The 138,286-nt window shown below is 42.4% G+C and overlaps 4 protein-coding genes and 8 non-coding genes across 18 annotated transcripts in view; 11 read left to right on the plus strand and 1 right to left on the minus strand.

Annotated features, from left to right (window-relative positions):
• Positions 1-16,442, minus strand: part of LOC114764629 (plexin-B2-like) — an 86,828-nt gene extending 70,386 nt beyond the window's left edge. Inside the window, exon 1 of one of the 2 annotated variants that reach the window (XM_028954417.1) lies at positions 16,298-16,442. The gene's annotated coding sequence lies outside the window, so the exon portion shown is untranslated. Of the gene's footprint in view, positions 1-16,076; positions 16,243-16,297 lie in introns of those variants that run through there. The other variant, XM_028954416.1, reaches the window with a different exon arrangement.
• An 11,973-nt stretch (positions 16,443-28,415) lies between these two features.
• Positions 28,416-66,877, plus strand: abcc9 (ATP-binding cassette, sub-family C (CFTR/MRP), member 9). 6 transcript variants are annotated; one of them, XM_028953793.1, is made up of 41 exons: positions 28,416-28,571; positions 30,244-30,412; positions 31,825-31,966; positions 34,356-34,477; positions 35,189-35,355; positions 35,460-35,702; positions 36,157-36,354; positions 38,591-38,755; positions 40,194-40,349; positions 40,850-40,984; positions 41,311-41,473; positions 41,972-42,012; positions 42,108-42,250; positions 42,354-42,462; positions 43,840-43,947; positions 45,264-45,336; positions 45,667-45,772; positions 46,792-46,830; positions 47,227-47,265; positions 48,276-48,377; positions 48,655-48,739; positions 48,955-49,035; positions 49,764-49,901; positions 50,166-50,291; positions 50,938-51,037; positions 51,290-51,564; positions 51,787-51,941; positions 52,019-52,088; positions 52,407-52,564; positions 52,656-52,748; positions 53,369-53,471; positions 55,916-56,023; positions 56,114-56,234; positions 60,089-60,219; positions 61,837-61,915; positions 62,792-62,900; positions 64,164-64,267; positions 65,131-65,264; positions 65,542-65,604; positions 65,911-66,095; positions 66,568-66,701. In XM_028953793.1, exons 2-40 carry the CDS (start codon positions 30,268-30,270, stop codon positions 66,046-66,048), a joined length of 4,767 nt encoding a protein of 1,588 aa, XP_028809626.1. In that variant the 5' UTR covers positions 28,416-28,571; positions 30,244-30,267; the 3' UTR covers positions 66,049-66,095; positions 66,568-66,701. The 6 variants fall into 6 exon arrangements, with proteins under 6 accessions (XP_028809626.1, XP_028809625.1, XP_028809627.1 ...); XM_028953792.1 differs by lacking the exon at positions 28,416-28,571 and adding an exon at positions 29,004-29,093; XM_028953794.1 differs by lacking the exons at positions 28,416-28,571; positions 65,911-66,095 and having other exon boundaries at positions 30,268-30,412; positions 66,568-66,877.
• A 2,166-nt stretch (positions 66,878-69,043) lies between these two features.
• kcnj8 (potassium inwardly rectifying channel subfamily J member 8) lies at positions 69,044-71,774 on the plus strand. Its single transcript, XM_028955095.1, has 2 exons — positions 69,044-69,393; positions 70,673-71,774. The coding sequence occupies exons 1-2, from the start codon at positions 69,044-69,046 to the stop codon at positions 71,574-71,576; spliced, it is 1,254 nt and encodes a 417-aa protein (XP_028810928.1). The 3' UTR covers positions 71,577-71,774.
• A 3,798-nt stretch (positions 71,775-75,572) lies between these two features.
• Positions 75,573-75,713, plus strand: LOC114765439 (U4 spliceosomal RNA). The gene has a single exon (XR_003742627.1). It is a non-coding gene; the product is annotated as a U4 spliceosomal RNA (small nuclear RNA).
• A 390-nt stretch (positions 75,714-76,103) lies between these two features.
• Positions 76,104-76,244, plus strand: LOC114765434 (U4 spliceosomal RNA). The gene has a single exon (XR_003742622.1). It is a non-coding gene; the product is annotated as a U4 spliceosomal RNA (small nuclear RNA).
• Positions 76,245-76,569: 325 nt separating this feature from the next.
• On the plus strand, positions 76,570-89,892 carry cmasa (cytidine monophosphate N-acetylneuraminic acid synthetase a). Its single transcript, XM_028955094.1, has 8 exons — positions 76,570-76,957; positions 77,056-77,198; positions 77,594-77,749; positions 77,849-77,982; positions 78,278-78,372; positions 79,854-80,025; positions 87,398-87,557; positions 88,782-89,892. The coding sequence occupies exons 1-8, from the start codon at positions 76,779-76,781 to the stop codon at positions 88,994-88,996; spliced, it is 1,254 nt and encodes a 417-aa protein (XP_028810927.1). The 5' UTR covers positions 76,570-76,778; the 3' UTR covers positions 88,997-89,892.
• LOC114765442 (U4 spliceosomal RNA) lies at positions 81,643-81,776 on the plus strand. The gene has a single exon (XR_003742630.1). It is a non-coding gene; the product is annotated as a U4 spliceosomal RNA (small nuclear RNA).
• LOC114765435 (U4 spliceosomal RNA) lies at positions 82,427-82,567 on the plus strand. The gene has a single exon (XR_003742623.1). It is a non-coding gene; the product is annotated as a U4 spliceosomal RNA (small nuclear RNA).
• LOC114765440 (U4 spliceosomal RNA) lies at positions 83,056-83,196 on the plus strand. Its single transcript, XR_003742628.1, has one exon. It is a non-coding gene; the product is annotated as a U4 spliceosomal RNA (small nuclear RNA).
• Positions 83,755-83,895, plus strand: LOC114765436 (U4 spliceosomal RNA). Its single transcript, XR_003742624.1, has one exon. It is a non-coding gene; the product is annotated as a U4 spliceosomal RNA (small nuclear RNA).
• LOC114765437 (U4 spliceosomal RNA) lies at positions 86,244-86,384 on the plus strand. The gene has a single exon (XR_003742625.1). It is a non-coding gene; the product is annotated as a U4 spliceosomal RNA (small nuclear RNA).
• LOC114765438 (U4 spliceosomal RNA) lies at positions 86,761-86,901 on the plus strand. The gene has a single exon (XR_003742626.1). It is a non-coding gene; the product is annotated as a U4 spliceosomal RNA (small nuclear RNA).
• Positions 89,893-138,286: the final 48,394 nt, after the last annotated feature.

Here is a 138,286-nt window from a genome sequence, read left to right on the forward strand (position 1 = left end):
TTCTGCCAGCTCCTGAGACCCTGTGGAGACCAGCCCAGAGTTTGAACCCAGGAGGGGGGGTTAGGCTGGGAGTCAGGGCCGATGGCAGAGAGCAGCAGAGGGAACAGCAGATGTTTGTGTTGCTAAGGACTGTGGGAGATGGGTGGTTTGAGACTTGAACTGGCAAGGGGTGGAGTGTAATCCCTTTTGATTAATTATAGTGAGACGAGAGAAGGACCTTGTGCAACAATTGTCACCGGGAAAAGAAAAATCTCGCACAAAACTCATCCTGGAAGCAAACAATGCCCAGCTCGCGACAGCAAGCCAGTTGCTCGGAGACTGCGTGACAACTTGAACATTTTCTGCGACGCTGTGCAAACAGCTGCCGGTGTTTCCGGTTAAACCTTTTTGCAACGGCAGTGCTGACATCGTAAACAAACGCTAGCGTTGTGAAATGCTGATGAGGCCTAAAGTCATGTGACCGCTCGTGTTGGCCTAACAGCCACTGACCCGTCTTCAAGTCAAACATATCTGCATTGGAGCAAGAGTGGGCGAGGAGAAACGGGGCATTGACCTGGCCTCGAAAGGAGAACCGCGTATACACGCACGTATGTAAAAATCGACTTGCGGACACACAGTGAATGTAGAGAACTCCTGCCTAGTGAGAGACATTTGCCCATCAGGAACGGAGTTTTGTTCAAATGGTCCTAGTGAGTCTGACACTGCAGGAACATGTGCGGAGGCAAACTGACACCACATTGACTAAGATGTATTGGAGAGCTTTTTTTTTTTTTTTTTTTTTAAGAATAAACCCATTTCACATTTAAAGTCCCCACAAAGACAAACACCAAAGTCTTTCTGGTCACGGGATGAGGAATGAACGAGTGAACGTGTCATGATGTGAATTTGAAATAATGCAAAAATATTTCAATTATATATTTCTTTTTTTATTGTATGAATGTTTGTAGACCCTTCTAGCGGTTCTGCCATTTGGAGAATTCAGACTGCCTATTCCCAGAAGGACCCCATGATTTCCACGATGTGGAAAATGCGGACGGAATCACAAATAACACTTCATCCGCTATGAAACACGGAATTGTGTATAATTCGGTTTTCCGGCCACTGCAGTCCGCTACACGTGTTTTCGGTTGAGGCGGTACTTTCGCACACCAATGCAATGCCAGCGAGCCAGCAAACTCTTTGTCATGCAAACAAATCAGCTGATCCCAAACGTGGTTTTATTATCATGGTTCCAGTTTATTAAAGCAAGTGGGCACAACTTGTTTTTTGAATTCCAGGTCTCCTCAATGTTTATTAATTTGATACGTTTTTTTATGTTGAAGTCAAACGTGAAGCACTTTTACAAATGGAAGAATGTAATATTTTAAAAGCATGAAGTGCACATTTTTACTTGTAAATGGTTTACAAAAGCAAACAGTAAATGCCCAAGTACTTTATTGAATGGTGATTAAATTGGATGTCATATTGCAGATTATTTTTCCCCACCCACTCCATAATCACAGTTTTTAGGTGAATAAATATAACTGAAAACATGGCATTCAGAATACGTAAAAAAAAATGGAATGTAGAAAAAAATTAATCTGATTTCTTAGTGCCCTACGTTTACATTGTTATTTTCAGTCAACCATACACCATGGTATTGCATCTAAAGCAAATACTGAAATAGGGCCCAATATCTTTTTTTCTTGAACTTTAAAAGTGGATAAGAGTACAATGGGATTTTAAAGGTTCGCTGACATTAAGTCTTAGTGACACTAAGTCTCTTTTCAAAATTCAGCCTTGGTGCAGAACTACAGCCACTTTGATCCAGTCCCACAATGATATTTGCCCAGCATGCGCCATTTTGGTGTCTGTAGCTTTAAATTATAATGAGGAGGAAAGAGGCGGGAGGAGGTGGAGAGTGGCCAATAGAAGAGAGCGGGAATTCACAGAAATTATGAAGTTGTGTCAATATTTTTCCAGAATTTTTTTTTAACCCACTGGTTCTACAGAGGCTCACAGGACTAAACAAAAAATATATATATATATATATATTTGTGCTCATTTTTACATCCCATTACAGAGCAACCACAATGACTGACAGTGAAGCAAATTTTTTTACGGGAGGGGTGCAAAATCCAACAGACTCGTCTGAGCTGCTGCTCTCTGAACAGTGAAGCAGAATGAGCAAAACACTCTTTATACATATCGCCATTTCTAGCCACTGCTGGTCCATAAAATGGCAAGGAGAACTCGTATTAATATTACATAATCTCACAAAGTGAAATTTTCATGCCATGGGACCTTTAAACAAACTAATAAGATAACAGTTCTTTTCCTTATCCACTTTGTCCCCATTACAGTTAATGAAAAGCTTAAATCAGAGGTTCAAGACTAATAATATCTTCAACAAGGTCAACCTAAACAGGAAATGTAAAGTCCTCTTATCTTCATGTACATAGAAATCTAGACCCTGAAACACATTGATATTCTTCATATTCATGCACAAAAGACTAAAAGGGGGTAAAATAACACGCACAAAATATACACACACATATTTGCATAATCACAATCAGGAAGCGGGCAAAATTATTTTGCTCCCTCTCCTTCTGAGCCCAGTTAGCAGGCATTGTTAGGGGCTTATTACGCACCTCACATTCTGCCCCTGGTGCCCAAGCCACGCAGAAAACTAATTAAAGCCACTGACAGGCTTCAAAAGAGCTGGCCAGACTGGGCCAGAGAGCTTGAACAGCGGGAACCCGAGCACATAAAAACACAGCTCGAGTCCACCCCCAAGCCTCCGCTGCCATTCTGTTGCTTAATTATTGCTCCGGGATCAGCAGAGGCCTAGCTATTTCTGACTACCTGGAAGGGGGAGCTGACCCCCGATCAGGCCTGTATTTTTGCCTAGGACACTTTCATGGGTTAAATGCATTCAACACAAGTTGATTAGTTTTCCATATAATGCAACCGACGACCTAGACACACAAACTCCAAATTTCTTGCCCTTCTCTCACAGAGTGAATCTATCTTAATTTCTGCTCAAAGTAATACACTATAGCTGTAGGAAAACACACACACAGGTGAGATAAACATAGGGAACAGAGGAAATGGCCATCACACGCCTGTACAGTCACCAAAATGCAGACTACTGGGAATGAAACCATGGTAACGTCAGAAGCTCAGACATAAAAAGCACAAAATCACACGGCAGGTCAACAATGAAGTTTAAATGAGAGTTGTGAGACGGGCCTGTTCAATTTACCACAGTCAAAACAGAGAAAGGTAAAGTTCTTAAAGAGTCAAGAACGTTCTAAACAGAGTTCAAACAGAACATGCAGAGTTTCTTATTGGATGAGATTGGAACCTTTTAAAAAATTTTACAGATCAGTGTGTCTTGGCTTTTGGTACGGTCCCTCTGGCCTGGTTGTCCGTCCACACACACACACACACACACACACACACACACACAGTAGGCAGCTGTACAGCAGACTCACCTGGTTCGCTCCAGTGATCATGTGGCCTTAATTGGCCTTAAAGAGCTGCAGATGAGGCACACACACCACTGGTGATGATCCAGTCAAACAAAATGATGACAGCCTTCTGTAACCAGATTGACTGACAGTTCAGAGTGGGCACAGAATGAAACACACACAAAAACGTGCTCGCCCACACCAGCCTCTTTCACTCTCAAATCACAAATGCCTCGGTGCAGACACTCCAACGCACTTCACACAGTGACGGACGTGTGTTTATTAGTAGGAAGGAGCACTTAACTGCCTCCCGCCCCCATCGGTGCCGCGACGCCACAAAACCCTGCAGCCCCAATCACCAATCACTGCCAATCAGCGGCACTCAGCGGGGCTCAGCCCACGACTCCGAGCGCTAATGAGGGCCACCGGGCCGCCCTGCACTACGCGCCCTGCTACCGCAATCACCAAACAGCCACTTTCACAGCGCCCATACAGCACCCCGGGTTTCCGCAGGTTGCAACAACTTGAAGGCACTGTAAAGCAGTAAAACACAGTGATTAAATGTTTTACGACTACAGCAAAACATTTTAAAGTCATTATAAAAGTCATATATAAAGCATATAAATTAGTAGTGCTGCACGATTAATTTAAACGCAATTGTAATCGCAATGTCAGTCTGTGCGATTACATGAACGCAAAAAGCTGCAATTTAATTAATGGATTGAATCGGCAACATATCACTCATTCTCTCAAAGTTTACGAGCTGACTGAAGTCTCACTTCAGTCAAATGTGACGCGTTTGGTCACATGACTTTCGATTCGGTTCAATGGAGACCTCAGATTCGTGACTTGCATTGACATATGGGTAGACACCGCATGACGAGCTGCATCGTACGTCAACGTCGCCTCCATGTACGCTCCAAACCAGATCCCGGGAGATTACATTTCATAGGTAAGGCTGGACCATTGTTTTGAATATATTTGGCCATTATAAAATCCTGCTTTATAAGTCTTAACCTTAGCTAAGCTAGGCTAAGCTAGTGAAGCTATACATTCCTGCGTTCAAGTCAGCCTCCAAACAACGTTTTGGTTAACCGTAAGAACTATAATACGGGATTTTATAAATGGCCAAATATAATCAAAACAGTTGTTTAGCCTTACCAGGGTTTGTCGTCCGACAGTAAAGAGTTTTTTGTGATTATTTAATTTTGAGGAATATTGTTTTTTGAAAGCACTGGACATTTCAAGTTGTTAAAAGTAGTTTGTGTGTTTCACTTTGAAATTCAACATTTCACTATTAGTCATTTGTATGCGACTTTTCATTGATATACAAGCAGGTGTCCTTTATCATATCGCAATATGTCTTTCCCTAAATCGTGCAGCCCTATAAATTAGGTTGACAAAGTTTTAATATACTTGATAGTATGGGAATTAACACACTATATAAAATCCGACTCCTTTGGCATTCATCAATGTACCTTAATCATGTACCTTCTCTTACAAGTTTTATAACATATATTGCTGACTATAGTCATTCCGAGACCTGAAGTGTGCGGACAGCGTGACGTGGATTTACATCCACTGTGGTAGTCAGATGTGATAAACTTGTACAATATCTCATCCATTTCAATCTTTCGAGTGCACAAATACAGAGTTATAGTTGCTGGATTAAATGGATGGATGTTCGTCCACATCCTTTGACAGACCACTTTTACAGATGCTTTGTTTTTATCAAGCTCGTTCTGTCAGTGCTGCAGCCTGAAACAAACCACAAAAACTTCAGATGTGATTGATGCCCACTGTATATTTTCTACTAACTTAAAACAGCAGAATGCAGACAAAATTTGATTAACAAATATAAATCTTATGATGTGCTTTAGTCATATTACACAAGTAAGGTGTTTTAAATGTCAAAGGTTGTGCCAGCTGGCAGAGCGGACAAAGAGGCACTCTAGGTGGCTAATGCCAAGTGGGCACCATATGACCACGATGCCTCAAGACGCCTGGCATCACAAAATGAAGCTCTTGTGCACCAGAGAAACAAACAAAACACAAACAGTCAATCAGACTGTCATTGGGAGGGGGGGTTGAGCAGAAACCCACAGGCATCAAGGTTGGTGATGCATTAGAGTTAAGTGTTTTTTTTAAAAAAAAAAACTTTAAAAGAGAATGGACTCCAGCGTTCTGTAACATACGGTAATGGGAGGTGAACAGCAGGCTGCCGCTGCCATCTAGTTTGACTAAAGAGGCTCTCTCCAGCGGGCGCCCAACAGGAGGGCAGAAACCCTGGAGTTAGTACGCTCGTATAGAGCAGGAAGACATATGTAACCCCACCCACCAGGATAAAGCATCGACAACAAAACCCCTTCAACGTAGGATGGTACCAAACCGCTGACCTTCCAAATCACAAAGTGGCCCAACCAATAACATGCTCCAAAGGTCAAGCTGCTGGGTGATGTCAAATGTTGTCATGGAGATATGGGTCATTCCGAGGCTCGTAGAACACGTCGCAAATAGTCTCTCTGGGGTAATGTGCAAGTTCTGTTAAGCAAAAAAACAGGACTGACTGTCTGCAACATGGTTTAAGCCAAACACCCACCTACTGAAAAAATCTACTGCACATTCCAGGCATAGCTGTCCAGCCGAGGTTTATGTAGTAGAGTTTGGAGGGGAGGAGTAAAATGCAACGATTCACTGTTCATGTAGCAATAATCCCCAAAAACCTGTTCATTTTGAAACAACCAAATGTATATTTTACATTTTAGTCCATTAACACTTACGCATTGGAGCTGTAATTTAACCTAAAAATAATTTTTATATACATAAATAACCAGACTGTTTCTGATATGAGTAATTGACTAAGTGGTCATCACATGTGTTCTTCTGCAGAACCAGTCGGGCAAGTGGTCCGGAAACACGTATATATTATACATAATTCCGCTTTTGGTAGCAGACTCAGTTTTATTTGCTGGATTTCACGATTCTGTCGTAGGGCCCCATAAGAGCGAAAGGAATATTGGGTAGGTAGGTGGGAGGTTAGTAGAACTGTAAATCTTTGCCTATCCATCTAAAAGGACCGTTTTGAACTATTAGCACCTGTGTTCTTGTATGTAGGTGATATATTGTGCTATTTGAATTTAACTGTAAAATAGCTACCTTGTGCATAAGCAATAAAAAGTTGTTTTTAATCCATAGAGCATGGAAAAAAAATAATACTCAAGCATATAATTATCTTCTTACACCTGACTGGTGACCAGTTTGAACTGATTATCTACATACTGACTATAGTCTTCCATAAATTAACCATTGTTTGAAATGTCAACGCCCTGTTTTGAGTGTTATAATTATGATAATTATTCTAAAGTCACTTAAGTATCATCATCACAAGCAATGAATTACGCACATCATTCATCAATCAGTATACAGTTTTAGCAGTCAGTGAAATTCAGCTGTAAATCTTTCAAAATCGAACCCCCAAATACTCCACCCAAGTTTTTAACCCAATTATGTAAAAGAACGCACAAGCAGTGTTAAACACAGATGTGTGACCCATCATAAATTAGCACCCTGGGCAGTAATCATGTGTCCAAATTATAGCCCTGATGAGTCGTCGTGCATCCAACTTACTTTAGCGTTGTAATTAATCATGCTTGTGAATCATTACCGCAGAGCAATGAGGAACCACTCTCGGACGGCTTTCTCCCAAAAAAAAAAAAAAAAAAAAGACAAATTTCAAACACCTCACCCTTATCTGTCAGAAGCACATGGTAGGAACACCATGGCAGCCTCATAAAATCAGCCCTTGGTAGATTATTGGCAGAACCATGAATAAGAGAAAAAATAAATACGTAAAATACAATAAAAAATAAATAAAAATATAAAGACCAAGAAGTTCACTATATGTATATGTAAAGTGTCAGGGATCCAGTTTTCCCCAATGTGGGCATGACATAAATATACCACAAAACTGGACAGAAAATAATGAAAATCCATAGATGATTTCCATACAAGGTCTCTTCATTACAGGCACAGATAACAGAGTTCCCGTTATGAAATAAACTGACCAGGATGGACAATTCCACACACCAAAGGTCAATGGATGTGGGGACTGGAAGAAGCTATAAACTCCTGACATCCCCAGTGATGAAGTCAGGCTGCTGCTGGGGGGGTGACGGATCGAGAGTGTGGGACGCTGCAGTATAATGACATAGCAGTGTCTGTGTATGAATGACTTTGCAGAAGTATGTGTGTGTGTGTGTGTGTGTGTGTGTGTGTGTGTGTGCGCCGACAGCGTGTTTAATGGAACTGATGAAGCACAGATATGCACCAGTACCGCAGCAAATCACCAGTGTCTGGTCAGCCTAGAGGGCCGCTCAGCACCACTAAACCCAGACAATAGTGTGTGTGTGTGTGTGTGTGTGTGTGTTCATCTCAGCTCCAACACAGCCCTGCACTCGGCTCAGATGCACAAACCCCTCTTATCTGCCTGGACCTCCCCAGGGAACAGCACACAGTGAGAGTGTGTGGATGTGGATGTGTGTGCTGAACATTTCGGTGTGTACCGGACACTGTTTATTTGCCGAAATAGTCTTAATCCACTTATTTTCATGCTTTCAGGGGTTCAGTACAAACAGCAGGAAAACATCCAGTGACACCAGTGGCCTCAGCCAGAAAAAAGAAATTTGCACCGCGCCGCTCTGCCAGTCGTACTTGTGTCCAAGATGGGACAGGCTCTCTGTGTCCCGTAGACGAAAACAGACAAGAGAGATAAACAGAGTGGAAAATTTCTAATTTAAATAAGATTTATTGCCATGACTGGACGGTAGCAATGAAATATTCATAAGCGATTTTTACATACCCAAGTAACCACACTATCACAGTGCCTTAGCCCATGACCCCACACACTGAAAGCAGAGAACTTACCGCTGTTTTACTGTAAAGGCCGTTGCTCTAACTACAGTTGAAAAGTTTAGGGTCCTTTAGAAACATCAGTTTTCCATGAAAACATGGAAATAATACAAAATAAATGTGAAATAGACGTCGCAGATCCTCAACTAGTCTGAATGCCTCAGGCTTCATTGCTTCTTCAAATCACTGCCACCACTGTTTTTAGATGTACTAAGATCATTAAAAAAGGGTTGTCTAATATTCCAATAATCTTGTTGGGCTTTTAAAAACAATCACTCAGCCCTGCCAGGCTCTTGAAATGTACCTTATATCCAGCTGCACGTCCATGTGTCGGGTAAGGCTCGGAGCTCCATGGTAACCTGCTAACATGGACTGTTTATACCTGATATAGTGTGAAGGGTGTGTGTGTGTCTCTGCTGAAGGACACACTGGTGCAGGTTGGCGAAGGTGAGCCAGAGTCGAGGTTCAAGCCAGATTGGATCCTCACATACAGAATTACAGTATTGATCAGGTGAGAGGCTGGGTTATGAAAGATCCACGTGTGTGTGTGTTTTTTAGAGAGAGAGAGAGAGAGAGAGAGAGAGAGAGAGAGAGAGAATAATACAAAATGTACAGCTTGTCAGCAGTCAGGGCCAATATGGACTTTTCCAACATTAGGGTGGCGATTCATTACAAAATAAAAACACACGCACACATGCACAAAGGGCGGGGCACCTATTAATCCAGACAAAGAGGAGGTAAATAACGCTCCTCATTTAATCAGACCTGCTCTGCGGTGGCCAGACACTTAGTGACCTGACCGCTGACACATAATGCATCTGCGCTTCCAACCCACTGCTCAGTGGGAACAGGGGCAGAGTGGCGTGAGGAAACTCCCCGACTTCTTCTTTCTTCATCACCACGGTCACCAGGAAAACAGGAAGTGAAAGATGAGGAGGGTGTTTATAGCCGGACCTTTGAACCGTGTTTATAGAATATATTTGAGGAGGAGAGGAGCATGCTTGTTGCCCACGGTTACAGTCTGATTGTCGCCAGTTATAGAACCACATCAAAATTCTAAACAAAACCACGTCAGGTTCTCACTTCTCACCCCAATCTGACTCAAGGACAGCAGAGATTCTGGAGTATCGAGTTTACGGTCACACAGACGGTGCATAAAAAAACCCGACGGAGCCCCGCTCGCCTCGTCCGCCGTGTCCCTCCGATAAAACACAAACTGTCTCCATAAAACAAAGTTAGTATCTCAGGCACCGACTGACGCCCCGCAGAACGCCAGGCCTTCATGTTTAATATGAGCGATCTGGACAAGGTCGTCTCCAGTCCGGCACATTCCTAGATGTGACTAGCAAAATAAGGAGCTGTACATTGCACCATGGTGGGGGAATTTAAATCAATCTTACCAATCTTGCTGTAAGGGTTGAGTGTCAGAGTGTAATACCTCATGTATTAGGGTGGTAGCAGCATATGAACCAGAAGACCACGGGTTCAAACCCCATTGAATACCATTACAACTGACTGTAAGCAGCTCTGGATAAGGGTGTCTGCTAAATGCCGTACATGTAATATTGGTAATTATATGCAATGGTCTTCAAAATCAAAATCCCACCAAAAACTTCTAAAGTGTTGAACGCCACTGGAACTCCGGCTGGGAAACGGGCTTTTAAGACACCAGCCCTGCTTGCCTTCTAAATCCACGAGGTGCTGTGCAAGAGATTTTCCCATTACCAGCGAAATAAAGCGAGCCCACATGACTAATTACCTCTCATAATAGGCAAGAATGTACAGTCGGTGCTGCGCGGCGAATAATCGGAGAACAAGGAGAAGACAATTGCTTGTCAAAACCCGCAGCAGCAGAGACTGCCGTAGAGAAGGGTAGAAGAAAGACAAAAGAGCTCGGAGGAGAAACGGTCGAGTCGCATTCCAGAAACACAAAAACACCTCCAGCCCCCGTACGGAGCGCAGGAAATGCCAGAAAGGCCATCAAAAGGCGCCGCGCGGAAAGTTCTGGAAGCCGACAATCACAACAAGCCCTGCATGTCAACAGCGCCCCACCACCGTCTAAAAATACTAACACACACGTAAACGCTGAGAGGAGAGATGGTGGCGGAGGACACATGGCAGCGGGACAGAAAGGGGAAAAAGCGAGGCGGAGAGAACTTGACATATAAACATTATTTCGATCATACAAGAAAAGGAAGAAAAGTGAGGAGGTAGGATGGGAGGTTTTTGTGTTTTTTTTTTATTATTATTTCTTTCTTTCGGCCCACTAATCCCTGTGCTGGAGTACAAACAGAATTCTCCGGGCCACGCCTTGAGCACACAGCATGTTTGTTATCCAACATGCCTGCCTGTGTAAGTGTGTGTGTGTGTGTGTGTTAGAGGGTTTTTGAATGGGGATAATTACACAGCCGCCCTGATGCTGGGTACCGAGGTTGGGTGAGCACACGTTTAACACGCCATCGCAAGACATTTGGATTCGTTTAACGCTGCCGCTTCCGTGGACTGGCAGGCTGAAATCGGGGAGTTTCTGGGGAACATACTCCAGACCAAGCTGAAACAGAGCAGACAGAGACAGGCGGCCAGCCAACTCTCGCTCTCACACACACACACACACACACACACACACACACACACACACAGGTCCAATACACAGGAAATGAAGCAAAAAGAGTTGAAAAATAGACGAACACAGTAATTTAAATCACTTTAACATGAACATATTAGGCCACAACGCATTGCATACACACATACGGAAAGTTTAGTCATCTACCAGATTTACAGGATTTGCTGAACCACTCTCCCAATTCCTGATGCGACAATGGTTGACAGACACCCCTGTTATTCATACCCCTGCCCTGACTGGAACCTCCTTCAAAACACACTTCACACACACTTCAAGAATAATTGTGGAAAAAGACAAGGTCCTCCAACCCGTGCACCCATTGTATAATGCATGCGCCTGACCCCGACTGACCCCTGACCTCCAACCCTTGCATAATTCAGCTGGTATGTTGTGCATCGATATGAGAACACGTCTGCTTTGGAATGTGTGTGTCGCTCTTACGGAAATCCAGATGAGACAGGCAGTTTGGAACCAGAAAGAGCTTAAAATGCCTTGCTTATTGGTCTCGCCCAAAGTATGGGGTGTAAACTCAGAGCAGGTTTAGGAGAAGAGAATCATAATGGTAACATCCCACATCATGGAATCACGGTGTTGTCACTGAGAACCCCATACGGTTGAAGAGCTGTATTTCACAGAAAAGGCAATAATGGGCAGGTTCTTCGCTGAGAGGATCAAAGAGGATATTTTTTATCTGAGACATTCACAAATGTAAGTCATCAGCGCGCCAAATCGGAATTAAGTCAATAATCAATTTGGACTCCTTCCATTAAAATCTTAAAACTTATCAGAGTAGGGTGTATAAGTTTGTTTCCCTTCAGACATTTTTTTGGGATGGGGGTGATAGACACACCTCATTTTGTGCTTTCCATGTAATGGTCTCATTGTGTGAGTTGTTTTTGGTCTGTTGGGTTTTGCAATTTCAGGTGAAATGCCAGACGGTAATCCAAAGTACCCAGCTGGCTGTACAACGCCATCTACAGGAGTGGAGGTTGTAGCCACACACTGATTCTGTTGATCCCACTACAGAAAACGCTCCACAGTACGGCTGCAACAACGCAGCGATTAAATCGATAAATTGCTAAACAGTCGGCAACGAATTTCATAATAGATTTGTTGTGTTGCGCGATGCAGACACAACGAAGACGCGTGACACCTGGTCAGAGCTTCCCTTTAATTCACACTGTGTTTCACCAAGGGTGATGGTTAAAAAGCAGAGGACACATTTCGTTGTGTCAACTGAAAGATAAGCAGGGGAGAAAGACATTGAAGGAGGTGGACTAGTTGTTTTAGAAGAAAAACATTAAACTTACTAAACATTAAATCCATTATGTTGGTCATTTTAAGCTGAGCATTTATACAGTGATTTAGATTAAATTTCAAGGTATCGACATGTATTTCATTAAACATCACAATATTATTTTTAGGCCCACTCCTAGCTGGAGGCACATGACCTTGAGCATATTCTATTCTAATGACTAGTAGGTACATCCTGAATCAGCACCGGTTAATTGACAGTGAATGTTCTCGTCTTGCACGTGCACACACACACACACACACACACACACACACACACACACACACAACAGCAGCCCCACGCTTCATAATTAATATGGTAGATCAGAAAAAGAAGGGGAAGAGGCATGTCCTACAGCTCAGGGCTATTGGCACCGAGCAGCAGGACCCGATATTAGCAGTATTTTAGAGATGATAATTAAAAATAAACCCCAGCGCGAGGAAATTGGGACTGTTTGACGATTAACCGCAACATTACTCATTACTCGTGGTGAAAATTAAATCCCCCCCTCTGCCTGAATGCCGGATTTGGGAGCCACAAAGCCCTTCTTCAATCACCAACACAAACTGGTGCCTGGAAGGTATGTAGGTCCATGTGTCACTCGCGGACAATTGGGTGGAAGAAAAAAAAAAACAATAAGATGAGCACAAAACACAAATTATCCCTGTCAGTCTTTCCACCCCTTTCCTCCATAGGCTTGTGAAAAATAAAAAAAAATAATAAAAAAAATAGAGGCTTTGGGAGCGCGCTGTGATTTATTTCTTTAAACCTGGATTTAGAGTAAGTGGGCTAAGTAGAGATCGCTTCTCTTTGCCTCATATGATGAATGCCTCTGCGCGGCTTATCGCCATCCTTCCTCACACAAACAGCCGACAGCTCTGTGCCCCAGATCACACCGCGAGAAGAACGACTTGCTCTTTTCAAGGGCGCAAACGGGAAACTCTTGACCGGCGTTAACAAGGCCATCGACAGCGGATGACACCCTTAACGTCAAACTCAAGGTGAAGTACGGGCTGCTTGCGCTCTCGAAACCACAAACGCAGTCTCAAACGAACAATTATACACACGAACCACACAAAACACAGACAAAGCTCAAGATCAAGGAACCATCACCAATATTAAAGCAGAAGAATAAAACCTTTGTATTCTTACATAAAGCAATAATTATAGAGTGGAGGTGATAGGCTGTGTGTAGTACCTGACGTGGTAGCACCATTCCAACTGAATTATTCTGCCATAAAATTTACTCCTGTGTTTTGTTCAGAACTGCTGCAACAAGTTTCTCCTACAAAATTACTTTACACTCCAACCAATCTGCTCGAAGCAACATGCGAACAAGTGATGGGTCAAGTGACATCTCAATGACAGTTCCTCTCGGATGAGAACCTGGTACATTTACAGGTACATTTACAGCATTTATCCGATTCCCTCATCCAGAGCAACACTAAAGCACCAGCACCCGCTGTTCTCCCTCGCCGACACACACACACACACACACACGGTGGGAACCAGGGAATGTGTGGTTTTAAAGGGAAAAAAAATGGCCACTCCAGAGCGACTCTGTAGAATCAGCACATCAGGTCCTGACCGCTCCAACTGTGGCACCCGTGTCCCAATAAAGCGCCTCCCACGGGGCGGGGCAGGTCACGGCGTCCTCCCGAACCAGGCAGTGAGTCACCGTCAGCTGCTGGGAAGTCTGGAAGTTTGCTGGAAAGTCCGCGGCGCATTGCTATGAGCAGGACCACCCCCACCCCACCCCCCCAATGACACAAATCATCACCTTTGTTGTCATGCCGATGACATGCTTGACAGTCTGAGAAACCGAAACTTTGGAAAAAGTTGGAATGCCCCCCCCATGCCTCGCCGTGGAAGTACCTACATAGGAAATTCAGTCATTAGCCAAGGACGAGAGGTGAAGTAATTCCCAGGGTAAACCCCCCCTTCTTTCATGAAGCGAAGCCGGGGAGCTTGTGACTTGATAACAGAACGCTCTTCCCATTAGGAGAAGGCGAGCAGACGCCTATTCAGCATGCCGGGGCCGACAACGCTCCATTTCCCTGCCAATTGAATTGCATGAAAGGAGGACAGGTTGCACCAGAATGAATCATAATTTTTTTTTTCTCTTCTAAATGGATGAAAAGAGAAATTCAGGTTGTGCCCGCTCATTCGCTGCTGCCCTTTGTTCTGTAATTCATTATTTTGCGAGCGCTGTCCCACGGCATGCCCGTCTTAGAATGGCGCCATCCTAAATTAGCAATTAGCGCTCGTAAAAAAGGCTACCAGACAGGAACAAACGGCTGGGATTTTAACAAACTGACAGAACAATTAAGTCTCTTTCTCCCATCTTTACCCACATCCATGTGTATGTATGTATGTATGTATGTGTGTGTGTGTGTGTGTATGTGTGTGTGTGAGAGACATCTCGGAGGAAACCTGAAGTGCCAGCCGTCTGGCGGCCGGAATGTAGTGTTTAATTAGGACCCGAGTGGGCCGCTCAGGAAGTTTGGTGGCTTTTCGTGTCTTAAACACAACCTTCAATCCGCCCGGCCCAGAAAACGTGCCAAATCAGCCGCGTTCTTACACAGAGTTACATGACAATTCCAGACGTTCCACGGGCAGGTCAAAAGTCACATGGGTGGTAGTAGCCTAGCGGGTAACACACTCGCCTATGAACCAGAAGATCCGGGTTCAAATCCCACTTACTACCACTGTGTCCCTGAGCAAGACACTTAACCCCGAGTTGCTCCAGGGGGGGGGACTGTCCCCTTTAACTACTGATTTTAAGTCACTCTGGATAAGGGCATCTGATAAATTTTACATTTCCAGCATTTAACATGCTGATAAATTAACTGGGATAAAAGCCGTGGCAAAAAAAAAAAAAAAAAAGTTTACACCGTTGGCACAGTGGCGAGGGGACAAGGGACAAGAGCCCATCGTCACACAGACAGAAACACAGCTGAGGGAACATGTGACTGTCCCCTGTACACGGGATTTTTCCCACGTGAAAGAGAGCAGACACATCACTCGTGTCGCGGATGAGAAAAATACGAGTCGGGGGGAATATGTCGGGGGGCTTTTAGGAGGGGCTCTTTGTTTTTTAAAGGCTGAACTCTGACCTTGAGGGGGAGAAAGCGCTTCCGGTCTGAAATCTCAGGAATTCCACACACACCAAAAGTCAGAGCCATGCAGTCAAGAGTCAAAGATCAACTTAAGTCGAAACCGAGCCGCGGTAAGACATCAGGGCAGTAAACACCGGCCAAAATACCTCACGTCCCCTTCACTGGACCGCAGCACAATGAAAGGAGAAAAATATTCATATTTAGACGAATCTCTGCACCGCCATCGCAGGCAAGGCAGAAGGTCAGCAGCGGACCGTCAATAAAGATGTGAAAACCCGATCACGGGAGACGTGGAGGTCTAACGCGTGACGGGACGCGCGACGATCTCAGCAGGTCAGCGACTGGGACCCTGAACTTCCACAAGTGGCTTTAAAAACCGGCCCGCGTCGTTTAACGCTTGAACTCGGCCTCTTGAAGACGCGAAGGTTTTCGAATGGACGTTCGGCGTAAAACACGCCATTATCCGTCTCGCGTGTGTGTGTTCGAACCCGCGTCGCTCCGGCTCACAACTAAAGCGCGACCCTCCACTGGGTCCGAATGCGACGAGTTTAACACGGAGCGAATACATTCTGGCGCAAAACATGCAAACAAACACACACATACATACAAAAAAAGGAAAAGTTTGCGTGTTGGGATAGAGCGGTAAACGCCAGGCGTCCCTCGGGACACGCCGGTCCCACCTCGCTCCTCCGGGGCCGGGAAGGTCGGATACGGCGCCGCCAGGACCAGGGCGCGTTCGGGTAAAAGTCCTGCGGGAATCTGCGCAGCGAAGCCCCGTGGAAGGAAAAATGAAATAAAACCGCGGCCGGGATTTCCTTTTTTTTTATTAGCGCACCGTCAGTACTTCCGTGTTGGCCGAAGGTGAAAAATCCCCTTTTACCCCGCGGTCGGGTCCACTCACCTTTCGGGCAGAAAACAGCGAGACGCCGCGCCGAAACGAGCCGGATCCAGCCCCAAGTCCGCCGCCGCGAATCACGGGGTAAAAGTTCACATATTCCACTCCCACTCGCGGTCTCACCGGAGAAGCGACGCGACGCGCCGCGGGGGGGAACAATCCGAAGCGCCGCGGCTACGAGGGAAAACTGAAAACTTAAAAAAAAAAAAAAAAAAAACGGTGAAGAGGCCGCGGGTTCGTCCACGCCCAGGTGCGACGTCACGTGGCGCCCAGGTGCGACGTCACGTGGCGCCCAGGTGCGACGTCACGTGGCGCTCAGGTGCGGCGTCGCGCCGAGCTGCGCGACACCTGTGAGAGTTGCCCACGTCCGCGCGCGCGGGGACGCTGACGCGAGACGCGTTGCTCCGGAGGAGGAGGAGGAGGAAGAGGAGGAAGAGGAGGATGAGGCCCCGCCCCCCCAAATCTCAACAAACGATGCTGACAAACTGCAGTGATCGGGATCGGAGAAATGACGACACTTATTTTCAAGTCAGAAGTCAGAATATCTTTGTAGTCGTTGTAACAAGTCCCTGACTTGCAGTCCCTGAGCCGGAGAGGTATCATAAATACTGTGTGCAGAGAAAAAAAGAAGATCTATACTAATATAATGCAAACAATAATACAAAATATTAAATTAAAGTGTGAGATAGAAACCTTATTGCACTCAGTGGTGGGGCAGTGGTGGGCTAGCGGTTAAGGAAGCGGCCCTGTAATCAGAAGGTTGCCGGTTCGAATCCCGAGCCGCCAAGGTGCCACTGAGCAAAGCACCGTCCCCACACACTGCTCCCCGGGCGCTTGTCATGGCTGCCCACTGCTCACTCAGGGTGATGGGTTAAATGCAGAGGACAAATTTCACTGTGTGCACTGTGTGCTGTGCTGCTGTATATCACATGTGACAATCACTTCACTTTCTTCTTTTCTTTCTCAGTGACCGGAAAACCGAGAAAGAAAATCTCAGTTTCTTTTCTTCTTCTCTTTTCTTTTTTTATGTTTTGTTTTTCCTGTCCAGAAATTGTTCCTGTGTGTAACTGACAATGGTAGCTGGAAATGGCTGTTAATGGTGCCATTATATCAGCAGCAATGAATACAAACTTCCACGACAATGAGGCTTTGCTTGCCCATATGACGTTTTTAGAAAACTCTTTTGCAATTATCTTAGAACAGCGAGAAAACCATTACCTGGATCAAATTTCAGACTAGTTTAGTATCTGTAAAAGTATTAGTATCAACAAATATGGTTTCAACTGTTATTTAATTGTCAGTGGCTATTTCTTATTAATACAGCAACTTAATAACAAGAAAATTTCTAAATTACCCAAAAACCTTAAAATGGGGGCTGCACTTGAAAAAAGGATTTAAATGCTGAATTATTGAAACAGTTGCATGTTAAGTAATGTTGAATAAATGAATATCGTGACATATTTGCTAACTCAAATAGATTTCTGTCAGGGATGTGTGGCATGAAGGAAAAAAGGACAAATGCATGACTGGCGGCAAGGATATATTTTTACTAATAATCACTGATGAAAACAATCAAGACAAAGATTAAACTCCCACAATGCGTGTCTCCCTCGTGTACGAGTTGCCATGCCATGAAGCCCACAGAGCTATGTACAGTTTTTTTGTGTTGGTGGAGCATTTGTGGGACATTGCAAAATTTAAGTCAGCAAATGTTGGCAAAATCTTCAACCGGAGTGTGAGAACTGGTTAGATCTGATGATTGACATTTTTGACTAAGTCTTATTTAGCATCATTAACTTTCCGTTTCTATGGTTTCTGCTATAATTGGTTAAAATAAAACAAAGAACTCTTGCAAATGAAAAAAAATGACAACTGTCATAGGCTACAAATTGTGCATATTAAAAAACTAATTTATGGTGACATAATATACACATTCTAGTATAAATATAAGTGCACATATAATATAACCTTTGGTGAACTGGCTTTTTAAAACTGAGCTGACTATAAGAAATGCTGAGCAGTTTATAAAGCAGTTTATACACGACACAGTCCACGCCCTGTTTATTCAAAGAGCATGTCACCCCCACACTGGATGCAAAGCAAACCTCGTCTGTAAGAATAAAGCAAATCTTTTCATTTCCTAAAGCAGATCTCTTGAGTAGATTTATGATAATCTATAGCGAATTCCAACCGAGTGAAAGATTATGGGCTGGGCAGGACGTTCAAAAATATAATCTTCTTATTACGAGGATCACAAAATGCTTTTTAATTTCTGTGTGTTGAGGAACATGTGTCCACTCCAAGCTCCAAGGCAGCGGGCGCAGTTAAAACGCCAAACAAAAGTCGCATTGTCCTCCACGACTTTCTAATCGCTGCCATTGTGTGGCTGGTACTGTAGGCCACTGGTGCAACTCTATATTTGATGCTTGTTTTTTTTTTTTTTAAAGCCCATTCATGCCCTTGTATGCGTGCACACATGACTGCAAAACAACACCCATTTACACACCCCACATCCGCACAGAAATGAGTCTGCCGCCAGGCCATGTGAATAAAGCAATTACTGCCATTCTGTTCCACAGCCACTGTGAAATTTAAAAGATGACAGGTTTGGAATTAAAGTCCCTGTTTGGGGACACAGATTAACTGAGACATGCTAGAATGACTTCTACAAAACCTGCCTGGGCCCAGGAAGGAGGAAAGGTCGCCGCCTTCGCCTGCTCTTGACCACCAAGTCGCCACATGCTGTTTCAAAGCTTCACTTTCCTCACCTGAAAGCCCGTTTGTGGTGGTAACCACGAGAATTGAATTCAATGAACGCTGTTTTCACTGATCCTCTCACCTGCCACCTTGGCCTGCGACAGGCTGTCGAGGCCGGTAATGGCTGCCGGGCAGGGTAATTACACTCAATGAGGGAAAAGGCAGAACCGAAGTCGTCTTCTTTTCATTAAGCAGAAAAAATTGAATGGTGATTGGCTTTTTGTCATTTAGTACATTCAATATTTTTTACCTCCCACTCTCAATCATCTCCCCAAAAATACATATCAATTGTCCAGGTTTTTACACATATTTTATTCCCATGTCTGAAGAAAGCTTGTTTTATTGCTTCTGAGCGGCACTATTGTCATTGCAAAATGTTATTTTAAGAATCGATGATGCTTTACAAGTGACAGGCTTAGATAGGAGAACGCTGCTTTCAATTGGAACTAATTGTTGCTGATAATGGGCAGGTATTCCATTCATTATCAGAAATATCCAGCGACCAAAGTTGTTCACGTGAATAAGGCCTGGACAGGAGTTTGATCTTAATGATGTTATTTAATTATGTTTTTAATGTTTTTATGTACATTATTTCTATAAACAATTTTTTACATGACCTGATGACAGCAGCTATTTCTAAAGACCACTTTAATTTCGTTTAGTTTTGACAACTATGAATTGGTTTCTATTAATGTATTCATCTTAATGTTTAGGCTTCATTTTACATCACAGGGAAGTTAAAGGAGGAGGACAGGACAGGACTGGGAATCTGCAAAAGAGATAAAATACATAGCCTGCAAGCATGCAGGGCTCGTCTGCAGTTGAATCAGTCGTTATTTTGTCAGTCTGGGTGTCGACCCAAACAAGTTACAATGATTTAGGAGCATGGAAATGAGCCTGTCTTTAAGAAAAAGAAAAAATGGAAGCTCCTGTTCTTTGCACTTTGTTTCTCAATCTTTCTGAAGCTTTGCGGAAAGCCAGAGTGGTAATAACGTTTTCTGAGAGAATTGCAGGACGCAGAACCTTTTTTTTTTTTTTTTACTTAATAGACTTAGCCCCATCCCGCTCTTTAAAAGTCTGTGTCACGCAGTTGTTTACCCAATCATTGAACTCAATCAGAGGAATAATGACATCAGGACAAAAACTGACGAGAAGCACATCATTACAGCGCTCTTCGCTGCGCTGCCACTACGAGAGACTATTGATCCTGGCCACTTTTCTCTGAAATGAGGCTGCAAATTGGCTGAATGCTGCGAGACGCCTTTATTAAAAAGTATTGTCCCATGATGCTCCAGAACGTTTGAGCGTAAGTGTTACCATAATGACAGGGACGACCCTATTCCCTGCACGTCAGTGCTGCAGGCCCCTAAAAATCTACTGTTTTGTCTCCCTCTTCTGTTTTCAAGGCTATACTACAAATCCGCAACCACTCCACCGTGGCTCAGAATTTGTCTGTCGTAAGAATGTTTGTTAGAAAAGGCTGTGTAGTTGGTTCCACAACAATTTTCCTGAAGCTACACGGGGTGGTGACCCCAATGTAGTGCGATAGGGGACACAGTGCTGCACAAAGACTCAGAAGATGCAATAATCACCTGCACTGAAATGCATGTATCTCCCAACTCCTCTCCATGTGTAAAGAGAACTCACTCAAGAAGAGTCCAGATGAGTTCCACATTTATTACATTTACATTTATAGCATTTATCAGATGCCCTTATCCAGAGCGACTTACAATCAGTAGTTACAGGGACAGTCCCCCCTGGAGACACTTAGGGTTAAGTGTCTTGCTCAGGGACACAAAGATAGTAAGAGGGATTCAAACCCGGGTCTTCTGGTTCATAGGCGAGTGTGTTACCCACTAGGCTACTTCCATCCAGAAGTTCCAGAAGGGAAGAGCATTCATCACAAGCCCCATGAAAGGCGAGGACGAGGATAAAGTCAACAGACTGCTGTAAAGGAACAGCAACAACAACAGCAACAAAAAAATTATTACGCTGAATTATGCAAACATAACACAACATTACATAACATAAGAAGCACAGGTTACTGATGTCTGAGGTACACACACTTGACTAAAATACAGAAATACCCACATATGTGGATGTGACTGCGACAGTTTGCACAGTTACACCAGTTTCAGGCACAGGGACTGACTACAGATTTTGCTAGTCAAAGATCACCCCACATCGTAATGTGTGATGCTGTGATGCCATTGTGGGGTTTTCTTGTGTCCTTTGCATTACACGGACAGGGCGGCGTTGCTTTGTGGAGGCCCAGTTGTGATATTCACAAAGTCCATCTGTGAACTGAGACTGTGCTCCTCTTCTGCGTCTGCTTTGAAATTGACAGTTGGAAGTTTCCGGATGGGCTGAACCTCCTCGGTCTGCCAGGTTGGGTCAGCGCCACTTGTCTGTTTAGCCATCTGCCACCCAATCTCATTTTTCTCTCTATGTCTGTGTGTGTTTCACACATCCAAAGTGCTTTTTAAATGCCCCTAAACAAATACAGATTCGACGCAGGGGAAATGAATTGTTCTGAATTAAATCAACGTCACATTACATTCTGTGTGAGCCAGCTGGATGGCTGATTTCTGTCCCCAGTAGTCAAAAATATGCAATTCTGCTAAAGTCTGTAACTCATTGCAGTTGGTAGCTTATGGTTGCTTCAAAAAGCTCTGCGGAGGGTGGTGAAAACAGCTCAGAGGATCACATCCTGAAGGACCCCAGCCATCCTGCACTGTCACTTTATACTTTCCTGCCATCAGGCAAGAGACAATTAACACACGCACAATACGATTCAGGAACAGTTTCTACCCCAGTGCCATCAGGCTATTCAACACATAGTATGCACTGTCACTTAAATTATGCACACTCACTTTATGCAACTTAGCCTTCTGTGATTTATTTATTGCTGCTGCACTTTGTCTTCTATGTCTTCTATGTATCATGTTCTATGTTCTGTCTACGTGGGAGAGGTTTTCAAGTAAGAATTTCATTGTGCTCTGTACGCTGTACTTTGTACACATGACAATAAACTTCAACCTCAACCTCAAAAACAGATCAGGCAGTCACTGTGGCTGCCTGATCTGAGTAAAGTGCAGCTCCAGGTAGGAGTTTGGCGTATTAACGCTGGTGCACCAATAAGCAGAAAAATATTAGTCATTTAGTCCTCACTCATCAGACTCCACGAGCGCCAGAAAAACAACTGGTTCAAGCTAACGAGGCTTCGACTCTCATCTCACCGACGTACAGTACAGGCCAAAAGTTTGGACACACCTTCTCATTCATTTTCTTTATTTTCATGACCATTTACATTGGTAGATTCTCACTGAAGGCATCAAAACTATGAATGAACACATGTGGAGTTATGTACTTAACAAAAAGTGGAGACCTGACCTCCACAGTCACCGGACCTGAACCCAGTCGAGATGGTTTGGGGTGAGCTGGACCGCAGAGTGAAGTCAAAGGGGTCAACAAGTGCTAAACACCTCTGGGAACTCCTTCAAGACTGTTGGAAAACCATTTCAGGTGACGACCTCTTGAAGCTCATCGAGAGAATGCCAAGAGTGTTCAAAGCAGTAATCAGAGCAAAGGGGGTGTATTTTGAAGAAACTAGAATATAAAACGTGTTTTCAGTTAATGAGAAGGTTTGTCCAAAGTTTGGACTGTACTGTATATAAAAACTTTATGTGTCTTCAAGTTAAATGTTACTCCTTCACTGTCTTTGTTTGCACAAAATGTAGCCCAATTTGTCTGTGTCGCACACGTGCACTTTATGTCAGTATGTAAATAAAATTTTTCAAATTTGACATGTAGAACCAGGTTCTTCTGTGTACTGTCTAACACGAATATAACTGAAATGACAATAAAGTCAACTTCAACTTCAAGTTATACAGGAACGTTAATGGGCTGCATTGTGATGCATCGATAATTAGTGCAATGATAACTATAATCGAATCAATTAGTGAGAGCAGTGAAGGTTCACACCTCTAAAATAAAAAAAATGAGTGATTGTCACATGTGATACACAGCAGCACAGCACATGGTGCACACAGTGAAATTTGTCCTCTGCATTTAACCCATCACCCTGAGTGAGCAGTGGGCAGCCATGACAGGCGCCCGGGGAGCAGTGTGTGGGGATCTAGACTGGATAAAACAGAAAAAAACTACAAGCAAATGGACTCCCTAAGACCCCTTAGAGTCCTCCCCACAGATAATTAGGTCTCAATTGACAAACTAAACTCACTTGAATGCTGATTAAAGGCGATAGAAATTATGCCAAGCTGGTGGGTGTGCAAACAACTGAGAAAAAAAGGCCTTGATCTCTGTATCAAAAAGCTGTGTCATTGTGTCATGTGGTTGCATTGATTAAATCCAATTAGATTGCATTAACCTTGCAGTCTATTGCGCTTCCAGTGTGGAAGCTGGCTTTCAACCCACAGGGCAATTAACCACATCACAGGCCAATGATGATTTATTTATTGCTGCTTAGAAATTGCTATTTGTTTGTTTTAGCTCAATTTTTTTTCTCCATGTGACACTTATATCCCCCCACTGCTGTCACTTAATACAGGGGTTCCCAACCTTTTTCCCAGGAAACCCCCCCTGCCTGTGTCCAAGACAAGGCAGGACCCCCCAACCCCAATTCCTTGCAGCAAATATGCATTAAGAAAAAAGTGATTCATTATATAGAGTGATTAATTAACTATACAGAGTCAATATAGCATATAGGATTATAGAGTTTTGATAGTCCTATTAGTGTGTTGTCGGGATTTATAAATGTGAGATTTACAAATATAATTTTGATAACCTCAGTGTAGATCTCTAGTGCAAACCCTCGCCCCACAGGGTAACAGGGAACCAGTGATTTAATAATCTCACATGGTTCAGCTAGGCTATGTATTATTGTGTGTGTTTGTATGTAGAAATGATACAGAAAGGTTTCCACAGATGTTTCTTAAGTGACCCCAAAATGGCTGAGATATATACAGTACTGGCACACCTGTCCAAAAAAGTTAGGACACACCTTCTTATTAAATTTTTTGTGTTTCCTTTATTTTCATGACTATGTTAGTAGATTCTCACTGAAGGCATCAAAACTATGAATGAACACATGTGGAGTTATGTACTTAACATAAAAAGGTGAAATAACTGTTTTATATTCTAGTTTCTTTGCTCTGATTACTGCTTTGCACACTCTTGGCATTCTCTCGATGAGCTTTAAGTGGTCGTCACCTGAAATGGTTTTCCTACAGTCTTGAAGGAGTTCCCAGAGGTGTTTAGCACTTGTTGACCCCTTTGCCTTCACTCTGCGGTCCAGCTCACCCCAAACCATCTCGATTGGGTTCAGGTCCGGTGACTGTGGAGGCCAGGTCTAAATATTTAAAATACTTTATAGTATGATGATGAATATGATAATGTGATCAAATTATGATTATAGCTGTTCTTATTTGCACTAATGTTCTCTAAATAAGCATTATATAAGTTTTTATTGACACTTTTATTGTTTACAATGATGTAGCAATAATTTTTATGCACACATAAAATTTAAAATAAAATAAATATAATACATATACAGCACAATTATTATAAATCATGTATGCCCACTGCTAAATTTTCTCCAGCAGATGGCACCAAATAATCACTCCCACCCTCACTCTGAGCATCCGCCTCCTCCCAGTCAGGGGCCATGGTAGCCGGGGCCCTGCCTGGGAGACTGGGCTCAGAAATAACAAACCAGGTTAAATAACTAACTCAAGTCCTCCTTTCAGAGATAAATCTGTGTGATTTAAGAGATTTATACAGGATGAACATGCCACTTTAAAACGGTTGTTCAGCAGATTGGGCAGCAGAAGTTCCTGTGAAATACCTATACGCATCACTTAGCGTCTTTAAATCTGGGATCAGGTTCCCTGAGCAGATCCCTAATCACTGCTGTTCATCCTGGATCACTCCATCGTAAGAGAAAGGTCACCGTTGAACTCCAGTAGCTCGCTGACTTACGGCTGTTTTAAGAGTCGACTACTCGTTTCGTAAAACAGCGGCGTAAATCTGCTATAGCAGGCAGCCTCGGAAGCCAGAGGCTGCCGGCACACTGTGGACATTCTGAATGTAGTCCTTTGTTCTTACGTTGCCCAGATATGGAACCCAGAGTTCAGTATCTTCTGCTTGATGAAGGTGTGTTCAAGTTCTTCTGCCAAATGTTTTGACACGTGTTCAAACAAGTGTCAGCAATGACACACTTTAAAAGCCCCCAGACACACACACACACACACACACACACACGTACAGGATAATTCAGATTATCTAGAACATGCAACTACGGGAAAAAAACACTCAGTGTTCTGCAAAAACACGAGTGATGGTACACACCGGGTGAGGAGATGGCAGACGAGTGTGTGTGTGTGTCTGTGTGTTTGGACAGTGCAGCAGGGTCTGACTGCGTCTGCTTAATGTGCTGTGTGTTTACAGAGCCGGGGGGCACCTGAGAGCCACCACCCACCGAGGTTTACACGGGGTACGAGGGAGCGTGAGGTAAACACTTGCTCACGGCGAATAGAAGGAATGACGTCAGGCCAGGGCAGCGACTGCCGTGCTGCGGGAAGGGGGGCGTGCGGCCGGATCATGTGAACTCTGCTTCCTGTTCGGGTGCACTGGACCCCCAACGGTCCCCGGCTCAACTTTCTCACGCCGCGAGCCAGCAGCATGCACCAAAGCAGTGCGGCATCCCAGAATGCTTCGCTCCTTCACAAGCAGCAGCTGCGGCCAGTCATGTCAGGGTAGAAGATTACTTCTCGGTGAACTGCACCTGGCAACCCTGGATCTGAGAACACCTTGCAGCCAATCAATGTCCCAATTTTGTTATATTTCTTTATTGTATTTTTAGACTGTTTTTTTTTTTTTTGTTCTGTCCTGGATTTCATATTTCTTGTACATAATGTTCATGTTTATCTAATTTATTGTACTTTCTGATCTGTTCTTGACTTCTGTGGCTCAGCAGTGCAAAATTAAATCTGGGTTCTGTGCCTGTGGCACAACATGACATTACTGCTGCTGCCACCATTTCCACGGCGCATGTGCTGCGTCCGTGGCTGCCGTGCTGCTCCTCTTCACCGGTTTTATTGGTTAAACTCAGTGGAGGTTTTAAACACGCAGTGGTGGCCTAGCGTTAAGGAAGTTAAGGAAGCGGCCCCGTAATCAGAAGGCTGATCCGCCGAGGTGCCACCGAACAAAGCACCGTCCCCACACACTGCTCCCCTGCTCACCAAGGGTGATGGTTAAAAGACACATTTTGTTCTGTCACCGTGTGCTGTGCTGTATATCACAATGGCACTCACTTTCACTTCACTACAACCAATGCTACACTGTCCTGTTAAGGGTTCTGTTTTTATTAATTTGCTGCATTGAGCATTTCTAGAGACTGTGTTTACATGCTCAGAATAAAGGGTTGCAATGTTAATAAAGTGTTTTAATGTTAATGGTTCGTCCCACCTCCAGCTGCACCCCAACACCACTGGGCACTTTGCATGTGTGTGTCAGTGGTATTGTGTTTGTGTGTATGCCAGCATGGTTTGGCTGTTTGGACATTTGCTTGTATTTGTGTTGTACTTGTGTGCATATCGTTCATTTGTGTTTGTGTGTGCTAGTGTGTGAGTATCTGTGTGTTTGTCATCGTGTGACTCCGTGTAAACTTGTCCCAGGCTCTGTGTGTCACCGCAGGGCCTTTTGATGGTTCACACATGTGCCACTTCCTCCAACTGCAGCCCTTCCCATCTCTCCGGGTCCAGTCCCACATCCCTGGAGAGCCTCCGGGGGGATGTGAAGCTCGTCGCAACGTCCTCTCAGCCCTGGACCCCTGGACCCCCCCTTCACATCCCACCCACACACCCTCGCTTCCCTGTTTCACACACTCCAACACACACTGAGGCTGCCTGCACAGCTCTCACTGCGACCCAGGGGCCGCTGCTCCAACTGAACGGCACCACAGACAGCGAGCATGAACTCCCATGTACGCCTCCCCCACCCCTTCAAAAACCCAACGACATCAGAATACTATAAACACAAGAGATCGGGGTTAAAGGTCTCTGCAACTGCGGCTTCCTAGGCTTAGAGCTTCTATGGGAATTCCTTGCGCTGAATTCCCTTGCCTTTTAACATCCATAAAGTTAAAAATAGTCTTCTCAGACACAGAGTGAAGCAAACAAAGACATGCATGTCCCACGGGCACGAGAAGCAGTAAAAAATATAATGTCTCTCTAGATTAAAACAAACTTGGGTGAGGTTGCAAGGACCCCATGAAGCGGGAGAACACAAGTGGCTAAAGCGAAATTCGTCTAGTTCTTCACATTCTCCTCCACATGGGAGACGGAGGCGACTGGGAGCGTCATCCAAGCAGTAGGGCAGTAAAGGAATGACAGTATCCAGCCAAATAACTTTTCATTCGAAAAAAACTGTGCATCATAAAAAATGTCATGAAAGCCATGCTGATTGTATAAAATAATATTATGCAATATAAATTCAACATAATTTTTTCCCCCAATAATCAATATTCGAATAATTTAAGATATTGGAGTTATCAGCCACATTTATATAAATTAAACATAAAGTGCACAAACTTTTACAGACAAAAAAGAATTAGGCAGCAGTGAAAGTAATAAAAGTTATTTTCTAAATAGCAATAAGTCTCTACCTGCAGAAAAAAAAGTCCACAGATATATATATATATATATATAAACAATATTCTATTGATGCTCGGAGAACAATTAGACATGAGTGTCTTTACACACATGTTACTGTTTCCTGTTTTACTGTAAATAAATTGCTTGCAGGAGATGAAGTGAGAGTGAAATGATTGTCAGTGTGAAAAATGAAAAAAAAATGAACAAAAATGGCCAAAGGTTAAGAGGTGATATTGGACAGGGATTCAGTTCTAATCGTAATGGGTTTGTGGTCGTAGTGAGGTTTTATGGGGTTTAATAGGGTAATTATTAGTTATTACCCTAGGTAATTAGTTATTACCACCGCTAGGCAGTGGTGACCTAGTGGTTAAGGAAGCGGCCCCGCAATCAGAAGGTTGCCGGTTCGAATCCCGATCCGTCAAGGTACCACTGAGGTGCCACTGAGCAAAGCACCATCCCCACACACTGCTCCCCGGGCGCCTGTCATGGCTGCACCGTGTGCTGTGCTGCTGTGTATCACATGTGACAATCACTTCACTTCATTATTACTATTATTCATAATGATAAATGTGTATAGTGAGCATCTCAGCACCATCACCCGAATGAACCACGCTCGTTAGTGCCGCTCCACGCGTTCCACACGTTTGTGTTTTATCCGCGACACGCAGGCACATCTCTGTCTCCGCGCTGCATCTTCCTTCTCCTCCTCATCCTCCTCCTCCTCCTCCTCGCCTTCTTCCAGCCCTGCCTTCCCGTCCACGGCGCAGCGCTGAGAGGAGACCAGACGCGGATGGCCATGCCGGGAGGACCGCGATCTTGAATCGATTTGGCAGGAGGCCGCTGGAGAGGTGAGTCGATTCGCTGGACCTCGTTTAGATTTTTATGAATTTTGTCATTTATGACCTCCCCCCACCCACCCACGCACCCCGTCCGAATCAAAACAAGACAAATACACCAGTTGTCCTAATTGGGGGGGTAAAAGGACATAAGGATGCATTGGAATTATGTGTTCAGCCCCTTAAGGTGACCTCATTAGGGTGACCGGTGTCCCTTTCTAGAGGGCGCGACGAATCGGATACGGGTTCATGTTCATGAGCGCGCGCGGTCTACGTGATGACGGCGGCGCTGCGCGTCCCGAGGGTCCCCGGTGTACCGGGCACATTCCGCGGCACCCGGGAAGCCGACTTCGGAAACGTGATAGGTGCGGGAGCGGGGGTCCAGCATGCGCAGCTGGCGCGCCGCGGCTAAAAATAGCCCCGCTGAGCGACGCCCCGCCCACCCCGTCCCCAGTCCCCGCCCCCCTCGACCCCCGTCCCCGTCACGCGGAGAACAGAGACATGAAGGCGCGTGAATGACGGACGTTTTTCCCGGTAAGTCGTTCCCCTTTATGCTTTTATGAAACGACAGTCGTTTTGTCGGTAGAATGTTTGGTAAATTGACGCGCTGAGCATCTTTCGAGTCACGGGGAACACATTTGTATTGCAACATGATTCTTGTGTCAGTACAAGACAGGGGATTCAATAGTATTCATATGGCCGTGTTATGTTTGAGGCATTCTGTTGGTGACTTCAATATCTGTGGTGAAGCGAATTAGATTAGCAGAGGTCAAGGGCGAGAATATTTGAAGTGTTAATCCACCACTCAAATCAGGGTGGGAAAAAAAAAAGCATTATTCCACATTTACATTAGGTTACCTCACATCACCTAGCATTGTTGGTGTCATATCAACATCTTCAAGTGAAGTGATTGTCACAGCACACGGTATATGCTGTATGGGCCACAGTCACATGGCCTCACGCCTCCCAAGTTTGTGAGTTCGAATCCCGCCTCAGACCTCATGTGTGCAGAGTTGGCATGTTCTCCCGGCGTTGCCCCCGGGTTCTCCAGTTTCCTCTCACCATTCAAAGTGAGTAATTAATATTAGTTGAGCTGAATGAAATTTGTGCAGCAGTAAAATCTGAAGCATACTGTACACATGGTCACACAAATTGGGCCGGTGTCAAAGATAAGGCAGCCATGTCATGTCATATCAGCATTACCCACCCTTCTCTCTGATTTTATGAAACAATGATGAATTGATGAACAATCAATGTAATGAAAAATAGATATTCACAGTACATGATATACACAGTTCACAGATATTAAGAATCTCTGTTATTGATTAATCCATGTTTTTCTGTCTGCCTGAATCCATGTCAAACACGGGAATACTTAACGATAAAGTACTGTACTGTTTGAAACCCGCTGAAATAAGATGTCTTTACATTTTAACAAATTATGGCCAAAAATATAAACACGTCTTACGCTGCAACAATATCCAAAAATCTTTTGAAGGATTTATTCATAAAGCAGATGCTACTTACATCGTTCAGTGTTGCAGTGTTCAGTGTTGCAGTGTTCAGTTCAATGCACCATAAATGCTACATATTGCATCAGGATTAAAAAAAAAAAAAATCATGTCATCATTGCCCACTCATCTCTCTGAATTGATGAAATGCTACTGATCAACCTTTCCTGCAGGCTACATCCGACCAATCAGGTGGCATGGCCCTCTCCTTCTGTGGAAACGACAGGAACAGCTCTTACAATGTGGACGAGGGAGTCTTCAACAATGGATGCTTTGTGGACGCCCTCAACCTTGTTCCCCATGTCTTTCTGCTCTTCATCACTTTCCCCATCCTCTTCATTGGTATGTGATTCCACATTGCAATATTTAACTGGGATGCGTAATTTTGTGTAATTTTCCCTGATGCTCATATAGCGTCAATACTGAAGGTAGCAAAAGCAAGGGATGTCTGAAGCTAGGGGTGTCAGATAAAAATGATATCGGTCAGAACAATGAAGATAATGAAAGATAGACATCCACTGTACATGCTGTTCTTATTAAGAATCTCTGCTATTGATTAATCCGTGTGTGTTTTTTTGTCTGCCTGAATCCACCCATAATCCTGTCTGTTTAATTCTATGGTGTTTCAGGGAATAGTGAACATGGGGTCATTTGTTATTTCTGAGGCACACTGGCTGATTCTTACTCCCAATGAACAAAATGTAAAGTGGAAAAAGAGTCTCTCATGCACTTCCTTTCTCCTCATTTCTCTGGGCTCTTTAATTGAGTCTTGACTCTTGGTGTGGTCTGGGCAGAGGTGCTTCCTTGTTATTCAATTTGATGGTGAAGAAATGACCTTGGCCTTGATGCCTCCTCCCATTGTCACTTCCATTTGCCACGGCTGTTGTAGTAAAAAAAAAAAAAGCCTCGGATGCCAGAAGTGGGTAATCGTTGTGCAGAAACATTAGAAGCTGAATTACATCATTTAAATTCCACCCCGGATGAATTGGGGCCAGCTTGTTTATTCAGTCGAACTGAGAGAGGAGAAAAAAAATTAGTTTGGAAGAGACCACGGCATTATGTATGAATGGTGCTTGTAATTTAGATGTGTTCCAAATCTGTCCATAAAACGGTTGGGCAGTGCCTAGTATGTTTTATGGAAAGTCTCCTTAAAATACATACAATAAAATACAGAATTAGTATTTGCCAAGTGAGAACAATAGTCAACCATCTTACATATCTGGGACCTGTCAATGTACACAACGGGTCCAGACACAAATTACATTTCATAGTGTAAAATCTAGATATTCAATAATAAAGTGTAGAATCCTGAGGTCTAAAGGTAATAAGAATTGTTACTTGTAGCCCAAAATCACATACAGTATGTCTCAATGGACTTTGACAGGTCCTACAGGTCCTTGGGTGGTAGTAGCCTAGTGGGTAACACATTCACCTATGAACCAGAAGACCCAGGTTCAAATCCCACTTACTACCATTTTGTCCCTGAGCAAGACACTTAAACCTAAGTTCTTCAAGGCGGGACTGTCCCTGTAACTACTGATTGTATGTCGCTCTGGAAGGGCATCTGATAAATGCTGTAAATGTAAGTTAACTCCTCCCATAATTTGACCCTTTCTATGATCATATTATGAAACTATTTTAGGGCAAATAGACCAGCTCTAATGTGTGTCTCTTGACTTGATTGAATTTTTCATTAATTCTGTGTGTGTGTGTGTGTGTGTGTGTGTGTGTACATGTTTCCTCATCACCCTCAGGTTGGGGCAGTCAGAGCTCAAAAGTGCAGATCCACCACAACACATGGCTGCACTTCCCCGGCCACAACATGCGCTGGGTTCTCACCTTCACCCTGCTCTTTGTGCACGTATGTGAGATTGCAGAAGGGATCGTTTCAAACCAGTAAGGGTCCTATATATTTCTATATTTCATCCATCTGTTTTAGTTCAGACAGCTTCATACACAAATGGGGGCTTGTCTGAGATTTTTGGTTTGGTGTTTGTGATCAGAATCGCCCCCACCACCAAATATTAATCCTTCGGTTGATCCAAGAGAGCACAAGATAAAGCATTGCCCCTCAAATACAATATCTACACTATTCAACAAATCTCCCATCAAAAATTTACAAAGGTCCAAAAACAAGCAGTGGACAAATTTGTATACTCAAAACCAAAAATGGTGGTGGTTGGGCAATAGGGCAAAACTTAAGAAAATTATGGTCCAATGAAATATTTCCCCCACTTCCACAGAAATACAAAATGTCAGTGATGGGAAAAATAATAGGGCGAACTGGGCACTCCACACTGCTCTCGGGACTCCCTAAGAGACAGTAGGTCCACAAACAGACGCACCTCCATACAACAGCCGTCCTAGACTTAACCCGAACGGGAGCTTTACACAAAAGCACACTCAGTGCTTACACTGGTACTTAGTCACGTTCCATTCAAACCTCCTGCTCCAACTTTCTGAGCTCAAGCTTATGCTAACACTCCAGTTGGCAAAAGCTGAAGCTCCTGCACCATCTTGCGAGCGCATAGTTAAGGTATTCACATTCTGGACAAACTCTCGCTGAATCAAGCCACTCACGCTTCTCCAATGAGCCTTCACGGATTTTTACATCCGCATCAGAGTCACTCGCCGGATCGGCAGAAATGCTTGACGAGAGCACATCAGCAGGCAGGGCTGGGAAAAACGGTCCTATTAACCAACACGCTCCACAACTGAAACAGTATCCTTCCGCCGAAGAACCTCACTACTGAGAGTGGCGAACAGCGTCTTTCAAACACTGTGCCAAACGAATGCAGAAGGAGCACTAACGAATGTCCACAAATGATACAAACACAGCCACCACACACAAAATGAATCTTGTGCTAACATTAGACCCACACCTGTGTACACAAACAGATCACTTGTACGCTAAAAAACAAAAAGCTGAATACCAACAACCACCCAAGCCTACACAAACTCCTCTCCACCGAACATATACCTGAGGCCACAAACACAGCAGCAAAATTGTAAATCCGGTCCTAAACATGCCTAACACAAGCTACCTTAACCTACCTGCTCTTTGGAGGGTACCGATTGGAGGCAACTTTGAACACAGACTCAAGCTGAGGCTGTTTGTGTGATGGCGTACCCCCACCCGGAGTAGCTCCAAAAGAAAGAAAGGAAAAATAACAAAGCAAAATAACAAAAGTGGTGCTCTGCAGGGAGGGCATTGCCACAGCAAAGACCCCAAGATACACCCTAACTTACTGGATACACGATTCTGATCACAAACCAAGGAAAAAAACATCCCGAACGAGCCCCCATTTGTCAAATTCCTAAGTCTAGGGGTCTTAGAAACGCCACAAGGGTGTGGAGAGGAGGATGTCCACTGTTACACACTCACCAGCAAACAAAGCGTACAAACAGTGCTTTTATTCACAGTGAGCTAACAGGTACAATAAACAGCGAACTCAGGACAGCTAATAAACATCAAAACAGCCTAAAGGAAGGGATGGGATAACAGGGATATCTCAAAACGCGCACAAGTCAACAAAAAGGGCACATAACAGGCTAACAGCTAACAGGCTAACAACAAAGGGATCTATCACACAAAGCAACAAGAAACACGAATGAGATCCCCAACAGAGCTCCATGCAGATCTCTGTGGACCCTGGGGACCTCCCGAAAGTGTAAGGGCCTAGCAGACCCTGGGGACCTCCCAAACACCATCTGAAGTCTCTTTATATAGGTGGAGGTGACCAATGGCAGATGGTAGGTGGAGCTGGAAGGCTTCAACTCCTCCCATGAAGTCAACCTAAAAGAGACAGGACACAAAAACACAGCCAGACACACAGAAGACGTGGGAGCGTACGTCCAGGGACGTAACAGATTACGCAAAAGACTGGTGCATCAAATCACCTGCTGCAACCTCCTATACTATTGGCTAGATTAAAATCTGTAAGGCTTTGGTCATGGTTTTTGCCTAAAGCAGGTTTATGTCCATATTTAACTGGAATAATCACATATGGAAAATAACCTTTTTATGGAAAAAGTTTCTTAGAATATTCCAGACTTTAAAATATTCTAGGGTGGGGGGGCAGATATCTGGAATGTAGAAGAAGATTTCCATCCTTGGATAGCCTTGTCCCAGTCATATTATTGCTGGAGTTCTATAACACTGGTCCTGCTGAGAAACCGAAGGAAGGGTTTATAATGAGGATGTCGTGTTTCTGCAAGACTCATGGTGTAGGTGAAAGACGCATGTCACCATGTCAAACAGTCACCATGCTCCTTTATCCCTCAGGTGGATGGACACGCCTCACCTTCACCTATTTATGCCAGCATTTATTGGCTTCATTGCAGCCACAACGTCTGTGGTATATTATCACAACATTGAAACTGCCAACTTCCCCAAACTTCTGCTGGGTAAGGATCCAAAGAAAAACAGCACAACACGGTTTAAGTATACAGAACCCCATATATATTACGTGTGATCTGAAACCACAAATATGACCAAGAAGCAGGGCAGTGGGTCTATGACTGAATTCGCTGTCTGGATTTGTTGTTTGAGATCCAGGAATGTCCATCACTGAACATTGCACAATTTCTTGGACAGCGTATTGTGTTTGGACAATGAAGAGCACATAAGGACCTTGAGCCTAAGGCTGTGGCTGAATAGTCTTTTCTGTTAAGGAGAGTGAAATGACTGGATACACTGGGCCATCTGCAAAAGAAATAAAGCCATCCCACAATATTCCTTTAAAATTGTATATTCCAACCTTGGTACTAATGCACTAATATTTGTCAGATCCATTCTGAACACCACATCAGACTTTACCATGGTCAATTTCCTTCACAGTTTTTCCTGACCTTTGAGAAAATCTTGGTAATTGAAGGCAGTTGAGTTTAGTCTTGAATTAATGACCAATATCTTACTGAAGGGCCACCACTGACCCGGTGTAATTTAATTGAGAAAACATTTCCTTCAGGGCAGGGAGGTAAAGAGGTGATGTGTTGGTGGGAGTGATCAGGATTTTTACACACATTACTGATCTACTATCCAGCAGTAAGATGAGCATATAAAAATCCGATGTTATGCAAAAAAGATTATCTTTAACCTCTCTTGATTCTACACAGTGCTGTTTATTTACTGGGTTTTGGCCTTCATCACGAAGACCATCAAGCTTTCGAAGTTTGTTGAGTACAATGTGGGGTTCAGATACCTCAGGTTCTGCATCACTGCGATGCTAGTGGTTTTGTATGGCCTTCTCATGGCTGTCGAGATCAACGTCATCAGAGTCAGGGTGAGTTACCTTCCTAGGTCTGAGATCATGCTTGCTTCCTTAGGTTAGGATTTTATCTCACCTCTTTTGTCTCCCCTTTACTATCCTGTCTTCCTCCACTGCAGAAGTATGTGTTTTTTGCCAGCCCTCAGAAGGTGAAGCCACCAGAGGACCTGCAGGACCTGGGTGTTCGTTTCCTCCAGCCATTTGTGAACCTCCTCTCTAAAGCCACCTACTGGTGGATGAACCCTCTAATTATCGGTGCACACAAGAGGCCTATTGAGCTTAAGAAGATTGGCAAACTTCCCATCGCCATGCGAGCTCTGACCAACTACCTGCGGCTGAAAGACGCCTATGAAGACCAGAGGGTGAGCGAAGGGTGAAAATTGTCTAAACTCTATTCTAAACATGACATTAAGCTCGTAATTGACAACATATGAACATCAATAACTGCTCTTAGTCATAGATTCGGTCAGCTAACCCTGACCTAATCTACAACCTGTCAGTATTTAAATTGAAATTTAAAGGCCAATATTTAAAGCAGGAAATCCAATATGGATCTAAAATGTGGGTAATCTCTCCTCAAATGGATCTTTAAACCACAAACCCAATCTCTCACATGATTGAAACGAATGCATTTAAACGCAGAATTAATTTGGTGACCTTAAAGGTGACCTTAAAATAGCTATTAAAAAGAACCATTTGTTCTTTAAGGGCTAGGCACACCCGATAAACTAATTATTTAAGGCTACTTTGGTATTTATGTGTGTCCTTGTTTTAAGTATTTGTGGAGATATTTTATGTTCTCTGCATCCATGACAGCACGCAGAGGACCCTGACAAGGCACCGTCCATCTGGAAGTCCATGTATCGGGCATTCGGCCACCCTATCCTGCTCAGCAGCAGCTTCCGCTACATGGCTGACCTGCTGGGCTTTGCCGGGCCCCTGTGCATCTCTGGCATTGTCGGCCACCTCGAAAACAAGACCTCCAGGGTGATAGACATTCAGAACAACAGCACGGTGAGTTGTCCTCATATATGCCATGTTGATTTGTGTGTGCAACAGACCATAGTAACCAGGATTTACCAGGCGACATTACCTCAGTCTCGGATACTTGCAGCGGTATTCATTTTTTTGTGATCGGTCCCAGTTGGGCCAGTCACTTCCTGCATCATGATCAAATATGATGACTGACCTGATAATGCTGTCTAGTTGCGTCTTTGGTGTGTCTGAACCTCTTGCATAAAATTAATCGAATCCTTAGGGTGGTCCAGTCTCCCGTGACTCATTTCCACAATGGTGTCATGGAGGCGTCAACACGTTTCCCTGACGCCTCTGCTGTGATGTCATTGCCATTAGACAGATGAGACAGGATACACAAATTATGGCTCTGCAAAAAATATCACACGTCCAACTATGGTGATCACATGACGCCATGAGCGGTTGTTTATTAAGCCCAACTGTGAATAAGTAAAGAAGAATTTTTTGACCAAACTTGGGAAAACGTTTTTGTGTGGTTTGTGGCTCAGCACTACGAGGTCTCGCCACATCCTGGCACGACAGGGCTTAGGAAAAGTTTAACCTTATTTCGTTATTGTATTATTCTGAAGTGGTCAGCCAACATAGGAAGAGACAGTCAGCACTGGGCATTGTAAGTGGCACTGGAGGATGGTGGGCATGCTTTGTATCAGCGTGATAAACAGTCGCGGCTGAAAGTCAGGGCTGGCGGTGTGTCTGGCTGACACGGAAAATTCCCGACTCACGTCACATGCTCTCGCTCTTTCGTGGCTTCCCGGTCACGTCTGTGAAGTTGCAGGCTCCATCTGGGTAATGTCAGGCACGTCTGTCACGTAGTTCCTCAGACTGACCCCTGTGCATTTGTGTTTATTTTCACACGTTAGTCTGGACGTTAATTGTCCGCTGGAGAGGACTCAAGAGAGCAATCATGAGCAGGCCCATTATGGTTAATGATGAAGTTATACCTCGGAGATGTCCTGCAGTCTAGCAAGAGGGGTACCAAAGATGTCTGTATGAACTGTTGAAAGGCTAGGCGTGGCTGTTTCCATACCATCCTGGACAAAACGTTATCCCGCTGTCACTATACTTATATAGTGACAATAAAGGCATCTATCTTCCTTAAGATTCTGGTCAGCATGTGTAGCGGTTCTTCTTCTGCGTTGTGTAATTTTTTGATTTCTTTTCTTGAACCGTAATGACGAGCCGACACCCACGAGATTTTCCATGCAAACTGTATTCTGTATAAAAGCAAGGTCACGCCAGAACATCACGTCACAACTCGCGTCTCTCTGCACCTCTCTCTCTCACAGCTCATGCCATGTGTCTAAGAGGACGAACAATAACATAAAGTATTTACAATATTGCATACCTGTATAAAAGCAAGGTCACGCCAGAACATCGCGTCACAACTCGCGTCTCTCTGCACCTCTCTCTACAATATACAGTAATAACAGAACATAAAAAAATATTCACAAAATAACACACATGCAAAATATTCTGAATATGTACATAAATTAAGATAGAAGAAATAACTTTTTTTACACACAAACCCCACGCACCTCTCACAGCTCATGCCATGTGTCTAAGAGGACTAAACCGGGTCTCCAACCCACTAACCCAAGGGCACGGCCGCATCCAACCACTTTTCGGGGGGTGATCAAAGTTTTAGAACCCACATAACTTTTTATAATAATCTTAAATTGAACAAACAAAAATACAGAAACATATTTGACATAACCAGAAACATTAACACATTTTAACATTCTACAATTAAACAAACACCCGGATTATCATTATAATTCCCTTACCCACATCAGAATAAAAGTCTTTAGAAAATAAGAAAATAAAAGACACAAGAAAGAAGAAATACACTTATAAATCTAGTGTAACCATTTAACTCCGGCACACATGCTCCCAGGTCAACCTGACTTAGTGGTTATAGGGATCTGAAAATGTCTTATGACAAATAACTTCCTTTTATTAAACTGCATTGACTTCACTAATCAATCTGTAGGGTTATTGTGTTTTTGTGGAAAAATTTTAATCGATCACTCTGTAATAAAAGTACAAAACCAAATCAGCATAGAACCATTTGTATTCATATTGTGTTTTTATGGTGATTGAGTCACGTTATCCATCCAGAACATTTGAAATGAAAGTAATGCTTATTGTATCATTCTTTTTTTTATTATTCTGCCATCCTGAGTTATTGTTTGTGTGTACGTGTGCTTGTGTACAGCAGAGACATTTTGGCGTTTACTTCATGGAATCCACACAGCTCCTGCAGAACACTCCTGTGCTGGCAGTTCTGCTGTTTCTTGCCCTGGTTCTGCAGCGCACTTTCCTACAGGCCTCCTACTACGTCACTATAGAGACGGGTATCAATCTAAGAGGAGCTTTACTGGTAAGACTTGGAATGTTTATATTCATTTTCTGGTCAGAGTGGCAGAATTGCAGTCAGACCTTCATTTGCTAATGCTGAAGACTTGTCTGAAGGAGGCCAGTTTTACTGCTTATTCAATCAAAATTGAATAAGCAGAAAAATCATTACGTTTTTTTAATAATCAATGAGCTTTTTGAAGGGACAGACTTGCATTACTGAACACAGCATTCCACTAATTGTTGCTGATAATGGACCACCCTACGTTTATGTAGATATGCATATTAGATGATTCTAATGGCCTGCTGTTAAAAAAATATTTATTGTATTGTGCCTTAGACAATTGCTCAGTAATTTCTTTTTTACTCCAAAAGGTTGGCTTTTTTGTAGATGTAAATACTCAGGTGTGCTCTGATAGTCTTTTCTAAACACTAGCTTTCAGGATAACATCTAGGGGAACCTTTCTTGGTTTCTGTTGGGCTCTTCAGTAAATCTTTTCACTGGAGTTGGGAAATTGGCCTGTAATCTCTCGTCCTTTTCATAAGTTGTCTAAACACTAAGCCTCTCCAAATCCTATATATCTTTAGAAATAAACAAATGTTAAAGCAAGGCCAACCAAGACCCTGAACTTTGTGATTATAGTGTGGCTACTGTATATAATGAAGGTGCAGAAGAACCCTGGCTTTTCTCATGCACACATCATAAGTAGTAGCAACTGATCAGTGTTTGAAATGGGGACTAATCTATGAGATATGCTCCTTCTTAGACCTTTCCTTAGTAAGGCAGAGCCAATAAACCCACCAGCCGGACACTGAGTTAGTGACTTAACGTCATTCAGCCAAAACCAAACATTTGTTCCCATCCACTTTATTCATTTTGGATGTGCTTCTGCCATAAATTGTGCCAGCATCGCAGTTTAAAAGGCTTCATTTCTTCTGTCCAATTCAAAGTTTTTGCAAAGTAATGGAGGAAAACATGTCTAAACATTCAAATCTTTAGCGTTTTTCTGGCAGCATGCCTTCCATCAAGTGTGTACACTGTTGAAACTAAATATTAAGAGCAAATGGAGATCCTTCAGCCAAGTAAAACTGATAGGGAACTGTGGTTTCATTTTCTCTTGTCTTGCTGTGTTTATGTCTTAATTTAAAGTTCTCATCCTCCCATCAGACAGTATGTTTCAACAATTAATAAATCTGATTAACCTGTATACAGGTGCCGTACATAGATTAGCACTTTTAATGGTTAGTTTCTGACCACTGTCACCAGATGTGAGGGTTAGGGTCCAGTCATTAACCGGTTAACAAACCCCCCCATATCTTGGTTGAAGCTTTAATGAAATAATTGTTCAATGAAGGGTTAGGGACTCTACACGTATAAATATATACATTCAAGAGAGGCAGGTGTTACTATGGTAATATAGTGGTCTGAGTGGCTTTTGAGAGTATGTTGGGTGCTCTTTCAGGCCATGATCTACAACAAGATCCTGCGGCTGTCCACATCAAATATGTCCATGGGAGAGATGACCCTTGGACAGATCAACAATCTGGTTGCCATAGAGACCAACCAGCTGATGTGGTTCCTCTTCTTGTGTCCCAACCTGTGGGCCATGCCAGTGCAGGTGTGTAACGTCAGTGCTTCTTTCTGACTAATTTGGATTTAAAAGTATGGGCCATTGTGCACCGTGTCATCTTTTTCACCATGTTAAAGGCCATATTGACACAGAGGACACTATTTTCAAAGCTGGCTCTAAGTGCAGTGCTGCAGTGTAAGCATGGAGCTTGATAGCTAGTTTAAGGCTCAAAACCATCCTTAGGTTTTACATAAATTGGGTCAGTGGGTAAGGAAATGGACCCGTAATCAGAAGGTTGCTGGTTTGAAGGTGCCATTAAGGTGCCACTGAGCAAAGCACCCACACACTGCTCCCCGGACACTTCTCATGGCTGCCCACTGCTCACCAAGGGTGATGGTTAAAAGCAGAGGACACATTTCGTGTGCACCGTCTGCTATGCTGCAGTGTATCACAATGACAATCACTTCACTTTCATAAATAGATAAAACAAGAAAGTACTTCTTGGTAGCTATCTGTGTCTTGAAGAAGAGACATCTCTTTTTTTACAGATCATAATGGGGGTGATCCTGCTGTATTACCTGCTAGGTGTGAGCGCCCTCATAGGAGCATCGGTCATCGTTTTCCTCGCTCCCGTCCAGTACCTCATCGCCACAAAGCTGGCAGACACCCAGAAGAGCACACTCGTGAGTCAAACTCAAGTCGTCCTGGTCAAGATATTTACACAGCCCTTTTATTTATTTGCCATCGTATTTATTTCTTGCCTTTAGTCATTGCAAAAAGTATTGTGGAAAAAGAAAATGCTACTTGGAGTAAACTAAGTGTTCTTGGTACTCTCCCAGCAAACAAAACTATGTACTGTCATAACATTTTGGCTGATCGAAGCCAAAAGTTGCCATGAAATAAAATCATAGCTGAAGTTACACGTAGTAAAGTAAAGAAATAATGCAAACAGTGGTCAAGTGAAAAAAGGTGTGAACGATATAAATAACGATTGCATTGTGGCTTGCAGGACTACTCCACCGACCGTCTGAAAAAGACCACAGAGATCCTGAAGGGTATCAAGCTGCTCAAACTCTACGCCTGGGAGAACATTTTCTGTAACAGCGTGGAGGAGACCAGAGGCAAAGAACTCACCAGCCTCAAGACCTTTGCCTTCTACACCTCCATGTCCAGTGAGACTCTCTCCTCTCTTTTCCTGTCTTTTCCTTGTGACTTTTGGTTGCCTGTAATACTTTTATTATTATGAAAGCTATTAAACATCTAATAAAATTTGTATATTTATGTAAATGTACATGCATTTAAATTGCATTCATATCAGGGATGACCGAAGACATTCATGTGTGCAGTTGTGAGGGTGAGGTAAAGGGAATGGCTGAATGGATGTCTGACTTTGTAGAGGCTTGGTGAAATGTCATTAATATCATCAATTGTTCAGGAACAATTTTCATAATTAACATTTATTTATAATGGTCTGTTTTTCACAGATTCCACCAGAATGTGATTTATAAATAACTCATTCTGGGCATAAGGATCTATCATCTCATCATAATTAGAAAAATAACCACCAGTGATTTTTTACTGTCTTCTGCATTTTAGACATCTTTCATATTGTATGACATAGAGAAAGATTTTTATAACTGAATCTAAATGCTTTAGTCCTGTCTTTACAGTTTTCATGAACGCTGCCATCCCCATTGCTGCTGTACTTGCGGTAAGAGGAGAATACAGCAACATTCAACATTCAACATTCTATTACCCTGGTGAAGTTTTAACTTAGAATAACGTGTTATGCTTTTGTGCTTGTAGACATTCGTCACCCACGCCTACATCAGTAATGACAGACTAAGTCCATCTGAAGCGTTTGCATCGCTGGCACTCTTTCACATCCTGGTCACTCCACTCTTCCTCCTTTCCACTGTGGTCCGGTTTGCTGTCAAAGCCCTGGTCAGGTGGGAAAAATCTAAGAAATAGCAATAGTGATTTTCAGCGTAAAATGATATGATAACTGGTATCTGGTCCATAAATTGTGTGCCATCTGCTATGTCCCTGCAGTGTGCAGAAACTGGGTGAGTTCCTACAGAGCGACGAGATTGGCGATGACAGCTGGAGAAATGGAGAGATGTCCGTCTCTCTAGACTCCTGCAAGAAACATTCTGGGGTGGTGAGTGCACACACACACATGCATACACATGCTCACACCAAGCATATGGCTACAATCTATTCACACACAAGCATACATGCTCATTCATATATGTACTATGGGATTGATCCCCAAGCAAGGAATTGGTCAAACACTCACAAATAGTTTTCAGTCACATAGCAAGTGTACTAGGTGCACTTGACTACATGGGTGGTGGTCCCTTTCCCTCCCTCACATACACACACACACAGACACACCTTTGTGTGAATGTAGTGTTTATTTGTAGAACAAATATTGGACTAACCCTATGCATGCCTTAAACCTCAACCTACCCCTGAGCTTAAAGCTCAATTCTATTTTCGTCAATTAAATCTGCAAAATATGATCCCTCTGAGACAGAAGTATAGCACACAGACACATTCACTATGACATGTGCTAAGGAACTGGATATGTTACGTTCTTTTTTTTCTTTCAAATAACTTTTGAAACTTTTATGAGCTCAGTTTCCAGAGTTGCTCAGATTCTTTTATCCCCTTTTTGTCACACATTGGGTGTTAATGTCATTTTTGTCAACAGAAAATGAGGAGCTGGTAGAATTTTTCCTGGATCTGAAAGATTCATTTGTTTTGGATAAATATTTAAATCAAACTGCATCTCACTCCATAGATGGAATGTTGGTATTTTTATCCTGTGTTATCAGGGAAGCCAAATAGCAATACCATCCTGTTTTTAGACCCACTTTGACCTGCTGTCAAAGTGTAGATTTCTGTCACAGATCAGCTGATGTGGGCATTTGTAGGGCCAGAACTCCCAGTGGGGTTGGTCATGGTGAGCATGTCTTCAGCTGTTGCCACTAAGAGACCAGACACTTTGACAGGTTTATTTCGGTGGATCATCTGAAGAGGGGCAGAAGACAGAAAGGGGGACAGAAATGGAATTGGGCTAAGAAGAGTTGACCAAAGCAAAGCAGTAGAGTAGAGTAAACAGAAAATGAATTCAAGAGTTATAGTAACATAAAGAGGTTAACTGGTTTTGGCTATTTCACCCCGATTGAGTGAATGAAACTAGTAGCAAGCAGTTTACATAGAAGTTTATTCCTGGAGATCCAACTAAAGGACATTGTTGCTATGTACCCACTATCTATATATGTATAATTTATCCATTTAATAATTTTGACGGCTATTTTGAGCAATTTCTCATGCATAATTATAGACCATGTTTAATATATGATTGCATGATTGCAATATCATGGAATATGATGTTATAAATTGGGCATGTCATTGAAGTTTCGGGGTATACAGCGGTAATACGGGACAGGATCGACTGCCTCCATTTGGTCACAATGATGACTCCAGTAAATATCATGTTCTCATTTGTGACTTGTGCTCCTCTCTTCAGACAAAAGCAATAAACAGGAAGCAGCCGCTGCGATATCAGTTGGACGGCTATGAGCAGCCATCACGCAGACAGCTGCGGCCCACCGAGACTGAGGATTTCGCTGTAAAGGTCAATGTTCAGCTAACCCTAGGCACCGAATCCAGCGTCACACACGTACGCATGCACCCTGTGCTGTCAGCCTGGGTGCTGCAGGCAAAGCACACAATATGGCTTTCACAGGGGGGCATGATGTTCTCATCCACATTTGACCTTTCGAACTGCTGAGCGTCACATCCACTCGGTCACTCTGTTCCGACCAAATGCAGACAGAACAGAAGTGATTAAAGCAAAGTTTTCTAAGATCTTGGGGTGTCATAACAAATATTTTCCACTTTTACACAATACAACGAGATTCTCACGAGAAAAAAAAGACCAATTTATGTGCAGCTAATTATGGTGTTTATTTATATTGTTTCTAATGCAGTTCATTTCCTTTATTTCTGTCCTCCCAGTGGACATCACTGTGAGCCTGAAGGGCTACTGCATGGGAAAACACACGCAATTCTCAGATATATACAAGCATTTTCAAGCACGTACAGATCACACTCTCACACCGTTATATGAACATTTTACATCTTTTAATGGGGATGTTTTTGATATAATGCAGAAGTGGGGGGGCTTAAACAGGGAGTAAGTGGAAGATAATCTGGTCTTTTATTAAAACCGAACAGGAAGCAATTAAGGGATTCATTTTGACAACCCTAACTTGTACACATCTTTCATGCACTTTCCTACATGGAGATGCATATTTGCACATCGTCTCCTTCTCATATACTGTTGTATACAAACACACATAAAGAAAAACTTTTCCACTTTTCTACAGGTGTACAATGTTCTCTGTCCTACAGGGTGGTAGTAGCCTAGTGGGTAACACACTCGCCTATGAACCAGAAGACCCGGGTTCAAATCCCACTTACTACCATTGTGTCCCTGAGCTTAACCCTAAGTTGCTCCAGGGAGACTGTCCCTGTAAATACTGATTGTAAGTCGCTCTGGATAAGGGCGTCTGATAAATGCTGTAAATGTAAATTTACACACACACATTCACACACTTATAACGAATCGTGTATCCATGCACACTCACCCTCAGTCTCCACTGTCACATCCGCAGATTTCCATAATTTCCATTCCCCTGTTTCCCCTGTCTCCTCTCAGCAGCAGGGACAGCTGGTTCCCATTTCAGTGGGAATGGGGCACCCGTGATGTATAGGTCTCAGTGGAGCGAGTTACTGTCTTCATAAATAAATACGTGACCCCCCCCCCCCCCCCCCCCAATGTAAACACAATAAATAATATGCTGACATAAAATTATCTATCTCTTTGTGTGTAGCCAACACAAGCCTACAGTGTACTCATTTAAATTGTAATATCTCCAATCTGTTTAGGTTTCTAATGGGTTCTTCACTTGGGGAAGCAACTTATCGACGTTGTCTGACATTAACATACGCATCCCAACAGGTAACTAGAGCTGATGTACCTTCTGATAGGATATCTCACCTGTCCTTTTGGGCTGATAGATTGACCTGTTTGATACTGGTTCTCTGTTCCAGTCCCTACTGTCCCTTTAAGATGACATTGTGTGGAAAATTGTGGCTGATAAAACAGAAACCTTATTTTTTAAAGATGCAAACTGTGTCAGAAATACGTTCTTTGAAGCAGGCGAGAATATACCAGGTCAAAATGTAAACAGCAACAGCAATATGATAGGACTGAACATCTGTAATGACCTGAATATGAACAACATTGTGCTGTTAGATCATGCCTGTCACCACTAACTCTCCTCCTCAGGTCAGCTTACCATGATTGTGGGCCAGGTGGGTTGCGGAAAATCTTCCCTCCTATTGGCCATGCTGGGAGAGATGCAGTCCATCAGTGGGAAAGTATACTGGAGCAGGTAAGAACATGTGACCATGCAGAAATATGTGTATGAAGGAGGAGGTTCTTGTTTATCCTGTACATCAATGCTAATCAAAGCTGATTTTAGTAAAAGAACTTCGTTTCCATCATCTCATACTCTCATAGTGTGTTTATGTGTGTGTTTATGTGTGTGAATCTTATGTGGATGGATGGAAAACAACCAGCTGATCATCTATATATCTTTATATGTTACCTACTGGTCTTACTAATCTGCATGCTCTTTGTAATGGTTTCTGCCTCTCATCTTGTTTGTTTGTATGCTCATGTATTGTTTGGGCTTCACCCCTCGTATTAACCCACTGGCTTGATCTCCACGATCAAGAAATCTGATTTGTTTTCTCTGTCCATCTTTCAGTGCAAGCTGAGAATGGACCTCTGATTAGCATTGAGATCCAGGGCTAAACAGATTCCTACCCGTTGTGAATCTCACATCCTGGACATCTCTGCAGCTTTATAATTAACAAGACCTCATACCTTGAGTCTGACTCCTCTAAATAAGACAGTATGTACCACAGTCAGTAATGTATCTTGGTGTTTTAAAATGTTTACGTGGATTTTGAGCATAGAAACTGATTAATACAACCACTTCATTAGTAGAGTTGCGGTTTCTCGGGTTCTGTGTTTAAGTAGTTTGATCAAATGAAACTTAATGTCTCTGTATGTCAGACACAGCTGTTTCTGCATACACTGCTGTGGATGATGGGTTCTCTGCTTCTCTGAACTTTGTGATGATGCCCTAGAATCAGTAAAGCATACAACCTAACATTCCAATGGAAACTTTGCAAGCACTGCCCATAATGCAAATGTGTCATCATTGCTTGCGTTAGAGTTTTAAGTATTTAAATGAGCTGTCTGTCTCCCAGGCCTTTTCCTGAGTGCTGAGGGGGCGCGTCATCATACTGATTAGAGAAGACATGCTGTTCTCACAGGCTGCTCTAACTGAGGCAATGTGTATATTCTGTCTCTTTGTGTGTGTTCTTCCTGTCCCTTAATCAGACTGCCTGAATGTGAGATGTTCCACGATGGGAATATAAGGTATTTCTTACAGGGTCACTCACAGACTTTCTGCCACATATAATGTCTATCTGTCTGCCAATCTAGCTGTCTGTCTATCTATCTATCTATCTATCTATCTATCTATCTATCTATCTATCTATCTATCTATCTATCTATCTATCTATCTATCTATCTATCTATCTATCTATCTATCTATCTGTCTATCTGTCTGTCTGTCTGTCTGTCTGTGACTGAATTAGACAAAGCATCTCTACATTGCACATTCAAGCACTTTTTTGTCAGCAGGCAGAGAGCTGTACCTCATTATGTCTCATTCTCACAGTGCAGTAGATTCCCTTTTTAACAGCAGTGCTGAGGTATGTGTCTCTGTGTGGTTTCCTGGACACTAACATGTATGATAATGCTGGCTTGCAGTGTGTATGAGACGGACCAGTCTTGCGAGGACACCTCCAGGTACCTTTTTTGTAGTGAAGTGCAGTAATTCTCCACCCCCCACCCCTTTTCCTTTAGACAACCTGTGGTTTTGTGGTGTGCAAGTGGTGAAGTGAGACGTGTTTCTTGTGCCACTGTGCTGGGAGTCGCAGTCTTCAGTGAGGTTGCGATGAATGAATCTACAGTTTCTGATCAGAGATTAAGGTGACACCAGTAGACGGCTGCTGATGCTGCTCATGATTTGATAGTTTTAATTTGCGTTGCAGAAGAAATCATGCTTCAACTGTTCATTAACAGCACCGCTAACCCCAGCCAACTTACAGTATATTTTAGCCAACATTAACACCCAATGTGTGGCAAGGTCTCCCAGGAGTAACATAAGGTGCATTAGACTAAGCAATTATTGAGCCTCAGTGAGAACAACAACCCACTATGAATCTCCAAGTGATGCAAGCCGGCCAATGTTCGTGACAGTGACATTACCTCTGAGGGGCACACAATAGAGTAAACCTGCCAACCTAGGCAATAGCAGGCAGCCAATCTGGTAAGTGCTCCATTACGGTAAAATATTCAAAAGAAACTCAATGTTTTCAATGCAGCACCATTAGTGTACACTATCGAAGTTTTTTTTTGGTTAATTTTCAACACAAAGTTGTTTAAAGTATATTTTTATTTCAGGAACCTCAATATATGGAAAATAAAACATAATCATAACATGAAATTGGGCAGTAGCCAACTGAAACTGAAAATACACCTCTGAGAGCTTTGAGTGGATTCACACAACACAAAGATCTTTGGTTGCACCGGTGTTGACCTGGTGGGCAAGACGAGGACTCCCAGCATTTTGCTGTCTGTTGGTCCATTCCATCATTAACAAGTGGCTCAACATCTACCTCTCCATTTTCCCTGTGACCTCTTATGACCCTTTTCTTGATTTTCGTCACGTCCGTCTAGCATTTGTGACTCCGTGATGCTTCCCTATGCGAAGTTCTGAACATTCTCTCTCCTGTTCTGTTACCGTAATGTTTCAGTAAGAACAGGTACTCTGTGGCCTATGCTGCTCAAAAGTCCTGGCTGCTCAACGCCACTGTGGAGGAGAACATCACGTTTGGCAGTCCCTTTAGCAAGCAGAGGTGAAGTCGATCACAGTACAAAGAACAAAGAATATGCTTGTTAATTATTACAAATGATTAAATGTACAGTAAGTTAAAAAAAATTAACAGAATGATCAATTATGAATGTGCAATAACAATTGAGATTGGTTATTGTTCCATTGACATTGGATAAAATAATTGTCTTACCTTTACAAGCGAAATCATTTCTGTGATTTGGAAATTGGGAATGGGGTGGGTAAACTTTTTTGTGTTCCCTGACACATCACCATGATGATTCACTAATTGCTTTCCTCAGATATAAGGCTGTGATAGACGCCTGCTCACTGCAGCCGGACATTGACTTGTTGCCCTTTGGGGACCAGACTGAAATTGGAGAAAGGGTAAGAAGCACAGCTCAATCTTTATTTTTCACAATATCTTATGACCTCAGAGTCATGTAATCAACTGCGAATTATTGTCTAGGGTGTGTTGTGTGCATACGCCGTGCGCACTGCAAATAAAATGGTCATGGATCAGATTAAATATGTAATGAAATCGAGGCAGATATGAGGTGGTTGAATGTGGTTAATGGTTGAATGTGTATTTGTGCTCTTAGGGAATAAATCTGAGTGGAGGTCAGAGACAGAGGATCTGTGTGGCTCGTGCGCTTTACCAGAACACCAATATTGTCTTTCTGGTAAGACTTTCTCCCTTAGGTCAACACGCAGCCTCCTGTGGCATCATTATAAATCACACTCAAAACCAGGGACGTTTTCAAAAATGGGCTAAAAAGTGAAATGAAGATAAAAAAAAAGTATGTAGACAAGTGGTCTGCAAATACGTGCCGATATGCACACACATGCGCACAGAGCAATATTATGACCAGATGTCATGATCCGGACCGGCAGGAGTTCGGACCGGAATTTAATGTTAGTGTCGTGTGATTGTTCCCTGATTGTGTTCACCTGTTGTATATTTATATAATTGAATAAAACTATGCTGTTCGTGTCTGTTTGCCGTCGGGTCATTGCGTGTTGATGTTTCCCTGTCTCGTGTTATGTATTAAACCCCTGTCGTGTGAAGTCGTGAGTATGCGTCCGCCATTTCCAGCCCAACGTGACACCAGATGTACATCTTCAGCAGATATCTCTTTTGTCAACATTGCAATGCCATCCCTGTCATATGACCCGTTTCCATGTGCACATGTAATTCAATTTTTTTAAATCACGCCCCTCTCTGGTTGTTCAACAAGAATTTGGTATTTGGAAAACTATGTCTGACACAAAGATTGCAATTTTCGCTCTTGAATTAGGGCTTGAAACACGCACCCATTGGGGCAAACTATTTATTTCAAATAAAAAAAATAGGGATTGATATGTTTGTAGTGCCCAGAACGTGTGACCAAAATGTCTCATATTTGGATAGGACGACCCCTTCTCTGCCCTGGACATCCACCTCAGTGATCACCTGATGCTAGAGGGCATCCTGAAATTCCTGCAAGATGACAAGCGTACTGTAGTCCTGGTTACCCATAAACTCCAATATCTCATCCATGCAGATTGGGTAAGAGACTATCTTAGACGCTTGTATAGAAGTTTTACTTTTTAACTATATACGTTCTTACTTTGTTGGTGCAATAATTATCGGTCAAGCATAATGTTTACGGCTGCAACTTTATTGTGTGGTACAGAGCTGGGATGATAACAGGCTCATTACATTAGTTTGAAATACATAAACACCCACAAACAAAGTTTCTGGTTGGAGTTAAAGGAGGCACTGAATAAATGTTCCGATGCTTAACTGCTGAACTCTCTCTCTGTGTCTCAGATCATTGCCATGAAGGATGGCACAGTGCTCAGAGAGGGCACATTGAAGGACATCCAGAACAACGATGTAGAACTGTATGAACATTGGAAAACCCTCATGAACAGACAGGATCAGGAGCTTGAGAAGGTACTTCGCCCATCCCAGCTTTGTGTCCAGTTTCACAAAAATATCTACCTGATGCGGTGTTGGTCTAATCTGGTTTGCATCATGCTTCTCACCATTAAAATGCAGCCCTGAAAAATTACTCAGTTTGCTTCACATCCCTCTCAGCTATTGGGGGGCAAAATGAATCTGGATAATCAGTGAGCGGTTTGCATTCATTAGCATATTGTATAATAACAAATGTGACCCTACAACAGTTCATCACAGCAAGTCTGATTTTCACCACAACACCTGGTTCCACAATTCCCTGTCCACATTCAAATTATGTCTCTTTTTTAGAAACTGTATGGCAATGCTTGGGTGCAATCAAGTTTAAGCAAATAAACAGAACATTTGCATGACAGACCAGTATTGCATCATTTCCCCTTGCACATTGACCCTTGATTTCAGGACTATGCAAATCTTTTTCTATACTTCCTTAGAACTATGGCATAAAAATTTTTAAACCCTAATATCATCAAAACCACCGCAAATAGTATGTTTTTGGTGCTCCACATATTATTTCTTTTTTTTTTCAGCACCTGACATGTTTTCACCCTTGTAGCTTTAAACTGTCAAAAGGAGTAAAAAATGCTCATTACCAAATGCACATCTTATGTGATCACTTTAGGACACAGAGGTAGAGAGCCAGACAACTCTTGAAAGGAAGACGCTGAGAAGAGCCTTCTACTCCCGAGAAACCAAAAACCAAATTGATGACGAGGACGAAGGTGAATGTTTCTAACGCTGAGCATCTTTGCTCAACTGAGAGCAAAGGAAATTACGAGGAAAAGGATGGCAGAAATGTTCTCGTGACAGTGGGCCTCTGCACTCGGAGCCAAATGTACCCTTAAGTAAAACTGAAATGCAGCCAACATTCTTTTGAGAGTTCCTTATGCAGAGCCTTTTCAGTGACTTACCTTTTGTTTAGCTTGTCATGTTTCCCATGATTTAAAGTTAACAAACTTTCCTTCCTTCCTCAGAGGAGGAAGAGGAGGAGGACGAAGATGACAACTTGTCGACCACCACTAGCCGGCGGTCAAAGATCCCTTGGAAAGTGTGTTGGCGTTACCTCTCATCTGGGGGATTTTTCATGGTCTTCTTGATGGTGTCGTCCAAACTGCTCAAACACTCCGTCATGGTGGCCATTGACTACTGGCTGGCGTACTGGACCTCATCCAGCCCGCACAACAAGGCCGGGGTGGGGCCCTCTAATGCAACCTTTGTGAACAACACAACTCCCAGGGGAGATGAAGCGGTGAGATGTTGCAGGCACATAGTTCGTTACACAATACGAATTACACCACTCCTAGTGCTGACTTGGCATTTTGATTGGCATTTTGAGGGAAGTTCTAGGAGTGACAATATAAGTATGATTTTATTGTCATTTTAATTAATCTACACAGAACAATGTTCCTCCAGGATGGTCAACACTAAACAACAGTCAGTCTTAAACAATTTTTCTTTATTGTTTATTTAGGACCGCTTTTACTATGTGTCAGTATTCAGTATACTGTGTGGTGCAGGAATAGCCCTCTGTCTCATCACCTCCCTCTCTGTGGAGTTCCTGGGTCTCCACGCTGCTACCAGTCTGCACCACAACTTACTCAACAAGATCATACACGCTCCTCTCAGGTACGAGAAAATGTTGTTTCATTTTGGAATACCATTTCGTGGAAGCCAGCCATTTAAATGAGTAATTATGTGGTCAGGTTCTTCGACGTCACTCCACTTGGACAAATCCTGAATCGCTTCTCTGCTGATACCAACATAATCGATCAGGTGAGGGAATCACAAATGAATCACAAAAGTTTTCTCACAGTATGGGAACATTTCCCCTCTGAGGGCCGAGAAGTTTTTGCCAGCATGAAATGGGACAGAATCCAGACCACCAGATTTCCAGAAGCAAAGCTTGAGAACACTGGCCCTGACCTGGGATCAGAATGCTAACGTCACTGCACCAATGTGCAATAAATGAGCTGACGTCACCACGCTGAACCCGGCTTACTGAGAGGGATGAGAAAGAAGCTGTTGAGCCGAGGTCAGATATGTAGCAACAGAATGATAATATCTCTCACATTCCCTCTCTCTCTTTTCTAGCACATCCCTCCAACTCTGGAGTCCCTGACACGCTCAACCTTGCTGTGTCTTTCTGCCATTGGGGTCATCGCTTTTGTCACCCCGGCCTTCCTCATTGCCATGGTTCCTATCACTATAGGCTTCTACTTCATTCAGAAATACTTTCGGGTTGCGTCCAAGTATGTTTCTGTTATATTTTTTCCTTCAGTGAAAGCTCTTCTTTATGTGTTCTTCATTTCTCGCTTTTCTTTTTTTTTCTTCTTCTAACAGAGATCTGCAGGACTTGGATGACTCCACCCAGCTTCCTCTGCTCTGTCACTTCTCGGAAACAGCAGAAGGTCTCACCACTATCCGTGCATTCAGGTCAGAGAACTGGTGGGACGATTCTCATCACAGTAGTCACTTCATCAAATCCAGACGCATCACTTCCTAAAGAAAGAGTGGTGGAAATTGGCAAGGCTTTTTGCGCTAACTACTGTCTGTGTGAAGTCTGTGTGAAGGTGTGAGACGGAACATCTCGGTCACTCAATGCTGCGAAGGCACTAATGAAAGGTTGCATAAACTGTATGGCTCTATTTCCTGAAGTGCAGTAATCCAACCATATAAACAGATTTGACTTTCTCCCTCTGTTCCCAGAGTTACTGTAATCCAACGTTAAACAGCTCTCACGCCGTCTTCTCCTCTAACCCCCCTTCCCCAGCTCCTTTGGGAGTTTCCTCACTGTTTCAGCCTACTTCCTAATCAAATGTAAACTTCATTATGTTTAATTATACATTTCTGCGTTTGACATCATTAGTTAACAGTAAGGCCAGAATATCTTGGTATCGATGAATCTTGGATAAATGCATACAGTGACTGAGAGTCCGAGCGAGCAAGAGATGGCTTTTTTCGCTGAGCTGTAGAATGACCTTAGCTAACGCTCTTACGTCTTTGAGTGGCAAAAGTCAGTGGTGGATATTTATTGGAGACTTCCTCTTTCAAAGACATGAAGCCCGTTTCAAGCAGAGGATGCTGGAACTGACCGATACCAACAACACAGCCTATCTCTTCCTCTCTGCTGCCAACCGGTGGTTGGAGGTCAGAACTGTAAGTGACATGCATAATCTGCTACAACAGCTATAAACACTCAGTATCAGTTGTTTGTGTAAATTTGTATATGGAATTAAGTAAATATGAACAGCGTGAAAAAGTACATACATATATGTTGATTTAAAACATCTGGAACATATTTCTCATTATCTATGTGGGCAGGAAGAACCAGTGTTTATTATAATTACAGTTTTTCTCACTTGCTTCGGTGCATTTCTCACAACAGAACTGCAGTTCTCAAAACTGCTCATTCAATTCCCACAACCTTTAGTCAGTTGTGCACATCATGACAGCAATTTCTGGGTGTTTTTGTCATTTTGCAATTGCTTTAGTTCGCTCAGGCAGATGCTTATGTGCAATGCTCCGTGGTTGCTTATGTCATAATGATGAAAATGCATTGTATAGCCCTCTTTTGCATACACACCAGACTCCAAACTTGTCATTTTTTCATTGTTTATGTCATTGCAGTCAAAATTGTTCAACAAGAAATCATTGGCTGTCAAGTGTATTTTATAGGTTCCTACAAAACTTTTTGTTTGGATTCACAATACTAATAATTCCTGCGACACGTTATTTGGAGCAGGTGTGAGATCTTAGATCAGTCAAGCAACTAGCAGGCCCCTAAAATTGCTCCTGAACCTGCAGCTGGCAAGCATATAAAGACAAGGCAAAATGCCGCGTGGAAGCATATCAAGGATGGACAACCCGAAAACTGAACAGCCCAGACCAAGAAGAGTAGGGGTGGGTGGTGTAAGGAGACAACCGGTTCAACACATAGGTCAGTTTCTGATGAGATATGGGCCACAACTGTGAACCATGTTATGAATCATTGCCTCTCAATGGCTGAAGCAGGGCAAAGGGTGGAGCCAAATAAGGGGAGAACCGTATCCTCAGTTGTTCAGACTTTTCCCATAAAGAGAACAGGTGTGTATATCAATGATTTTACTCTGTATTTGTGTGTAATACTTTATAATGTTACAGTATGTCATATATACAATAGTCAACACTAGACTATGTATGTTACTGTTGTCCATTCAGTCTTGTATTTTTTTTTTACCGTGACACATAGGACTTCAAGATGTCCTCAAAGAGGGGGCAGGGGACCTATATTCATTCCACGACAGGAAGAGGTTATTTATGCCATGGTCAGAGCAAATAATGCCAAAACTCAAGAAAATACAAACTGCCTTTATTGCTGACAACAATGTGTTTGAGAATGTCTAGTCTGTCAGCATCTCAAATATTGACAGTACTGAGTATGAAGCAGTTATTCTATGAAAAATTTTAAAGGTATGGTGACATCGGTACTGTATGTGCAGGTAATACTGTATGTGCAGTAATACTGTTTGCTTTGACTTCTCTAAAATGATTTTTCATTTTACATCAAACTTACTGCAGTGTCTTGTTTTGATACAGCGTATAATTCACCTGGAATAATGTGAACACCTATTTTCATGTACATGGATGTGGCTGGCTTCAACTTGGACAAAGGAAGAAGATGTGTGTGTTCTCTGGCTGGACTGAGGACTACTGTTGACATGCCAGGCCAGTGGGGTGGGAACATCACTATGTCCAGCTATTTTGGATAATGGGGTTAACACTCCTATCTCTTGTGGGGCCATACAACACCAAACATCTGACCTCCTTGAACACCTTCAACAGGGATTCCTGACGAGGTGATTGGTCAAAAAAATGCATCACAGTATATGATAATGTGAGTTTCCTTCACTCCAGTCTAATCAGACAATGGTTCGCCAACCACCCCAGGATGCTGATTTGAATTCCTATCTCCATATTCCCCATTCTTCAACCCAATTGAGTTCTCAGCTTGGAGGTGAAAGGTATGAGTGCAAACGTAGAGAACATTTAGATGTAATTTTTCTCCATTTCATATTTTATGCATAAAGCATTGACATGTTTTATTTATTTATTTGTTTGTTTGTTTGTTTGTTTGTTTGTTTTGCAGTGCATGGTATGTCCCCATGTATCTGTGTAATCAATAAAATATTATTCTTGAATCAATATATCGCAATCGTTGTTTGTTTATGCTTTCTGCCCTTGTCATTCAACTGTTTTGTGCGTCAAAGATTGTGCCAATTTTATATTACTAAAAGACTATTGTTATGATTTTAATGTACTGGTCAACTCCTTTTATAGTGTTAAAGTGCTTTTATAAATATGGCATGGTAACATGACTTTACATTTTGATGGCACTGACATATTCAGCGACTAAAACACTTGCTTTTGAGGCATGGACTAAAGAGGTTACCTGCTTTTGCTGGTCACCCATGATGTTTTGTCGTTTGCACTAAGTGTTTTGAGAAATGCACCAAAGCAACTGAGAAACTGTAAGACCCCCTGCTCATTATTCACTTCTGCTACCAGAAACATTGTCTCTGTTTTACTATATTACTATCATTTTGACTTGTGAACTGTTTCAGGACTATCTTGGTGCTTGGATTGTCCTTGCTGCAGCTGTGGCATCCATATTTACTATATCTGGGCTACAGTCAGGTTTGGTTGGGCTGGGATTAACATATGCTCTCACTGTAAGTCCCTCTTTGTGAACAACTCATGCTGATGCAATCTCACCTTAACTGGTATTCTTTATGACCTTCTCATGACTTTTCCATCTGCAGGTTACTAATTACCTGAACTGGGTGGTGAGGAACCTGGCTGATTTGGAAGTGCAGATGGCAGCAGTAAAGAAAGTCAACAGCTTTTTGAGCACAGAGTCAGAGAATTATGAGGGCTCCATGGGTAATGTAGTCTTAAATAAATGTAATGATTTATAAACAAATTAGAATTTGTAGACACACTAACTAGACCTATTCAGTTCTGAAAATGGCTGCTGGTTGGCACGTGACTGACCTTTAGTGTTAATTTTCTTAAAAAAATATCAGCTGTTGCTTCAATATTTTATTTTATCGAATGTTAACAGTTTTAGGTGACCACAAAAAAAACTTTCCAGCACTGTATTAGACACAGTATATTGGGAGTTAATGTGACTTCTGAATGTTAAATAACCAAAGAAGAAATTACTTTTTATTAGTTATCTGTACAGTGTAGAGGAGGTACTAACCACCAACCCAGCCATTTTTGTTGGTGTGTAATTATGTCTGAAACCCAGAAGGTTCATTTTAATGTTGTCATCATGCCATGTGGGTAAAGGAGGAGACGCAAGGTGAGTTTATTAAACAAAAAAGAAAAAGGTACGATGGCCAAAATACAAACCGAAATGAAACAATGCAGCATCACAGGGAGAACCAAAAACATTTCCACACTCCTTAATGCTGCCCAAAGTCTCACATATGAAGGGTTCTCACCCACACCGAATGATCGGCAGCTGCATGCGTTTAGAGCCCATGCATGTGTGTGATTAGGTGCTGGGAGTCCAAGAACAGTCACAGGAGGTGACTCCCATTTTGCCTGCCTTGGTATCATGTTGACCCAGGCAGCTTCTTCCTTCGCTTCTTGCTGGGAGGTGGGCCTAGACACTTAGACAGCTTCCTCCTTCGCTTCTTGCTGGGAGGGCGGCCTAGACACTTAGGCAGCTGCTTCCTTCGCTTCTTGCTGGGAGGTGGGCCTAGACACTTAGACAGCTTCCTCCTTCGCTTCTTGCTGGGAGGGCGGCCTAGACACTTAGGCAGCTTCCTTCTTCGCTTCTTGCTGGGAGGTGGGCCTAGACACTTAGGCAGCTTCCTCCTTCACTTCTTGCTGGGAGGTGGGCCTAGACACTTAGGCAGCTTCCTCCTTCGCTTCTTGCTGGAAGTTGGGCCTGGGGACTCAGGCATCTTCCCCCTTTGCTTCTAGCAAGGAAGCAGCCTGGAAACTTATGGGGAGGCAGGCCCAGACTCTCTTGTAGCTTCCCCCTTCACTTCTTGTGAGGAGGCAGGCCCAGACAATCAGGTGGCTTCCCCCTTCGCCTCTTCCAGGGAGATGGGCCCGGAGACTCAGGCAGCTTCCCCTTTTGCTTATTCCAGGGAGATGGGCCTGGAGACTCAGGCAGCTTCCCCCTTTGCTTCTTATGGGGAGGCAGGCCAGGACACTCAGGAAGCTTCAACCTTCACTTCTTATGGGGAGGCAGGCTAGGACTATCAGGCAGCTTCCCCCTTTAGATCTTGGGGGGAGGTGGGCCTGGACTATCAGGCAGCTTCCTTCTTTGCTTCTTGTGAGGAGGCATGCCCAGACACTCAGGCGGTTTCCCATGTTCACTTTTTCTAGGGAGGCAGGCTTGGAGACTGAAGGAGCTTCCCTCTTTGCTTGTTCCAGGGAGATGGGCCCGGAGACACAGGCAGCTTCCCCTATTGTTTCTTGTGGGAAGGTGGGCCCAGACACTCAGGTTCACTGCGGTCAGACATGGTGCTGGAGACACTGGAGCTGGAGACTTCCTCAGCAATGGGTCCATTAGCTCAGGGAATGGCAGGCAGGACATCTATGCTTCCAATCTACCTCATATTCTCATTTTTCTCTGGATGATTCCAACTCTTCTTCAGCCTTGTCATACCTCCTTGGGGCTCCCAGGAGCATAGCTCAGAACTCCTAACTGTACAGTACGGGCAGGTGGGGGGGTCGCTGTTTCGGTGCAATCATCTCGCCACACCGTATCCTCCTCGCTGTATTCATCGTCGGGATTGTCCTACCAGAGCTGTCGCAGGGCTCGTAAACTAAGGGGGATTTTTCCTCCTTGATCTCTGCCAGTTACACCAACGTCGGCTGCATCTCGTAGCAGTCACGTATTCTTTCATCACAATTAAAAAAAAAAAAATGTTTAATAAAGGTGCCCATGGATATGATTGAGATGATGAGCTCTTAACCAGATCAACAGCATACAGAAGAAAACTGTTCAAATTATTAAAATGGCTATAATTTTAATCATTTTATTAGAAGTTCAATGGAATGAAATCAAAATTAAATTCAGCAGCGTTTGCATGTTGATTCAAATACTGAATAAATATTAAAATGTCAGCTTGGCCGTAGTTTCAATTAATGAGATTCCCATTAACCCCCAAAATTACATTTAGAACAACTTGATTTAACTGATATTTTTTTTGTAACTGGTGTAGATTACAGCAACAATGACTGATCTGTTTTTTTGTGTGATAACTTTCTGTGCGTACCTGGTAAATGCTAAAATTAACAAAAGGGATGAAACAAATCACTTTATCGTCTAACATAAATAAACCTGTAAAGCCTGTTGTTTAAATGAGGCAGCGCTGTGCTGGCTTAGAACAGATCTATGCAAACACCACTTTGCAGTATTGCGAGAGCATTTGTCAAAATATTAGGACACATTTTAAGAAGGAATTTGAGAGAGATGTTGTCATCCTTTCCATATAGCGCTCTCAAAACCAACATCATTTTAATGATACCAAATTTGTGGACAAGGACACGGTGACCTGGCACAAAGTATGTCAGTGTTCAGAACCTCATGGGTGCTTTTCTGTCTGAACAGGACAAGGTGGGTCACCCAATGACCATTTCGGGTGAAAGTAAACATTAAGTAGTGTGTAGTGTTCTGCAAATGTGGTCCAGTGTAGAGTGCTGCACAGTGCAAACCCCTTCCAGGCTGTAAAAAATGATGATCCATAATTGCAATGAATGTTAGCTGGATGTCTCATTGTCTAAAATGTCCATAATACATCTGAAATAATGTGCTCTATTCATTCTTAGCCAGGCCCACCCAAAAAACAATGTGATTGATGGCCCATCCTCCTGTCTGATGCAATGGAAAGTTTAGTTAGCAGCAACAATAAAAGGAGGGGGACCAAAAAAAAGATCTACACTCTGTGCTCTGGGGGCTTGGAAACAATGACAACAGTAATGGTAGAAGATTGTAAAAGCATTCATGTCTCCCTGGTACTGATTGATGTGCCTTTGTCTGTAACTCCTGAGTAGGATGTTGAGACTGTGACTGATTACAGCAAAAGCCCCCAAAAAAAGAGCCTCAATCTGTGTATCTGAGCCCTTTTATCAGTTAAACCAGTCAAAACACACCTTGGGAGGAAAGTCTGCATTTTACTGTGAGCTTTAGACTGACCAGTACTGATGTTTTTGACCAGACCAAAACACAATATTTAACTAAAAAAATTAAAATAAAACACAAGAACATTAAATAATGAGACAATTCAATCTAATTTAATCAGAATTGAGTTTAATTGCTGTAATAGAAAAAAAGTATTCCATACCGTTCATGCCAAAGAAATATTGGCAATTTCACTCTTCAGTCCCACTGACTTTGAACGCCTAGACACATGAATGTGCCATACTAGCAGCCTTTATATTACTTATAGCAGGGGTGTCCAGACTGATCCTATCATTTCGCTGTGTGCACTGCGTTAAGAACTCTTTCAACTAGACTAATCAGCTACTGGCCCTTTGCTGAATGTCTTGTTTTTTGTGTGTTCATGCTGTGGCTCTGCCATTATTCACAACAATCAAGGATTTCATTTCAATTCCAAAAGAATTCCCTTTAGAACAGAATATTTCCCAGAAGGCTAATAAAATGCCTGATCAATTTATTGATTGTTTGCTGAGTGGACAATTCATTCAGTTGATGATGGATCCACTAATTGAAATTGCTTTTCCTATGTTGCCTCTTCTCGGGGCACCAGATGTCTCTCAGGTGGCAGAGGACTGGCCCCAGCAAGGGGAGATTAAGATCCAGGACCTGTGTGTGCGTTATGACCCCATGCTGAAGCCTGTCCTGAAGCACGTCAATGCCTACATCCAACCTGGCCAAAAGGTACATCTCCTCTCCCAGAAACTAAACAGAAAGACTTTTAGCCCAGATTCACTCCGGTCTAAATCAGGAATGGGATATATTACTGTACTCACACTGACACTGGTGACATAGTGGTGAACTGCCTGCAAGGGGTACTGGGATATGTCAGGGAATCAGTCCCAGTCACAGTCCACAGTCCCTGGCTGTGACCCTAGGTGAAAGTGAACGTGAAGTGATTGTCATTGTGAAACACTGCAGCACAGCACACGGTGACACGACGAAATGTGTCCTCTGCTTTTAACCATCACCCTTGGTGAGCAGTGGGCAGCCATGACAGGCGCCTGGGGAGCCCAGAGCTGCTTCGTTAATCGCTAGGCCAACACTGCCCCTTTTTGTGATTGTGACAGTCATCTTAAACTCCAAATTTTGACTGCCATCACCAACTAATATGTAGAAGACGAGAACGTTTTTCAAGCAGGACCCTTCTAAATTCGAATTAGCTCGTGCCTAGCTGCATCGCAGCTTAGTACCATGAAAATGATTCAATATGAAATGCTGAGTTTTGAGTTGCTGCAGTGCTTTTTTGGAGACTGTTGCGACCTTACGGGCTGTGGGATTTGGACAAAATTGCAATGTCATGCAGAATTCATTTCCTCATTCCTGTTAGGAATAATGCATCACATTATTGATGTTAATTTACAAACTGGAACATTGAACCAGCTGCGAAGAAAGTTAGTTTCTAGTTAATCATGAACGATGCAGCTTTCATGGTCTTTCCAGACCATTTGCTCTCAGGTCATGCCTGCCATTAGTTCAACCAGCAGGTGACACCAGCCAGGTTGCGAAGCGTCAACATGTCCTCTCTGCCTCAGCTGTTAATGACACTCTCTCTGTTCCTTCCATTCTTGCCAGCCTAGTGTTTATTTTTTCACGTAGGTGTCATAGTAACAGCCTTTGACGTTGTCGTCAGGCATGCTACAGATCCAGCAGGGACGTCACATCTCTGTTGAGTGAATGTTAATCGCTTGATGAACTATTACAAGTGTTATAAAGCAGCTCTGAATCAGTGTAGATGGCAATGTGGAGTGATTAGCTTCATGACCTACCACCTCCAAGGTTGTGAGTTCCGGATTTTGTGTGTTCGATCTCTGCATGCTCTCCCTGTGTTGACTCAGTTTTCTTATGGGTTCTCCAGTTTCCTCCCACTGTCTAATTTCATGTACACTATGTGAATTGTTGTACCGATGTCCTGGGATGGGCTCCAGCAGCCATAACCCTGCTTAATGATGGAAAGTGAGTGAGTGTGTATGTTTACCTATAGTGTGATATGATGCTTTTTGGCATAGGAAGTTAAATAAAAGGAACAGAACTGAGGCTTGATGGCTTCAGTACTTTTTGATGTGTCTCAGTTAGTCCTCAGTCTTCGAAAGGCTGCATTTGAAGACCCAATTCAGGGGGTTCTTCAAATATTCCAACTAACCAACATATAGTTTACTTTTAAATCCACTTTTAAAAGCTCCTCCAGAACAACCTAAAGGGAACACTTGGTGACTTAATCTGACTAAAAAGCTTGACACTCAGCTTTGAATAGTATATTGCTGTGTGTTGCAGTCTAACCCCCGGGCACCTCTGTTCTAGGTGGGCATCTGTGGTCGAACCGGCAGTGGGAAATCATCTCTGTCACTGGCATTCTTCAACATGGTTGACATGTTTGAAGGTTTGTTCCTTTCCTATTACTTGCTTACTGCTTGGGGTTCTTTGCAATCAGGAGCAAATGTATATTGAAGCTAGTGCGTGGCATTTAAAGAGCACAAATACGTGGCTAATTGGTACCTTGTCCTACATAAAACAGGCACTTGGATGAGGATTTTAAAATCCCTGCTATAGAGCACGTTCTTGTTTAGTTGATGGATAGCACTGCATGCCGCTGTAAGAGATTAGTCTGTGACGATGCTCTCTTCATTCAGACTTTCTTCATTCCCTTTAGTTCACTCTCATGTCTTTCATCAATATCAAGTTGCTCACCACCAACGCTTTAAGGCCCTGCTGTTTCTTTTCCCCTGTCGGTTTGTTTCTCCGATGCTCATGGCCACTGTCGCTTTATGGCGATATAATGGTTTGCCACTGGATTTTGAAACTATTTTCAACATTTTAATATTAAATATTCAATATTCAGCCCCTCCCGGATCTGAATATTCCTGGAAGAACTGAGTATTCCATCTCCACCCTTCCCTTTTCCATTATTAATAATAATGTTAATTGCGTTTGTATGGTGTGTCATGAAATATTGTATGGTATGAGTCGTGATGTTAGTTAGAGCTAAGTCTGAAGGACATTCAAGTAAAACCAAAATTTAGACACACAGCGTGAGCTCTTCTGGCTGTGACACACTAAATAAAGCAGTGAGGGAAAAACGCAGCGTGTCCTTATAAAGCCAAAGGCCAAAGTTCCAGAGCTGCGTTGTTTGGGCTGTGCAGCTCTGCGGCGGAGAGCCACGCCCAGGTCTTCCCTCTCTGTTTCCCTGATTTACATCTGAGCATTTGTTTAATCCAGACGTGAGCCTGAAACTCATAACAAGCTGTTGCCCCATCAGGCAAGATCATCATTGACGGCATCGACATCTGCAAGCTGCCGCTACAGACCCTCCGGTCCAGACTCTCCATAATCATGCAGGACCCGGTTCTGTTCAGCGGCTCCATCCGGTACTTGCAGAACACACACTGTAAATTGCACACAGTATACAGTTGTACATAAACACAAAAAAACGGACATACAAACACACAAACTTTATAAATAAACATAATAAAGTATACACAGGTATACAAAGTCTCACATACACACACACAATATGTCACATTCCACTGAACATTGTTAAATGCTTGCACAACAACTACATAGCTGAAGTGTAAATACACAATTATACACAGGCACACATACCAAAAAATGAAATACACACACAAAAAACATTTTGCTAAAGTTTAAATTTTGCCAGTTTAAAGATTATTATTTAAATTTATATTGAACCTTTCACAAAACCCAAGGAAGACTGATCAGGACCAAACCAAACATAATGTGGAAATAGTCGTTGGTCTGTGTGGAACAATATAGGACAAGTAAAGAATTTTTTTGGAAATTCAGGGGCCTTTTTACGCTGGTAAAATTTCACAATCCTTTTAAATGCTCATGCTGCATTTTGCCAGGACGGTGAGCTTCACATGCATCACCGTGACAGAACTTGCTGTCTACAGATGTAATCTCTGGCTGCTTAAAGACTCTTGCAGGATGTGAATGCGCTGCTCACAGTAAGCCACAGCTTGAACCCGTTTGGATAATTTATAGATAACTAAGTGGTGTGTTTGTTATAAAAGACAAAGAGCACGTGGTGTTTGTTGAGAAAGACGTGCTGGGACCGATAAGAAAAGAGAAAACCTCTTTGGAGACCTCGAGGGGCCTGCTGGGGATTGGTCGAGCGTGTTACCGTGGTGATGTTTATGTTGACCAGTAACATAATTCATTGGTCCTCGTCTCTGTCTCCTCTGGGGAATCTGCTAATATGGCAGTTGCTAGTGGCAAGGCTGACCTGTGGGGGAGAAGAAATCTTCATATTGAACCAGACGCAGCGTTGCTCCTGTTTAACAGGGAAACCCCTCCACGACAGAGAAACGCCACGGTCAGATGGGTCCTGGTGGAATTAGGGAGTTGGAGGAAGGACTGTGGCCTTGTTCCAAGCTGGGGCTTTGCCTGTTATGGTCATCCTTCATCTTTGACCAAAGCTGAGGGAAGAGGCAGAAAATGGTTGTAAAATTCAGAGCATTTCCCAAACGTGTAAGCAAAACGGGTCCAGAGCTTGACCACAATAGGAATGGAAACTTGAGGCCTGGTAATAAACACCCCGCTGCCATCTTTCACATGGTACAGGGTTTTACAGCTGTTTCGCACTCAGAGTGAAAAAATGTCTCTGACAGATTCAACCTGGACCCAGGATGCACGTGCACAGACGACAGACTGTGGGAGGCGCTGGAGATCGCCCAGCTGAAGAACATGGTGAAGGCGTTGCCTGGAGGGCTGGGTATGCTGGGTGTAGTTTTCTATGTGTGTGTGTGTGTGTGTGTGTGTGTGTGTGTGATTAAATCCCCCTGATCCTTGATATTACATTGTGATTGCTATTTATATGTGTTCAATTTTTTTGAGTAGATATATGCTGGGATATATATAATGTAAAACACACAATAGAATAAGAATTTACACATGAACTACTGTACACATTCTATAGACTTCAGGTTTTTTTGGTTGATAATCTTTTTTTAATCAAGTTAATAGAGTTAAGTACCTGCAGCTGAGTGTTAGAGTTTTTCGATTTGTTGACATTGTCCACAAAAAATGTTATAATAATAATTGTTGCAGACTAATTTGATTGTCAATAATTGTCGCTAGATGTATTTCTAAATGGAGCAAGGCAGCAGTTTAGACCGAACTGCTGAGCGCAGTGAAAGGTTGCTCTTCAGATTCACTCGCCACGCTTGCCGCATTCAGTCTGTAACCGGGTTGAGACGTTTTTCTTCCTTTTCTACCAGTGCAGTAACACCGCCTTCCAATGTAGTGCAGCAATGTATCACACTCTGGTGAGAATTGCATTAGCATTCAGCAACAGGTAGAAGAAGGGTGACCACAAGTGGTGACCATCAGGTATTAAATGCTCTAAAGTCTGGGAACTTATCACTTTAGATAAGTAACTTTCTGGTCGCTAAATAATAGCTATTTCATAATTATGCAATGACTAATCGATTATAATCGATGACTAGATGACTAGCTAAGATAGTCGTTAGTTGCAGCCCTAGTCACACATCTGCCCCATATACATATTTTAACCCTTTGTTATTCCAGTAATTAGTAAAGGAACATCCATTTATCTGTGTGGTGAATGATCTCCAGATGCAGTGGTGACCGAGGGAGGAGAGAACTTCAGTGTGGGCCAGAGGCAACTCTTCTGCCTGGCCAGGGCTTTTGTGCGCAAGAGCAGCATACTCATCATGGACGAGGCCACAGCCTCCATTGACATGGCAACGGTGAGTCCATGAAACCAATCGGTCAAGGACCCTTTGAAGACCTGCAGACGCCAATCTAGTGCTAATGAAGGAAATCACCATGACTGCAGAATTCATTAGGGGAGCATTTGTACTACAGCTTTTCAGCGTTAATGACTGATGTCTTTACAAGCCCAGATGGCAGACCTGCCACTTATCATGTTTCATCTTACTGACCAAGTTGAGATGATTGGTCATTCTGTTATCTTGGCAAACCTTATTTGGCATTTTTAGATGTCTGCATTTGATCCCTTAACAGGAAAACATTCTCCAGAAAGTGGTGATGACTGCATTTGCGGACCGAACTGTTGTAACGATTGCGGTAAGTTGGTTCTGTTTTTTCCGCCTATTCGCTTCCCAATGGGTCCCAAATGCTTAACTAATCTAACTTATTTTCATTTTTCTTTCTCTTTAGTCTTAACACAAAAGCTATCCTTTTAAACCTATCTGCTTTTAAATACAGGAAATGTCTGGTCAAAGTAGTTCTATCCTCAGTTTAGAGCTTTTGAACTCCAGCAATGCATTACCTTACTAGCATGCTGCCTTCACCAGTTCCTTCCTTCCTTTTTTCTCTCCTCCTACCTGTTCTGTTCCCGCAACCCTCCCTGTGTCCATCTCTCCTGCTCAGCACCTGGTGTCCTCCATCTTGGAGGCCGAGCAGGTGCTGGTCTTCTCCTCTGGGATTTTAGTGGAGTGTGACAGTGCCGCTAACCTGCTAGCTCAGGAGAACAGCCTCTTCAGTGTCCTAGTGAAGACTCACAAGTAGCCCGGATCGGCCCCGACCTCCACAGCCTCCATGCTGCTGGCGCACTGGTTTGTACCACTCTGCCACTTCGGGAGCACTGACAGTAGCAGTCGATCATCTGGGGCTCATCCGCACCATCTCATCACCTCCTGCTCACTGTCTGCAGCCTTTATTGCCAGTGCCGTAGGATGGCGACAGTCCTATGGGGTCGATAGCTTGGTAGCTAAATGGTGCACCTTCATTCAATATTCTGGTGCACTATTCTCAAACCAGCACTTGATTCAGCGCCAGAACTAAGCCTTGGGCTTGTTCACTAGTGTTAGGTCCCAGGCTTCCTCATGAAGGAACTACTTGCTAGTTATCTGTACAGAATTATGAATTGACACTAGGGAACAAGCCCCATGCTTAGTGCCAGTTTGAAAATGTTTTATTATGATGCACCAGAGCCATTTATTGCACAGAATTGACTGTTTGTGAGCTGACAATTTTCTAGTTCTTCTTTGACTGGTCTGTGTGAATGTGTCTCCTGTCTTCCTACAGCATCGTGTCCACACTATTTTGACAGCCGACCTGGTGATTGTGATGAAGAGGGGAAACATTTTGGAGTACGACAAGCCAGAAACTTTACTGGAGCAGGCGGATGGCCTGTTTGCTTCCTTTGTCAAGGCCGATATGTAGGCAGTGTCTCATGCACACTATCAGTGCACATTCGGGTTCTCAAATTCGCTTGATAAAGTGGAATTTCTCAAACTGAAGTACTGTATCTTCACCATGTGCTTACCTATGCATGGTGTAGCCATAACCATCAATGTCCTTGCTGTCACAGATACCACTTATGGCCTTAAAAAGTCAATATCTAATTAAGCTGTTTTTAGATGAAGCCGCTCAGTGTGAGGATGAACAAAATTATGCATAGACTGTTTAATTAACAGATTTTTATATCACTCATATGCATTTTATAAGAGGCAATAATGTTAATATTTATTACTAGTAACTTAAAGTGAAACATATCTCTTTATGTATTCATATCTACCGGGGTTTATATGCAGTAAGCAGGTATATTTTAGACTAGTTCATACACTGTACAGGGTTGTTGGTAGGTTTTTCAACCACAAAACTGTCTGTCTGTCTGTCTAACGTGCATTGCTGATGTTTTTTTTTTTGTACACCATGACACCAAGTGCTCAGCCCCCAAAAGCGCTGATTTCACCCAATGGGTGACTTAAGATCCTAGAGATGCTCACCTTGCTGCGTGCGTGTGGTGTGAAGTGTGATTCTGCCCAATAACTGAAGGTTCTGAGGCACTGATGTTAAAGCACCAGCTTTCTGGGGATTTGAGTGACTGTCTTGTGATGTACCTGGATATTTAGTTTATATTATCAATGAAAATTTTTGTAATGACTAAATGCCAAAATTGATCTTTTTGTATTTCTGCATTTAATACAAAAATATATATCTTTTTTCATGTTTACCGCACTCTCAGTGCACTTGTGAAGTTTGATCTGCTTTACCACGTTGATGTAAAATCTAATTTAACATATATACATGTTGTATTTAACACTTCCTTGGCTCTAGACCCGCCTGTCGCCCCTGCACATTACTTCATGGAAATGTTTTCACTCGATGCACGTTACATCAACTATGCTCAGCATATTGTCTGGGGAAAGAGGGCAGATACTCTGAGTCTCTCAGTGAACAGAAACACCAAGTGCCATGAGCGGCAGTTTCACAGCATTTAAAGGTCTGCACCTCTTCATGAAGATGTTTTACCACAATCAACCGTTGCTCAGAATTCAGTTTGTGCCATCTATTCCTCAAAATGTTCCTTGTCTTAAATGTACATATGTAATTATACTGTATTTTTTTGCAAATGTCAGAACCATATGTTATTCACCTTTTTTTTTTTTTACACTTGAACTGAAAATAAATTAGCTTTGAGTTCAGCGAGTGAGTGGTTTTTATAAGAAATTCTAACCTGTGTTTTCAGTGCTCGTCATGAGAGTTATTTCAGGTCAAGATGGCTGGCTATTCCAACTAGCTATTCTGGTTTGGATCAATTAAAAGGTTTTCACTTAAGCATAGAGTTCCTGCTGTGTGCTGATTGGCCTTTCAATCAAGGAGACAAACAATTTTAAGTACAAGAACAGCTGAACAAATCTGTTAATGCTTTGGCCAATCTAAAAACTACTGACAATTATGAACTAAATTTATATAATTACATAATAAATTGTAATTGACAGCATGCAATGCTTCAGAATATGCCCAGAAAAAACAGCAGAAAGTTCATTTCCTTATCTTGTTCTTATTATGTGGGGTTTGGGGTGGGTTTTTTATGAATTTTAAACACATATTCAAAGGTAGATAAAAACTTTTTTTCTGATGTAAAGTTTTTCTGGTGTAAAGTAAATTGTGCCTTGATAACTCAACAGTGACGCCTGCTGGTAAGCAGTGTGTATTGCCCACCCACTCGCCAGAGCGAAGCACTGATTTTTATTTATTTTCATTTCATTTTAATTTCATTTAAAGAAAAGCAGAAATATCTCGCCCCACGCGTCTTATGTTCATTAATGACCGGGGCATCGCTCCGGACTAACTCTCTATCTCTCGGTCGAAATAGCAATTGCGAAGAGAGAGTGAGAAGGTGCGAGTAATATATTTTATAAATGCTGTCACCTAATTGACACGGATTATTGTTGTTATTATAATGCATGAGTTGTCTTGTCCTGTGATATGATCATACTTCCGTCGTAATGAGCTGCTCCGCTGCCCGCCCATGCGCCGTGCGTCAGATGGATTTGGGGAGCCTCGGGGTGATGGTTAGAACCTGATGGACCACGCTGGTGGAAGTTCCTGCTCTTCCCCGCAGACCATGGAAGTCGCTTAGATCTTCCTTCCTCCTCCGCGGAACATCTTTCCAGACACTCGGCGGCGTCTCCGTGTCCTTTCTGCGCGGATGGACATCTTGGCGCGTTAGTTTCGCCGGATTTTTTATTTTTTTTGACGGACGCTTTCAAACATGTTGGCTCGAAAAAGCATAATCCCGGAGGAATTCGCCTTGTCGGGTCTGGCGTCGCGGATTCCCCGCAAGCCGGTGTTTCGGGACAGGGTGAACAAAGCGCGCTTCATCGCCAAGAGCGGCTCCTGCAATCTGGCGCACAAGAACATCCGCGAGCAGGGGAGGTTCCTCCAGGACGTCTTCACCACCCTGGTGGACCTCAAGTGGCGTTTCACGCTGGTCATCTTCACCATGACCTTCCTGTGCAGTTGGTTACTTTTCGCCATGGGATGGTGGCTGGTCGCCTTCGCGCACGGAGACCTGGATCCGTACGCGAAGTCGGACTTGGAGCAGTGTGTCACCAATGTGAAGTAAGCGCGCTGTCCTGTCTGCTTTTTTTTTTTTTTTTTACCAAAGTTCAACTTAATAACAACAACAATAATTATAATCATCATAATACTACTAGTAATAATAATTGCTGTTGTTATTATTATGCAGTATGCATGATGCGACATATACAGTACAGACCAAAAGTTTGGACACCTTCTCGTTGGTTGATTCTCACCGAAGGCATCAGAACTATGAATGAACACATGTGGAGTTGTGTACTTAACAAAAAAAGGTGAAATAACTGAAAACATGTTTTATATTCTAGTTTCTTCAAAATAGCCGCCCTTTGCTCTGATTACTGCTTTGCTCACTCTTGACTGCTACTGTCAATTTCACTGTGTGCACCGTGTGCTGTGCTGCTGTGTATCACATGTGACAAGGAGTCTTGAAGGAGTCATTACATTATGACCTCTGAAACAGACCTCTGCTAGACCTGTGAATGTCTGCACACTGCCTTCTCTGGCTTGCCAGGCAATTGAAATGCACAGGCACCAATGGGGAAATCAGACCAGGCCATCTCTTTCCATTGCTTTGTGGTCCAGTTCTGAGGGTCGCATCGATGAGCTCTCAACACGCACATGAGTCTTGGCCACCCATGGGCCTGTCTTCACTGCACAAGCTTTCTTCCCCTTTTCTTTTGGGAGGTTCTGACTGCAGAATGTCCAGCTAGAGACCCAATTGTCTTCCAGTATCAGTTTGGTCCGGCACAAACTCACTCAAATCCTTACACTGGTCGATTTTTTGTCAACTTGATGTCTATTAAACACACAACATCTTTGTGGGCAGGCCTGGCCCATGAAGTACATTCCACTGTTAGTTAGTGTTTTAATTTCATCGATGAAATTTTTGACAAAATATCTTCATTAACGAACCTTTACGACGTGTCGGAAATAAGACAAGACGCAATGTAAATATGATAATATATCATGTAATATTACTGACAAATAAAAACTAGACTACATTTTTTATTAAGAAAGTTGCATATTATTATTACATATTATTTACATATTATTATCATTATTATTACTACTACTACTTAATGTGGGCGTGTTCTTTTATATTATTACAAATTACTACCAACTAGTTTTAAGAATAGTAGAATGTGGCACTTTTTCGTCTTCCATTTGTGCCGCCCCATGGATGGATGGTGCCCTTAGCTTTTGTCTGTGTTGCCTATGCCACGGGCAGCTGGGTTCAGGCCGGTTTGGAGAATTGGCACCTACGCCATTATTTAATTTTTTTTAAATTTCCCTCCTCTAGGTCATTCACGTCCGCCTTCCTGTTCTCCATTGAAGTCCAGGTCACCATAGGGTTTGGGGGCCGCATGATCACAGAGCAGTGTCCAGCCGCCATCACGGTCCTGATCCTGCAGAACATCGCGGGGCTCATCATCAATGCCATCATGCTGGGCTGCATCTTCATGAAGACGGCCCAGTCCCACCGCCGCGCCGAGACCCTGATCTTCAGTCGCAACGCCTGCATTGCCGTGCGCAACAACCGCCTGTGCTTCATGGTCCGCGTCGGAGACCTTCGCAAGAGCATGATCATTGGCGCCGTCGTGCGCCTGCAGGTGGTGCGAAAGACCATGACGCCCGAAGGTGAGGTGGTCCCCATCCATCAGATCGACGTGCAGACCGAAAGCGCCGTTTCCAGCAACAGCATCTTCCTGCTGGCCCCCCTCATCATCTGCCACGTGATTGACAAGGACAGCCCACTCTATGACCTCTCCGCTATGGAGCTCCAGTGCAGTGATTTGGAAGTGATTGTGATCCTGGAGGGTGTGGTGGAGACCACCGGCATCACTACTCAGGCCCGGACCTCCTATGTCACCGAGGAGATCCAGTGGGGCCACCGATTTGTGCCAATCGTCACTGAGGAGGACGGGATCTACTCTGTGGACTACTCTAAGTTTGGGAACACAGTGAAGGTGGCCACACCGCGGTGCAGTGCCCGGGAGCTGGACGAGAAGCCGTACATTCTGATCCAGACGCTGCAGAAGAGCGAGCTGTCCCACCAGAACTCGCTGCGCAAGAGAAACTCCATGCGGCGCAACAACTCCATGCGGAAGGCCAATGCCTCCATGCGGCGAAACAACTCGGCCCTTGCTGTGCCCAAGGTGCAGTTCCTCACACCGGAGGGGGCCCAGAGCATGGCCATCACATGACAGGACGCCCTTCTTTTTATTGGGACTCGTCTTAGTCATTACTCCCGCACCGTCACGACTTCTTTTTAACACGTCATCACTTCACCCAACTGCACAAATTGGACTGAAGTCACATTTAAGTCACATTTTTTCACCTGAATGTATGGACGTCCAGTCACATCTACAACCTTGTCCTTCTAATCTTTCCTTTCCACTAGACATGCCAATAAAATAATACCACAACTCTGGATAACGCAGGTAAATTCTGCTGAAACGCAGAGAGATTCAAAACATCCTCAGTGTCAGCTGACTAGATGTGAGCGGGTGTTCATTTTATGATTCTGCATCTACACTTTAATTTTGGAAGTTATGAATATATGACAAGTTATGTCAAAATATGTCTAAATCTAGACACAAAACACCATACTGGTTATTTTTGCCAAATATGTTTGAACACGGACGTTAAATTTAGGCCAGTAACGTGTGCTACATGATACATGACGTAATTTTCTGGCGACCTCATTAATTTCAGCCTAACTTTACATAGCATTTTTCATAGGAATACAAAGTAAGAGTAATACATAAATGAGTTCACCCACCCAGCACAGCTAAAGCAAAGTAACTAAGAAAACTTGATCAGAAACTAGAGAGGGAATAACATAGCTTAAAATAATAAAAGTTGTCTTTAATGGTTTGGTAATGGTAAAAATGTATAATGTGAGAAAGCAGAACCTAACAACCAGAAGCTGGCACGAATAAGATACTGGTGCTAAAATAATATTCGAATAATGGTCCAGATTCCAGGTAATATTTTGAAATCAACCAGCAATAAAATGGATACTTTATATCACTATCTAATAAAGGTAGGTCTAGTCTAGTTTGAAAGATATGAACAGTCTCCGCTGCCTTCAGGCCCTTAGGAAGGGATTTCCACTGACCATAGTCATGAAAACATGTTTCTCATGGAGCGGTAGCAGCCTAGTGAAAGGTAAAACTTTATTGTTGTGGGAATCGTTTGATTCAACATTACGCAACGCTAATACGTCAGCGTTTTTACGGGGGAAAAAAAACGCTTTGCCATCCCCACGGAGACACGGATTAGAGAAATTCACTCTGGAACCTGTTTTTACGGAAAATAAGTGTTTTGGGGACACTGAAATGCCGTCTCCGTGTGGACACAAGACCAGGAAGGACATACATTTTACAGTTTTGGAGAAAAACGTTCTCGTGTGGACATGGCCTGCAGGGGGACAGTCCCTGTAACTACTAATTATAAGGGCATCTTGATAAATGCCGTAAATGTAAACCATGGTGTTTATTCTGACTTTTATTAGATTGATTATCATTAACTGACCACTGATTGAAGATCTAAGGCAATAAGCAAGTCTGAAACATAATTAAGTCAATTAAAGTCATTGTTAGAGCCAGCTCGAGAGAAAACTATTTTGTTTTTTTAAATAATAGAGCATAAAAAGAGAGCAAAGAGCAAGAATCTGACTCCTGAAGGATCTAAGCTTATCTAAGAACCCTGGTCATTTATTACATTCACAGTTGTGGTAAACTGACCACCATCACAGGCCAGGCACAGTCTCTACGAAACATGAAGGGGTGCTGGGGGTCATAACCTCTACCTCCTCCTGTCATTCAATACAACTGCAGCATAAGAGCGCCCCCTGCTGGTCACTTACTCACTTTCAGGAACCACGTCACACAACTATTATATATAACAGTAAATTTGGGTACATTTTCTTCATGCTATTGTATATCCATGATTCATCATCTTAAATATGTCATTTGTCATTTGCAAGTTAATTTAATAGTTACACTGAGCAAATCCACACACACTGCTCACTGAATGTTCACTGTGATCACAAATGACTTTCATTTCATTTACCTTCACTTCAATCATCTTACAGATTTCATTTGTATTGCTGTTATGTATTTGGTATAAGAAAATTTAGAATTGACTAATTGGTTATAAGTGTTAAAATTACATTCACCGGGCACGTTATTAAGCATTTGTGAATACAAAAAGTTAATCAGCCAATCACATGGCTGTAAATCAGTGCGTTTAACATTCCGGACGTTGGGACACGTGCTGGCGTCTCCGACCCATCAGGTGGCGCCACCATCGCAATTGTCTCTCACGTGTTTCCATTTTCCGTTTTATTTAGATTTTTAATTTATGGAAAGTTCATATAAGTAATTATGACTAAACATATATTTTAGCCAAAACTGTTCAGCAATTTTTTTACTTGTAGTCCGTGTGTTAGGATGTGTGCATTATGTTGAGAAGTTCTTTGAAGCACCCCGAGTTCCATTGTCTGGTTGGCTAAAAGTTAATATGGGCTTCCCAAAAAATCCAGGGGTTCCATGGTGGCCCCATGTGGGCAAACCCAGTTGGGCTTTAGGTGGGCCCTAGCTTAAACCTACATGGGCCTTGTGGACGCAAATGTTCCATCAAGTTCCACCAGTGTATAGTTCAGGTTTGGGGACAAAATGTATTAAATCAATATACAAAAGTTACACATATTTCTTGTGCTAGTTTTAGACAGATTTATTAATTAAACTGAACCCATATGGGGAGCATAAGTGGTCCCTGATTTACCCAGCGTCATGAAAAAGACCAAGATTAACTTCACTGGTTTTTCACTTTTAATGTTAAAGTTGAGTGTTACTGGCTCTGTTCGGCTTGCAGAACCTTAAAAACTGAACAAATTCTTGCAATTTTCTTACAATTTCTTGAATTTTGCACCAATTGGGAGTTGTAACAAAAATTTCAGCACTGATAGAAGTGTGTAATGTATTTAAAAATCGATCTGTATTAAATACTCTCGTTGGTTCTAATCATGTGTCAAATGCAATGATGTATTAACCTAGAGCAATGAAAAAAAGTCACTATAATCCTCTTAGTAACATCGTCACTGTGAATCACTTATTGATATGAGGATTAAACTGATAAACAAGCTTAACCAATTTAAAACAGAAAAGCCAGTGAGGTCCATGTTGGTTTGAGTGTTTTACATGACGATGGGTAAATCAGGGTAAATACTGCTCTTTATATAGGTTCAAATTAAGGTGGGGGTTAATATGGACCATCTGGACAAGTTACTTGGGAAGGGCGGAGTCACTGTAATTTAAAAGTAATCATAGATTGAGACAAAATGAACTATCCGAAGCATTAAAGTACCCTGGTGGTTTTGCCGTGGAAATACAAGGAGAAGTAATGAAATCACCAACAAAAGATTTTTCAGCTTCTTAAAGGAACATGTTACTTAAACTACAAGCAGAACAACCAGCACACAGAGAAAAGCCAGTGAGGTCCATGTCGGCCCAAGTGTTTACCCAAGTGGGTAAATCAGGGCAACGTTTCCTCCCCATCTCGGCTTGCCCACATGGGGCCACCATGGAACCCTCAGACAAAATGAACTGGGACCCAGTTGGGCAGATGACACCAGCCTATTTACATATTTGGGTGTGTGTATATGGGTATATAGTTTGGGTATATATTTTATATATAGTATTATGTATGTGTGTGTGTGTGTGTGTGTGTGTGTGTGTGTGTAAATACACACGTGGTCCCCGTTTTCCACGAATGTATATGCTTTTAACGCGTTAACATGAATCTGCCCACTGTAACGCATTACTTTCTTACAGTATATTTATACTTGACGCGTTCTTAGCAACCACATAACACGGACCTGAAAATCATCTAAAATGAGACAAATGCATGAAAACAGCGCCCCTAGGGTCACAAGATACGACGGTTACAGAAAATAGGTGTAACACGTGTTCGCCGGCCTATCCCGCCATGCATTGCGGTCCTTAGTTTGCCTATCTTGAAAAAAAAATCTTTAAAAAGTACACCGGTCTCCCTCAGCTCGGATCAGCTAAATCGCGCGTTTTCCATGTTAAAATTCTGGGGCTCGCCGTCGCTGCGGCGGCGTCGAAGAAACCCGCCGTCCCCGTGATGTGTAGGGCGCGGAGTCGGGCCGCGCCGCCTCTCCGTTGTCCGGCAGCTTTGCGCAGTGGCAGTATCGTAGCCCATGAGGTTTATCCGAGGCGCGATTATTGCTAGTTGAAAACTTTACCCAATACCCCGTCATGACGACTTGAAATATAGTCGGCATTGGCAATTTTTGACGGTCTCCAAGGAGACTGATAATTGGTGAGAATTGCAAACGAAGTTCACGAAAGGTTTTATAGAAATAATTTTAGCTTATATGACATACGGTTATATTAATAGTTCATGACGTGATTCTTTATTCTCTTATTCTAGATCAATCGGATCACGTTGCGAAGTGTCGTTGTTCCAGTAACAAAAGTCCATTAAATACTTGGACGTAGTTTCGCGCCTCTTGTATGTCGCTTTGTATAAAATCGTCTGCCAGGTAAAGCAAGTAAAGAGACGCAGAGCTGCTCGACCCGCTTGTTCCCAGGAGGCCAGGCGGGGAGAAGACGCGCCGGGGGCGGGAGCATCAAACCGCCCGCCGTCCCCGTGATGTGTAGGGCGCGGAGTCGCGCCGCGCCGCCTCTCCGCTGTCCGGCAGCTTTGCGCAGTGGCAGTATCGTAGCCCATGAGGTTTATCCGAGGCGCGATTATTGCTAGTTGAAAACTTTACCCAATACCCCGTCATGACGACTTGAAATATAGTCGGCATTGGCAATTTTTGGCGGTCTCTAAGGAGACTGGTACCCGGTTCAAAATAAAATTGAACAGATGTTAAATGGAATCTTTAGTCCGATGTATGTGCTGATGTAAAGCATGCGGTGCCCGTAAGATCTCTCTGGTATCGTGTGGAGTTATTGCAAATCTCCGGTGCGCAGGAGCGGCTTTACGGTAACCCGGTTTGAACGGCCGCGGACGGGAAGACGGTATCCTGTCGTTCCGAGCGCTCGTTTCTCTGTTCCGGTCCAGCGACAGAGCGTCGCGGCGGAATGATAAGCGAGCAGCCCGTTTTACCGGGAGGCCCACCGGCACGTTCACGTGGCATCAAAAAAATCCTGCGCGCTTTTATAAGTGTTACGGTACGTCCGTGACGTGTTCGTGTACTTCCTCTTTTTTTGTTAATAGGATCGCGTTGTAAACCCTCAGCGTTCCATTAACGAAAGTCCAATAAATACGCGGACGTGAATACGACTGCGTAAACGTTGCGTTACGCGAACGTCTCGTCCGCTCGACGCGCTTCTTCTCCGCGCCACGTGTCCGCAGCAGCCCCGGGAATGGCGACTGTTCGCAAGCGACCCAGGAGGCCGAACGGGGAGAAGACGCACATCGCCGCGCTGATCCTCGCCAGGGGAGGGAGTAAAGGAATCCCCCTGAAGAACATCAAAATGCTCGCCGGCGTCCCGCTCCTCGGCTGGGTTCTCAGGGCCGCCGTGGACGCCGAGGTGTTTGACAGGTACCCCGAAATCGCTTCCACGCGGCTACGCGTTCACAGCGTGGACGTGGCGTTTCAACCCTTCGTGGTTTCGTTTTTCTTTCCTTCTGTCGTCAAAGCATCTGGGTTTCTACTGACAATGACGAAATCGAGAAAGTGGCGAGGGCCTGGGGTGCCAGGGTCCATCGGCGGACTCCGGAGGTGTCCAAAGACTCCAGCAGCTCGCTGGACACAATTCAGGAGTTTGCCAGTAAGAACCCAGGTACGTTCATCCATGCTCGGATGGGGAAAAAACGTCGTGCAAACCTCTAGAAGTTATATATTTTTTTATCTTTCTAATCTTCTTTTGTGTTAGAATTAAATAATGTGTAATTAGGAATATTTATTTGATTTTAGATTGGATACATGGAGGGAAAAACCAATGACAATACAACAATACACTTCCAGCCTTATGCACCTGCTAACATTTTGCACATTCCTGCACATTTTGCACATGTTTGTCTTGTGTGTCCTGTTAGAAATATCCATCATATCCACTTACCAGCATCCTACATGATGTTGTCCAGTTATGGCCTGTTCATTGTACAGAAAAGTTTCGCGTTAATATTTGGTGTGTTTATGGATGTAATGAGGATTTTTTTCCCCCGCTGTCGACAGAGGTTGACCTCATCTGTAACATCCAAGCCACGTCACCCTGCCTGCACCCTCACCACCTCAAGCAGGCAGTCAGCATGATGACAGAAGAGGGTTGCGATTCAGTTTTCTCAGTGGTTCGCAGGCACCACTTTCGCTGGCTGGAGGTTAAAAAAGGAGGTAAAATAGCTGCTTTACTCATGCACTCTTGATTCTGCAGAAGCTTTAGTTTGTTTCTTGGTTGAATACTTTTATTTTATTTTTTCTTTTACACTGAAGATGGCAAGAGCACGAAACCCTTGAATCTTGAGCCCAGCAGGAGGCCCCGACGTCAGGACTGGGATGGGGAGCTGTGTGAAAATGGCTCTTTCTACTTTGCTACAAGGGAACTGGTTGAGAAAGGCCTCCTACAGGCAGGTAGTGCTTAATAAGTAGAAAGGGGATATTAGGCACTAAAAGTACTAAACATTGTTGCTGGTTTGGTATGTATTGCAATTCCATAAATGGTTTTATAATCACTTTAAAACCGTGAACCATTTTAAGAGTCGTACATGTAAAGCTTTATTCAATGGCTGCTCAATTTAATTAAATGTCGGAAAGTTCCTCCTTAGAGAAGGTTTGTGTGTGTTTGTGAGAGAGAGAGAGAGAGAGAGAGACCCAAACGCGAACGTATGTGATGCAGATTTTTAACCTTTTCCTGTCTTCCAGGGGGGTAAGGTTGCATACTATGAGATGCCGGCTGAGTACAGTGTGGACATTGATATTGACATTGACTGGCCAGTGGCAGAGCAGCGAGTGCTCAGGTATGATCGTTTTCTAATTTAAAATAAACGATGGCGAATATCAGTTCAGAACTGGATAGTGCTGCACGATTAATCTAATCGTAATCGAGATGTCAGTCTGTGTGATTACATGAGTACATGGATTGAATCGGCAACATATCACTCATTCTCTCAAAGTTTGCGAGCTGACTGAAGTCTCACTTCAGTCGAATGTGACGTGTTTGGTCACATGACTTTCGATTCGGTTCAATGGAGACCTCAGATTCGTGACTCGCATAGACATATGGGTACACGTAGGTCAACGTCACCGCCATATTGCGATGGGCTCTGCTGTGGCGTGACGCATATACATGTCTATGGAGAGAAGTGCATAAAAATGCCTCACTCTTGTGCTGCTTGGGGCTGTACAAACCGCTGTACGCTCCAAACCAGATCCTGGGGGATTACATTTCATAGGTAAGGCTTGACCATTGTTTTGAATATATTTGGCCATTATAAAATCCCATTTTATAAGTCTTAACCTTAGCTAAGCTAGGCTAAGCTAGCGAAGCTATGCATTCCGGTGTTTAAGTCAGCCTCCAAACAACGTTTTGGCTAAACGTAGGCATTAACTATTTAGACTGTTCTTAGACTGTTTAGTTAACTTTTCTCAAATTTTGAAGGTTTTCTAAAGAAATTCACCTCAGTTTACAAATCTTAACCTTAGCTAAGCTAGCAAAGCTATGCATCCCTGTGTTCAAGTCAGCCTCCAAACAACGTTTTGGTTAAACGTAAGAACTATAATACGGGATTTTATAATGGCCAAATATAATCAAAACAGTTGTTTAGCCTTACCAGGGTTTGTCGTTCGACAGTAATGTAAAGAGTTTTTTGTGATTATTTAATTTTGTAGAATATTGTATTTTGAAAGCACTGGGCATTTCAAGTTGTTATAAGTAGCTTGTACGTTTCACTTTGAAATTAAACATTTCACTATTAGTAATTTGTATGCGACATTTCATTGATATACAAGCAGGTGTCCTTTATCATATCGCATATTGCAATATTGATCTCAATAATTGCAATATGTCTTTTTCCCCAAATCGTGCAGCCCTAGAACTGGACTACACTGGTAGTTCGTTCCAATCAAAATGTAGAACTGGCAGAAGAGACAAAGTCATTTCTCTGCCTTCTGAGTGATCGGACCCTGACGTCTCTGTTCATGCCGCTTCTCAGAGCTGCATGATAATGCCCCAAGGCTAAGGGCATCTGAAAAGACACAACATCTACTCTGAAATGTTCCCGAAGAATGGTCAGTCTGACGCACCAGGGCGCATTCCTTCATTAAACCGTGAAGTGAGACTTACAAGAGAGGACTGTCTGCCAAATGCTGCATCCCCTAGGCTAGACAGTAAAAGCAGCATTACCGTAGGTTCGAATTGGATCCGGTGTGGGGGTGCAAGCTTTTGAATGATGGCCCACAAGCGTTTCGGGTTTTTTGTCACATTTTCCTTTCTGTTCAGGTATGGATACTTTGGGATGGACAAGCCTGAGGTGGCGCGGATGATGCTGTGCAACCTGTCCGGCTGTCTGACTGATGGACAAATGTACATGTCAGCACAGGGCCTGGAGATGATCTCCGTCAACACGAGGGACTGGATGGGCATCCGGATACTGAAGAGAGAAGACATGGCGGTAAACGTGCCCACGCTCAGCGAATGCATGTCCTTCAACTTATCGTTAGGATATTTGGAAACGAAAACACTAGAAAAGCACAAAAAATGTGACGTTATACATTCTTGCTTTTTTACGTTATAGAACAAATTTGAAGACGCGGCACTATGAAATATCACACGCGAGGTTGTGTAACTCAAAAACACAGCAAACAAGACAAAAAGTTGAAGTTTTTCCTCTCTCCAAATCAGGGAGCTTTTGCTGTGATTGCAGCATTTCACACTCTTGTCTTCTCTCCACCTTAACTTAAACAACAGGCACTTTCTTATTGTTATTGAACATCTCATGAAGTGGCTTTTGATGATTACAATAGTGAACAGAACAGCCATGAAGGTAAAAAGGGGCCATATGATGATTCTTTATTAGTCACTCAAGTGGGACATTTACATTGTCATGGCAGAAAGTGGACAGTACATTTACAGCATTTATCAGACGCCTTTATCCAGAGCAACTTACAATCAGTAGTTACAGGGACAGTCCCCCCCTGGAGCAACTTAAGGTTAAGTGTCTTGCTCAGGGACACAATGGCAGTAAGTGGGATTTGAACCCTGGTCTTCTGGTTCACAGGCGAGTGTCTTACCCACTAGGCTACTACCACCCTGTACAAGACAGTACAGATAAGAGCAGAAAAAAAAACAATAGCACAGATGACGTCGACTGTGGTGAAAGTGATTGTCATTGTGAAACACTGCAGCAGAGCACACGGTGACACAACAAAATGTGTCCTCTGCTTTTAACCATCACCCTGAGTGAGCAGTGGGCAGCCATGACAGGCGCCCGGGGAGCAGTGTGTGGGGACGGTGCTTTGCTCAGTGGCACCTTGGCGGGTCGGGACTACACCATACCAACTTTATTCATAAAGCACGTTTAAAACAACAAGGCTGACCAAGGTGCTGTACAAAACAAATACAATGCAAGTAAACTTCTGAACAAACCTACCTCATGCTTTCAAACCTTAGGAAGTTTTTATGTCAATGCAAAAATTGGCTTTCTTAGTCTGACTTGTATGACGTGTGTATCTAATCTTGTGTCGTCTACTCATACAATTGCATGGCAAGTGCTTAAATATGTATTTCTTACAAATGATAATCAGGATATCCCCATAAGTAACCCCAATTTCTATGGCCCGGCCTGTAAGACTTTTCTGGTGTGATGTTTCCAAGCGCTCTGCGGACCAGGAAATTGTCAGCATCCTGTCAGGAGCAGGATCTTAAATGACTGCTGATGAACATGTGAACCGGGGACCATTGAAGTAAGGCGTGTATCCAAATGCCCTTTCAGAAATGCTTTGTGTCTGTAGATGTTACCGATTTGACCTGTAGCTTCAGTCAAACCCAAAGTAAAGTTTAGTCATCAGATGTGCAGAGAAACAACATTGCAACATCACGTTGTGCTGTGTTGAAAGTGCCCATACAGTGGTGAAAAAAAAAAGAAGCAAACATAGTCGCTTACTCTACTCCTCATTGGAGGTTGCAGAATGGCCAGCCCCGCCCACTTTTCATTTTGTTGGCGTGAACCGCCGTCGGTGCAGTAAACGTGTGTGACTGTGTAGTACTGACCGCCCGCGCCTTGGAAGTCAGCTTTGCGCAGTGGCAGTATCGTAGCCCATGAGGTTTATCCGAGGCGCGATTATTGCTAGTTGAAAACTTTACCCAATACCCCGTCATGACGACTTAGTCGGCATTGGCAATTTTTGGCGGTCTCTAAGGAGGCTGATGTTGTGGTCTCAAATGAAAGTACTGTTTGATTTCATAGTTGCTGGTTGGAGATTACTTAATCTTATAAGAAGTATGTGAAAGCCAAAATGATCACCATGATAAGCATAATTGATAATCAATTAAGTAACCTGACTGAAGGGAGGTGAAAGTGATCACAGCGAGCGCACTCCATGCCCATTGGGGCATTAAATTAAACTGGGTGGGAGTAGCATAGCGGGTAAAACACTAGCCTATGAACCAAAAGACCCAGGTTCAAATCCCACTTACTACCATTGTGTCCCTGAGCAAGACACTTAACCCTAAGTTGCTCCAGGGGGGGACTGTCCCTGTAACTACTGATTGTAAGTCTCGATAAGGGCGTCTGATAAATGCTGTAAATGTAAATTGCCAATAGTAAATGAAAGGCTTATGATCCTTATATCCCACAATGCATTGCTTCTCAGTGGTCTCTGTGGTTTGTCTGCCTTATTGTTACCCCTTATTGTTACATTGTGCGCGTTATCTGTGTAGTTGTGTTTGTATCCCCAGCTACTGAGGACGTCACCGATCATCTACCGATAATGAGCCGATGTCGCTTGTCTCGCACCGTCGGTGCAGTAAACGTGTGTGACGGTGTAGTACTGGCCGCCCGCCCCTCAGCATTCAGCTTTGCGCAGTGGCAGTATCGTAGCCCATGAGGTTTATCCGAGGCGCGATTATTGCTAGTTGAAAACTTTACCCAATACCCCGTCATGACGACTTGAAATATAGTCGGCATTGGCAATTTTTGGCGGTCTCTAAGGAGGCTGATGTCATGGTTATAAATGAAATGAAGTTTTATGTTTGTTGGCCCAGTTGCTGGTTTGAGATTAAATAGTCTTATATGAAGTATGTGAAAGCAATAATGGTCACCAGGATTAACATAATTGATAATCTTTAAATCTGTAATCTGATTGAAGGGAGGTGAAAGTGATAACGGTGAGCACACTCCATGGCCAGTGGGACGTTAAATTGCCAATGGTAAATGAAAGGCTTATGATCCTTACATCCCACAATGCATTGCTTCTCAGTGGTCTCCGTGGTTTGTCTGCCTTATTGTTACCTCTTATTGTTACATTGTTACCTCTTATTGTTACATTGTGCGCGTTATGTGTGTTGTTTGTGTTTGTATCCCCAGCTATTGAGGACGTCACCGATCGTCTATCGATAATGAGCAGATGTCATGTGTCTCCTACCGTCCTTACAGTAAACGTGTGTGACGGTGTAGTACTGGCCGCCCGCCCCTTCAGAATTCAGCTTTGCGCAGTGGCAGTATCGTAGCCCATGAGGTTTATCCGAGGCGCGATTATTGCTAGTTGAAAACTTTACCCAATACCCCGTCATGACGACTTGAAATACAGTCGGCATTGGCAATTTTTGGCGGTCTCTAAGGAGGCTGATATCTGGTTGTAAGTAAAATTGATCAAGTAATTATATTGTTAGTCCCTTCAAACAAGGAATGTGCCTTCACTGTTGTTACTCTGACATGTTGGATTACTTAGTCTGTTGCACTCGTTTTAATTTATATGGACCACGTTGTTAAGTGTTGTTCCATTAATGAAATTAAATTAAATACTCATACGTCATTACGCGTCCGAGTATTTAGCCATCACAGTGGGCACTCCATGCCCATTGGGACATTAAATTAAATTGCCAATTGTAAAGGAAAGGCTTATGATCCTTACATCCCACAATGCATTGCCTCTCACCGATCTCCGTGGTTTTTCTGCCCTATTGTTACCTCTTATTGTTACATTGTTACCTCTTATTGTTACATTGTTACCTCTTATTGTTACATTGTGCGCGTTATGTGTGTTGTTTGTGTTTGTATCCCCAGCTAGTGAGGACGTCACCGATCGTCTATCGATAATGAGCAGATGTCATGTGTCTCCTACCGTCCTTACAGTAAACGTGTGTGACGGTGTAGTACTGGCCGCCCGCCCCTTCAGAATTCAGCTTTGCGCAGTGGCAGTATCGTAGCCCATGAGGTTTATCCGAGGCGCGATTATTGCTAGTTGAAAACTTTACCCAATACCCCGTCATGACGACTTGAAATATAGTCGGCATTGGCAATTTTTGGCGGTCTCTAAGGAGGCTGATGTCACGGTTATAAATGCAATTATTTTTATGTTTAGTTTGATGATAAATGAAAGGCTTATGATGTTTATGACATCATTATTAAAAGCCAAAGTTATATTAAAATGAAAATACAAACAGCAACTAGATACAGGGAGTGCAGAATTATTAGGCAAGTTGTATTTTTGGGGAATAATTTTACTATTGAACAACCATGTTCTCAATGAACCCAAAAAACTCATTAATATCAAACCTGAATGTTTTTTTAAGGAAGTGTTTAGTTTGTTTTTATTATTAGCTATTTTAAGGGGATATCTGTGTGTGCAGGTGACTATTACTGTGCATAATTATTAGGCAACTTAAAAAAAAAACAAATATATACCCATTTCAATTATTTATTTTTACCAGTGAAACTAATATAAAATCTCCACATTCACAAATATACATTTCTGACATTCAAAAACAAAACAAAAAACAAATCAGCGACCAATATAGCCACCTTTCTTTGCAAGGACACTCAAAAGCCTGCCATCCATGGATTCTGTCAGTGTTTTGATCTGTTCACCATCAACATTGCGTGCAGCAGCAACCACAGCCTCCCAGACACTGTTCAGAGAGGTGTACTGTTTTCCCTCCTTGTAAATCTCACATTTGATGATGGACCACAGGTTCTCAATGGCGTTCAGATCAGGTGAACAAGGAGGCCATGTCATTAGTCTTTCTTCTTTTATACCCTTTCTTGCCAGCCACGCTGTGGAGTACTTGGACGCATGTGATGGAGCATTGTCCTGCATGAAAATCATGTTTTTCTTGAAGGATGCAGACTTCTTCCTGTACCACTGCTGGAAGAAGGCGTCTTCCAGAAACTGGCAGTAGGACTGGGAGTTGAGCTTGACTCCAACCTCAACCCAAAAAAGGCCCCACAAGCTTTCAGCCTTTCTTGTGTTGGCCATGTCTCTGAGTATTGCACACCTTGTGCTTTTGGGCACTCCAGTGATTGTTGCAGCTCTAAAATATGTCCAAACTGGTGGCAAGTGACATCTTGGCAGCTGCACGCTTGACTTTTCTCAGTTCATGGGCAGTTATTTTGCGCCTTGGTTTTTCCACACGCTTCTTGCGACCCTGTTGACTATTGCTGCATCCCTCTGCAAGATATCTCACTATTTTTTTACTTTTCTGAGCCTGTCAAGTCCTTCTTTTGACCCATTTTGCCAAAGGAAAGGAAGTTGCCTAATAATTATGCACACCTGATATAGGGTGTTGATGTCATTAGACCACACCCCTTCTCATTACAGAGATGTACATCACCTAATATGCATAATTGGTAGTAGGTTTTCGAGCCTATACAGCTTGGAGTAAGACAACATGCATGAAGAGGATGATGTGGACAAAATACTCAAAAATACTACGACAAAAATACTACGATGTTGATGAGTGTCACCCACCGTCACAGCAGTGAACTGTACTGGCCGCCTGCAGATTGGGGACCATCTTTGCACAGTTGCAGCCGGTGACATTTCTTATTTGCAGGCATTTGTCAATACTCTGCCTTGAAAAAGTGACATATAGTTTACAGTGGTGATTCTCAGTAGTCTCTGAGGAGGTTGGTGTCATGTTTTATATAATGTGTTTATTGAAGATATTATTGTATAGAATTTCCATGTTCAATTTTTTCTCAGATATCAAAGAGAAATTTGCTTGTGTGCTTATCAAGCTTAATTTGTAGTAGGGATTTCCTTTTTATACCTGATACCAAGTATATATTTACCAGTCAGATACTGATATTTCATGCATAAAATAAATTTGATAGGAAAGTCGAACTTAAAAGTGTGTGTCCCGCGTGTCCGTGAGATTTTCTTGGTTAGAGGCACGAACCATGCTGGCGCCGCCCCTTTCTGGTGACGCCACCGAGCCACGTTGGCGTGGGAGGAGCAGTATTTCCACCGGCACGTTTACTTTTAGTTGTAACGTGGTACAGAAATAAAATCTCGATACAATTGTGGTAGTATCGATCCAATAGTGATATCAACTCGATATAGATAGTATCGATATTTAGGATGTACCTTTTTTTTTGTAACCTGATCCCTAACCTCAGCCTTACATCCCACAATGCATTGCCTCTCACTGATCTCCGCGGTTTTCTGCCTTATTGTTCCCTCTTATTGTTACATTGTTACCTCTTATTGTTACATTGTTACCTCTTATTGTTACATTGTGCGCGTTATCTGTGTAGTTGTGTTTGTATCCCCAGCTACTGAGGACGTCACCGATCATCTACCGATAATGAGCCGATGTCGCTTGTCTCGCACCGTCGGTGCAGTAAACGTGTGTGACTGTGTAGTACTGGCCGCCCGCCCCTCGGAAGTCAGCTTTGCGCAGTGGCAGTATCGTAGCCCATGAGGTTTATCCGAGGCGCGATTATTGCTAGTTGAAAACTTTACCCAATACCCCGTCATGACGACTTGAAATATAGTCGGCATTGGCAATTTTTGGCGGTCTCTAAGGAGGCTGATAATTTGTGAGAATTGCAAACGAAATTCACGAAAGGATTTTTATGAATGATTTTAGCTTATATGATATACGGTTATATTAATAGTTCATGACGTGATTCTTTATTCTTTTATTTTAGGTCAGTCGGATCACGTTGCGAAGTTTCGTTGTTCCAGTAACAAAAGTCCATTAAATACTTGGACGTAGTTTTGCGCCTCTTGCAAGTCGCTTTGTATAAAAGCGTCTGCCAGGTGACGCAGAGCTGCTCGACCCGCTTGTTCCCAGGAGGCCAGGCGGGGAGAAGACGCGCCGGGGGCGGGAGCATCAAACCGCCCGCCGTCCCCGTGATGTGTAGGGCGCGGAGTCGGGCCGCGCCGCCTCTCCGCTGTCCGGCAGCTTTGCGCAGTGGCAGTATCGTAGCCCATGAGGTTTATCCGAGGCGCGATTATTGCTAGTTGAAAACTTTACCCAATACCCCGTCATGACGACTTGAAATATAGTCGGCATTGGCAATTTTTGGCGGTCTCTAAGGAGGCTGGTGTCGTGGTTATAAATAAAGTAGCTTTACATGGTTATTCGGGATCATGTGAAGGTGAAGTGACTGTTATTGTGGAAAACGAAACGTGCCCTCGCGTTTTACCATCACTCTTGGTGAGCAGCGGGCAGTCGTGTGTTGAAATTTGGTCACCTCTCCTGATGTTTGTCCTCACTGCGCATGTGCGACCGCGGAGTCGAAGCGTGTGGCTACCCGGTAGCCATCATGGTTCGACCTAAACACAACCTTAACCCTAACGCCTGCCCATGCGCAGTCCAACGTTTTGACGTTTATCATGACCGGAACGACAGAGGAAAAAAAGAGAAAATGTACATAATGATAAATCAAAGGAAAGTTTTTTTTTTTTTTTTTTTTTTTTTTGGATTGTGTGTCCGGGTTCTTCTACAGTCGGACAGTGCCGTTTGTGTTGTTTAAATTGTACATATCGCAGATGGAGGTGTAGAAAGTCTTTCTCTTTTTATTTCTTTTCGTTCAGGTGGTCGTGATTTCTTCCCCCGATGATCCTGTTCCGAAGGCTTTGGAGGAGAAATTCAGGCAAGCAGGCTGTGAGATAATTCACAGCGAGAACAAGTTGGAAGATGTGGAGAGGCTGATGAAGGAAAAAGGTCTTGATTGGAAAGAGGTGGCCTACATGGGTAAATTTTTAAAAATGCTTTTCTTAAATAATTTTTTTTTTGTTAAGTTTCATATGGTTGGGCAATTTTTTGTCTATTTATATTTATGACCGTGCATATTTTCATAGAAATTCAAGCAGTTCAACTTCTTGTTATAGTCTGAACTAAAACATAGAATAAATAAACAATTCTGGTTCGCCTATGAACCAGAAGACCACAAAGTCACAGGTTCAAACCCTTATTACTACCATTGTGTCCATGAGCAAGACTTAACCCTGTCTCCATAGGGTCTGCCCCTGTAACTATGTTACTCTGGATAAGGGTGTAAATCTAAAAGAAACCATGGAATCCATTTATAAACTGTTATATCAGCTGAACACATTTACATTTACAGCATTTATCGGACGCCCTTATCCAGAGCGATTTACAATCAGTATTTACAGGGACAGTCCCCCCCTGGAGCAACTTAGGGTTAAGTGTCTTGCTTAGGGACACAATGGTAGTATGTGGGATTTGAACCTGGGTCTTCTGGTTCACGAGTGTGTTACCCACTAGGCTACTACCACCCACCTACCTCTACCTCTGGAATAAAAGGTACCTCTGGCATTGCTTGCTGTAGGATGAACCCCTGACCAATTAGGCTCCTCCCACAGGGTCCTGGTTCAAGTCACTCACCCTGGGACCAGCAAAACAGACCCAGACCATCACACTTCCTCCTCCATGTTTAACAGTGTATGTCACATACAGAGGAACCATCCCTTTGCCTACTTAAGTAGAAAAATCCTGGGTCATGAACCAAAGATTTTTTTTTTTACATTTGCATTTATCAGACACCCTTATTCAGAGCGACTTACAATCAGTAGTTACAGGGGCAGTGCCCCATTGAGACACTCAGGGTTAAGTGTCTTGCTCATGGTAGTAAGTGGGATTTGAACCTGGGTCTTCTGGTTTAAGTAGCTGTGTTTCATGACCTAGACAAGCCTGTTTTACTTATTCTGACATCTTAGAAATAGATTTCTTGTTTTATTATCAAGCTGTCAGCTCACAGAATCTTGCCTTCTAATGTAGCTTCAGGTCTGCCAGACCTCTTCCTGTCAGAGCTTCCCCAGGTCCTGAGTGCATTTTGATGGTGAAACCCACTGACATAGTTAACCCACTTCTTGATCCATAGGAGGCTTTTTTTTAAAATGTGCATTTTATATCAGTTATAATTTTATTCCTTAATTAAAATGTCTTCTCCTCCAGGAAATGATGAATCTGATGTGGAGTGCCTGAACCTGGCTGGTCTGAGTGCAGTACCCCAGGATGCCCCTGTGGTGGCCCTCAATGCCACCAAATACGTCTGTCACTGTGCAGCAGGACGTGGGGCTGTCAGGGAGTTTGCAGAGCACATACTGCTGCTGAAGAAGAAGGCCAAATACCAGATGGAGCAGGACCACATCGCTGGAAACGCTTCCTGATCCCCGCCTAGTGCCTATGTATGTTGCTTCTGTGCAACAGTGATCAACATGCAGTGTCCGAGGGCTGTGGTTTGAGTGAAGGAACTAAAAATGACTGCTCCTTTGCACACTGTAGCATTTTATTATTGACTACATGTCGCTGAAGAATCATTTTAAATTATCTTACATTATTTATGTATTTTAGTTAATTCATTCCGTAGTTTACATGCTTTGTGTTTTGTCTGCTTCCACTATCCAGGCGTAGTATCTTACCCCCCCATAAGTCAAGTCATCCCCTATTCGCATTTGTATGTAGTTCACAAGAAAAATTGCTTGCTGCAGAGATCTGCGTATCTTTACAAATTCTACAAAAATATATGCGGTAAACACATTTCGAAGGAGCTTTTCTGATATATCTGTTCATCTTTACATCTTGAAAATATAAATGTTTTCTTGAAGGTCCTTATGAATTATTAGATGTTAGCAGACAGAATGGAGTTTGGTTTAAAATCATGGTTAAAGGGTTGTGAGTCAGATGTTGGGTACTGGAATTATTAGGTGTAATATGTTTTATGTTTACTTCCATTCAGACAATGATTTTATTATTCGTGTGTGCTTTGTAATTTTTTACGGTTTTCATGGTGGATATAAATTAAACTTTTGAATGATTTTTTTTTATGAATCTAAATGTTCAGCACATTTATTAATGCACATTCTGGTGTTGATTCCCTTTTGACGTGTAAGGTTTTTAAGTTCTACTGACTGACCACAAGATGGCAGTGTCATGCTGCAAATGCAAAACAGCAGTGACCCTGAAGGATCTACTGTTAAAAGACTACAAGTGCATGGACCTTTTTGTTTGTGCTGAGATGTTCTTTTGCGTCTTTTAAAATACATTAAAATGCAATTAAAAGTGAGTGAGCGCTTCATCATGTTTTCTTGTTTTCGCTGGGTTCATGGGATCGGGTAAAGTGGCAACTAGTGAGTTTTTTTGTTCCTCACACCCATTCTGACTGGGATTAGATCCCAGTATTTGGAAGTGTATGTAATTCGCTGTTGAATGGTATCACGAAACTGGTCATTCTGAAACTATTTAACGACCAGGAATGAAAATGTTAGTGTGAGCAGAGTTCACACTTCCTTGGTAACCATGCAACACCTTTTCAAAGGCTGATAAACCCTATTAAGCCCTATGTTAAACCCTGGCTCTAGCGTCATTTCCCTAGTTGATCGCTGATTTGAGAGGATGGAGAGGTTTTTTTTGTGGGTGTGTGTGTTCTGTGACGTGTGATCTTTTGGTAGAAGTGCACCAGTGGCACCCATAATGTTTCTAATTAAACCCTCTCCAGTCTTTTCATTTATAGCACATCTTAATCTTGCCACCCCGGGAGTGAGGGGACGAAGTCAATTAAATTGATTGAGGAGGATGCTGTATACTGCATTATCAGTGCAGGTCTCCACTGCAGAGAGATTCATATACACACACACACAACAAAATGTTTGCAAAATCTGCTGTCGATAAGTGGTATAGTGCAAAAAAAAAAGTTGTTTCCTGTTTGATAGAGCAAACTCATAATTACTGTGCCAAGAAGCCTCATTAAAATCTTTCTCTCAAGTGTATGTTTTCCTGTCTAAACCTTATCAGTTCCAATCAGCTTTATAATTCTAAAAAAAGCATTGTTAATTATCATTTTCAAATACCCAGGTCTGTAATAATTATTACGTGTTGCCAATGCCAATTACGTGCTCTGTATGGAAATCCTCACTGACATACAGAAAAAGTTATTTGTGGGACAGCAACAGGACATGATACAGTGCACCACTTATCTTATGTTACTGCTTTAATCCTTCGTGGATTTTTTTCTCTAGAATTCTACCCACAATACCCCGTAATGACAACATGAAAAAAAATTAATTGAGCTTTTGGTAAATGTATTAATAAATGAAAAAACTGAGAAGTATTCACAGCCTTTGCCATGAAACTCAAAATTGAGCTCAGGTGCCTCCTGTTTCCCCTGATCATCCTTGAGATGCTTGTGCAGTTTAATTGGAGTCCACCAGTGGAAAAAAAACTGTTTATTGGAGATGATTTGGAAAGACAAACCAAGACTTGTCTGTAAACCTCTAAGACAGGATTGTCTTGAGGCCAAAATCTGGGGAAGGTTACAGAAAAAAAATCTGCTGCTTTGAAGGTCCCAATGAGCACAGTGGCCTCCATCATCCGTAAGAAGTTCAAAACCACCAGGACTCTTTGTAGAGCTGGCCAGACACCTAAACTGAGCAATCAGGGAAGGAGGGCCTTAGTCAGGGAGGTGACCAAGAACCTGATGGTCAGAGGTGGTCAGAGGAAAACCTTCTAGAAGGACAACCATCTCTGCAGCAATGCACCAATCAGGCCAGTATGGTAGAGTGCCCATCCCTACAGTGAAGCATGGTGGTGGCAGCGTCATGCTGTGGAGATGTTTTTTTAGCTGCAGGAACTGGGAGACTAGTTAGGATAGAGGAAAAGATTACTGCAGCAACAAATAAAGACATCCTAGGGGCAGTGGTGACCTAGCGGTTAAGGAAACGGCCCTGTAATCAGAAGGTTGCTGGTCATGGCTGCCCACTGCTCACTCAGGGTGATGGGTTAAATGCAGAGGACAAATTTCACTGTGTGCACCGCGTGGTGTGTTGCTGTGTATCACATGTGACAATCACTTCACTTTTAACTTTTAGATGAAAACCTGATGCAGAGCGATCTTCAACTCAGACTGGGGCAATGGTTCATCTTTAATCAGGACATCAACACAGCCAGGATATTAAAGGGGTGGCTTCAGGAAAACTCTGTGAATGTCCCTGAGTGGAAAAAATGTATTTAAACAATTTTGGAATAAGGCTGTAACATAACAAAATGTGTTAAAAAGAGATACGCTGTGAATACTCTCTGGATGCACTGAAGATCAGTAAGAATCAGACCTTTCGGGTGGGGGACAACTCAGGATGAATGCATTCAATAGAAGAAATGGGTCATGGAGGATCAATGTGACGGCATGGGTGTCCCTACATGTCCTGCAGAGCCTCACAACTGAGCCAATTAAGCAGGATCAATACTCCTGCATACAGAAGAATGTGTGTGGGTCTCAGGTGTGACCGCTGATTGGAAGAAAGACACCGAGTCCAGTCCAGTCAGATGATTACAGGCCGTGGCTCCGGCTTCACACTGCGACCGGGCCCCAGGTGCTGGGGATCAGACCGGCTTCATGAGCATACAAACAAGAGGAGGAGCTTTCACAAATCTTATCAGAGATATGAACGTACAACCCTGGAGAACTGGGCCTTCAACACGTATATTGTCTGGCATTCTCTACCACAGCATACTAAATTTAAAAATGTAACGTTATATTATTATTTCTGTTATCATTAAATTAAGACATTGTATTTGTATTATGTTATAATTTAGTGTAATATAAACAAACTGCTAATAAATAAGAAATAATATAAAATTAAATAAACTGTTACATGTGAGCTACAAATAATATTTGTGCAAAAAATATTTATGAAAACAAATATTTTGTGTAGTTGTAAGGGTGACACACCCTTGTTTGTTTTGTGTTTTATTAAAGTTAAGTTTAAGTTCATTTGTACTTGAATCCTTTGTCCTCTGTGCATTAATTGCATTGTTATGAGTATGAATGTGAAGAAAAGGAAATACCATTAAGGATAAAAATTACTATACCATTTTCAGTGGTTGGCCTAGCGGCTAAGGAAATGGACCCGTTATCAGAAGGTTTGCCGGTTCGAATCCACTGAACAAAGCACCGTCCCCACACACTGCTCCCCGGGCGCCTGTCATGGCTGCCCACTGCTCACCGACGGTGATGGTTAAAAGCAGAGGACACATTTCGTTGTGTCACCGTGTGCTGTGCTTCACAATGCCAATCACGTCACTTTCACTTTCTTGCCTCCCCAAAGCCTAGCTGTACAGCAGACCAGTTATCAGGTTGACTCGCACAACTGACCCTGAGATTCAGATTTCCTTCAGTACTGTGTACAAATTTAACATCAGTTAGTCAAGCTTAGTAACATTTTAAAATGCCATCATGTCAGGAATAACACAGCTTTACTGACTAATGGGTGGATTTGGTATGTACTGCCTGTTATTCAGCCGCACAGACTGTGGCTGAAATGTGGAACCCATCCAGCTGCTGGAACAAGTGGAAGAGGCCCATATAAAATGATGATGATGAATGCTTCAGGCGGGTCCCAGCTCACCTGTCTGCCTGACTTATGGGATGGCTGGTATTTTTAGGCAGTAGGGTTTCCTGTGAGGTCATCGCATCATTTTGGAGCATGCCTGACACCTCGTACTTCACAACAGCGGCAGCCGCAGTGGTGAGATGTTTTAGCACCTCCCATTTTGTGTGCTGTTGCATGAAGATGACCTTTCATGACTTGTAATCCTGCAAAAAGGCCCGCAGTCCCTGTACATTTTATAACATCGATAAAAACATTCATTTCATTCAAGCGCTCTTCAAAAAGTTTGTAGAAGCAGTCATTGTTTTTCATTAAATTGGTTACTTCTTAAATAAATGTCATTGCAGTCTACTTTTTTTCTGCAAATTCTACGCTAAAACAGTCCACTATAAAGACCTGTCTGTTTATGTGAAACCTTGGGTGGAAACCACCATTCAGAGGCTCACCAGGCATAGAAAATGCATTTTAATGACTGTAAGTATTGCATAAGCAATGGTTAAGACAACGGCGTTAAATAATTGAAGCGACATCTGTTGTCCTTGTGGTTTAGAAGGGGAGACACTGTCAGCCAGACCCGAATGCTGGTGAAATTGGGGTGATTTCAAAAGCCTGGACTAATTAAATTGTATGTAGAAAGCTTTGAGCGTGTTGCCTGAGCAGCCTGTAGTTAATTAAATAGTTTCACTTCAGCAGTTTGAACTCCAGCAGATATATTTTGCCTGGGGGATGATGACGCAGGGGCTCATAATCAGATATGTTGCTGTATGGACAGGGCAAGGACCACTCCCAGAACATTGAGCTGGAAGAACTGACTGCCTCTCAATCATCGATTTTGGGGTTAGGCTCATTTTATGAGATCGTGTTTTAGGAGCTAATAGGTTTGAACAGACCATATTAAACATCTTGACTAAAATCTTTCAAATAACATATGATGACAAATGAATGGAAAAAGACGTCTTTTCTTGCCATCCAATATTGGATTAAATTACATTAATAGAGGTAGGGCACCACACATGCTGGTTCTTTGCCCAAACAGTCTGTATAATTACATTACTGGCTATAGCCAGAAGTGAAACGAATCCATAAACACACAAAAACACAAATGCAATTTTTTCCCACTCATTTAACTTGTAGTTATTTTTCTTCTGTCCTAATTGACTAAAAGATTCCTTTAAATAATGCTTCTTGAGAATTCACTAAAGTGCTTCATAAATACATTTATACATTTAGAAAAATGAGTACATGCTGCAGACTTAAAGTAAAAATAAATCAGTAAATAAATTAATTATGGATGGCTAAATATGATCATCTATTTTGTAAAAAATTTTTGTACAAGTAAATGTACATTTACATTACAGATGGCTTTATCCAGAGCAACTTATAATCAGTAGTTACTAGTGGTTAAGGAAGTGGCCCCTTAATCAGAAGGTTGCAGCCCGGGGCCTGTCATGGCTGCCCACTGCTCACCAAGGGTGATGGTTAAATGCAGAGGACACATTTAGTTGTGTCACCGTGTGCTGTCCTGCAGTGTTTCACAATGACAATCACTTCACTGTCATTTGCATAATCACTTCCACTTTAGTGAACCTGTGACTTCTAGATCATAGGTAGGTGTGCTAACAGTCCTCATAAGGCACTAAAAGAGGCATGTATGTAGAATATGCGTGTTTTGTAGAATCTGGGACACCGGGATCACGTTGCTGTGGGGATAGTCATTGGGGACAGTCATGTTTGTGCACTTCTCAAACTGTGGAAACAGGACATCCTTGGACGCTATTTGTCATTAGAGGAGGACATCTAGGTTCAGGGTAAAGTGCTGCATTTTTTAGATTTATTTTATTTATTTTGCTTCTTGCTGTTTTTCTGGGGCCATTTGGCCTGTGGGTTTTGCAGTTTTTTTAACATCTTTATCCCTGTCAGTTACGATGGCTATGGCAGCCCCTTGTTGATAAGGTGTGAATGAGTGGAGTGTAAAGAGGAGGGGAGCTTGGAGGAGGCCGAAAGTAGCTCATTTGACTCATCAACCTCCCATTCGACGCTGGTGCACTAAGGCCATTGTATCCTGTGTACATGTTGCAGAAAAACGGCCGGGCTTGCTGAATTATGCATGGAGCCCCCGATGCGTCTCACCAGGGAAGCGCCGTCTTGCTGGCAACAGCTCTGGAGCCATTAGCAAAACTCTCGGAGGCTTTTATTGCGGAAAGGCGAAACCCATCGAGGAGGTTAATGCTGAGCAGAGAGAGGATTAGAATGGGGGTGCAGCCCAATAACTTGCCTGTGGTGGCGGTGGTAGAGGATGGGCAGGGGGGGTGGGGGCTGCGTCGCTCCAGCCTTTGCCCTGTCAGAGCAAAGCGCAGCTGGGTAAAGAGATGACAAGTCATCAGGTTGACTGGTCCTCTTGCATCCAAGGAAAATTGTCAGAGAAAGAGCCCTAGACAGATGGAGGAAGAGAAGATGTATTCTTACCTTGTAGCAGTAGCTTTAGAGCTGTGAGTCTGATGTGTGTTGCACTGAACTTTCTTTCCTAGCCAAAAAACTTAGTATCATTTATATTATGTAATTCAATGTTTTAATATATGTTTATATTAACTAAACAGATTCTTAACTAGCCCTGGACCAGAAATCAATCTGGTCCCAGATATGAATTCATAGCTTCAAATATTTAAGATGTAAAAAGTTTATTTTGATTTTAAAGGTGTTCAAAATACTATTATGATTATTCAAATATATTTTATATGAAAATGTTGACTAAGTAAAACTGTCTCCAAGTTTAAAATTCAATTTTTACACAAACATAATTTAAGCAGTTATAAAAAATGTTAGCTATATTCTGAACACCCCTTTCTTATATAAAATGTTTCACAAATGATATGGAATCAGGTGTGTTCCAACCATAATAACCCTACAAAAACAAATCTAAAGTATAGCAGTGAGCGGTTTACTGCTCAGTCCAGCAAGTCACAATGCCACCAAGGTGGCCTTGAACTATGCAGGCCATTCAAAAATATATAAATTATATTTAAAATCATGCACTAGATCATGCACTATGCAGGCTGAGGTTTACAGAAAAGTCCCTAGCTGATGATTCAGTGATGTTGTAATGTTAGGATGCCCCTGGCCCACCAGGCGACACCGAATCACCGTCTTCTCTGCCTTAATTACCCCTAAGTTATTCCATTTACATGTGAGTAGTCTCCTTATTTAAGCCCTTGCCACCCTCCGTCTCATGCTACTCATGATTTGCATGAGTCCCTATATGTATGTTGGACCACTGTTCCATTTCAGAGCAGACCTCGCCAGTGCACTTTCTGTTTCTGAGGTCTGATCTAGGTCAGATAATATTATTTGTAAAGGACAGATCACTATTACTCAGCCAACTCCACAAACAGGTGGTATGGGGATTTCTTTCTAACAACTCGCATTTTGGAATGTTTTCATTTGTCTGAACCCTTCAGCAACAGTTAACAACCCTGTTGGTGCGTTGGTAGATGTGCTAGCCAGCACGCCCATCTATCTCTCCAGTTTAACCTTTTTCAGCCTGTCGGCACCACAGCTTTTCCACTCGCTGGTAATCATTTATGTCTGCTTTCTTGAAAGAAGCATTTGCTGAAGCCACGCTAACTGTTTTCCCGTCTCAATCCTCTTAATTGCTCAGGAATTTTTTAAATGGCCCCATCTGAGATTAATGGTGGTGAACGATGGTGCAGTGGCGATGGTGAGTGGTAATTTTCATATCTCTCTGAATGCTGTACTAATATGCTAAATTCTTAATCTGTAATGGAAGAGCCATTCAAGATTCCAGCTAGACAACCTGAGAAATGTTGCACTCATGATCGTGCACCAAGTTTTCAACATGCTTCAAGTCAATAGGCCACATGGTTTTTATATTAAAATCTGTTGAAAGAGTGTAATTAACAAGAGATGACTGTTCTTTTCTGCCTAATTAATCAAACCACTGATGCAATCGGAAAAAAATGATGTCATGGAGATGAGAAGGGAGAGCTTTTGAACCTGCCGTGCTGCTTTGAGCACAATTATCCACGCAGATAGGTTCACTTTTAGAGCTCTTCCATTCATTAATGAGTTCTCTCATCCACACCACAGGTTCCTGGCACAATCACTCTCCCAAGTCAATCAATCTTTTCGCAGTTGCATTGATGAAGAAGTGGCGCAAATACAAGTGGGAGTAGAGTGGGAGAACTGTTTGTTCATTCTCCCATTTTGTTCCCTTTAAACTGATGCACGTTTTTAGGTTTTATCTTTTTTTGGTTTAATACCATACCATATTTATATATAAAACACTTTAACACAACAAAGGAGCTGACCAAAGTGCTGTACATTAAAATAAAAAAAAAGTAAAATTACCAGGAACAGGACAGACATGGATATTAAAAATAAAGAATAAAAAAACAGAACAAAATGAGATAATACACACTAATCATGCTCTTAATGACAGCTCTCTGCGATTGTCTTTTTGTTTTGCATTATTCACTGGCCTGGTGACAGTTGTGCAGGGTGGTGCACAGGTGTCCTTTCAACACAGAACCTTTTATCCAGAACCACTGAGCTCAGCTGGACTCCAGTCTAATAGGAGTCACAGGCGCTCTACATATAGCTCTGGTGTGTGTGTGTGTCTGTGTGTGTCTTATTGCTGAGATCAAGAAGGATGTTGGACTCATGTATATATTTTGCATATTTCTGCAGTCTCTGCACCCTGTTTGAGTTTATGTACATGCAAAACTGCAGCTCTTGTGGGATGTATGCATAATGGTACATATGTATGTATGTATGAGAGTGTATATATATATATACATATATATACAGTACATACATAAGAGCTGCAGTTTTGAAGATGCCCAAGTCATCTTGTCGTCCTTGTTTAGCCTTTTTTAAGGTGCTTAAATCCATAAGCATTTTTCCTGCTTTGAACACATTTCCAAATCAATGAGAAAACTGTTCAGTTAACAGTGTGATACACCTCACCTAAGCAATCTTATTCACTTCACCTGCCATATAATGTTGGCTGTTATTACTGAGCGGAGTGCACTGGAACATACGCATACAAACTCCTGCAATAGCATTAGTTATCCCAGACATGTTTGCAGGTGCTGGAGATGCAGGAGACCTGGAGTAGGAGGGGTGAGGGCTCTTGGCCTGGTGTGAGAGGGCTGAGAGAGAGGTTTTAATGCTTTCAGTGCGAATCTACCAATGTAAATGGTCATGAAAATAAAGAAAACACATTAAATGAGAAGGTGTGTCCAAACCTTTGGCCTGTACTGTATGTATTTACTACATTAATACAATGTAGCTCATGAAATATCAATGAGTACACGTCAATGTTGCTGATTCATGCAGTTGACACTGGAGCTATAGCCACTACCACCCTACTGAGAGGGTCCTCCCAAATGCTCCCAACCTTTCTTGTAAAGATTTTTGTTTTTAGTCACAGCATTAGTGTGACTTACTATCTTACTTGGCAGTACCTCTGGCAAACAAACACCCCTGCGCTCTGAGTCACGCACCGGGTGTATTGTTTCTTTTGTTGAAAGTCAATGCAATTGAGTTTTTGAAAATGAAAAAGACTAGGATCACTGTACAGGTGATGGCTCTGGGTCTTCACCCAGAATAGCCTCGGTCTGACACAGAGCCCAGGAGGTTTCTCTAAATTTAGAGGGTTCGAGTTGGCCAGATTTCTGGTCTCTCTTTCATGAGCATTAATCTTGAGACATTATCAGAGATTTAGTAATTTGCAAAATGTCCAAACCTTCAGTGCTTCCTTACCTTGTTGCTCAAGTTGTGTATATAAGTCTTAGTAAAAACCCTGTGACAGGGTGAATGATCATGTTCCCCACTGGAAAAAAATAAAGCTTGTGGATGTTGGTATAGAGATGAAAAAAGTCTAGCCCTGCTCTTTATAGCGTGGACTGCCTATAGTCAATTGCCATTAACTTTACAAGGCTGACAAGCTATACGATGAAAAACCCTTTTTCTACACTTTGGTCAATGAACAGGGCTTTTCCTGGAATCTGTCCATAATGATAACAGCCTCTCACTGTACTAAAAGTCCCAGCCTTGAAAATGGCTTTGTTGTTGAAAGAGTCTATTCATCACACACCGTATTGTTCTATGCGACTGCAATAGAGGTTACTGCTGTTTCTTGGCTCCTATTATTTTATTGATTTTTCTCAGGCTATTCGCATTGATTGTGTCTGAAGGAAAATACACATTTGGCATAATCTAGTGCATCTGCAGTATTCTGTTCAACGCATAGACAAGGTAAAGTGGTGTAAAAAAATGTGTCTTTTTTCCCCACGTTTGTCACATTTAAATGTTTCAGATCATGAATAAATAATATTTTTATTACAACATAATATGAACAGTGGTTCATCACACAAGAGTTCAATATCTCTAGCCCCACCCAGGTCTGAAAATCTGGACGTCATGCATAGATTAAAAGAAATTCAGGAACAAATAAGAAAGAAAGTAATTAAGATCTATCAGCCTGGAAAAGGTTATAAAGCCATTTCTAAAGCTCTCTAAAGCGAACCACAGTGAAAGCCATTATCCACAAACAGAGAAACAGCGGAAAAGTGGTTCACCTTCCAAGGAGTGGCTGGCTGGCTGACCAAAATTAGTGCAGCAATGACTCATCCAATAGGTCACAAAAGACCCCACAACAAAATCCAAAGAACTTCAGGCCTCACTTGCCTAGAAAACGTGCTGTGATTTTGGGGGATTTTTAATAATAATAATAATAATAATAATAATGATAATAATAATAATAATAAAATCCTTCACTTAATTCACATAGCCACATTTTGTGTTACTTGTTGCCTTTGACTAGTATTTAAATTTATTTGATAATCTGAAACATTTAAAGGTGGCCAACATGGAAAAAAGTAAGAATCCAGAGAGGGGGCAAACACTTTTTCACACAGCTGTCTATAGAAACGTTCAAAGAGGAATGTGGCAGAAGAGTAAGAATTTGCATTTGAATTAAGAATTCATTTTAGTATTTGCATTTGGTTTTAATTGAATCTGTTATTTTCTTTCACTTTCCTGGTCTCAAAGACTAAATTATTGTATTATTTTATGTTTTTGGCCATCAAGTAGGAGACAGTTAAATTTTGCATTAGCTCTACATACACATGCACACACTTATGTGCACACACCTTGAGGCAATGTGGATAGGCAGAGTGTGTATGGTGACTCCATAGATTTGTGTGTGTGTCCTAGAGTGTGCTCAAGGACACACAAATTTGAAAAGCCAGTTACGCTTAAATGAAATCACACAGAGCATTAGTCCAGTGAAGAAGGGATGATTTGCTCTCTTGGTTTGTTTGACTTATAAGTTTTAGTCAATAATGCAGAAGCCCACGCTCATCCCCCAGGATCTGTCAACATTTCAGCGCTAAAGCCATATTCCAGGGCCGAGGAGCCCTCCGCCACCACTGAGCTTTATTAAATCAGTCTTTCTTTATCAGCTTGCACATTTCAGAAACAGGAGCTGAAGAGGCCTAGGAGGACCTCTCCGTCTCTTTTAAAGCAATCTGAGAGATGGGGATGGCACAAGCAGTTAATAAAAGTGGCCTGAATATTAGGCCCACAGGAGCAAACACTCACATATGAAAGAAGATTGTTTAAAAAATGCCCGCCCCACTGAAATTTGAATGGCCAGAGCCTACTGCTGTGCAGGCTGTTGGTGATGTGCACTGCTTGGTGATGAATCTCAGAGGTCGCGTTGTTCTTCACATCCATCCATTCTCCAAAAATGCAGGGGTCTTTCCCATTAATCTGTAGACTCCAGACAGACACAGGTCCTAGGACACCAGTAGCATCTCATGGAGAACAATCCTACACGTAGAGAGCACAGTCTCTTGTCAACTACTCTGATTTAAAAAAAAAAAAACGAAGTCTTCCAGTGTTTTTAAGCTGAATAACACTCTTGGTGGTTTGCAACCTGGGTGTCATCCAGAACTCCACACTCTCATTCCAGTCACGTATGAAGTCCATCTGCTTTAATCCACCTCAGGAACATTTGCAGACTTCAGCCATCCCTGTCTGGCAGCTGAAGCTCTCACCCATGCATTCACCGTTCCCCCTCTGGACTACAATAATGTTCAAAATGTTGTTTGGTCAAAGGACAGCAAAGTCCTTGACAGGCTGCAGAATGTGCACAACTGAACAACCCTTACAAACCCTTGGCACCACATCATGCCTACCCACTCCACTGGCTTCTAGTGAAAATTCATATCTCCAACAAATCCTCCCCCAAACCACCAAATACATCCACTCCCTAGTCCCGCAGTATTTGCTGACCCGTACACTCCATCTCACTTCACTTTCACTTCATCTCTGAGTCTATCCATTGAACTAGACCTTTGGTGGGCTTTAGTGCTACTGCACCTGCTGCATGGAATGTGCTCCTCTCTGACATCTGCGATGTCATGTTTTGGGATATTTTCCAACAGCCAGTGGGGAAAAAAAATTATCCTCGAAGGCCTGATTTCTGTAAAGTGACCATGGGTTCATCAAAAGGCACTGTATAAATCTAAGTTACTATTAATATGGTTAACACATGAGTTGTTCTTTAATATGGTTAACACATGAGTTGTACCCAAACCCAGTCAAAACCTTTTTTTTAATAATAAAACAAAAACACAATATCATCGGTAGCATAGTTTTCCTGTACAGTATTGTGTGAAATCACGTTTGAAGAGAGAAGGATAATATACCCACATACACACAAACACACGTATACATATAGAGCTCTGTCTAAGAAACCCATTTGGCTGAACAGATAAGAGGAGGCTGGGTGGAATAATACACACACTCACCTGTAAGCAGAGCTTGGGTTAGTATAGCCCTGTTCGGGAGGAGGAGTGGGGAGTATAGCCCTCCTCTGTGGAGATCCAACGGACCATGGAAATAAAAATGACCTTGCAGTTATGGTGAAAGTGTAAAAGCCTGAAGATCTCCTTCTGAGGAAGTGCACTTTATCTTGCACTTCACAAAACGTACCGGCTGTTCTGTGCTGTGCTTTTATGGTAAGATGACTTGCTTTCCTGAAAAGATCTTAAATTGTACTTTCTTCAACCTGAAGAACTTTTCAATACCATTTTCGTGACCATTTCCAGATAATTATGATATTTTTTTCCTCTCTGTGAGTAAAGTGGGGCCTTAAAACTGCCTGATAACCATCTTCACAGATTCTCTATAATGACCCTCATGTTCCCATATAATGAGTCATAACACAGGTATATGAAACACTTTGTCCATCCACACATATTATTTTAGCCCTGTCATCATTTCAATCTTTGTTCCTTATATCAAGTTCTTGAAATGAATGTCATTTCCTGACCTTTGCCAAGCTGTCTGAATCCTCACAAAATAAATTTCACATTTTGTTTAAATGTCATGTCAACAAAAATACCTTTTTAAGATAAAAACACACAAACAACATTTAAAAAGTATTTTTTTAACACATTGGCAGTATGAGTGCCTGTCAATATGAGTAGATTAAGATTTAGGGCTCTAGTGATTGTGGTAGACGGACCACAATCACTTGACTTTCACTTTTCAGTTTCACTATTGTACCTTGCCTTGCACTGTCCAGACTTTTTCTATAATTTCTTGCAAGACACTGGCATCCTCCAAATGATTTAGCACATTTCACACTCATACACACAGAGAAATGGAAGTAGAACCGTGTGTCTATATGGGTGCTTGTTGCTGGGGCAGTACCCTTCTGAAGAACAATAATGTACTCATCATCGCAGGCACTTTTTTCTACCCTAGTCATCTGTACCATTTAAGGCACAATTACCTGTCATGACTGGAAATTTAAATTACATTTACATATAAGTATGATGCAGTGGTCTGCAAAGAGCAGCACATGTGTTGTGTTGTCCATGGAGGTGGGGGTTAAAGACCTTGCATAAGGTGCACCTGGGGCAGTGGTGGCCTAGTGGTTGATGAAACAGACCCGTAATCAGAAGGTTGCCGGTTCAAATCCTGATCCACCAAGGTGCCACTGTGGTGCCACTGAGCAAAGCACCGTCCCCACACACTGCTCCCCGGGCGCCTGTCATGGCTGACCACTGTTCACTCAGGGTGATGATTAAAGCAGAGGTCACATTTTGTAGTGTCATCGTGTGCTGTGCTGCAGTGTTTCACAATGACAATCACTGTCAGGTGCCACATACGTGGACTTGAACTGGCAACCTTCAACTCACAGTGGTGTATTTTCATGAACTTTCCTTTTGTCCTTTTTTTGTGAAAAAAAAATTTTTTTACAAAACATGAACATCAGCCACTTTTGTGGGTACATTGGGGTTAATTGGGATCATTTTCATGTTTCTTTAAAGGTACAACATGGATCTGTCCTGTACATTTTGAGGTAAAATCAACTGAAAGGAACAGTTTTGTACCTTGAGGTTTAATACTGTACCCTATGTGTACCCTTATTTCCCCAGGATGCGCCGTGTCGGTAGCATTAATGCTAACGTGGATGACAGAGGCGGGAGGAGAGGAGGAAAGTGGACCATAGAAGCAAGTGGACATTCACGGAAATGACATCATCAACACCTCCTGTTTGTCGCACACAGGAAGTCGTGTCTGCATTTTTACGGAAAGAAAATTATATTAACCCACTGCTTCTTCAGAATCTCACATGACAGAACTAAAAAATACATTTGTGCTCATTTTTTCAACCTTTCCCCTTAATACGACGTAATAAAGATAATAAAAAAAAGTCACCACAAGCTTTTTTTACTGTAAGATCATACTGCTAAAAAGTCATAGCCTTTTTACAAAATCACCAACACTGATGAAGCAAGTTAATTAGGAAGGAATTTAATACAACATTAAGATGTGACTAAAAATATAATCATGAACTGATTACAATTCATATTTTTTATAATAAATAATGTAACAATTCTCTCCAGCACTGGTTTAAAGCACACCTCTGAGAACCTCTTTACACTTTGCACCGGTGCAAAGCCTGTTTTTTTCTCCCTTCAAAATATTACAAATGTTTTTTTTTTTATTTTAGAACTTTCTGCTTCGCTTCAGATCATCAAAAGCAGGCCCTAAACTGTCTCTGATGTAATGTTGAGGTGTGAGTTACATATGTACAAAACAGTCCCTTAATACTGGCTACCACCCAGAGATGGTCCAACCATACCCGCCATTTTACAACCATTCACTGGAGCCAAACGGTTCAATAGAAGTGCTTTAGAGTTGAAAATCAGAGCGAGGCATATATCCGCAGAGCTACAAAGGCATTTGTTTCTCTGCCAACAATTGGCTCTTAGAAAATCAGCCTTTAAAAATGCATTGAAATTTCCAAATGGCCTGAAAGAAGGTGTTTAAGCCTCCCCTGTCCTGAATAATGTAGAAGCCTCTCCCCCGGCTCGGAGGGGGTGGATTTCGATCCGTCTCCTCTGTGTAGCACATCAAAGCCAGATATGGTGGAAACTGACGCCGTTGTACAGCCAGGTTGGCTCAGATCTGCCCTGAGAGAGCAGACTCAGGAGGGAAGAGTAAAACACATGCGCACACACACAGTCACGGCTACACACGCTTGCTCACACTTGTTGCTGGCATTGCAATCGCAGAGCATACATCCCAACTCCAGAAACACTGGTGTGATTGACTGGACAGATGGGTCGCTACTAAACAGGGGACATATATGTATACACACACACACACACACACACACACACTCACAGTCTGATGCGCACAAATATAAACCTGTGAATGGTCATTTGCACATAATCATCAGGATCTAATTAGCCTGTTGGCCACCCTGTGCCCCCGCGGTGCCTCCAGAGCTTGTTAGGTATCTGACACCTGTTACTTATCTGAGGGAGCACAGGCCACCTGCCGAGGCCCACAGCCGCTGAATACTGTCGTCTGGATCGTCTTTAAGGCTGAAAATAAACCTGTGATCTCGTTTCATGCGAACTGGATGCCTGTCTGGGATAAAGCGCCTTGGGTTAAATGGCAGTGAGATTATGATATGATATCAGCTCTTCTGGATCCCTCTTCACCCAGACGGCGGCAGCAGTTGTTCTTAATTAAAAGTTCAAATGCAGTCAATCAATCTGGCCTTAGTCTGGATTTCAAAGCTTATTACTCAAGCGCCTGTTATGTCACCGATCATTAGAAATAACACGCATGGTTGTATAAACATACAGCAGTGTCGATTCTGCTTCTCCACGTATCATTTTGAAACAAGAAATAAAAATGTCATATAGAAAGTAAAGATATTACAGCATATCAGTATACTGACCAATGATCAGCACGCAAAGCATACAAATAGGTTTAGTAAATTTAGACAAAATATAACTTTAATGTAGAACATAGCTTTTCTAGACATTCAGTTGCTGTTTTGTTTAATGGAATAATAGCTTTAGGAGACCACAAGGGGGCGATATGAAATCTAGAGTTTATTAAATTATGTAATTGTATAGTGTGTTCATCTCATGACTTATTTGCATATATTGATATATTTACACATGACAGAATCTGGGAATCTAGGACATAAATAACTGATTTCTCCTGGCATAAGGCTGTAAGCCAATGACATTGTCTCTGACATCACTCTGCTATTTGCATAACATTTTGAGCAGTTATTCTTGTGGTGCAGCATAGACAATTTATGGTCACATAATGTAACTCACTAACGTTCTGAATGTTTATTGAACAGCAGGGTTCAATATCCGTTATTTTTGGTCATTTCCGTCCATGTCCCAGACATATAAGACAGAGTGTTAAGCTACAGAGGAGGAGGTGGCCTATGAATGTCCTCTGTGGACCATTTCTTGGAGCCTCCACCACTGTACATGTTTCTGGGGAATGGGGAATGAAAAAAGGTCATACTTGGAGGTGCAAGAGGGCAAGGAATCTGCTGATACAAAACAATTCAGGACACAGGGCGCCATAAAGCAGGGAGCTGAAATAATAGTCATCGAAGTGGACAGAGAGAGAGATGGGAATCGATATCAGTGACCACAGGCCATCACAGCTGAAGGAATGGAGATGGAGGCAAGGAGTACAAGGAAGTTGTGCATCTGACAATAGTCAGATCCAGGTTTTGGATTGTCTCATCTAAAATGTTTAGAATGATTACTAGTATCTGCATGTTTCAAATAGAAAAAAATACTTGGTAAAAAGGCTCCATACTTTCATAGTGCTTTTATTGGGCTTGTTCAGAATACATTCTCAGGGCCTTTAAATAAAACTCTCTCTCCTGTCAATGTCATTTTTGCATAGGCAGGGTTGCCAGAAATCTGATTGTTTCAGCTTAAATATCTTTTTTAAAGTTTGCACAAAACTGCAGTAACTATCACTTAAGCATTTAAAGGCACCATGACATGAAAAATTCACTTTCTGAGATTTTTTCCCTAGCCTGTCTATGGTCCTGCAGTGGCTAAAATTTTCAATATGTGTAAAGAGTGCTTCGATCTGGAGCCCGATCTGGAATTTGGCCCTGTATGATGTCATACCAGGAAAGGTTACATCCACTTTCTCATGCTTTGGTCGTCCCAAGAATTTCGCACCCCTCCCCTAAAAATTATCTCCACCAACAGCTAACAGTAGCTACAAGCTGGTCCCATATCTACCCACCACTTCACTCCGCCTCTCTCCTGCTCATTAGCATTTAAAGCTACAGACACCGAAACGGCACGTCCTGGGGAAATCTCATTGAACGACTGGATAAAGGTGGCTGTAATTTTGCACCAAGGCTAAATTTCGGAAAAAGACTTCAAATAGTATTAGGAGACCAATAAGATATACAAGCTTAAAAAATCAGCCTGTCATGGGACCTTTAACTACCATGACTACTTGGCATATTTAAATTGTAATTGGGTTCCCCCATACCTATTCTTATCAAGCAATTATTCCTGAAAGAACTCATTCAAATCTACCTAATCTGGCATAACTGAGTTTAAGATCCTGTCTCCTTCCTCAGTGGAAATCTCCTTGCGGAAATCACAATCATGCTCCCTGTTATAGACAATTTTGGGACTGTTTTCATACTGTTTTATATTGAAGAACCACTAGATAAAGCTGTGTGATGTAAAAAAAAAAACAGTTTTCAGGGTGATCTAGGTAACTGTTTACCTATAGGCCTATAGATATTATATTGCCCACATCTAAAACTGCATTCCAGACTGCATAAAATAGAAGAAATCTAATTAACAATAAACAATAAAGGTTACCTAATTTTCAAATCAACCGTATATTGATACTTCATGACCACTATAGTCTCAAAAATTTGTTTTTAAGGTTTTTGGATGTGTTTGGGGGTGGGGAATGAGTTTCAGTGCAGACCAGCAGAACGTGGACATGTCGGGACACAGGTTGCTAGGGAACCGTAAGGCTGGTGTTGATTGCCTGGCAGCCAAGTATTATAATCACAGCCTGAATGACATTATTTATGAATAATTGGCCCTGAAACTGTTGGAGTAAAGGCAATCAGAAAACCACGCTATGCATCTGTGCATCTCAGAACTAATTTCTGGTTTTGTATTTTGAAATTCTGCTCACAGCTATCAGTGATATTTGAATACATTACTGTGAAAGACAGCAGAAAGGTCAGCAGTAGACTGTCCTGAACTGTGCAGACTTGTAAATAAAGTCATTCTAATGTTATTATACATTCACATCCAATAAATGAGAAATTTGAGTAGAGTGATATGTACCTTTGAACAAATCTGTCTGATTTCTCTCTTATTTCTTATGGGATAAAAATGGAGTCCTGTCAAGAAGAACAGAAATTGTATATAAATGAAATAAATTACAAAGATGTATATGTGTGTGTGTATATAAATATTTACCTGTATATATGCTGTTAAGTCATGGGAGGGCATGAATGATGATTATGATTAATTTAATGATGAAATAAAAGGGTCCACTAATGAAGCAACACTGATTGACAATCTGCAGGTAGTGACCACAGACCACTTCTCGGTTCCTATGCTTTCTGGTTGAGGATTCGGTCACTTTTGAATGCTGGCGGAGCTTTCACTCTCGTGGTAGCATGAGACGGAGGCTACAACCCACACAAGTGGCTCAGGTAGTGCAGCTCATCCAGGATGGCACAACAATGCGAGCTGTGGCAAGAAGGTTTGCTGTGTCTGTCAGCGTAGTGTCCAGAGCATGGGGGCCTTACCTCCAAAATCCAGACTTCCATGGGTTGATAAGTGTGTTTTCAGCAAATTCAAATATGTAAAGAACAAAGTCGTTAATAAGAATATTTCATTTGTTCAGCTCTAGGATGTCATATTTTTGTGTTCCCTTCATTTTTTTGAGCAGTGTATATTTTACAGTTTTTTTTCATTTGTGACTGTGGTAAACACAGTAAAAATGTGAGACAATGAACCACTTACATTTACCCGGTATTTGAGCTGCATTTAAAAAATGCAACTGAGGTTTGCTATCGGCTTTCACTCATGGATTTCCACTTCAGTGAACCCTTGACAGACTCGTAAGTTTGGCTGAAGCATCTCTTTATGCCATTAATGGGGTTACAGCACTCCATGCTGCCGCAGGATGGGCTTTTGTCGAGCTGGACGAGTGGGTTCGCCCTGGCGCTGACAGGAGTCTGAGCTCAGGGTCAGTGCTGCAGTGCAGCATTTGACTGCTCTGCTATCCCTCTGGAGACCCTCACACTAATATTCCAGCACCCACAGCAACGGGCCTCATATCAGCACTCCGCAGGGTACAGGCGTGGTTGCAGCTCATAAAATGACAATGTGTCAGTGGGATTTCATGTGTGCGCTGCCTCCTAATGACTTTGACCTTTGTGTCACCGTCCAGAACTGACTTTATTTACGTTGCTGACTGTTTGCTCCAGCATAATTCATTGTGATCTGTTTTACCATAAGATGGGAGCTGAGCTGACTGAGAACGTCAGATTTAGTCTAACTCTAAATTCAGAGCTGGAAAGTCACTTTTTTGTGTGTTTGGCCAATCTTGTCTGAGTGCATGTTTAATAGGCCCCGGCGAGCTTGTTCTGTCAGTGTATGAATGTCAGAGGCAGCGAGGTGAGCTGGTCAACACAGGCAACAGGCATGATGAGCTCTGTGATCAAAGAAAACTTGCGCAAATGAGCGGCTTTCCCCCCTGAGCTGAGTCAGGGGCGGTGGCCACAGGAAGACGAATGTGTGTGTTTCAGAGGTGGCTCCCATGGGATTTTTAATATCCACTTAAAGTGCAGGCAATCAGCAGTAATTTCACGCTTAAAGGAGCGTTTATCCAGTGCTGCACTTGTGCCCTGTTCTACAAGCAAATGACCAGCCAACTAACAAGCTCCGGCAGATGCTAAAACAAAATCCAGCACAGCGAGACGAGGATTTATTGCACCATGATGTTGTGGTTCTATTGTATACTTTTTCAAATGTGGCTCTGAGATTTTGCCAGAAGTTTTTTCGTGTGTGTGTGTGTGTGTGTGTGTGTGTGTGTGAGTGGGGGTGTGGAATGATATCTGCAGTCTAAAATGAAGTTGCAGGAAAAACTGAAAATTGCTACACATCCACTGTTCACACTTTACTTCACATTTTTGTACTTGTGAATCAACATATTTATAGGTGTAACACAAAAGATTAAACAAAACTTTACACATTTTGCACAGATAATGCCAAGACATAAACTTGCATTTCATGAATAAACAAAGCATCGGAATTATGTTCTGTGGTTTTAGTGTGTATGTGTTTAAGGATGCATGCAGTTTGATGCATGAAATAATCTGAATCTATTCTCTTAAAGGGCATTGTGACCAGGATTAAGACTTTCTAAAATATGACATATCCTCAGAGAGAGAGAATGGGACAAATTGAAATGATTACAACCATATATGCACTTGGAGGGATTACCCTGACCTTAAATATCCCAAGGCATTTTTTTTCTTGTTCATATGAATAGTCTGACAACAGTTGGCTGAATATCTTCAGACTTTTAATACATTTAAAATATCAGCCAGGACCTCTGACATTTCTTTCTAAATATCCTATAATTGCGGTCGCGTTTAAGAAAAATGTCAAGCAAATGCTAAAGTTCTCTGGGGAACAAAACAAGCCCTTAACTTTTATAGATTGTTCTGCTTGGTCCAGGAGTAAGGACTCTGCTGAAATTGACAGCATCACGCTAGTAGCTGGTCTTGCCTGTGAAAACACACCATAAGCCAGTCAAATTAGCTTAAGATGGTCATTTTTTTAGCAGGGTAGATTTTTTTGTAATATCAGCATCTCACAAAAAGTGAGTACACCCCTGACATTTTTTGTGAATGTGTCCTTGGGACCACACTGAAGACATGACACTCGGTAGTCAGTGTCCAGCTTGTTTAACAGTGTACATTTTCTGTCTCCTCAAGATAACTAAACACGCAGATCTTAATGTCTAAAATGCTGGCATCAAAAGTGAGTACACCCCTAATTGAAAATGTCCAAATTAGCCACTGTCAGTGTCAACTTTGTCAATGTTACAAGGTGTGAGGTGTGAATGGAGAGCAGGTGTGTTAAATTTGGTCATGTTGGTCTCACACTCTCTCATACTGATCATTGTAGTTCTACGTGGCACATCAATGAACTCTCTGAGGATCTGAAAAAAGGATTTATAAAAATAAAGCAGTCGCAGGAAGTCTTGGTTTGGTTCTGTTTATCTGCCCTGAACATGTCACTTCAAAAAATATGGGGCAGTTGTGGCTTAGCGGTTAAGGAAGTGGCCCCGTAATCAGAAGGTTTCTGGTTCGAATCCTGAACCGCCAAGGTGCCACTGAGGTGCCACTGAGCAAAGCACCATCCCCACACACTGCTCCCCGGGCACCTGTCATGGCTGCCCACTGCTCACCAAGGCTGAGGACACATTTCACTGTGTGCACCGTGTGCTGTGCTGCTGTGTATCACAGTGACAATCACTTCACTTCAATCAATCAATGTGGCAGCTTGGAAGTGGACCCTGAATGAAGGAAATCTATTATTCAAAGAGACTAAACCGGCATTTTCAGAGTAGCTAATGATCACAGGGGTCCTGATTCTAATCTTTTTGCTCTACAGGTCACAGCGAGACCACTGATTCTTACCGCTCATTTAATTCAGCTCTTTCCATCTGGCTTTGATTATAACATACTCATAAGGAAGGAAAAGAAGTGTTTTGGCTTTAAGTAAAAATCACAATTTTTTTTAACTCACTGTAGTGTCAAAGATACAAACAAGTTTGCAAGTTTGCAAGGTTTATGGTCCACCTGCCACACACCAATGGAATATGTACATTATTGCTTGCCTTTTTTTTTTAAATATATTGACATGTTACAATTAGTCATCGAAAAATATGTCCTATGAATATTGGGGTACTTACGGTACTTACACAGGGTAGTAGTAGCCTAGCGGGTAACACACCTATGAACCAGAAGACCCAGGTTGAAATCCCACTTACTACCATTGTGTCCCTGAGCAAGACACTTAACCCTAAGTTGCTCCAGGGGGGGGGGGGGGCTGTCCCTGTAACTACTGATTGTAAATCGCTCTGGATAAGGGGGTCTGATAAATGCTGTAAATGTAAATACTTATTCGTTCAGCTGGTAATATTTTGCAGACAGCAATGGGTCGACATATCAACATGCTTTGATCTTCAAGACAAGAAGCATCTATGATTACCTGATGATCCCTTCTGCTCATTCACACTAAGGAAGCTTAATTTATAGGGATAATGGTTTGCATATACTGCAAGGCTAGAGAAATACTAGTCAGGACTGAACAGGATGTGCTGTGCTTAATGATAAAAAATATTTTGTTTGTAAAAAAAAAAAACATAAACTGGCCCAATCTTGGAATGAACAGCTTTCTGATGTCCTGCATTCATCCATCATCCTTGTGTTGCTGCACAATCTAGAGATGGAACAGGTGGAATGTTAACAACCCCAGAGCCAGTTGTTTTCGCTGCTAAAAGTTCTACAGCTTTTGATCGAGCACCGCAGTCTGACAGCTATTCTCAACAGAACTCCCAAGCGTGGAGGAGAACACTCTAAACACAGGGTTTCCAAATGAAGAGCGGCTTGAGAGACACACTGGTTAATTCTGGATGCCAAGGCACTTTAGGTCAATGAAGGGAGACTTTAGAAGTCAACATAGCCAGTGCTGGTTTTTGTTAAGCAACGTTCACTACAGATGTGTAGCTCAGGGTTAGCTCTGGTGTGTTCTGCAGGAACATCTGAACATGTATAGCATATGCATTAATCATTACAGAAATGTAGACCCTGAGATGCCTAGAAAAATGCATGATGTTAATGGCTGCATGCCATCCTTTTTACTTTGAGCTGTGTATCATGAAATACGTGAAAATGCACTCAGTACATTTCAGTCGGTTTAAATGAATTTACAGTATTTAGCGATTTAATAATAATAATGATGATAATAATAATTAACCTTTCCTTGTCCAGTATCTCTTCTTTCTGGTTTTAGTTGCAATGCATTCTTTCCATATTTTCCTAATATAATAAATGTTCCTAATACAATAAATTCCCTATTGTAGCCAAGAAGATCTGAAAGTAATAATAATAAAAAAAAAAAACATTTGAGGGTGATGCAACATAAGCAGCAGTTTTAGAGCTGAGCTACTTCCTTAACTAGTACACCAGGGAAAATGTTAAGGACCACTGAGGTTTATCCTCCTGCCTCTCAGACTGGTGACGTAACCAGTGGTGACGTAACCAGGCAGAAAGTCTCTCAGCAGTTCAGGTGATGGCAACTCTGTGCAGACAAATGACTTCCATGCTCCATGTATCTCATCAGCGCAGACTGCGTCGCTCCAGACGCAGATGGAGACCACACTAGACAGGACCATTAAAGGCAAGCCGCTAGTGCCGCGCCCTCGTGGCTTTTATCCAAATGGGTAACTCCATTCCTCAGATAACCTCCGAGACACTGGAGGCACTTCATTTGATGCAGAGACTAATGGCCAGAGACTAAAATACTAAGGCCAGCTGCAGTCTATGAAGGGGGAAATCTCTCTGGAGCTGGTCTGTGCTTAAAGCCAGTTTCTATTTATATGTATAGACACCATTTAGACACGCCAGAAACTGGCGCTGAATGTACTGTAGTTCAAATACCAACTAATTGTTGGACCTTAAGGTAACCAAGACACTATACAAATACTATACAAAACACCCATTTATTCCAGATAACTCTCACCTGTCCACAAACAGGACACCATTACAGACCACACCTGTTCACCTCCCATCAACACGTACATATAGACCACATACTTCCCACTAGCAAGTTTCTGGTCATACTGGGTAGTGAGTATCATCGATGAGAATAGTTATTGGTCCTCGACCTGAGTGTTTCTGCAATAAACCTGCACCTGTGTTCCTTGATTCTTTCATTGTGGTGTTATTTAACTGCTTAATTAGTCTGAATGAACTAATTTACAGAATGGCATGAATGCTGTATTAAGGCTATATTTTAAAAGCTCATAAATGTTTTCTATTTACATATTAAGGACAAATTCTATGTTAAGCTATGCTCCACTGTCCACCTAGTTCATTAGTGAATGTAGACATAACATAAGACAGCTGAGATTTTCCGATTTTCATTCTTTCATGCAACACAAAAGGTCAGAATTTAACCCTGGTATTGATCAAATTTGCATAGTACACTGTCTCGTTGTACTTGCTTGGTTAAGCAACTTTTATTACAGTCAGCATTCACTCATTATTAAGAAATAAAGGGGCAGAGATGGTCCCTCCAGTGCTGACTTGAGAATCGCCAGATTATTGTTCTGCAGTTTTTAATACCAGATTCACAATTGCCATAAAACTTTGCACTGCTATGTGAATTCTAATTTAGGATTATGTTTACTGAACGGTGGAACAGCACATCAATCTGCCTGATGTTGTTGATTTTAGCGAATTTAAAGCGTTTATAAATACTACTGCAGTTATTATGATGGAATTACAAGTGGATTATGGTTTATTAGTTTTCAGCATAACAACAGTACACTAAAAAAAAAACCCAACATGATTCTTGGCAAGTGTTATGGTGATCAGCTTTTTGAATATAAATGTGTTTATTTGAACTCAGTTGCTCCTGCAGAACAAGATCTAAAAATATACAAGAATTTTAGACTTCTGATTTAAATGAAGTTTTTACATTAAGCGCACTTGGTTCTAAATAAAGACCCCATCTGAACAAACAGTAAGTCTAATAATAGCAGTAGGGATTCCTCTTATGACTCATCATAGCCATGTGTCCCATATTCCTTCCAGGATTCCATGAATAAGGCAGAGAGGAAAAGCAGGAGACGGCAAAAACATTTCCACACCAGCTTTGACTGAGTGAAAGCAGCTTTAATGCATTTTGTCTACCTCCTGTGGCCATTAGAAGAGCTTTATGGAATAATTCCCCCACCCCTTGGGTTTCTCACTGACTCCATCACCCAAACAGTTCACCGTGTCCTTACCTTGCATAAACACTGTATGTATAAATGGCAAAAACAGAAAATCATTTCACGACAAAGGGCAAACAGTGCCTTCGCTATTGTAATTTGGGTGCTTTGGGGAGGTGAGAATTCCCAGATGTATATTTGGATCTGGTTTCCAGGATATGTGTGCGCTTCACTTTGTCTTGGGCGGTATCCCCATCTTGCTCTGTTTAGCACTGTATCTAAAACAAGTAAGACAGAGGTCTTCAGACGTGCAGCACACCGCACAAGCCTCGCGGCCCAGTCAAGCTTACCACTCTGGATTTCTAAAAACATGCTTCTGTGGTGAAAACAAACACAAAACGGCTTAGCTGACTGCTGAGAAGGGAGACTTTTTGACATGATGAATAAAAACAAGAATAAGTCACGGTGAAATGTGAATGAAAGGGATCAGGAAGGGTGAACGTGGGAAAGCGTGTTGTGTCGTGGCTGCTTGATATCTGGCTGTAGCTGCTTCTTCTCTAGACTATTGGGGTTTTTCTGACTCTGGGCCTAGGGCTCGGCTGCCTGTTCCATATCTCACCGGCAGGTCTCTCCTCCAGCCACACACACACACACACACACACAGGTGCATAAATGTGCATATAAACCAGTGTCTTGCCTTTACTGTAGGTGTAGATTCATTTCATGATGCATGATACAAATGATCAAACTGCAAACCCATTATCAACCTGTAAATGCAGAAAACACAAATAACATTTACATTTACAGCATTTTTTATCAGACGCCCTTATCCACTTACAATCAGTAACATGTTGACTAGTATTCCCACCCCATGAAACTTTGACCCAGATTGTGTTCGCCTTTGATTAAATGTAAATAAGCCAAGGGAACCACAACAGGTGTCAAGTGCACACTATGGGATTGGGACTTACCAGGAAGTTGGTGGCTAAGCACGACACAACATGACACGAAGACAGACACAAACCCTAATACTCAGGGGAAGGGGAGCGTGTCGTGAGGGGTGGAGCCGGCACGGACTGGACATCTAGCCATTTGTGAAGTGAATATGTGCTAGCGATTTCTGGAACTGACACTGATCAGAGGGCATGTCAACCCACCAGGTTCAGGAGTTTCCACTGCTCAACAATGGCAAATTAGTCATTTAGTCATGTCCCATGGCAACTCCAAAGCCCTCCTTTAGCTTTTGCCTAAAGACTTCAGACTGTCCCTGACCTCCTGCTGGAGGTTCTCCCAGAGCCAGGAGTTGACCACATCTTGCACATTGGGCTCTACTAGTCATTCAAAAAAGTTCCTGAGAATTCAATTTGGTCTCCTATGTATGATCAGCCCATGATCCATGCAATGAATCCAAAACCACCAGGAGCTGATCAGTTGACAGCTCTGCCCCTCTCTTCATCTGAGAGTCCAAAACAACAGGCCTCAAGTCAAATGAAACAATGTCAATCATCATCAAAGTCGATAAACAAAGTCCCTTTTCAGCCTATGGAGCTCTGGTACCAAGCATGCTTATGAAATGTAGTTTAATTTGGGATATCTAGCAAAGACCTTCTTCATCCAGTGAGATATATGGGTCAACCAGGTCACAAGAGGTTTGCCTGCAAACCCAATACCCAAGCCTCCAGGGGTTGGTCCAGGTTGAGGTTGAAGTTTATTGTCATATGTAAAAAGTACAGCGTACAGAGCACAATGAAATTCTTACTTGAAAACCTCTCCCACATAGACAGAACATAGAACATGATACATAGAAGACATAGAAGACAAAGTGCAGCAGCAATAAATAAATATGTCACAGAAGGGTGAATATATCTAAGTTGCATAACTGATTGTGCCTAATTTAAGTGACAGTGCAGTGCATACTATGTGTTGTATAGCCTGATGGCACTGGGGTAGAAACAGTTTCTGAATCGTGATGTGCGTGTGTGAATTGTCCTGAGTCTCTTGCCTGATGGCAGGAAAGTAAAAAGGTAGCCCATGAGAGACGCTGCCTAAAGCATAAACCCAACTGCCATGGTAAGGTGACAGAGAGTTAACACACACAAGGGACTCTTAGTTCATAAGTTCTGTGTTCCTTCCTCTTCCTAAGAAACAGATGCAAAAGATTGCATAAACATTCAATATTTGATAGTTTCATTACACAATCGGTATCTTTAAGTTCAAAATCCCTCACCACTTTATGCTTCGGGAGCCAAGCACGAGTCACGCTTTCCGGCTTGTGGTTAATGTGCTCAGTGTGTGTGGCTTGACCTTTTGGTCTCTTTGGAATGTATTTACAGAACCCAACACTGAAAAAAAGGCCTCTGTCTCTGTGCACTTACTAGCTGATTTATGGTGCAAATATCCATCAAGGTGTAGAGCAGGACAAGGTGCAGCTTGAAAATGAAACTAGTTCATAGTCCACTGAGATAAACACTCAGTAAAAGGACTAAGGCTGAAACGAGTATTCAAATGATTAGAGTACAACAAATATTTTGAAGTAAATTATTTGCCTCAATGCTTCATTGAATCATTCCCAAAAGTCCATCTATTATAGTATCACTTCTGCTTCGTAGACTACTGCATAGCACCAGGATCATTGTTTTACACAGACTGCTTAACTGAAGCACATTTCAAAGTTTTAAGGTGGCGTTATTTATTTTAAGCTTTAAGGCAGTGTCATAAAATTAAGATATCGATGTGCTAAAAAGGTTGCAGCACCTCACTTGAACTGCATGTCTCCAAGCAGACACAGAGCTTCTATAAGGTATCATATTTTTATAATTGCTAAGCAGTCTGTATTATAGGGCAATGTTGGCCTCACCAACTGCCCCTGTGTGGGAAACATGTAGCGTCATGTTTCTCTTCTTCGATTGCTGGTGAAACTTACAGCAGTGTCAGCAGTCATCGCGCTGGCCCTCCTGTCACTAAGACCATTTCAGAGAAGGTTTCTGCAGCTTCGGTACGCAACAGACACACAATAGTGAAAATCCCACAATGTTGTGTATGCACCCTGGCAAGGTGGTCTCAAGTACAGTTTCTCACCCATGTGGATCCCCTTGGCCCTCCGGCAGAATGGTGGGAAATTGTGCAGAACGATGCCTCTCTTCTCGACTCAGGGGGAGCATGGCACATGGCAAGTTGCATTACAGACTGCCCACTCGCGGTATTTGCTCAATAGACCTTTGCATTAATTGATAAATAGCACAAGGGATGGAATGCCAGATGTATTAGAAGAGGAATGATTTTGACTGTTTTTATTTTAGTGGTGACCTACTGGAATTGGCCCAGAACAATCTCCTCTCCATTCAGGCAATGTACTTAATTCGTCACCTCAATGGTGTGGCAGATGCTCTGTCACAGGGAAAACTGTCGCAGGGGGATTGGAAGCTGATGCTAAAGATGGTGGACCTACAGTCAGGCAACGGTGGATCTATTTGCCAACAAACAAACATCCCATTGCCCCAAATGGTTTTCCTTGACGAATGAGCTGGGGTCACTGGGTCGGGATGCTCTAGCCCATGACTGGCCAAAGACAGGTTTATATGCTTTTCCTCCCGTTCCTCTTCCTTTCGTCCCCTTCCTCCAGCTGTTGCACTCACAAGTGTTGGGGTCTCCGTGCCTGTTGACCAGCAGGCTTGATTTGCTGACTCAAATGGAGGGGAGGATTTGAAACCCATATCCCGAATACCTGACACTTCGGTGATTTGGGGTTACTGCTGGAGTGTTCAGAAGGGGCCAGGAACACTATTTCAAGTGCTCGTGTGTACTCACTGCGGCAATTGTATTTGAGCAAATAGAAAATGTTCTCTGCTTGGTGCCATTTTCTGCAACAACTATTGGAGCTTGATAGATCTGCATCTACACTCAAGGTGTATGTGGCAGCTTTGGCAGCTCACCGCTCTGAGGGTGAACCGCCTCACTTGGGCCCCATCGTTTGGTTGTGGCCTTCTTAAAGTGGGTAAATTGGCTCCTCCTTTGCAGTGTCTGAAGTCCATCTTGGGACGTGGTGCTGTCTGTCTCCCTATGAGCCCATGTTAGATATTAAGTGGCTGTTGTTCACAACAGTTTGAAGTGAAAGGGAATGCCTACGCTGTGACCTAATCCTGCGTTCTTAACAAAGTTGTTGTCAATGTAGTTTGTTAATCGGCCAATAAGGTTAATGGCAGACCAGAAGGGCATTCGTTCTGGGTTATGTTCTGTTAGGTCTCTGTGTTCATACATTTATAGGACGGCAGGTTTTCGTACCACGGACCAGCTTTTTTGTTTGCTTCACACAGGGGTTCTACTCTGTCTAGACAAGGCTTATCACATTGGGTCGTGGAGGCAGTTATTGATACAGGGACCTCAGGGCGTGTAGTGCCCTGTGTTCATTGTTACTTGACACAAGCTCTGGCAACATCTCTTGTCAGCTCTCAAGGGTGTTCCCCTTTCTGATATCTGTGAAGTTGCTATCTTGAGATTTCCCTGTACTTTTGCACTATTTTCCTGATTCGTTGTTGTGTGCTGCATTGCTTCCAGCTGGACGTGACACTGTGCTGGAGGATTCCTCATGACTTGGAGATGTAACAATATAGTGGACCACAACTCTGAGAGAACGTCAGCTTTGTTCTCTGCTTCTCAGAATGCACACCCTTTCCGGGTTTTTCTGAGCTTTGGTTACATTGTCATGTTTTGTATTGGCCTGCAGAAGTAGCAACCAGCAACATATGCTTTCTGCTTCTTTTCCCTCAGATACCTGCTCCCAAATGATATATTTGTGAGCTTTGTTTGTGTGTCAACCAAATGACTACTAAATCCAAGAAAATTTAATCTCCATTAATTGACTATACAGGATCGTTGACAGCAAGAAGAGCAAATTAAAAGTTCCATAAGTTTCTTAAAATAGGAGATACCTTTGCTCTAAAGGTCAACTAATTTTTCCCTTTAGATGAATGTGGTGGACAGGCTGGTATTTACATGATAATGATTTGTCTAGCTCCATCAAAACATGCTGTGTGAGATAATAGAATTCTAGTACAGGTCAGAGTTCATTGACTGTGTACCATGCAATCCCAGTGTTTGCCAGTAATGATTAAATTATTTTGCACTGGATGGATGAAATATTCCTAAAACATGTATTGCACAGTTCTTCTTCTCTGCCCCTCGCCATAATAAAACCGCTGTCCTGTCCATGGAACCGCTGGGAACTGCTCCCACTACCCCCAACCATGCTTAAGAGATTTAATATAGGTGCAAGTTGCATGGATGGAAAATACATTATAAATACAATATACAGTATAAGTGCATTGAATGAGATATTCTAATATATTCAGGAATACATTTAATGTGTTAGTTATTAGTTATATGTCTATAATATATCAGGACATTAATGTCCACTACGTACTTAAATTAAATTATTGATAATATAATGATCCTGAAAATAAAATTCCTTCATTTGTTTCTTTCATTGTTGCAACTCTATTGATAGAGAATATAATTGGCAATGAAAAGATTGTTAACAATGTCTGAAAATATTTAACAAATCTCTTGAAGATTTAATTAATGCTCGTGAGCTGGTCACATCAGAATTCCTATAGAAATAGCAGCCTGAGCACATTTGTCTACAGTTTCCAACACTGATGAATATGAGCTATAAATTATAACATTTTAATTTATTTTGAAAGGAGGTCCATCATTGACACTTCCTGAGCCATCGCTTATAAACTCCTCTGTTCTGGATGCTAAGAAGCTTTGAGAAATGGAAGAGCATCTGGCATTTCATACAATTTCTTTTGCTGCATTTCACACCACTGTCATTTATAACCACTCTAAAAAATAAGCTTATTTTTCACCGTGTCCATCAGGCTGTGGCCTTATAAAGCAAACTGACATGGGATTTCTTCCTTGGAGTGAGCTGCGCAAAGACAATAACACATCCTTATATTGCACATTGCACATCCTTACATTATCATGACAGGGAAAGGATATCCTATTCTGATGGGAGAAGGAGCCCAAGATCCCAGGTTGCTGATGACTACTGTTCTCATGGTGACACACTAGATGCCAACCGAGGTTTGTGTCCGTCCCCAGTTATCTCTGAAAATACACACACACCTGGCGGTGACGTGTTTATTTCCTGGCGCAGGTGGACGGCTGTGCGTATGGGGAGTGTGGCGGTGACTATTGTTTGCTCACAGTTTGGACGAGGGACTGGGCGACAGGTCTATTAATGGACAGAAGAATGGAGCCAGGCAGGGGCATTATGAACCTGTCATTACTGCCCTATCGGACTGACCGCACTATTCATCCTCTGCACAGCTGCTCCAGAGACCCCCGGCCCAAGCAGAGACTGATAACGCCAGTCCTCTTCACCCCAATTAATTACTCAGAACACAGGTTCAGTCTGACCTTTGAACCTGCACATCATATAAACACTCTTGTCCATTCATCAGGCAGGTCTCTTTGCATTAGAGTCACATTTTGTTTTTAACAGTGTGGCCAGTGATGTTAGATGCAAGCTGTACCCTCTTTTTTTCTTTTTGGACATAACCAATATTATAAAGAAAATTGCATTCCTGCACAAATAATGATTTTACGGTTTATGGATTTTGTGACAGTATGAAAGGAGGTACATCTCAAAGTAGAAAGTATGTCTCAAATCCACATACTGGGCTGCTGCTGACTTACTACAGTGACCAGTCATGTAATCATAATCAATCATTTACATTACATTTACATTTACAGCATTTATCAGACGCTCTTATCCAGAGCGACTTACAATCAGTAGTTACAGGGACAGTCTCCCTGGAGCAACTTAGGGTTAAGTGTCTTGCTCAGGGACACAATGGTAGTAAGTGGGATTCGAACCCGGGTCTTCTGGTTCATAGGCGAGTGTGTTACCCACTAGGCTACTACCAACCTAAGTTAAGATCATAAGTTAAGAATGACACCTTGATTGTTCGGGATTCGAACCGGCAACCTTCTGGTTATGGGTCCGCTTTCTTGCATGCTAGGCCACCACTGCCCCATAAGGCCAAATGCATTGGTTTGCGCTGGTTGCATTTTGACACATTTATTCTTTCTGAGTTGGACAGGGTGAATCATGGTTGAATTTTGATTTTTTTAAGAACCATAATTATGGTTCTACAAACAAGATGTATTTAGAGAACATTAAATAGGAGATGGGACCCTGCACTTTGTGTGTCATGTATTGACAGAGGGGTAAAGACTCCAGAATGAGGAAGTACCATATGTGAGAGCTGTCAATTATCATAAAATATCATCTGGTTGTTAGAAATTATTACACAGATATTCTCTCCAAGACTCACAATTTTAGCTTTCCCCAATTCTCCTTATTCACTACGTCTTATATAGCACTTGGAAAATTGGGATCATTGTCTCGATTTGATGCATAGAACTAACTAAACTTTTTGTTGGTATGTAAATATTTCTGTAATCTAGAAAACAAGTTTAAATGCAGAGAAATTGACTTCTCTTCAACATGCTACTTCTTCATTTTGTATAATGTCACAGTGGATCCCGTAATGGCGGGGCACACCTGATGAGAACTCCAGTGGATCCCCATTACGGGATCCACTGTGACATTATCCAAAATGAAGGTGGTGGGTGTGGAGTGCAAGTTCCCCCCCTTCCCTTGTTTTTTCACCTCCCCCACCCAAAGTAGAGCCCTATGCACTTGTTTTTCCTTTGATTTTAATACCAGTTTGGCATCTAGCTGTGCCTGGGTCCTCCTCCTTCTTTTTGTGTCGCTGTAGATCATTTAAACCCCTGGTTGACAATACACTACATGCAAATTATCATTAAATTGCATGTTTCTTGCTTCTTTTATTTATATAATTATGTAAAGGACACTTAAACTAGAGAACATGTCCCACCCTTAGTGTGTAGCGCTGTGCTGAGTGCCCGCTCAAAATTGTGCCTAATGTCTCTCGCCAGCTGGGGTGAATTGTTCATTATCCACTTTTCTGCTGATCTGGTGCGTGTTACCACACTCTCTACACTGTACACTGTTTATGACTGCTCACTGGAATGGCTGCTGTTCTGTTCATTCATTAGAACGGAGCTTTAATGGAAAATGGAGAAGTGAGGCTAAAACTCTTCGCACCGCTTTCAAAGTCTCCCCTGTGTTCTTACTTCGGAGTGTCCTCTCTCCACTTGGCTGAACCTAATGAATGTTCTTACAAGTTCCCATTATCTCTGCGATGGAAAAAATCCTGCCTGACATCAGCAGTAGTGTCTCTATCAGAGTGGTACTAGTGACGAAGCCTGAGTTACTGGGGAAAAGAAAAGTAATTTAAACTGCTTTACAATGTTTAGATTTCACCACTTGTAATATATGAAGGATGTGAATAAGTGCACGTGTGTTGAAGAAGAAAACAGCGGTAAGAACGAAGGCTGATGCTGCTGTGTGTTGTCCTCCATCTTCTTTCACCTGCACTCAGTCATCTCTGTTTCCTGCCTGTGTATCTGATGGCCATGGGGCCAGAGGGGAGATGGGAAACACTGGGCACAGTTGGTCCATTTCAAACATGGAAGATACAAGAAAATGGTCCGGGAGATGAAGAGTAATTTAGTTATGGAGAACGATCTGGTGAAAACCAGATAATAGTGAGTTCTGTCAAGCTCTTAGCATGGATTATTATACCACTGCAATTGCAGATGACACCCAATTTTAGACTACTTAGATTTAAAAGTTTGTATATTAATTTTAAAAAGGCTTGTGTACTGTATTTGCATATCAGTCCCTAGTAAACCAAATTGAGGATTTCTATGATGGACATTTTTAAAGCGCTCACGTAAGTCACCCATCTACCAAATGTTGCCAGCTTTGTGGGTGGGTGAAAACTTGCCAAGGACGATAGGAGCATCACAAGTCCACTGGTATGAGGAGTGTGGGAAGAGCATGAGAAGGTAAGAGCAGAGGAGAGAGCAGCAGAGGTAGCAGTATTCTACAAGTCCTTGTAGAACCTGATGTGTCACTAAAAGTGTGAAAAGTTTGTCTCATTCTTAGTCTGATTCTAATTCATATTTCTCAATAATGTAATGTTTTGCATTTGTGCGGAAAAAATATTCTTGTCATTGTGATAAACAGCCCATCACGCTTATTGAGCAGTGGGAAGCCATGAATGGAGCCGAGGAGCAGCGTGTGGGGATGGTACCTTTGATCAAGGGGACCTCAGTGGCACATTGGTGGATCGGGATTTGAGCCTGCAACCCTTCAGTTATGAGTTCGCTTTGTAAGATGAGAAATCCCAGGTCCATGGCATTTCGTGCTTTTGTCTTTCGCGAAGGTCCCCCACCTGCATCTTTGTCAAGCTAAAACACTCCCCAAGCCAGCGAATGGCTTGAGGTGTCATGATGAGAAAGACAAGGCAGGACAAAGGACAAATCCTGATTGGTCTATGGCAACTTTTTGCCATAGACCAATTGTCAGATGTATGAAAGAGTTTTCTCTTCTCTTTTGTCCCTCCGGCAGGCCTTTCTCTCCTTGTTTCTCGTGGACCAGACTGCTGGAGCCTGGTTCATGACTTTTATTCTCTCTCTTCCTCTATTCCTTTCTTTTATTTTGTGTTTTCCTGTAACATTGGTACCATTTTTACATACAATATTTACATGTGACTGCAATAGTAATCTACTGGTGTTAATAAATTAGAAACTGCTGATTCTTATAACCTCTATTGTGCCGTGCCTCTTTAATGCCAGGTAACATCAGATTGAGTGTGTTTAAAAACAGTGCTTGTGCCATATTTCTTTACAGCTTCCTCACCCACTATGCCACCACTAATAACACTTTTCTATTATTAACATTTAACTTCAGATTTTCAGATGTGAGCCTTATGATGTCCTCTTAATCACGGTGTGTTCTGTGACCTCTCTCTTTAAGCCATGGCAGCAAAATGGCATCTGCACTCATTTATTCAGACCTTTTCAGGCATATTGGTACATCTGACAGTTTTTGCAATCCTCTTTGTTTTGAGACAGAGCGTGACTATCAAAACTTGTATCTCAGCACATGCATCTTGGCCAAGAGCTTGCTCCTTTTTTGCTGCATTTCTGTATTATCGGGCCAAAGCTCTGTGCTGTTGCCAGAATAATAAATGAGACCCTGCTCTAGGTATTTGTAGATTGTGTCTCTAGATGTCGAAGGACATCTGCAACCTGAGACCAAGGTTATATGAACAACTGCTGGGTGGCACACACAAACACAAGACCACAACTTACCCTGAGAAGAGTGCAGTGTGAGTTGAATGGCAGCTTTTAAAATAGCCTGTGCTTCCTCACTGGCTAAATGACGGTTGTCTAATTGCCTGCTGCTATCCTGTGTGTGCCTCTGATGAAATGAACCGCGAATTTCTCCACCTCTGGGCAACCTCGGGCACCTATTAGCAGGATGTCTGGGAAGTAGGGACTGCGTTAATAGATTCATGAAAATGCTGGGTGCATAGGAAGCCATTTGATCAGTTTATCATAATGCACAGTTATTGCAGGTGACTGGATCAATGCAATATTCGGCATTATTTTTATAATTCAGTTTCTTTTTCACTCGTACTTCAAAAACTGAATTAAAAGGATTCATTTGGGGCAACATGGATGACGTGATCTCAATGAAGGTTAATAGTACAGCCTTCAGGGAAGGCTTTTAAGTTAAAGTCTGAAAATATTATTTTGGGACTTAAGATGGAAAAATCTTCAGGATGCAGATGTGTCACGATGGCTGGACATGGCGAGGAAGAGGGATGCATACGCACGACGTCAAGAAACAGGGGTTTAATCCATGGTAGACAGGACAAGGGAAACATCACCAAACATTAACCCGATGGCGAACAGACACAAACAGGGTAGCTTTATACAATCATACATAGGTGAAAACAATCAGGAAACATGAAACTCTGGTCCGAACTCTGGACCTGGAGTAGCCCCTGCCAGTCTGGATCATGACAAGATGATAAATCGCTGTGGAATAAAAATAGAAAGCATTGGCTGACTACTGCAGGAATTTGTCTTTCTTGAAAAGTTCAGGGAAACAAAATGGTTCGATTGAACACATAACTGGCAGAATGGGAGGGATTATCTTGAAACCTCCCAGCACAAGTGATATTGCTAATGGCTTCAATCATGAGGCAACAAGTTCACTGGGCATTTCTTCACCCCAGTTTTGTGCAGTAACGAAGCCTTCCGTATGTGACGCTGCAATTGCCCTGGCCAAGCCAGGTGTCACCCATTCAGACGAGTGCCGGGTCCGGATTTCACACACAGGTGCCACTCATTACAGGAGCATCGTGCTGTTTTACGTGTTGAATTAGTTTTTGATCCTTGCGTCATTTCTGTTTTGTTTAATAAGCCCTCCATTTTCACCCCAGTGTCGACGCTAGCATTTCTCCTTCTTCACACCGCTGTGGCCGGACACCCATATTGCTGTCATTTGACGTTGGTCATTTTTATTCGTGTTGCTGGGCCTCATGTAAAGTTACAGCAACTGCGGAGGTGCCAATCTTTCATTTAAATCTTCACTTTCCAGCATAAACTGAATAGACAGGGTTGATGGAATTATTTCCAGAGAAACATTTAGATGCTGTTGGGACCTTTCTAGCATGATAAATCCCCAAGGAGTGTGTATTTAAACAGAGATGATACATTTAAAGAAGAATATTAATAAATACACACAGAATCCAAACATTTAACAAATTCAGCCAGATTTGTACCCTGGCAAAAGCCAAACGTATATAATTATAATGTGCAAAAAATCCCACTTATTTCCTCATCACAGACACTTTCATCATGACACGCTTTGTGCAGAAAAATATCCCCAGAGCACATTTTGCCCCAATATAGATGCCGCAAAAATGGCAGCTATTCTCCGACCTTTCCCGTACTGGCACTGAAGAGACTGGAGTGGCTTTGTTTCCCGCTGGAGACCTCTCTTGCGTCGGGATAATGATGGGCAAATTGGTAATGCTATTTTTGGGGGGAGGGGGGTATTACGTTTCTCAAGCCTACGGATAGGATCCATGAATTGAATACAGAGATCAAATCTGTTCCCAGAAGGTTAGGAGTAAGGAGCAAAATTACATGCAGCAAAATGAAAGAGATGTGAGAGAGCGAGAGAAACAGCTTTGCCTTCTATAAGGTCTCTTCATGCCCTGTAAATGTCATTTTTATTTAAGGAGACAAAATCACGGCCTGTCATCATCATCATTACACATCTTGCTCTTGCATGACCTTCAGACCAATATCAGTGGTCTTTAAATGACAGGGTTCAAAGAGGAAATCACATTTACCTTTTAGTGACAGCCTGTGATTGACACTGCAGATAAGACACGCCCTCTGGACTGACTAAACGTTCCCTGATGCTGACCCTGAACATCCATCCATTCATCCATCAAACCTGCTGTCCAGTTCAGGGTCACAAGGAAGCTGTTTTCTGTCTTCAACAACAACCTTCTGGACAGGAACAGTTCATCACAGGAGTAAAACAGAAACACACACCCCTCCTTACGGCGTATTCTCACACTGGAAAAAACGGACCCCTGTAGAACCCATACGAACACTGGGAGAACCAAGGCCCCTCTGACCTACCCCGATTATATAGTAATAAACACTACAGTCTGATGTATTTCAATTCTGATTTCATTTATCCATACAACATCTAATCATGTCTTCATTTGTTATTTGGGACAACCAGCAAGAGTTTATTAATAGGGTTGGGTTTAGGTTAATAAATGTAATTAAACACTTATATAACAAAGGTGACAGATTCTTAGACTAGGTTGTCATAAAGATATAAAACAATGTGTGAGTGTTTATTTGCAGAGCCATTCACCACTCCAGCAATCTGAAACAGACGAGGACCTCGCCGACTTTCAGCAGTACTCAGCTCTACTAATCACAAAGGCCTCTTCACCATTTTCGTCCTTTCTTCCACTCTCTCCTTCATCACTCCTTCATCCTCTCCTTCCTAATGATCCCAATGCCCACCGGCCCCCCTGTCTCCATTGATTTTTTTCTGCTCTGCATCCCCTTTTTTATCCCCCATCCTTTTCTCTCCTTCAACTGCTTCGTATTTTACTTCTTTCAAGTTTCTGTTTCTCAGCTGATTGGGTGTTTTGGTGCATGAGAAGGTGCATGGAGACGTCGCTCCTAAAATTTCTCATAGGCTCTCACTGGGCTTAAGATCTGGTGAGGCCTGATGCGGTCATATAATATATTTTATGGGGACAGCAGAATAGAATGGTTCATCATATGATTAATCACCGTGGTATGGAATAAAAGCTCTCATTCTCTCTTTTACCACCTGTCATGAACAGTATGTGAACTGCTTCTGACAAGTGGCTCTCGTGGTTGTTCTGGTCTTTAATCTACTGCGCGTGGTATTGTTTTGGAGCGCTGATTGCTGTGAGATCACGTCTGGTCTTCGCGAGCGCAGGCCCGGAATCCTCATTCATTGCAGCCTCGGCCCCTGATTACCAAGTCAAAAGCGAATCTCTTTCCAAAGGTGAAATGCTCTTTGCTCGCTTCCAGATGTTCAGAAAGCAGTGTGCTTCAGAGCCATTTCAGATGCTGCCAAGCATTTACAGATGTGACTTTTTCTTGTGGTTCTTCTGTCAACTAAATGTGATCTGATGCATTCAGATTTTGAAATGCAGGGGGATGAAAATTTGTTGAATGGTGAGCTCAGCCTGAGATAAGTTTTTAGACATCTGCGTCTGCGTTTTGTAATAAGGGCTTTACGTTGGCCACAACGGCTCGGGGTTTTATTGAAAAAAGGGGATCTTTCCATCCAGCCTGTTGTTATATTGGTAAGTGTGAAAGTGAGAGGGGGAGAAAGATTGGAAATAAATCATTTGAAGGAATTCCTCGCAACTTGTACTCCCTCTCTTTATTTCCGCTGCCAGGTTTCCATGGAAACATGTACCTCTTGTCAACCTGATGGTGGGGGTTGGGGGAGAACAAATTTGAAGAGATGAGTTTCCACAAGTGGCAAGAGTACTGAGTTTCATCATTGTCTGTCTTGTCGTTAATTTTGAGAGAAAGTTGTCTCTGTTGAGACCTATATATCTGTTAATTACATATTTCCATCTTTAGGTAGTCATATTATTTAACATTATAGGCATAGTTTGGTTAAGGAAACTCTTAAACAACCCCTCAATGTGAAGAGAAAAAAAGCTACACTTGCTAAATCTTTTGTATTATCTGTCCTTTCTTTTTGTTAAGAACAGCAGCATTGTCTGCCTAGAAATGGCGGAAGCCCACCAATCCAGCTTATCAAAAATATACAAAAATGTCTTTTAAGGGCCCTACAGCCAAGCCAACACAGCTGCTTTATGTTTCCGCAACTCTTTGAACTCTGATCAGGAGTTGGGAGGGCCGAGTGAAGTGCATAAACATGAAGATCATTTCAGAGCTGCTCGACGATTCCTTGGATCTGCTTGTGCATTCATGAGGAAGAGTAATCCTGAAAGATTTATACTGCTCAAAATGTTTTTTTTTATTTATTTATATGCTTATTTCAATCTATGGCCTTGGACAATCTCTAGTATAAAGATAATTAATCTCTGTATATTAAATTCATACATGTATAACAGAATTTGCAATTAAACCATACTTGTTCCCAGAGCTGCGGGTTTCTCCATGCCTGTGGTGTCCATTATATCCTATAGGTCCATTTTCAGAGAAGGTGCTTTGACAGTGCTGAGCTCATTTGATTTAATGGGATGCTGCAAGCAGTGGCCTATGACAGGTCATCGTCACCTTCATTTGACAGTGTTGACTGGATAGTAGCCAGGGAGCTGGGGAGCCTGAAGAGAGATCCTTATATACACATCGGCTCACAGTGACATCGACAGGAGTCATGCAGACCCATGAGACCAGAAAGCCATGGTGACCTTGCCAACAGATGGGTGAATGCTCTGACTGTGGCTACACAATGGCAGTTGTTTCTTGAGCTGAGACACATTGGGTCTGCAAACTGCATGCTTATTTTATTTTGTCTTCACTTCCTCTGAGTAAAGGTACGATCAACATTATACCCATAATATACACACAAAAAGTAATGTTCAATTTAAAACAGAATGAAAATTGTCAATTATGCACTCAAATGCATCACACTTCTTAAAGCACTGCGCTTCCCCAGTGGGTAACACAATCGCCTGTGAACCAGAAGACCCAGGTTCAAATCCCACCCTGAGCAAGAGACACTTAACCCTAAGTTGCTCCGGGTGGGACTGTCCTTGTAACTACTGATTGTAAGTCGCTCTGGATAAGGGCGTCTAATAAATAACGTAAATGTAAATGTTTTGTGACCTTCAGAGGTTCACTCGAATATATTCAGCATGCTCTAACCAATACATGTAAGTACAGCAGAATATTTTCTACAATTTTCCACTAATCATCAATTTGATTACACAGAGCACTAAATTATGACTAAATTGTCAAAAGAGAATCATTTTCTCAGTACCATGCATAAAACAGGTTGCTGTTTGGATTCTTTGTTGCACACCATAATGAAGGCTGTGGGTCTTTTAAATAATTTGGACTTGGATTTGTTTCTGTATTTTGTCTCCAGCCCATACCCTGCCAAAAGCACCTGTGGGCAGGTGACAGCAGCAGCTCTCCGCCAAACTTTATATTCTGTGATATACGCATTTTTTTTTCAATTGTGCACAAATTCTCATCGGTGAAAAACATTAAAGCCAAGCTCACTGCGTGGACAGCGAGCAATCATTTCTAATTGAACCATCACCTCTTTTTTTGTGTTCACTGTAGAAGCGTAATTTAGCAGGCGGCTGATGTTTGAAAGGCTTTCTGAAACAGTCTTCCCACACCTTTTGCTATTCTGCATAGGTAAGCTGTTTGCAAGCTGCTTCAGCAAAGTTGTGTAATTTGGACTGATGAATCGTCCAATAACGTTACCACCATCATCTATCAGTTCACGCCGAGTGCCAGTTAAAATCAGATTCAGCCTTGCCCAGTAAACGGCAAATAAACGTTGGCGCATTGTACCATAATTGCCCTTAAACTGTTTTTTTCTATTCAACTCAAGTGGATGTGTTTCTGGGGAACATTAACCCTAATTATGAATAATTGGCTCCACCCCAAACCACCACCCCCCAGTACTGAACACTAAACAGAGTGAAATAGTACATTTCAGCAACAAAAGTACACAACAGGCACACAAATGCCAGCCGAAGATTACTGAAATAAGGTGGAAATGTCAGGCATGCATGAAGAATAATAATCAAAACCAAGATGTGTTTATCCTTTGGTCATTTGCTTAACTTGCCAACTTGTTTGAATTAGGAAGCAGTCTTTGAAAAAAAAAAAAAAAAAAGACAACCTGACAAAAACATTATTTTTATCTTATGGAAAATGATTATTGCAATCAAGAGGTTTTGAGAGAGTCTGACATATTGAAGAGAGAAGGTGCAACACGTGTATAATATCGTTAACATAACATTTGTGTGATTAATTTAGTAAATTATTATGTTTCTGTGTCATAAAACTAGTAATTTTGATATTTGCTAAAGCATTGGAATGCAGCAGGAGATAACATGAGAACCTGTTCTAGACAGTCAAATATGAGGGGGCAGACAGAAATGTGAAGGGGGACACATGGCAGCAACGGAGGCAGGAAATGGGTGGGGTGGGGGTGCTCTGGATGACAGTTTTTTTCATGTAACTGGATTGCACCTCAACCCTAAGACCTGTCAAACTTGGGTGTCCCACCTAAAGGCTGAGCTTAAGGTCAGTGAGGCACAAAACCCCCCTGACCACGACAAGGTGGCAATTCCTCAAAGGGAAAACTAAATAATAAAATTGCTCAGATGTGACCTGACTCCTCACAATTTAGTTTGCAGAAAAAAACAAAATAAAGGCAACGGCACAAATGGCTACACTTTAGAAGGGGGGGTAAAAAAATTCATTTGATTTAGCTCTATAAATAACTTTTCTCCTTGATGTTCCAGTCATGATAAGTAACCGAGACCACGTTAAAAAAGTTTGCTTGCTTGTGTCTGCCATAGCAAGCCGAGATTCCATATGCCGCTACTTTAACCTCACAACGGGCGACAAATATTCTAACGACCAGCCGATTGTGGGTCGTGGCCTTACCGGGAGGGGTGAATCGGTGATCGTACATCATGTACTCTGTACAACCAAGCTGCGATTCGTGGAATTATTGCACAAATGCAAAATGGAGTGGAGTAGTGCAGATACGGAAGAAGGATCAAGCGAAGGCACCTGGCATGAGGCAGGGTCGATCAGGAAAATATATATTTATTAATAATATGTCATATGCAGTATCAGGATTGTAATAAAAATATTGAAATGTAATTTCAATGTACCTTATTGAACATGTAATAGTCGTGTCACTATTTCAATTACTATTTAAAAGTAATGTAATAAATTATATTTGAAATAATAAAAATATATTTTATTATTTTTGTAAATTATGAATGTACAGTATATTCTTGACTGAAATTGTGTAACCTGGCCGTGAAGTGAAGTGATTGTCATTGTGAAACACTGCAGCACAGTGACAGTCGTGACAGGCAGTGTGTGGGGATGGTGCTTTGTTCAATATCAAAAAGCATCTGTGAGGCTGATGCATGTCAGTTATGGCGTTCCCCTTGCTTGATCTTCGTGCTTGATAATGGCGGATTCTGATTAGCAATAGAAATGTTAGAACAAAAATTTTAAGTAAGTAAATACAATTTGGTAAAAATTGGTAATTAATTACATTATGTCATTACATTTAACACAGTTCTCTGTGACTTTAGGTACAGACATGTTGAGACCTATAGGAACAATAGGGTCGTAGGGGGGATTAGGGTTCAATGTAAACCCTATAGGATGGTTAATTAAAAGAAACAGGGGCAAATAAATCCTGGGTACAGCACTCCTCCTTATGGTGCTTAATTGGCACACTCGCTAACACACTTTTATTCAATGGAACAGCATGACTGGAAGGCTAAAGACCTTCCAGCATCACCATCACCAGGGTAACTGGTTCCTCTCTGATGACAACACCTGCGACATCAAACAATCCGGTCCTTTAATAATCACATCAATGCATGTTTGCTGAGCCCCTTCTAATTGTTTTTTTGCCAGAGTGAATCCAAGCCTTGATCAAAAACGGTAGGCTTTCAGCTTGGAGTAATCACACGGGGGTGCTGGCAACTCCATTCTGTTGAGGTTAATGTGTAGTTCTGGGTTCCTGAAGAATGGCTCCTGAAGTACCTGTGCTGATTCATGGTGGAATATTACATGCAGTCCTTGCATGTGTGCCTGCTGCTATTTATGAACATGGAGGTGTAGCATTGGGGAAGACACCCCATCCTGCTTTTCCAGTCAATGTGTTCAACTTGACATCATAATGGCACAAGTGGCAAATAGTTTTGCATGCAATTTATCTTATATGGCTTGTCTGTCTTGTATTGCATATTCAAATCAAATGTGTTGCCACCAGATAGCAAAAATCACCAGCTATAGATTTCCATTGTGCTACAGAGGGACCGAAAAGAATGTGTGGCTGCTGCTCTTTCTAAAGATTTTTGCAAATTAAAAAGAACTTGCAGGCATTGGTAATTTTCAAGACTACCACTGGTTAAATGTAAGTTCCAGAGAGGTTATGATCCAAAAATAATGCAGAAGGAGTAGCAACTTTGCCATTGACGGTAGAGCAATTGCAATGTTCACCTGATCTTATGAACTTTTTTTCAAAATCCATTGTTATAGAATCATTCTCTAAACCACTTAACTTGAATTCGTTACAGCTGAACACTTACACTGTGCATGCATGACACTTCTCTCCTACCCCATGTTGAAGGTCCTTGGAAGGTACCAGGACACTGAAGGACTGCATGTAACATGTGCAGCCAATGACAGATCCCAGCATGTAATTCCCTAGAGCCCATTCCACCTTCCCTACAGCCAGTTCTCTGTCGCTGAGAGTCCATTTGTGCCAATGCCACAGTCATTGGAGCATCAAAGGGTGCAAACTGTACACAATTGAGGCACATGATCTATTGTTATTTTTAAAATCTATTGTTATTTTCTTAAATAAAGGGATTCGTAAGGAATACATAACTGTGTGTGGTGCTAAGATCTCTGCCAGGGGGCAAAGGGAGCAGGTGAGTGGGAGAAGGAACGCTGAGACTCAGCAGCAGCTCTCCGCCACTGGCTCTACGGTCCGCTCAGAATACGCCCCGAAGATGAGCTGCACTTTCTGACACATCCCTTTCTTCCGGTGGCCCGCTGGGTCTTTCGATTGGGGTCTTGCCACCTTTGTGACACACAAACACACACAGACACATACTGATAGCATCTGTTGTGTATCATACACCAACATGCACCCCTGTCTCTTCTGTCTCGTGGGGATCTTACCAACACAAGGGATTGTTCTCGTTGGGACCACTGACTGTCAAACTCATGATTTATTCATCATGTGCCAGTGGTATACAAGTACTGAATGAATTATTCAGCCGCTTGTTGCTTTAGATGAATCAATAACTAATTTAAAAAAATTACACGTGTCGTGCATATTTCAGTGTTGAAATTCAGAAAATCTGTCAAGGTTATAATCTGCACTTCTATTTACAATGTGCGGTAGATACACTTCCAAAAATCTAACAGTGGTTTTCAGAAGGAACACTGAGGTGTACTGGCTTGTTCATTGGTTTCTTTGCTATTAAAATAAACAGATTAAATGATTGCTGAAAAAACTGAAGTGCCACAAGGAAGAGCAACAGATTTGTAATTTGGGTCTACTGGAAAATAGGTCTTTAGAAGGGTTTCAGGATTCTCTCTCTCTCTCTCTCTCTCTCTCTCTCTCTCTCTTCCACAGAGAGACCCAGTCGGCGCAGGCAGCTGCTGGGAGCTGATAAAGACCAGTCCCCGGCTACAGGAAGTTGAAGCCAGGGTCCTCTCTAAACTGAATTTCACCTGACAAAAATCTGGCAGCAGAAAACGGTTTCACTCTCTTCTAATTCTTTTTACTCCTTTGCTGTCTCCTGTTGCTACCTGCCTTTGTTATTTGCCCGGTTCGGCTTTTTATGAAGCGGCAGTAGCCTGATCAGGGAGTCCATTAGAAAGCTCGGCTGAGGAACATGAGGCCGTTCTGTCGTGGCGAAATAATGAGCTGACACAGTATGAGAGCCCCTGTATAGCATTTAGGCTTTTCTGACTGGGAGAGCAATAATTGAATACTCCTGAGTTGGGAATGGGCACATGTGCATGTGTATGTGTGTGTGTGTGTGTGTGTGTGTGTGTGTGCGTGAATGAACAGTCCAGGTGTTTTCTCAGAAGACTCAGGCTTCTTTCTTACATTATAGAGCTGTCGATATGCATTGTTGTCAATTTTATCCTTTTTTCCCCCGTGGACATCTGTATTTCTTTGCCCCCACTTGTCAACACCAATGTATTATTGTCTCAATTTCTCTTCTGTCTTTCCCAAAACAAGTTGCATTAAAAGATAATACTGAGATCTTGTTGTAATGCACTATAAAAAGAAATGAAAAAAGAAAGAAAGTGATTGTGATACACAGCAGCACAGCACACAGTGCACACTGTGAAAAAAGTCCTCTGCTTTTAACCATCACCCTTGTTGAGCAGTGTACAGCCATGACAGGTGCCGGGGGAGCAGTGTGTGGGGACGCTGCTTTTGCTCAGTGGCTCCTCAGTGGCATCTTGGCGAATTGGGATTCGAACCGGCAAACATCTGATTACGGGGGTGCTTACTTAACCGCTAGACCACCACTGCCCCCAAACGGGGGAGGAGAAGGTTTGGAGAGTCTGAATACACATCAGCAGAGAGATACGTCCACAAAAGCATTTACTTTGAAAGTCAAAGGAATTGAAATCGTTGGCACTTATTATAGCTTTTTTTTATTTCCAAAACAAAACATTGTAGAAACATTTACATTTACACCCATGTTTGCTGGAACTCAGTTTTAAATAGTTCTGAAGAGTCACCTATTAATCAATTGCGAATATTTCATCATAAAAATCTGCAATTTTAGAGCATCATTGGAGGGCAAGTTTCTTCTATGAGGCTCCCAACGCGTTGGGAGAAACAGGCGAAAACTCCCAACGCCTGTGTAAAATGAGGAGTACATATTTTAAGCAGTCCTTGCTTAAAGTTCTTAATACAGCATTCATTGAAACATAAAATTCTTTGGAAGAACATGTTCTTCCTTATTTAAAATATAATTATTAATGGTAAAATAATGACATTTTTTACCAAAGTTACCAAGAAATCCACATAAACACAAAAACGTTACTGGCTTCTCAGCGGACATCCGGCCTCTCCGTGGACCCGCAGCCAGACTCTACTAGCCGTTTGCTGAAAATGTGTGGAATGTGTAAACAATGTGTTAAATAATGATTTCATTATCGGAGATGTACGTACTGCTAGGGACTGTGTTTGGTTTGTTTATCATGTTTTTAATAAAACAATATTGCCATGCAGTCATGCCTCATTCATGCTCATCCATGACACAACATATTTTAGATTATTTTTCCAGACTTTTCCAGACGAGCTTAAGAGTGAAAAAAATGTTGCGTGTGTGTGTCTGCACGTGCCCGAGAGTTGGAGTTCTGTATGTGCGTATGGATCTGATTGCAGAAGTGAGGTGTACCGTGACGCAGTGGTCCTGCTGCAGGTTCTGTACAGCATTGCACCATGCAGCAAGACCCAGCCTCTTGCCGCAGGTGTGTGTGTTTGTATGAGAGTGAGAGAGAGCGAGTGAGTGAATGAGTGAATGTGTGTGTTTGCATTAGATAAGGAAACAGATACAAAAGAGGAATGGTCTTTATCAGACACACCCACACATGCACACACACACAACCTTGGCTCAGCCACCCATGACTTGGTGATCACACTTTTGGGGAAGCCCAGAGCAGCAGCTGTCGTCTCTTCCTCTCCGCACACAGACTTTGTTCTTCTTCTCAGTTTATGAAAAATGTCAGACGTGTGCGTGGGAGAAGCTATTAATCTTTCTGGAAAGATTATATCAGGAGCTGATTAAGATATAACTGCCTTTTTTCTGCTGATTTTGTAACGGGACACATCCATAACACTGACGGCTGAGTTATTCCTGATGGGTTTCTTGAAGCTTTGTGTGTTTTGTTGACACCCCCGCAGCTTTGTAGACGGGCTTTCCAGTGTCTGAAACGAGCCACTGTAACTTAAGGCAATTACAAGAGCTGCTTCACCAGCACAATACTATAGAGGGGCATCCGCAGGAGGATCAGACCAGCAGCTACTACCAAACGCAGTCATCTTTTCAAATTCGAAACACGCCCGCACTTACAGATGCACGGACCCACACATGCTCATACGCACCGTGTAAGCACAGATTTGACACACAGACACACACACGCGCACACACAATTTATTAATAATTTCATACATTTTCTGCATTTTCTAAAAAATCTCTCACACTATTTAGGCTGCAGCAATCTGTCCCAGCAATCTTCTTACATTTCTTACAAAATGTAAGAAGAACCTCTGGACAAGGTACCAGTCCTTTTCACTGTGTAAGCCTTGACAGCTCACCCAATGTACATGTGCAGTTCACAGGCCAGACACCCCTGAACGGTCCCACTGAAGCAGTATGGGGTACATGGGGATGTGTGGGTACATATACAAATGTAGTCATTGTAACAATGACTACAAACATTGATCAAGATTTTCACAGCACTATGTGATTGGTCAATAATATTGTACCAGTTCACCAATGAGAAAGCTTGAATAAAATGCTGAAAATCTGTCAGAGGGTGTGGGCCAGAGATTACAGAGATCATGTTTTTGATGTCGTCTGATACCTCCAAATTCAAGGGACAGAGGGAGTGTAGAGATCAGAGGGAAGTACAGGAGGAAGGGTGGAGATGTAGCAGGACTGATAGGAGGGGGTTTATATCATCCAGAATGAAGAATGAGAGTGCATGAGAGCTGTCAATCATCCCCACATGCTCCTCCCTTTTTAGTTACATCACTAAAATTAATCTTCTGGGTGACAGAAACAATTACAGGGTTGTTTCTCCTCTCCAAAATCCCGGAAACATGCTTGGTTTTACATACTTGGTATACTTAGCTTTGTCTGTTGTAGCATCACAAAATATTTTGTTCATGATTTTACGATCATTAACAACCTTACTACCATTAACACAATTGTACGTTTAACTTAGATTTACAGCATTTTCCAAGAGTATAAGGGTTCATAATTGTGAGTTAGCGAGCTGTTGACCAGTCCAGATCATCACCATCATCATGATCTTCATCAAAAACCAACCAAAATCTGTGCAGGACTTCAGATGAAAATCGCTGTGCTTGGCTCATTTTACCCATCCTGCCGCCCTGACTTATTTCGAGATTAGTGTTCAGATGAAATGCAGGGTGAGTTCTAACCTGGGCAGAATCAGTTGGCTTTCACCATATGGTAATGAGATCAAGAGCTTTGAGATATTGCAGCCTAATTTACGGGCAGGCGATTTCAAACAAGACACGCATTTTCACATTCGGTTTTCATGTCCACAGTGCTTTTCGAATCAATTTTTTGCACTGTCTCTAGATACCTAAGGGAGGCTGAGTTGAAATGTCATGGATGTTGTTCTGCTTCGTGCCTCGCACTTAGCACAAATTTAACATCTCAC

The sequence above is a fragment of the Denticeps clupeoides genome, chromosome 15, assembly GCF_900700375.1.
Source record: "Denticeps clupeoides chromosome 15, fDenClu1.1, whole genome shotgun sequence".
Lineage (NCBI taxonomy): Eukaryota > Metazoa > Chordata > Actinopteri > Clupeiformes > Denticipitidae > Denticeps > Denticeps clupeoides.

Bases quoted from the DNA above. Each gene is read 5' to 3' on its own strand.
- abcc9 (XM_028953793.1), top strand. From the start codon at position 30,268: ATGGCCCTCTCCTTCTGTGGAAACGACAGGAACAGCTCTTACAATGTG. The intron at 35,356-35,459 runs GTGAGTTACCTT...CCTCCACTGCAG, and splicing joins TCAACGTCATCAGAGTCAGG to AAGTATGTGTTTTTTGCCAG. The intron at 56,024-56,113 runs GTAAGTCCCTCT...TTCCATCTGCAG, and splicing joins GATTAACATATGCTCTCACT to GTTACTAATTACCTGAACTG.
- kcnj8 (XM_028955095.1), top strand. From the start codon at position 69,044: ATGTTGGCTCGAAAAAGCATAATCCCGGAGGAATTCGCCTTGTCGGGT. The intron at 69,394-70,672 runs GTAAGCGCGCTG...TCCCTCCTCTAG, and splicing joins CAGTGTGTCACCAATGTGAA to GTCATTCACGTCCGCCTTCC.
- cmasa (XM_028955094.1), top strand. From the start codon at position 76,779: ATGGCGACTGTTCGCAAGCGACCCAGGAGGCCGAACGGGGAGAAGACG. The intron at 76,958-77,055 runs GTACCCCGAAAT...CTGTCGTCAAAG, and splicing joins GACGCCGAGGTGTTTGACAG to CATCTGGGTTTCTACTGACA. The intron at 77,750-77,848 runs GTAAAATAGCTG...TTTACACTGAAG, and splicing joins GCTGGAGGTTAAAAAAGGAG to ATGGCAAGAGCACGAAACCC.